This window comes from Mustelus asterias, chromosome 17 (genome assembly GCF_964213995.1).
Source record: "Mustelus asterias chromosome 17, sMusAst1.hap1.1, whole genome shotgun sequence".
Classification (NCBI taxonomy): Eukaryota; Metazoa; Chordata; class Chondrichthyes; order Carcharhiniformes; family Triakidae; genus Mustelus; species Mustelus asterias.
The window spans coordinates 54,332,498-54,476,676 of record NC_135817.1 but is presented as its reverse complement, the minus strand read 5'-3'; the positions used below and the strand labels follow the sequence as shown (position 1 = coordinate 54,476,676).

The following is a 144,179-nucleotide window of genomic DNA, read 5'->3' as shown; positions in this document are numbered from 1 at the left end:
TTATACAAGATGTGAAGTGAATCATTGTAGCTAGGAAAAGAAAACTACAGGTCAAAAATGTTTCATTGATTTTTAAGTTTTAACCAACAGAGGAAACTTCAGCAGGAACTAGAACGCGATTTTAAAATCCCCACTGGCGTCAAATGAGCTAGCAAATACATAATCTTTAACTGTAATGTCATTATATCAACCATATAATGTGAAAATTGAAAACATATAACTTCACAACTATGGGATAAGTAAACAACAATATGAAAATCAGGCTGAAAGAATATGGTAAGATCCCACAATTTTAACACGATTATAGATTTTGCACCACACATAAAACCTTGCTTTAAGTACATATGGCCTTTACTAATTATCTAAAACAGACTGCCTGTAAGTCCGGAAACCACTGCCTTCCTATACACATTCTAGTGGATACCTTAATCCTCCATTGTCCTATAAACCACAACACAATTGCAATAGTTTCTGTTGAACTTTTTGTGTAATAGGTCGGGTTCTGTGCGTGCAGGATTGTAACTTCATGTCTGCAAACAAAATAGTGTAGTTAAGTTCTTTCAGTTTATTTTGTGAAGGTGTAATAGGTTATACCATGCATTGATCTTGATACCTGAGGAAAGATAAAATTATAAACTATGCAAGGATGCTGGTTGCTTCAGGATAGATGTCTCGAAACTGCTGTTGGTGTATCATGGAGGAGTTGATAATGTCACCTTAGATCTTTCACAGTTACTCAATTTACTGATTAACCCCCTTCCCCCTTTTTACTGTTCTTTTTAAAGCTGTGTGAAAATGTTTGCTTTCACACTTTCATGGTTGACTGCGTGCAGTGAAGTGGGAGATTAATAATCTTGTGAACCAGTTGTGAACTGAAGCTAGGAGTTACTTAAATGTCTGACAAAGCTCCACAGAAGCTGTTACCTGAAAAATGGGGTGCAGCACTGTAAGGACAGCCACGTTTGCTGGATTTAGACAGATCAAATGGAAGGTATCACGAAAAGGAGATATGTTGATTTCACTTCTTCTTACTGGCCATTTTCAGTAGGTTTTGAGGCACTAAAAAGAATAAATGTCTTAATTTATTAAGTTTACGTTTATTTATTAGTGTCACAAGTAGGCTTGCATGAACACTTCAGTAGTCGCCACAGTCTGGCGCCTGTTCGGGTACACTGAGGGAGAATTTAGCATGCACCTAACCAGCATGTCTTTCGGACTGTGGGAGGAAACCGGAGCACCCGGAGGAAACGCACGCAGACACAGGGAGAATGCGCAGCCTCCACACAGATAGTGACCCAAGCCGGGAATCAAACCTGAGTCCCTGACACTGTGAGGCAGCAGTGTTAACCACTGTGCCATCGTGGCATATGGCCTAACAATGCAATACTTCCTTCCCCCCTTAAAATGTTGGACCAAAGTTATTCTGCAATACTCTGTCTTAGGTCACAGCTGAATTTCCCCCGCTTACCACTTCAAACCGTCCCTTCGTAAAAGTGGCAGTACAGTGCCAATCTGAAGAGCACAATGGTATGCCTGAGCTGCCTGTATGCTTCATTAAGAGGACTATTAAGGTTAACTGAAGATTTCTGACACTTTGGATATCCATTGGTGCTGTTTGCTGCTCTGGGCCACTGGTAAATGTTCCTGAAATTTATAGTACATACTGGTAAAAGTTCAATCCTGTTCAATTATGCAGTGTATTTCAAACAAATCCCAAATGATGCCAAATCTAGAAATTCTTAAGAAAATTGTAATCTATATGTTATCCGAACCAATCTAGTACAGATTTCTAACTTATTAAACCTATGTGCAGAGATAATTTTATAGTAATTTTGTATTATCCATCTTTACAATGGGGCCCGATAGTGGAAGTTTAAAATTATGTTCTAATGATCGCACTTTTGTTCTGATGAGAAAGTTTCACACAGATTGTGTGTTGGTCTTCCAGCAGTGATGGACTCATCTTTATGATAAATGGCTTTTGGCTCTTTTTCCTGGCAGCAGAGATGGTCCCCCATCATTTCTCAAAACAAATGAAAAGGAAAAATGGCACAACTACTGCTGGTGAAATGAAAACCATATTAAACCAACACAAGCGAGGCAAAATCTTTTCTAAAACAAGTTCCAATTTCCAATCACCCCATTAGCGAGCAGATTGCAGCGTTTTGTTTGAATGCTGGAATGTCCTTTGTCTCAAAGCTTTAGCTTAAGTGTACTTAAGTGTACTGTTAAATTCCCTACTACTGAGGGTATCCTCAAGAACTCACACCACAGACAGGCATCAGGGAACACAGGTATTTATTGCGGGTCTTACCAGCTCCACACTCCAAACTGCAACTGCCCTCTCAGGATGGTTCCCAGGCAGATCACTCCACACCCAGGGTTACCTGACCCATTCCCTTAAAGGGGCTATGCCCCAAAATACATAACATGTACCGCATTAAACATTTTCCTTGAGCAACCTTGTCTAAATAGTTCAACACCCCACCTCCCACCCCCTCAGATCCCCTATCCTCCACAATGTACAGGCATTCCATCACCCCATCATTATTCATCATTAGAAAATGGATGTTAATTGGCCTGTATAACGTTGCTACAGCACAGCCAGATTTTTTCCTCATTTCCCACACATATGCACATGCTTTCCAGCAGGGGTCACTGGTATCAATCGAGAGCAGAAACCCTACACCAATAGTTTCATGCCAACTGAAACATCAGTGAGTTCTAACACACATCTCAATGCAATCACCCCTGCTGTTCTGGTTGTTATGGATAGTTGAATGAATCATGATCAGACTAAAACAAATCCATAGCAGGACTTTAAATGTAATAATTATAACTCAATGTTGTTGCAATCGTTCCTTGCAGTATGTCATTTTAAAAGGACGGTACTGTTAAAAGTTAAGGGAGTGACTCGCCAAGCCCTATTCCTCGCCAACTGATTTTAAGACCAGCAAGCTAATTAAAGTAGATAGAAAAACAAAGTCAACTCCAAGGAGTGAAGTCAAAAATTAAAGGTAGCACCAACAGGTCACAGAAGGCATCCAATGATGCCACTTGAACAGTATCCAAGAAATCTGACACAAAAACTATTGTTCTACAGATCACCTGTAATATTTTTCAAGATCATGAATAAACTGACAAGTTGCTCAAAATGGTGAAGGGTTTACTATATCAAAATATACAAATCGGAAAGCTCGGTGTAAGAGAGGAAGCAATCTTACAATGATAAGATTTTGGATAATTTTGTGAGGCAAAACAGCACTAAAAAGGTTTAAAAGCAAATTAGATGTGTTTCTGGAGAGAGATTTGGTAGAAGTTATGTGGACAATTGATATTATTAAGTTAATTTTCCTCTACACCCTAGCTATGACTGTAATAGTACATTCTGCACTCTCTCCTTTCCTTCTCTATGAACGGTATGCTTTGTCTGTATAATGCACAAGAAACAATACTTTTCACTGTATGCTATATTGAGACTACATGAAAGGTGCGAATGGAGAGATTGGAAATTGGAACCTCTTTAGATTTTGACGTGGCTGAAGGACATTCCTTCTTCTAGACATTCCTGTGAACTTACATAGACTGTTCTCAGACGATGCACTCCAAATTCCATTACATTGCTTTTGCCTTTTACCCATTGATTTAGCCCAACTGACTCCATGGGTGGGATTTTCCAGTCGTGTTCACCTCAAAATCGGAAAATCCCGCCCAAGGTCAACGGGCATTTGCATGGTTCCCGTGGTAGGCGGGATGGGAAAATTCCAGTGCATAAGTAGATTCATGCTAATTAAGTCCTGCTATTTGTTGCCCAGTACATATTCAGCAATTTGTTTTGATATATGTTCATAATAAAGCTTTTTTTCCCCCATATCTCTCCAGTAATTATACCACTAATGCTGGAGTTGCAACACAAAAGCAGAACCATGGCATATTTCATTTCATTAGGATCATTTCATTAGGGACCATCCGGTTGCAGGAGGGCCGACCTATGATGATGCCTGTCAGATGAAAGGTTGACTGTTCCAAAAATCCACTGCTGGATGAAACTAGTTATGATAATGAGTACGTTAAACATCTGTTCAGACTGAATGCATCAATGCGATCAACACATCTGCAGAAGGTTAAGATTTAATTAAGCAATAATGGACATGTGTCTGGCTAAATTGAAGACAGGCTCTTCTCAATAAAGGACCTAGAATATACACATGTTGTTTACCAAAATGACACCTGAGTGCCTGCTAAATCTTTCCTGAGCACGGATCACAATACCTTCATGATTAATAATTATGTGATATCGTTAAGAATTCACCCACAAGGATAAATGTATGACAGGGGTTAACCAGTATTCAGTGGCAATGATCTTCCTTTCAACATTATTCTTCAAGTCTCCTTAAAACTGAGATTCTGAAGGTTACTAAAATTTGCCAACAGGTGGATTTTAAGATTCTCAGCATTTTCTAACAGGTTACTTATCTTGCTTTAACTGCTGTTTTTCAGTAGTTATTAAAAAGGTGCAGACTGAGCACTTCTCAGTCTGGTGTTTTCCAGGGTGCCGAATGCCATTTGTGGAGATATCACGCTGTTTCTGGAGTTTTTCTCCTCTATATATGAAGTGACATAACAAAGTGCAGCTGCCGACAGCTCACAAATTTGGCCTTGGTGGTTGGTGGGAGCGCTACAAGCTCTACTGGGGTACCAACAGGCAAGTCAGATCAAAACAGTTACATGTGCTAACCAGAAAGGAGCATGCGAAGGAATTTCAAATCATCTTGTCTGTAAGTTGCAAACATTTAATATGCTTTCTTCACTGTGCATTTGACGCCCCCTCCAGTTACTTTAATGTCACTGTTGTAATTAGATACATAAAGCCCTTTCTGGGCGCCTGTTCATTCCCCTCATCCCCGATTAACAGAATACGCGATTGTTACTGTCTTTCCCATACATCAAAGTTACACATAATTCTCCTAAGATCTTTTTAAAGCTGCTAAATATATTAAAGCCATTTATATTTATATTGTTCATAAAATATAAAGAAATAATGCTCAGAAACGATGTAGTTTGATTTGAATTCAGTGTAGGAGAGGCACGATGGCACAGTGGTTAGCATTGCTGTCTCACAGCGCCAGAGACCTGGTTTTGATTCCCGGCTTGGGTCATTTTCTGTGCTGAGTCTGCATATTCTCCCTGTGTCTGCGGGTTTCCTCCGGGTGCTCTGGTTTCCTCCCACAGTCCAAAAGACTTGTTGGTTTGGTGCATTGGCCATGCTAAATTCTCCCTCAGTGTACCCAAACAAGTGCCAGAGTTTGGCGACTAGGGGATTTTCACAGTAACTTCATTGCAGTGTAAACCCACTTGTGACACTAATAAATAAACTTTAAAAACTTTTATAAAGCAGAATTTGGCCTGTCATTGATATTAACATTTTATAATATTAAATATTTTGAGATATATAACTTCAAATAAATCTAATCTGGAATGAGCCATAGTTGCAGGAAGATTTAACAATGCACTTTTTTCTAGCAGTTGAAGTTATTCTTAGGACTATTCAAGAGACCCTACATTTGAAAGGTGCTTTTTCTGTTTTTCTCTGTCAACACTAAATTGTAGCATCGTTGATTTTTATTTTCCCCTTTGACTATTTATTACAAACCAATTTGTCTGCTGAATTGATGTTACATCTTTCATATCTTGCACCTAATACAGACATTGGTACTTCGCACTCAACTCTCTGTTACCATCACTTTTTTCACATGACCTTCATTTTTTACATGGGATGTGGGCATTGTTGGCACTGACATCATTTATTGTCCTTCCCTAATTTCCCTTGAGAAAGTGGTGGTGAGCCGCCTTCCTTGAATCGTTGCGGTCCATGCGGAGAAGATACACTCACAGCGCTGTTAGGAAGAGACTTGGAAGGGAATTCATAGGTGGTGGTGTTTCCCGATGCCTGCTGCCCTTGCCCCTATAAGTGGTCCAGTTTGCCCAGATTTGGGAGGTGCTGTCAAAGAAGCTTGGCAAGTTGCTGCAGTGTATCTTGTAATTAGTGCGCTGGTGGGAGAGAATGCCAGTATTTGAAATGGTGGATGGGAGGTGCCCTATCACACTGACTCCTTGGCCCGGATGATGCCAATCTTCTTGATTGTTGTTGCAGTTATATTCATAGTGAAGAGCATTTAATCACAGTCCTAACTTATGTTTTATAGGTGTTGGAAGGGATTTGGGGCATCAGGGGGATGAGTCATTTGCCACATAATACCCAGTCACTGACCAGGTCTTATAGACTCAATATTATGTGGCTAGCCCAGTTCATTTTCTGGTCAATGGTAACTTCCTGGATGTTGAAGGTCGGGGATGTAATGATGCCAATGCCATTGCGAGGTCAAAGGAAGGTGTTTTTACTAGCTTTTGTTGGAGGTAGTCATCCCCTGATACTTGTGTGATTCAAAGGTTACTTGCCACATATCAGCCCAGGCTACAATGTGGTCTAGGTCTTGCTGTATGCAGGCATTGACAGCTTCATATCTGAGAAATTGTGAACGGAATGTGCAATCATCAGTGAACATTCCCACTTCTGATCTTGTGATGAAGGGAAGGTTATTGATGAAATAGCTGAAAGTGGTTGGGCCTGAGAAACTCTTGCTGTGATGTGCTGTGGTCGAGATAATTGGCCTTCAACAACCACAAACATTTTTATTTTTAGTAGGCCACAGAAAATCACAGAATCACAGAATTGTTACAGTGCAGAAGAAGGCCATTTGGCTCGTTGTGTCTGCCCCAGCTTTCCAAATGTGCATCATGACTTAGTCCCATTCCCCTGCCTTTTCCCCTTACCCCTACACATTGTTTCTGTTTAATGAACACTGTGCCGCCATAGGTAGCCCTATCAGGAGCAAGGAGCTCCCGATTTCATCACTCAAGAGATTGCAATATGGACACAATCCTCTCCAACATGTCAAGGTGGCGAACTGCTATGTATGACTCCAGCAAGTGGAGAGTGTTCCCCCAATTCCCATTAACTTCAATGTGACTTAAGCTCCTCGACGTCACATTTGGTCAAATATCTTGATGTCAAGGCCAACAATTCTCATCTCACCTCTGGAATTCAGCTCACTTGTCCACGTCTGGATAAAAACTGTCATGTGGTCAGGAGCCATGCAATCCTGCTGGAACTCAAACTGAGCATCAGTGAGCTGGGTATTGGTGAATAAGTGCCATTTGATGATACTGTTGGCGACAGCTTCCAGTGAAAGTAGACAGATGGGGTGGTAATTGGCCAGATTGTATATGTCCAGCTCTTTGTGGTGTTTCCTAAGAACTTCACTCTAGTTATTCACAGTTCTTACTACTTCAAGGGTAGGTAGCACAAATAGCACCAATATAAATATTATCGAGGTTCTCAATAATAAATGATTTGTTTTTTATACTATTTAGAGGCAGCCGGAAAGTAGACATTTTGAAATCCATGTTAGGGCATCTTACCCACAACGTTCCTGTTGGGATTACTTTAGTTGGGATTAGTGCCCCCAGCACTTGCTCAGACAATTTATTTGCTTTATGTGTAAATCCACTCAATAGCAGATCATGAAACTCCAATGGTGAAGGCTAGGCAGACTTACTCACTCATGACATCATTAAAATTTCATTTCAATCTTAAAATGCATTCGCTGGAGTTACTCCCTCTGCAGCATTTACAGCTGCACAATTATCCTGAAGAATATATTTCCCCATTAATTAATCTTCCAGACTTCCTTCATACCATCTGCAACTCCCTGCAAATTACATTTGATCTTCATTGTATTTATATTAACATGGTTGTCTTCATTCTCCATCATCATGATTCCTTCCCCGTTGTCCATATTGTTGCTGCTTTTAATCAATTCCCTGCCCTTTTCACTCCACAGTCAAAAATTTCCAGTTCTTTCGCTCTACAACCTTCCTATTTTATTCACTCTGTCCCTACTTTTCTTACTGTCTTTCTTCACTTTGTCCTCTCTCTGCCTTTATTTTTCTTACTTTCATTATTTTACCTCCAATTTGTCTATTCTCATCATCCTTTACCCTTTTCACTCTACCTCCCCGGCAGTTTGAACTAGTTAAGTATCCAAGAATGGAACTGTTAGTATCCCACTTAGACCTTATAGTAAAGCTGCAATCAAGAATGTAACTGACTGTTAGTAGCCCACCTAGACCATATAGTAAAGAAGCAATCATTGAAATTAGTAATAGTGATAACAATTTTGGAGTGATGTTGCTATCCTGAAATTAACTGTACCAGAACATTCAGTAGATCTTGTATTAAATCATTATTCGAAAAATGACAGATATACAACTAGAGCATTATTACTGCTCTTTGATTTTTTACTATTTCGCTCCTTATTCTTGTTCTTATCCCTTATTCTTTCTTCGTAAACTTTGTGCTATTACCACACATCATCTTGTCAATTTTCCAACCAATAATCTCACCATTCTTTCTCTAATTTTTCAAGTATTTGCCGTCCCATATATGCTATGGAAGTTTATTAACATTTTTTTGCTTTGTTTATTCATCTGTTTTGCTAACTGTTAAGTGATGTGCCTACATGTGTTAGAATGTGATGACACACATCTGGCTGACTTTGCTATGTCTATGCATGAAATATTTATGCCAATAGCACCCATGACAAATCGCATTATTGCATTGTACAGATGGCATCAATTCTCACAAAATTCAAAAAATGTAGACATCCTTTTTTTGCTGCATAGCTTAGGTCTTTTGTGTTTGTTTTTCGCAATGGTACCATCGAAAGGTGAAGTACTGTTGTTTTATTTTACATAATGCAAAGAGACAGGAATATAAAGAAAATATTTCAGATTAACAAGAGAACGAGTCCCATTACATTGAAGCAGGAAAGGATTTGTCAATCATGTCAACAGAAATAAATCCAATATGTTAAAATACATATTGCTTCCCGCAACTAAACGTTGAATGTGAAATTAAACAGCGACAGCAGTTACGGTGACTGACACCACTCCCAACTTAAAGAAAAACAAAGAGGAATGGAACGAAGAGAGAATGTCTGAAATATTGATTTTATGTCAACTGGTTCATTACGAAAGGTCAAAAACTGAAGCATCCTGTAACCGTCCTGTAACTAAGTAATAATTATCCCAATGTCAGATTGATTGAGTCTCACTGAAACTTCACTATTTGCCCTGAGGGGAGCAGAAAGTTCCAACATAGCTTTCAGCCAGGGGTGAACGTTTTCAAAACCAAGGGTAAGGCTACTATAAGCAGATCCTCCTCCATTGGATGTATCCCAACTGTGGCAAGGCTATGATCGAAAATTCAGTTTGTGGAGATATGGGAACATGGCTTGCCCTGGGCGGTACCTTGGCACAATGGTTAGCACTGCTGCCTCACAGTGTCATGGACCCGGGTTCGATTCCCAGCTTGGGTCACTGTCTGTGCGGAGTGTGCACGTTCTCCGTGTCTGTGTAGGTTTCCTCCGGGTGCTCCAGTTTCCTCCCGCAGTCCGAAAGATGTGCTGGTTATATGGATTGGCCATGCTAAATTCTCCCTCAGTGTACCCGAACAGGCGCCGGTGTGTGGCGACGAGGGGATTTTCACAGTAACCATTGGCTGGAGAATTATAAAAGCAGCATGTTATTTAAATGAGGAGAAATTTCAGAATACTGAGGTACAGAAGGATCTTAGTGTCTGTACATTAATCACAAAAGTTAGTATGCAGGTACGGCAAGTGATTAGGAAGGCAAATGGAATGTTGTCATTTTTGCGAGGAGAATGGAACATAAAAGTAGGGAAGTTTTACTACAGTTGTACAGGTGAGTCCACATTTAAGATACTGTATACAGTTTTGGTCTCCCTACTGAAGAAAGGATAAATGTATTTGAAACAGTTCAGAGAAGGTTCACTCGACTGATTATTGGGGTGAAGGTGTTATTTTATGAGGGATGGTTAGTCAAGCTGGGCCTGTATCCATTGGAGTTTAGAAGAATAAGGGCTGGTCTAATTGAAATGTGTAAGATCCTGAGGGGGCTTGACAAGATGGATTCTATATTTCCCCTTGTGGGGAAGACTAGTGCTAGCCATTCACATTTGTCAGGCTAACTGTTCCGGTAAACACCTTTGTCCAGAGCAGGCTTGAGGAGGAGCCTCTATCTGAAACATTAACTACTCCTTTTCTTGTGCAATGGGAATGGTATTGCTGTGCATTTCCAGCACTTCGCAATTTTTAAAAGTCTAAAATGTGGCTGAAAATTAGAGTCAAGTTACTCATCACATTTATCGCAATGATCATTCGGAGAAATTGTTGAGTAAAACTAATGGCACAAGAGACATTTTGTCATTCTAAGGCAGAATGGAGGAAAGAGAAGAAGCATTAGGAAGGAGTGGCATGTCAGGAACTCGGGCAGTTCAAAAGCATTTATACATGTTCAGATGACAGCAGCTAGTTAAAGTGTTGACCCCTCGGTTACTAATAGAACGATATTTGCTGCATTGTGGTGCAGTGGCAGGATGTGAGAACTGTTGAGAATCACATATGGACAACATTTTCTTCCATTTTTCTATTCGATCTGGACTGCTGATGGAACAGCAACTCAATCAGCAAGTTCTCTGACAAACTGCCTTGCTCCATGAAACTGCCTGATTGCTGGCGTGTTGCAATACCCTAGAACTAAGTGTGTTTATTAAAAAGGTTTATTAAAAAGGCATGGTAGCACAGTGGTTAGCACTGCTGCTTCACAGCTCCAGGATCCTGGGTTCGATTCCCGGCTCGGGTCACTGTCTGTGTGGAGTTTGCACATTCTCCTCGTGTCTGCGTGGGTTTCCTCTGGGTGCTCCAGTTTCCTCCCACAGTCCAAAGATGTGCAGGTTAGGTTGATTGGCCAGGTTAAAAAAAAAATTGTCCCTGAGATGTGTAGTTAGAGGGATTAGCGGGTAAATATGTGGGGGTAGGGCCTGGGTGGGATTGTGGTCGGTGCAGACTCGATGGGCCGAATGGCCTCCTTCTGCACTGTTGGGTTTCTATGATTTTAGGAATGAGCTTTTTTGTCAACATGTCGCATAATGATATATCACACTCAATGTTGTAAATGTAATTTGAATCATTCATGTCTTTTCCTCACTTGTACGTGTGTCACAATGATGTTGAGTAACAAGAATGCCGGTTGCTTAGTCTCATGGTCCGCCAGACACAATAGAGACTTTTTTTTATTAAACTGAAAAAACATATATTCCCACTTCATACAACCTGCACCACATAACTAGACAACGTGACTCTAAGTCGGCTGTTGGTCTCTGTGTCAGATTTATGCCACAATCTGTGTTTGAAAGTTCTTTTTGTAATTCAAGGGTTACTGCACTAGAAAAAATGTTAGAAGCTTTACTAATACATTGATAAGAATTATCGCGCATCCACAACGTCTCTACATCAAGTGTGCAGGTGACCAAGGCCATATAAGGGGCAGCACGGGGGCACAGTGGTTAGCACTGCTGCCTCACAGCGCCAGGGACACAGATTCGATTCCGGGTTCGGGTGACTGGCTGTGTGGAGTTTGCATATTCTCCTCGTGCCTTTGTGGGTTTCCTCCGGTTGCTCCGGTTTCCTCCCACACTCCAAAGATGTGCAGGTTAGGTTGACTGGCCATTGTAAGTTGACCCTTATGATCAGGGGGATTAGCAGGATAAAGATGTGGGGTTATAGGGGTAGGTGGGCGGAGAGTAATAGGTGTCTGGAACACGCTGGCAAGGGTGGTGGTGCAGACAGAAATGAAAGGGGCATTTAAGGGGCTTTTAGATAAGCACATGAGTTTGCAAGGAATAGAGGGATATGGACAAAAGAGAGGCAGAAGGGATTAGTTTAACTTGGCATCATGTTCGGCACAACATCGTGAGCCTGTTCCTGTGTTTTATATAAGTTGACCTGTTGGAATGATATGAGACTGAGCCATGCCAGCTTCTCACTCACTTTGCTTTTATTTTTGTAGTCTGACTTGGCATTTCCCTTGGGTATAGCCAAGAGTGACAACTCATTGTCTGGGGATACTGCAAACATAAACTCACCACCTAACACTTCATGCTTGCATCATCATGCATTCTCACAGCATTAGTTCAGAATTGGTTTGTTGAAATCACCAGTGTTTATGATGCATGGTGCAAAAAGAATGTTCCAGGGAAACATTTTTTTCTTCTATTAATTCAATAGCCAAGTGGTTAATGTCATGCCATGAATTCTCATTATAAGTAGTTACTTATGTGTGGCAACTGTTATTGTGAAATGAACAAATTGTGTAACATTAGAGATGGCTGTTAACTAATCACATCTACTACAATTATTATACTACAGATTGATTTAGACATCCTGAAGAACAGGATTTCTTTCAAATCACAGTATTGTTATGGGGCAGAAGGAGGCCATTTGGCCCATTGTATCTGTACCGGCTCTTTAAGCAAGCATCACGACTTACCACCATTCGCCCTGTCTTCTCCCCGTACACCTGCACATTGTATGATGTACCATTGATTCACGCAAAGACTAGATGTTGTGAAACAACAGGCTTTTATTAACAAGAACAGAAGCGCTCCCAAACTGATGGATAACCCAAACTGAGGCAAAAGGGGTGGGGAGCAGCCACCTTTATACCCCGAGGAGGGCGGAGCCCCGGATTGAGGCAGCAGGGGCGTGCCCAGGCATATCCCATATACAGACAGTATTACAGTGGTTCACCACATTGTACATATTTACAGTATGTGAAAATCAGCTCCCTTAAATCAGCCCTCTGACCCACGTAGTGGGAGGGATTCTCCAGTCCCACCCATTCCCGCCCCGCCGCTGGCGAGAACGGAGAATTTGGCGTTCCAGCCAAAACTCCATTCGCTGCAGTGGCACCGGCGAATCCCAGCCGTGAACGAGGTCGGAGGTTGTTGGCGATATAATAATCACCGTGAGTCTGCTTTTACTTTGCTTTTTATTTAGCAGGCGGTTCATTTAACCAAGGCTCGCCAGTAGTCAGTTTTTGTAAACAACAGTCCAGGCCAACAATTAAGGAAGAAAGGTGGTCTTTGTTGAAAGATCAAAGAGGAAATAAGAAACAAAATAGCGCTCAAGTTCAAGTGGTGGAACGCTGGACCTTGAAGAAAATGCTAAGTTCAGGTCCTGAGGCTGGAAGAGGGCTGTTCTCAGCTATCAGAGTAGAAGCCAAGGACCCCATTCCTGAATAAGATATTGACATTGCTCATATTGACCCAACAGGATTGTACCTTCTTAAGAAGATGAATCATGTTTATGAATCAATCAGCCCATCAGATTTGCTCCCTCCACAGACCATGTACAATCCATTCTATAGCCATGTGTATGTCATATATATATATATAAATCTTGTAGCCTGGTCACGCAACAACATGGAGAGACTAATGGAAAAGTCAAAAGCCCAGAGATCGCCTTAGCTTCTGGCTCAAATTACGCAGGGTGGCAAAAAACCAGAAGGACTTGTCCGTGCGGGATTTGTTTTTATAAAATGATTCCGTAACCAAATAAATATCTTCCTGCAGAGCGCAAAAACACATTAATGACAGACTGCATGGTGAAACCGAGGACATGTTTTTAATGTTGTTTCTTCTTTCAGCAGCAATGCAATCTGACTCCAATAATTTTACCCACAACCTGCCAATAAATTCTCTGCACACCACATCACATCTCAGATCCCTGCTCGTGATTGCACGTGACAGCTTGTTAAACCTTAAATGCCAATTACACACTTTTCTTGCAGAGTGCAGATTTTCCTCCAAATAATGATGAATCGAGGAATTAATAATCACTTGCCTTGAGCCCCATTCCACACTGAATTATAAACAGGCAGGTAAACTTGATGCCCATCCCCGATAACTGTATTAGCTGTCAAAAAGATCCTGTTTTACCTCATAAATCTGTCAACACATCTTTATACCTCCTCACAGCATAGCCACTCTGATCAGGTCTTGGCAAGAGCATATGCGCCTCTGTCTGTACAAAGGAAACAAAGTTTCTCAACAATAAAAAAAATGCAATACTTCTACAATTTGTGAAAAAAAGTTCTTACTTTTCCTGATATGCCTAAAATCGGATCAATGTTCTCGTTTTATGGGGTACATGCATACATTTTTCATTCTTAAACTATGGAAAAAAGATGTCATCTAATCAGGGACAGTTAATATGCTCACTTGCCAGGCCAAGCTCCTTTGAACTGGATAATCAAAACTGGCTGTGTAATAGGAAACATCTTTTGAACATAGAAACTGTGTAAATTCTGGCTAAAGCAGATACAAAAATAGTTAAGTTCGACTAATCATCACATGTGTTTGCAGCCAAACAGGCAGTATTTTAGCCTATCTTGCTGAAGAGAAGGACCACTCTCGCTTTGCCATACTGGAGTGTGGGCAATGCCTGTTTTATTTGGTGTGACGTGATTGCACATCTTGCAATTCATAACTTATCAAGTTGGGGGATTACTCATGCTGCCTGACAGGATCCAGGAGAGGGTCCAGAAACAATATGTGATTCCCCTCTTATTAGATTATTTTAATAAATGGAAGATGCACAATCCTTTGAGGTTATATAGGCTCCACTTATACGTTAATGAGCATCATCGGACTGTCCATAAACAGCAAAAACTCAGTAACATATTTTATTTTTGAATCAACTACTATTCTTGGAAATATTTGTGGGCAAGACTCTATTCTCTGGAGATTCAAAGAATGAGAGGTGATCTCATTGAAATTGACAAAAAATATTTTAGGGTATGACAGGGTAGATGAAGAAAAGATGTTTCCTCTGGCTGATGAGCCTCGAATCGAGGGGCACCATATCAGAATTCAGAGGCAGGCTGTTCAAGACTGAGATAAGGAGGAATTTTTTCACACAGAGGGTGGGGAATCTTTGGAACTCTCTATCCCAAGGAGTTATGGAAGCTCAATCACTGAGCATGCTCAAGACAGAACTCAATGGATTTCTGAATATTAATGGCATCAAGGGATATGGGGATGCTGGGAAAAATGACATAGAGGTGGATGATCAGCCATGATGTTAAATAGCAGAGGAGGCCTGATGGGTTCAATGGCCTGCTCCTATTTCCTATGTTCCTATGTTCCAAGGATTCAACTTTTGCAACCTTCATCTGGTATGTGAGATGACCTCAAAATGAGATTGACAGATTTAACACCAGTGATGTGATTGGCTCCATTTTGAAAGATTGCTGAGTATCATAGAATCATATAATACCACACTGCAGAAGGAGGCCATTCGGCCCATCGGGTTTGCACCAACAACAATCCCACCATATCCCCGAAACCTCATGTATTTATCCTGCTTTTCCCCCTGACACTAAGGGACAACTTAGCATGGCCAATCCACCTAACCCGCACATCTTTGGACTCAAGTACTCAAAGTACACACCTGTTCCAGGCCACCTTTAAAATGGAAATCATGATCTGATGATTAAAGGACCTAGACTGCCATTTTGGGTGAGAATTAATCAGAGCCTCCACCATTCACTATCCGTACTTTTCCATGGGCAATGGCACCAAAGAGGTCCAAGTCCAACAAAATGGCTTCTTTCTGCACTGTAGGGTTTCTATGATTCTATGAAATTATTTCAGAAGAATAGGATTATTCCACTGGGGCTCACAAACACAATCTGTGCCATTGCAAGCCAGGATCCCCAACATTGCAATTTACCTTGAACCCTGGCTCTATACTGAGGTCTCAATCCATTGTGCTGCCATTTGGCTATTGAGGTTGCCTACAACTTTAAATGGGTCTAGGGTCTCCTTGCAGTTGGAATGGTTTCTCACCAACATGCTCTCCCAAAATTTAAACGCAAATCCCAAGACCTTTCCATTTAGATGCCACACTGTTGGACACTGACCACTGTCTTAATCACACAATAAGGGGGATTCAGACAAGAACCTTTTGAAGGCATACAAGGGTTGGCCTAATGAAGACAGGATGGTAGCAGTATGAAAATCACAATGCACAACTTGCCACTCTGTTATTGTTCAAACACTATTTTTACAAGGTCCTAAATTGGGAAGATGCTTCATTGGGGAATGCAGAATGGGGTCACTCATGGTGTACACCACGCAATTTCAAGGCACAACAAGTAAAAGCCCTCAAAAATGTACAGGGGTTAGAAGAAACAGAAACGCTTCCCCAGAATCTGCCAGAATATTGTGCCCTTTCCTTTTCACAATTAATCTCCCCATCATCTCTTCCCCCACCCCAGAACTCACCTGTTTGCCATCACAGAGGGTGGGGCAAACCAGGTGGCAGCAGCTCACAGTATTCTTGCTCATCCCAAAGCAACCTTCCGGCTGCAAGTGGCCACAGAAAAATACTTCTGTTATCTTTTGAAGTATTTTTTGCTTCACTTCCTGCTATAGCTTAGCAGTACTTGCATAGGCACAGTCCACCCAGCAATGCTTTAAGGCTCCAATGGTGGCACAGTGGTTAGCACTGCGGCCTCTCAGTGCCAAGGACCCGGGTTCGATCCCTGGCTTGGGTCACTGTCTGTGTGGAGTTTGCACGTTCTCCCTGTGCCTGCGTGGGTTTCCTCCAGGTGCTCCAGTTTCCTCCCACAGTCTGAAAGACGTGCTGGTCAGGTGTATTGGCCATGCTAAATTCTCCCTTTGTGTATCCGAACAGGCGCCAGAGTGTGGCGACTAGGGGATTTTCATTGTAACTTCATTACAATGTTAATGTAAGTCTACTTGTGACACTAATAACTAAACTGAACATTAAAGCTGCAATAATAGGCTCCTGCCCAAATTCAGGCACCACCTGAACCACTTAGTAGGAAGCTCCAGGAAATGTGGTGGTTGGTGGAATCTAAGTGAAAATTGGGCGAAACGGCTCGTTTAGGGTCACGACTGCCTTATTTTCACCAGAGGACCCAAGTTAAAATTGACTGGACAAGCTCAGAAATGTTCATTGCAATACCACCATTAACCAACAGATGGCACTTACGTTCACACCACAATAATATGTATGGGGCAAAGGAACAGCAGTAATTCGAAACTTCTCAATCCATTTTTCCAAAGGAGTAAAGAGCGAAGCTTCTGGTAAAAGGAGGCCTGGCTTTTATTTTTGGCTAAAATAAAACTGGCTAAAGTGACTTGGTATAATGGATGGTGGAAGGGAAAATTAAGTGAATGTATAATTTCCATACTGAAATGCTGGGATTGAATGTGCCTTCTGCAGCTGAACCTAGCTCAATGGAAATGCTTTTGCATTTTTAACCTGATGCAAATAACCCTCACTGCCTGTGTTACATTGTAATGCTTAAATTAGATCTGATAACATTTTAAATTGATAAACACCCTGATTGTGTTGCTAAAGTATTTTGAATCTGTATTGATAGATGTGCTTTTTTTCCCCTTCATTCTTGTGATGTGGATGTCGCTGGCAACCTTCCCCGTGTCTCCTCCCCATTGCTTTTGCTGCTGCAATCTGAAATACCCAACTGGTCAGTGAGCTCTTGTAGTGAGATGGTCCCTTTAATTAGAAATCCTTCCTTTGACAGAATGGATGTATCATCCTGCCGGGCCCTCCCTGCTTCACCAGGCTGATTGCTCTGGGGCAGAATCCGCTCCTTCACTACTCTGCTTTCCAACTTGCAAATGCTCCTGTCGCTTCCACCAGGTCTAAGTCCAGGAAATTCCACCCAGCAGCTTCAAGACTTGAAATCCATGTCAACGGCGAGGAATCCAGACAGTGAGATGTCATTTTCGCAAAGCTACCAGAAAAGCAGTACAACAGCTTCTGGATATTGATATTTTACTGTGTATCCTCTCCTCACTTCCAGTTGCTGTATCGTTTAGACAAGAATCATACTGAAAGCAATTAGCCTCACCCTCATTTTCATAGCAATTTCTGACCAGTTAAACATTTGGAAAAGCAGATTTTGTTCTGAAACTGTACTTATTAACCTTATGAACTGAGCAACTTGTGCAGTCGAGTTCAGTTTTAATGACACCAAGTATGCCATGTATGCCTACCATTTATTAAGCTGATCTTCCTCTCCACCTACCTGTAACTGTAACACTATGGGCCTGATTTTACCATTTTGATTCTAAGTGCTGGGCGGACTTGAAACTGGGAGTGTTTCAGATCCGACTTTTAGACCCGTTCTCAGGCTTCCCCATACGCACTCTGCCTGAAAAATATCAGTGATTCTGAATTATGCTGCACAAGCCTGTGGGTGTGGTTTACCGTGCCTGAAACCCTGCAGCTCCAATCGGAGCCTTCAACTGCACATGCGCAGTAAAAAAAAGAAAAGCGTTCCTCTGCCACATCGCTCCTGGGCCGGATAATGCCTCCCCCTAGCCCCCACAGACATTGTCCCACCCCCACAACATTACTGTCCCCTTTATCCCCCCACCCACCCCCCGCTACCCAGACCGATCATGGCCCTCTGCCCCCCTTCTCTCCTACTGATCGCACGCAGAGTGGCAGTGGACCCTCCCACCCCCAACGATTTCACGCAGACTGGCGGCGGACCCCTCTGTCCCACCGCCCCCCCCTGCACCACCACCAGAGAGCCATCTGACCCGCCTCCCTCCCCCCCACCAGAGAGCAATCTGACCCACCTCCCTCCCCCCCCAACCAGAGAGCCATCTGACCCACCTCCCAACCCCCCCACCAGAGAGCCATCTGAACAGCCTCTCTCCCCCCAACTAGGGAGTGATCTGACACGCCTCCCTCCCCCCCACCCTCAGAGAGTCATCTGACCCGCCTCCCTCCGCCCCCCACCAGAGAGCGATCTGGCCCACCTCCCTCCCCCGCCACCAGAGAACCATCTGACCCACCTCCCCCCCTCCCCCCCCACCAAAGAACCATCTGACCCACCTTCCCCCCCCCCACCAAAGAGTCATCTGACCCACCTCCCCCCAATCCCCCCCCCCCCCCCTCTCCCCGACCACCATCGATCTGAGTCAGAGAACCGCTGGAAGCTCTGAGCTTATCTCCTCAGAAGCTGGAGTTCCCGAATCGGACCTTTGTGGACCATGTCTGTTTTACGCCGAATCTGGACCGGCGAACGTGGTGGTAAAGGGGGAAGTGCCAGTAACGTTGGGCGTGCAGCCCATTAAGTCAATTTAAATGCATTCAAATGCATTTAAATTACCGTCGCGCCCGATCGCCGCCACTTTCAGCCATTGGTAAACGGGGAACAACCGCAGAGGCAGTCGCAGATCGTACTACTCGCCTCATGCCTGACTTGACCAAGTTGTCGTGCCCGAAAATGTGCACAACTTGATGGTAAAATCGGGCCCTATGGGCGGGATTCTCTGGCCGCACTCGCCTGAAAACCGGAGATTCCCGCCTGACTTAAATGGACCTCGATATGTTCCGCCCCCCCCGCTCGCTAGAATTCCAGTGTCGGGTGGGATGGGAGAATTCTGGCCTATATTCTGCACCCTCTTCTTTCCTTCTCCCCTATGTACTCTATGTCTGCACAGAAACAATACTTTTCACTGCATCCCAATACATGTGACAATAATAAACCAACAACAATCAACAATGCCCATATAGATGGTGTAGCCATGGGAGCCGCTCTTCATCCAATGCTCACTAACATTCTTGTCGGTTTCCATGAGAGAAATGTGTTTTTGAGGGAAATGAGCCCTAACCTCCCACATCCTGCATATTTTGGACATGTAAATGATATGTTCACGATCTTTAATTTGCAGCTGCGTGTAAGGATTTCCTTAAGCATCTTGGTACGCTCCAACCTGTGCACAAGTTAACTTTTGAGATGGAGCATTTTGCTATCATTTCTTCAGCTGCTGATTGCGGAATTGACTGATGAGTTCTCTACGACTCTCTACCTTCACTGCTCAGTTAGCAAGTTGGGAATCATATAACCCCATGCACTGTAAGATTGGCCCGTTCAGCAATCTTGTAAATAAGCCCTAAGTCATTTGCTCACCTTGCAAACTTGACACAGAAGTGGAGTGCATCAAAGTTCTCTTGTGGGGCACTGGTTATTCTCATCAGATCATTGTTCAATTCATACTGTGCAAACTCTCAGATAATCAACCTTTTGAGCTGAGAAGTGCCCGGTCTACCTGAAATTACATGGAAAGGCAAACTACCTCAATAATTGGAGCAGCAGATTAACATTTCACGCTACTACTATGCAGTGGCTATTAAGTGTGTGGTTTCCACAAACAGAAAGCCATCATCAGTCCAGAAAGGCAATCGCCTACCACACAATTAAAGCCTTTCAGAGGCCTATTAAGAGTCAACTACATTGCGGTGGCTTTGGAGTCATATGTAAGCCAGACTGGGGAAGGATGACTGATTTCCTTCTCCAACGAACATTAGTGAACCAGATGGGTCTTACACTTCAATAGTTTCATGGTCACGATTACTGAGACTACATTTTTACTCCATTTTAATTTAACTAATTGAATTAAAATTCCCAGTTGCCATGGTGGGATTTAAACATATATCTCCAAGTCATTGGCCCAGCCCTTTGGGTTGCTAGTCCAGTAACATAACTACAAAGCTACAATACCCATGAGATGTCCCCTGTTGAAAGTACATAGATTCATTAGTTTCTAAAAATGAAAGATAACAGCATTTTGGACGAGATTGATGATCAGAACCTACCCGAAATGTTAACCTAACCTTGATGGATGCAGCCTTTGATGTGTTGTAAAATATTTCCAAGCAATAAATTTTCCAAAAATAGTTTAACCAGTGCAATTATAGCCATTTTTTAAAGTTGCTTTTAGTTTCTCTCTAAAAGGAGCTTCCTTCCCTTTATGAATGTAGAACTTAATGCAGCCTCAAGTACATTATGTATTAATTGGGTAGAAAATGCCTCATTTCTGGTTGTGAATATTGGAGGAATGCCAACATTTGCAGACCCATATAATTCACATGGAGAATGTTATGCCAGACACAGAGCTAGATTCAGAGCTGGATATTTCTTTCTATAATATCTGACAGTCTCAGACTACTTTGCAGCCAATGTATGGCTTCTGAGGTGAAGCCTCTTTTGTAATGCAGAAACCCAGCAGCAGACTTGTGTGCAGCAAGCTCATACAAGCAGCAATGATATAATGAGAAGAGGGAAGTCTTGTTGTGCAGTGGTGGCGACCCTACCTCTGGGTTCACGCCCCCCCCTTAGGACTTGATGGCCATGGAAGGTAATGTGACCAGACAGGTTGATTATCAGCCTGTAAATTCTTCCAATGAACTTGCTGGGAGGCAATAAAGAACAGGAGAGTTTCTTGGTCAGCCACAGTGCAGGTGGCAACTGCAAAGCACTACAATATTACCAAACATTATCATGGACCAATCCAATTTTAAGTAAGTCATGGTTGCTAATGCCTCTTAGGGTATGGTACCTCAACAGGGACAATGGGTTTTTTAGTGATGTTTTTGCAGGGATAAATATTGGCCAGCATACCAGTGATAACTCACAATGGGATTTTAACCATCCACTTAGAATCACAGAATCATAGACAGTTTACAGCACAGAATGAGGCCATTTGGCCCATTGTGCCTGCGCCAGCTGAAAAATGAGCCAAGTAGCCTAGTCCCACTTTGAGCTATTTGTCCGTAGCCTTACAGGTTACGGCCCTCAGACTCACATCCAGACACCTTTTAAATGAGTTGAAGGCTTCTATCTCTACTACCCTTTCAAGCAGTGAGTTCCTGATCCCTACTACCCCCCGAATGAAAAAAACAAAATCCTACTCTCCCCTCTAAGCTTTCTAATCACTTTAGACCTATGTTCTCTAGTCATTGGCCACAGTGCTAAGGTAAATTGGCCCTTCTTATTGATTCTATCCAGGTCCTTCACAATCTTCTACTTCTCAATCAAATCTCCCCTCAGCCTCCTCTGTACCAACGAGAACCAACCCAATTTAGCCAATTTTTCCAATAGCTGCTTTTTTCCAGTTTTGGCAACATCATCTTAAATCTCCTCTGTACCCTCTCTAATGCAATTACATTCTTTCTATAATGAGGTGACTGGAACTGCACAAAATGTTCAAGTTGTGGCCTAATTAATGATTTGTACAGTTCCAGCATAACCTCTCAGTTCTTATATTCTATAATTTGGCCGATAAAGGAAAAGATGCCATTTGCCTTCTTAAAGTAACTTATCGACCTGTCCTGCTATCTTCGGAAATCTGTGGACATTCACTCCAAGGTCCCTCACTTCCTCTACATCTCTCCATATTTTCCCACTAGTTGCCTAATCTTTGCCTTGTTTGACCTCCCCAAATGCATCATCTCACACTTCTCTTGGTTGAATTCCATGTGCTACGTTTCTGCCTACCTGATCAGCTAAGGCCTTGAGACAGGGCCTAAGTTTAACATCTTACCTGAAAGTTCACAACTCTGACAGTAAAACTCTCCATCAAAACTGGCATAAGCGTTTGGTACTCCTAGGTTAACTATTGCATAGCCAGAGGTTAAGCCCATTTTAATCTTACATAATCATGTGTGAACCAAAAGTCTGAAGGGCAGCATGATGGCACAGTGGTTAGCACTGCTGCCTCACAGCTCCAGGGACCTGGGTTTGATTCCTGGCTTGAATCACTGTTTGTGTGGAGTTTTCACATTCTCCCCATGTCTGCGTGGGTGTCCTCTGGGCGCTCCGGTTTCCTCCCACAGTCCAAAGATGTGCGGGTTAGGTTGATTGGCCAGGCTGAATTGCCCCTTAGTGTCCCGGGATGCGTAGGTTAGAGGGACTAATGGGGTAAATGTGTGGGGTTGTGGGGATAGGGCCTGAGGTGGGATTGTTGTCGGGGCAGACTCGATGGGCCGAATGACCTTCTTCTGCACTGTCAGGTTTCTATGATTCTATGATCATCCCATTCTGCAACATTGTGAGCTTTCAGACAAGATGTTAAACTTAGGCCCTGTCTCAAGGCCTTGACTGGTCAGGCAGGCAGAAAAGTAGCACATGGAATTCAACCAAGAGAAGTGCGAGATGATGCATTTGGGGAGGTCAAACAACGCAAAGGATTTTCTAATTTCTTACACCAATTATGTTAATGACCTGTTATATGCGATATTGTCAATTTGATGCTAGTCTTTCCTAATTTGTTTAATATTCTTTCATGGGATGTGGGTGTTGAAGGCAAGGCATTTGTTGACCATCACTAATTGTCCTTGAGGTGATGGAGGTGCGGGGCCTTCTTCAACCGTTGGCGTAGATAGAGCCACAGTTGGATGGTGGTTTGCGCCGTGCACCCAAACTCACAAGCACTGCTTTAAGAATGGCTAATCTTATCTGTCATTTAGTCCTTACACCTAGAAGTGTGAAACCTTTCATCCCATCGGTGTTTGCTGGTCCAAACTCTGGAGCTGAAATCAGAGTGTCCCAACTCTGTCGACTGCTCACTTTTCATAACTTCATTACAGGTGAAGATTCGGCAAGGTGTGCAGCACCTAGTTGTGTCAGCGGTTCAAGGTATAACATTATTAGAGATGCCATCTAATCTGTATTTTAGTGAATGTTTGAGAACTATTGTTTTCGGAACTGAAGTTTGAACTTTTTGAGAATGTGCGCCTGCTCACTGACTGGGATTGGGTGGTTTTAGTCAGCATGACCATGGACAAATCACTAACATAACAAATTAACATTAATAAATCATGGAGGAAGAAATTAGGCAGCAGCAACTAACAGGCTTTCAGCTTCAATTCATCAGCACATTCCATGCATATGGATTCCTTATATACATAAGTTTCATTTATGTGAAGGGATACACATTCCATGCACAGCACTAACTCTTTTATCTTGGGTTCAGGGTCCAGATGGAGTTGCTTTAGGATTTACCTGCCACCCTAACAATGCTACTATAAGTCATATTCATTAAAGTATCTTGTTTATTTACAGAATTATGTACATCTCAGTACTCTGCACAAAGTTGTACTTTCTGCTTCCCACCAGATCTTAGCCATATGTCATTGTATCAAAGTTACATCAGGAGTTACGTCCGTATCAGGTGTTCCTGATCTTAACTCTTTCTTCACCAAGTCTTTGTCCCAACTATATGCATTCTTCTACATCTCCCACAAAGTCCCAGCATTCACAGGGTTAGTCTCTCTGGTGCCTTGATCAATCTCCCTGATCTAGTTCTGACTTCATTTCAAGCTTGAGGATTAACTACACTTTCTCATTGTTCAATAGGACTATCTTCAACTTTGGTGTTGGTAGAGTTATTACTTGTCCCTGATTCCTTGGGGCAAATTTTCCCGTTCCACCCACCACCAACCGTAGCGGGCGAGGGACAGACCATGGAAAGGTCCGTTGACCTTAGGCGGGATTTTCCGGTTTCGGGGTGAGCGCAGCCAGAACATCCCACCCCTTATCTCCGTTGGATCTAAATATTATGTCAAGGTTCCATTGGTTTCCTTGCCAATGATACCGAGGCTCTTTGGTTCCTTCTGATATTTCCCTGGATCCTGATCTATCTCAATTCTATATGCTCTTTCTGTTATAATGCCTTTCCTCTGTCAATCTCGTATCCACACTCTCTCCTGGACTTTAGCTCTGTTGTTCCTCATGTTTCCCCATTTTCTCACAATCATCTGAGGTAATGTTAGTTTGTAGTGTTTGTTGCAGAGTTGAAAGTTGTGTTCACCTCTGCCTTCCCATCAATAATTCTAATGGTGAGTATCTGTTTTATGTTCATGGTGAGATTCTGTAGTTAAGAAGGGCCAAGTTAATATGCTTATACTTTTTCATCAATTTCTGGATGATTCAAACTCTTTTTGCTTCTCTGTTCAACTAAGGATATCTATAATCACGTGCATGAAACCATACTACTGTGCAAAATTATGGAGCAGCTCATTAGAAAACTGGGGACTTTTGTCTGACACCACAATGTCCGGGATGCATGTCATGAGGATTCTTCTCAATGAGATAATAACTACCTCTGTTGTGGTGTTGTGCAGTCTACTCACTTCAAACTATCTGGAGTAGTAATCAATAGTGATGATGAAAACTTTGCCTTTAAACAAATGTACTCCCATGTGCTGCCAATGCCTGGAAGGGAAAATGGAGGATGCTGGTGATTCACTCTGCTGTTGGCTATTCACTGCACATATAAGGCAATTCATGATTAACTCTCCAATAGAGTGACTAATGCCTGGCCGCCAGAACCACCGCTGGGATCTTGTTCGGAATTTCGCTCTTCCCAAGTGACATTGCTGTATTTTCTGCAGAACGCCAAGTCGAAGGCTGGAATTCTCCGGTCTCGTATGGCCCGCTACTGCTGCCAGCGAGAACGGAAAATTTCGTGCTCAGTCAAATCTCTGTTCATTGCAGCGGGACTGGAGAATCCCACTCACAGGTGAGGTCGGAAAATTCCAGCTGAAGTATTTTGGGGATGACCAGTCTGTCATTAAAAATAAAGAAATCATTAATGATTGTGAAATGTTTTTTCTATTTGAAATATAGGCAAAGTATTGGGTTGCTAAGAGTATACTCTCGTGATCCATTCTGAAAATACTCTTTGGCCGGAATGTTACCACCATTCATGCCAGCAGGGTTTTCCTATCCCGCTGCAGTGAACGGAAATTCTCACGCCCTTTGATTTTGATGCGCTTGGCATCCTGCTGTTGTGCTTGCTTTTTGATTTCTTGTAATCTCTTCTCAGTGGTTGGTCATGTTTAATAATGAGTGGAGTTGATGCTTCCATTTCCGCAATAAAATTTAAATGTTTCAGTTTAACTCCTTCCACTGGTATTGGAGGGCTGTTGTAGGCTGCAAAGAGACATAGATAGGATGCAAAGCTGGGCTGAAAAATGGCAAATGGAGTTTAACCCTGATAAATGTGAGGTGATTCATTTTGGTAGGACAAATTTAAATGTGGATTACAGGGTCAAAGGTAGGGTTCTGAAGACTGTGGAGGAACAGAGAGATCTTGGGGTCCATATCCACAGATCTCTAAAGGTTGCCACTCAAGTGGATAGAGCTGTGAAGAAGGCATATAGTGTGTTAGCTTTTATTAACAGGGGGTTGGAGTTTAAGAGCCGTGGGGTTATGCTGCAACTGTACAGGACCTTGGTGAGACCGCATTTGGAATATTGCGTGCAGTTCTGGTCACCTCACTATAGGAAGGATGTGGAAGAGCTGGAAAGAGTGCAGAGGAGATTTACCAGGATGCTGCCTGGTTTGGAGTGTCGGTCTTATGAGGAAAGGTTGAGGGAGCTGGGGCTGTTCTCTCTGGAGCGGAGGAGATTGAGGGGAGACTTAATAGAGGTTTATAAAATGATGAAGGGGATAGATCGAGTGAACGTTCAAAGACTATTTCCTCGGGTGGATGGAGCTATTACAAGGGGGCATAACTATAGGGTTCATGGTGGGAGATATAGGAAGGATATCAGAGGTAGGTTCTTCACGCAGAGAGTGGTTGGGGTGTGGAATGGACTGCCTGCAGTGATAGTGGAGTCAGACACTTTAGGAACATTTAAGCGGTTATTGGATAGGCACACCAGGATGGTAGGGAGTGGGATAGCTTGATCTTGGTTTCAGATGAAGGTCGGCACAACATCGTGGGCCGAAGGGCCTGTTCTGTGCTGTACTGTTCTATGTTCTATGGTATTCTTGACAGTATACCCTTGGACACACTCAGTAACCAAATTATATCTCATGAGTCTCAGCCTAATGCATTGAATTTTAGGCAGCTGTTTTGCAATTTGCTTTCAGTTAAGAAGAGTAACCAAAGGTTTGTGATCAGGTTCAATTATAAACCTTAGTCCCATGAATCATAGAATCATAGGATCCTACAGTGCAGAAAGAGGCCATTCGGCCCATCGAGTCTGCACCAACCACAAAGCCACCCAGGCCCTATCCCCATATCCCTACATATTTACCCACTAATCCCTCTAACTTTTGCATCCCGGGACACTAAGGGGCAATTTAGAATGGCCAATCAACCTAAGAACTGCTTGCAGGTCTATGTCTCTGCTAATGCTTCCTTCACAATGATCAGGGTACCTCTTCTCTGAGTGTGAGAGATCTTGAGGTAATAAAATGGTCTTTTTGTCCATATCTGTGATCTTGAAACAGCATTGCGCCCAAGCCTGTAGATGATGCATCCATTGCTACGATTGTCTGTAACTCTGTTTTGAGGCGCTCTAGAATTTCTGGTGAAATTAGGAGATTATTGATCTGGTTGAAAGCATTTTGCTGGTCAACTTTCCAAAACCACTCTTGACCATGTCACAACAGCTGTCGTTCATTGATCACTGCCGAGTTTGCTAGGAAGTTGCTCACTTGATTTACCATCCCAAAGAATCTTTGCAATTCTGCCATGTTCTTAGGCTGTTGGAACTTCCTAATGACCTGGGTTTTCTGTGGGTCGGGTGTAATTCCTGAAGCTTGCACAATGTGCCCTAAGAATTTTATCATAGGCTTTGGAAATTCACATTTGCTCTTTAACGTCAAACCTGCTTGTTGTAGAACTTTGAGAACTTGATGGTCGTGTCCTTCGCTCGATGATCCATGTATGAGAATGTTGTCCACATGATGTATTACTCTTGCCATGCCTTCTAGGATTTGAAATTAAGTAAGTTATCACAGGTACAGAATCAATGACAAATGGTAACCTGTTAAAACAATAATGCCCAAATGGGATGATTAAAGTCGTTAACAATCAAGGTTCCTTGTCCAGAGGCAACTGCCAAGAGCTGTCGTTAGCATACAACTTTGTGAAGAGGATGCTGTTTGCTTATTTCATAGAATCATAGAATCCCTATGGTACAGAAGGAGGCCATTCAGCCCACCAACCACAACCCCACCCAGGCTCTATTTCCATAACCCCACGTATTTACCCTGCTAATCCCCCTGACACGAGGGTCAATTTAGCATGGCCAATCAACCTGACCCACACATCTTTGGACTGTGGAAGGAAACCGGAGCACCCAGAGGAAACCCGTGTAGACATGGGGAGAAAGTGCAAGCTCCACACAGACAGTGGCCCGAGGCTGGAAGTGAACCTGGGACTCTGGCACTGTGAGGCAGCAGTGCTAACCACTGTGCCACCATGCCACACAAATTGATGCCCTCAGTTAAATCTCGCTTTCTACTGACTTGTTTAATTGAATCAAGTCCACACAAATGGTAATTGAACCATTAGCTTTGGTACTGTGACCATTCCAGAACACCACTTTATTAGAATGGTTACTGGAGAGATGGTTCCATGTTGTAACATGTGTTCAAAGTGCTCTTGGCTTTGTCTAAGAGTGGGTGAGGGACCTACCTGATTGTGAGGGGACACATAGGCCGAGCATCTGCCCTTAGGGTCATGTGATATTCTGTTTTCAGCAGAAAATAGGGATGGGAATTCATTCTTAAATACATTACCAGACTGCTTGTCAACTACGCATCAACCTTCTAAATGAACCTCAACTGCAAACATGCTTTTCTGCTCAATAACAATGACTCCTGGTTTTGTATAATATACAGGGTTTTCACAATTTCTTTAATCGTTATATCTTAATCTTGTCACATGTTCACCTATTACCTTTATCATTGTCCCTCCTGGACTTTCCAGCTGGATGGAGGTTAGATGTAATGTGATATTTTTAAGTTATTTTACTTCACCTGATAGGACTGAAACACCTACCCCAGTATTAATTCTGTGGGGTGACCATCAATTTCTAATTTAATGCTCTGCTAATTACTTTCTGTTATGTTAACTTCTCCTAAAAAGGATATTTGTTTTTTTACTGTGACTCTTCCACGTCTTGCATCTTACTTGGTTTCATTGTTTTCTCATTCATCCTGTTGAGCAACAGGAACATTGGATCTGCAGGCTATTTTAAAACGTCCAAATTTCCACAAGTGTGGCACTGAACTCCCCATGCTGAGCATTTTTCCCGCTTGTGCAGAGTTTTCCCACCACACTGAGAGCATCTCAATGTGGCAGGTGATGCACTTTTCCCCAGGGTTGCGGGCTTTTGCTTCATTGCATTTATCATTTTTGTCTGACATATTGAATGGCTTCACTAATTCTTTTCTAAGGGATGTTGCTTGCCCGAAGAACAACATTCTGTTTTGCCTCCTAAGGTCTGTCTGTTATTTGTCTGGCCTTTGCAAGAGATCAATCCTCTCTTGTTTGAAAAGGATCTGATAGGGTTTTATCTAGGGCCCCAACCACTATATAATCATTTATTAATTTATCTCTGATGATCCCATAGTCACAATTCTCCATGAGGTTGTGTCAGTCATTTATAGATGAGTCCATAGACTCATCCATTTTCTTCCTCTTAAATTTAGCTCAAGCAACGATCAAATTTATTGGAACACTGAAGTACAAATCATATGCCTGAAGGACGTCCTTATATGAGCTCAAAATCTCACCAACAACCTGTCCTACCATAACATAATCTTCTATGGCCCCTACTCCATAGAGTAGAGTACTGATCTGATCCTTTTGTTCCTCTTTATGTAAACCACAAATTGTTCTGTATTTGGAGAACCACTTCTTCCAATTGTCCCATTGTTGAGCCTGTGTGAGCCTTCATTGCTACAAATGGTTCTTGGAGTGGCAATGTTGACCCCATGCTTCCCCGAAGCTCTGGATCTATTGCTGCTTCAGTAGGTTGATTTGTAGATTGTGATCTGTGCTCACTGCTGTCTGGACTCTGGGTCTTTGTGTCTGCTTGCATCTGCAGCATCCATGATGCTCTGCTCTCAGGTGAGACTTCAATTGTTTTTCTTCTTGTCCTTTTTCAAAGGATTTGTAGGTCTTGCAGATCTGCAGTTTTTTCTTCTGGGTCTGTCCGCTGCCACCATGTCTTCAGGAGGTATACATGAACAGTCAACAGAAACCACTAGCTGCCACTATGTTCGTCTAAGGTTTGAGGTCTAGATAGGCTTTCTTTAGGGTCTGTTGCCCTAAGAATGCTACCATAGACTCCCATTCATTAAAAAAAATTCTTGTTTATTGACAGATCTATGTACATCTCAGTACTGTACACAAGGTTGCACCACTGCTTCCCACCAGATCTTAGTCTCCTGGCATTGTGACATTGCCTCATAGTTACATTCATAGTTAAATCAGAATTAGGTGCCTCTTATGCCAACCCTTTACTCTAGAGAAACTAACAGGCGTTCAGCATCTAATTCATCCTCACATTCCATGCATATAATAACAGTACATATATAAAAATGTACAAGCATGCATGTAGCAGAACATACGTGAGAACAAGCTTCCCAAAGCTTTGTGTGCATGTGGCTTCAATGAAAATTTGGTTTATGAAATTTATTTTGGTGAGTTTAAAATGGTTAGTCACTTTGATGTTAATTTTTCTGTTTTTAACCCAATCTGGCACATTTTTTCTTTTCCATTCTGAAGGAATTTTTAAGTCTAATAAGATCCAGCAGCACAGGGCTTCAATTTGGAGCCACACCTAATCGTTTGGGATTGAAGGGTTTTTCACTTCACACAAGAAATAAGCTGAAAAACTAACCGCAGGCAGCATTGACAGAATGGAAATATTATGAAGTGAGGAAACATAACGTGATTATCTCACAGGCCTTACCCCATGCATGTTGGCTAATTGTTTCGCAAAAGAGAAAATAAGCACCTCTTGGGATAAAATCGTAGAAGGTCCTAATATTAAGAAACTTGATTTCATGAATGCCTGAAGGAGGTAGGTAGACTGGAATGAGGGGCACGGTGGCACAGTTGTTAGCACTGCTGCCTCACAGCACCAGGGACCCGGATTTGATTCCAACCTTGGGTCACTGTCTGTGTGGAGTCTGCATGTTCTCCCCGTGTCTGTGTGGGTTTCCTCCGGGCGCACCGGTTTCCTCCCACAGTCCAAAAGACGCGCTGGTTAGGTGCATTGGCCATGCTGAATTCTCCCTCGGCGTACCCGAACAGGCACCGGAGCGTGGCAACTGGGGAATTTTCACAGTAACTTCATTGCAATGTTTATGTAAGCCTACTTGTGTGACACTAATAAATAAACTTTAATAGAGAAAGGTGGAATCTCCCATTGCTTGCAAAGCTAATTTAAAATATAAGTTAAATCCTCTTTATCTAAAAAAAATAAAGAAAACCTCTGGCATGCCTGGCGGTGCTAATTGAAGACTCATGTCTTAACCACTTGAACTGAGGAGGTTTCTTGTCATGTGATTACGATTGTGAAGAAAAAAATCTAAGAAATATTGTGGATATCATCTCTGTACATTCTCTTGTAGCATGGACTTTCTGACACTGCAGTAATTGTTCTCTCTGAAATCCCAAAGGATCTGTGATGGTGAATTGGTAACAGATCACATTATTGGTTCCAGCTGCCAATATGATCCAGATAGGCAAATATCCAAATAGATAAATCACTGTGCTCTCTGTGATGTGGAACACTGTTTGGGTCACTGTCTACATGCATTGCCCATTCAGAAAAGAACTCTAACATATCTGTGTGGTTCCCTTTGATCATTCTTATAAAGTCAGTACTTTTTCAAATGTGGAAATCAAGAATGTTCTCAAATCGGGTTCAGAAAGTTCCTTTTTTTTACTCGATTATGGGATACGGGCGTCGCTGGCTGGGACAGCATTTGATGCCCATCCCTAATTGCCCTTCAACTGAGCTTGGCGATTGAAGAGTCAACCAACCACATTGCTGTCGATTTGGAGCAGCACGCAGGCCAGACCAGGTGAGGACAGCAGATTTCCTCCCAAAAGGGCTTCAGTGAACCAGATGTATTTTTGTTTTGACAATTGGCAATGTTTTCATGGTCATCGTTAGACTTTTAATCCCAGATTTCTTATTGAACCTGGGTCCCCAGAGCATTAGCCTAGGCCTTCTAGAGTACTAGAATTGTCTATTTCCACTTTGCAAATAAATATAAATATTTGCTGATGTTGTTCAACACCCACATATTCAACAATATTGTGTGTGGATGCAGCCAAGGACTGGGTTATTAACTTCAGGGAAATTCAAATCTATGTGCACTGGTATATTTTGATTGCATGTGAATATTGAATATGAAGGTGATTGAGTAGAACGTGTACCAGAACTGTGCCCTTGTAAATCACTTCAACTGTTACAATCAATATAAGAGCACTCCAATTGTTTCTTATATAAAAACTGCCTCTCCACCATTGGACGCTTTTCACAGCACACACATGCCTTATGTACACAGGGAATTAGATCAGATTGGTTTTCTACATTCTGCACATTCCGAGGTTCTCCTGTCCTAATGTCTGATAGACAGAGTCTGATCCAACGCCGGCATCTCCACATCATGACTGATGTCTGATAGACAGAGTTAGCTCCATGAAGGAAATAGTGTAATTAGTATTTAATTAATATGCAGCAACACAAAAAATATGTCAACAAGGTAATAATGTGGCAGAAATATAGAAACCTGGTGATAAATGGATTGAAATGTGGTGGTCCTGTTATAACACCCAATTCTTTCTTAATTCTATAGCATTTTCTTTACACTGTTTCATCCAGCAGTTTATTTTACTCGTTGATTACCTGGGCTTGATTTAAAGAACCACCAGCCTATGTGAATGGTCCAGTAGAGCCTTGACAGTCCTTCTGGCGTGTTTACTGCTTCATTTACAATGGCAGTCCAGATGTTGCTATCTGTATCAGGGCATGGGATGAGCGATTGAAATGTCTGTTTAGGTGGGAAGCCACTTGTAATTTACAGATCAGAACTGTGTAAATTTAGCAATACATTGTGATTATAATTGGATTTAAACCATGATCTGCACGGAATTAATGCCATCATTGCTAACTTAGACTATGACAAAGAAACCTGCCTATAATTTACGCTCATTTAAATGGGTCTTTGTGAATAACATGTGGCATTATCACAGATTGAGCAAACAACTTCTGTCTAGTTTATATGACTAAGAAAATGAATAAATTTAATACCACGTTAATGTCATCAACACTTTCACAGTCCTTTAGTATTATCAGCTTCCAATGACAAAATTAATGGCTGAGATTCTCCAGTCCCGCCGGCAGTGCACCCCCACCTGCAGGTTTCCCACCGGTGTGGGATGATATCAATAGGAATTCCCATCGACAGTGGCGGGACCAGAGAATCTTGCCGCTCCCAAACAAAGCGCCACCTCCCGCCAGTGGGAAACACGCAGCTGGGAAGCCGGAGAATCTCGTCCAATATATTTAATCAACCATTCAGCAACTACCACTTTTCATCCGCCTTCTGATCTGTCAGTCATTCTCTAACATTGGGCCAATGGGCTGATAAATGGCAAATGGAGTTTAATTTAGGTAAATGTGAGGTGATGCATTTTGGTAGATTGAACCAGGGAAGGACTTACTTAGTTAATGATAGAGCAATGGGGAGAGTTATAGAACAAAGAGATCTAGGGGCACAGGTTTATAGCTCCTTGAAAGTGGAGTCACAGGTGGACAGGGTGGTGATGAAAGCATTTGGCATGCTTGGTTTCATTGGTCAGAACATTGAATACAGGTATTGGGACGTCTTGTTGAAGTTGTACAAAACATTGGTAAGACCACACTTGGAACACTGTGTACAGTTCTGGTCACCCTATTATAGAAAGGATATTATTAAACTAGAAAGAGTGCAGAAAAGATTTACTAGGATGCTACCAGCACTTGATAGTTTGGGTTATAAGGAGAGACTGGAAAGACTGGGACTTTTTTCCCTGGAGCGTAGGAGGCTTCGGGGTGATCTTATAGAGGTCTATAAAATAATGAGGGGCATAGATAAGGTAGTCATCATCTTTTCCCAAAGGTAGGGGAGTTTAAAACTAGAGGTCATAGGATTATGGTGAGAGGGGAGAGATACAGAGGTGCAATTTTTTTCACACAGAGGGTGGTGAGCGTCTGGAACGAGCTGCCAGAGGTAGTAGTAGAGGTGGGTACAATTTTGTCTTTTAAAAAGCATTTAGACAGTTACATGGATAAGATTGATATCAAGCGATATGGGCCAAACGCGAGCAATTGGGGCTAGCTTAATGGTAAAAACTGGGCGGCATGGACAAGTTGGGCCGAAGGGCCTGTGTCAATGCTTTAAACCTCTATGTCTCCATGACTCTATTCCTCCTTTGTTTTCTGAATACACTGGGCCAGTTTGCTGCACTATCAATTCATTTTAATTGCATGTTTTAGAAATTTCTTGGCAGGAAATTACTTACATTGTCCTGTGCCTACCCGCTCTTGGAGGCCATTGTAGCCTGGCTTTGGAACATGCAGAGCTAGAGTTTGTTTTCTGATCAGACTCCAATATCCCAATTGCTGATAGAGACACAGATTAGATTGGTAAATAATAGTTAGATAGATAGTTGATAAACAGGCAAAGTATGTCAATGTGCACCATATAACAGACCTTAGGATGGCCTAAACAGTTAATGGATAGACGAAGGGTGATATTTTCTATTTTAATTTCGAAGTGCTGGCTCAGGTGAGAAAAGCGGTGTGAAGCTTGTTGGCTGCACTGCTGACTTTTCTTGCCATACTTTTAAACACTTTGAAAGGTATGGCTCATGCCATCCTAGTGGTGGGATGGGACTGGAAAAAGCTGGCAGCCAGGGACTCTGAGATAGAGGCGCTCTTTAAAAAGGGCACTGATATAAAATAAGGAACCACTAGCCCCCACCCCCCCACCCTACATACAAGGGGATTCCCCCACAGCATTTGGAGCTCCCCAGGGAGCCCGTCCATGGCACTGCCCACTGGCATCCTGACACTGCCTCCTAGCCATACCACCCTGGCAGTGCCACCTAGTCAGTGCCGGGGCAGTGCCAGGGTGCCAGGGAACTACCCAAGCATATCCCCTCCCCCCAGCAGCTAAACCTACCCATACACCTCCTGTGGGTTCCCTTCGACTGCTTCACGTTTGTGAAAAGCAGTTATAAACCTTGCCGACAAAACGTCATGTCACGTCGGTGAGGTGGGAATTCCAAAGGTGGAGGGGATGATATAGCGGGTAAGCTTGCTAATCATTTTAAATTGTATTAAGATTTATGGGCGTGAACTGTGTTACATTATCAGCAAGGGGCGGGGGAAATTAGAAAACAAGGTCTCGCTGTTGAGATTCTCATTTCCCGGGTCTGGTGAGGTTGGGGGCGGCACGATGGCACAGTGGTTAGCATTGCTGCCTCACAGCGCCAGGGACCAAGGTTCGATTCCCGGTTTGGGTCACTGTCTGTGTGGAGTTTGCACACTCTCCCCGTGTCTGCGTGGGTTTCCTCCGGGTGCTCCAGTTTCCTCCCACATTCCAAAGATATGTGGATTAAGTTGATTGGCCATGCTAAATTGACCCTAGTGTCAGGTTTCTTCCCACAATCTGAAAAACATGCTGGTTGGGTGCGTTGACCCGAACAGGAGTGTGGGGAATTTCACAGTAACTTCATTGCAGTGTTAATGTAAGCCTTACTTGTGACGAATAAATAAACTTTTACTTTTATTTTGCACCTGTGTCACTGTTCACGCTTTCGGCGAATGCAGGTGCAAATTCACAGCCAACGTCTTATTTTTAAAATGGAGATTTAGTTGTAATGCAGGATTAAGAACCCTAATCAGTGTTTTCTGTAAGGTTTTGCATAATCTCTTTGCTTTTGTGCCCCACGCCTCTATATATAAAGTCACAAATCCCATATGTCTTTTTAATAGTGTTACAATCCTTGGAGGGACTGTTCACGTTTAAAGAAGAAATATGAACTCACAGCAATAAACAAATGGAACTACACTGCAGGATTTGACATTTTTATATAAAACCAAACATTTGTGTATATAAGCAGAAAATAAATGGAACAAACAATGCTAACTTAAAATTATAATTAATAAAGATTAGTGCTATCAATTCAGTTATTTTTATTTTCACCGCAGGGTTACCTTATCTTGTGAAATCTTGAAGATGTATTCACTTCTCTGGATACCAATTCAAAATATGCCACAGTCCTCCAGAATTCACTTTAACTCTCCTCAGTGCTCCAGCTATTCTTAAAGATAAGATTCTATTAATCCCACTTTAATACCCTTTGCTTAGCCATGCGACCCTTCACCTTCTCTTTGCAGGCCTCATGTCTGTGGATGCCTCAGTTCCTTTGAGTTGCCAGCAGATACTCAGCTGCCTTCCCACAGCTTTGAAAACTAACCCTACTGACTGCTTTCTACCACAATGCTCCATGAGGACTATTGTAGACATCTTCCTCTAGCTGTAAACTAGGGCAAATCTTCCAGCTACTTTGCCATCGCAAAATTCAAATGGAATGATACTGAAAGGGTAATGACCTTCAACTGATACCTGTATTGTAATGGTACTATAATCAAGTGTGGCATCCCAGCCTCTAGAAATAGTCAAACTTACAATGCAATGAGAATTCAACAGAGAGATGGAGAAGAAAATGGATGGGGTAAATCGGAAAAACATTGGTTAATGTGAGCAGGAAATATTAATGACCCCTGACCAATTTATATTTTTCTCCATATCTAACGGAAATTGAGTTTATCTTTGTGTTACAAGAACATAAGAATCATCATAGAATCCCTACAGTGCACAAGGAGGCCATTCGGCCCATTGCGCCTGCATCAACAACAATCCCACTCAGGCCCTATCCCCATAACCCCGCATATTTACCCTGCAAATCCCTCTAACCTGCGCGTCCTGGGATACTCGGGGGCAATTTGTCATGGCCAATCAACCTAACCCGCTCATCTTTGCACTGTGGGAGGAAACTGGAGCACCCGGAGGAAACCCACGCAGACATGGGGAGAATGTGCAAACTCCACATAGTGGAGTTTGGGATAGTGACCCAAGCTGGGAATTGAACTCAGGTTCCTGGAGCTGTGAGGCAGCAATGCTAACCACTGTGCCACCGTGCCGCCCAAAGTCTAATCAAAGTCTAATTGTAATTTTTAAATTGCTTCCATCACTGTTAAAACAAATGAGGAATTCCCTATTACATAATAAATGTCTGATCAGGTGAATGCTATTAAATTAAACTCAAGCCTATATTTTATTTTGGTTCTATAAAGAATTGTGTACCTTGGAAGGACTGTTTGCAATAACAGTATGTAATCTATTTACATGACATCCTTCTCTCTTCTATTTTAACAGAGGTTTTAATATATTAATAATAGATAGAGAGATATTGCACAATTGCACCAAGTGTTCATGTGGTCACATCATGTGGACTGAAATACTCAAAGTTTAAAAAAAGCATAAACCACGTGATACAATAGATTATAGATAGTGCCACAACCAACCAATCACTCACTTGAATAGCAAAGAGAGAAAAGTGGAAACAATAATATTTGAGAGTTCCAGTTTAATTCTAATTACACAGAGAATGCTGAATGCTGTAAGGGGGGGGGGGTTTAATTTCAATCAGTCAGTCACATGTTTACTTTCACTTCAAATATACAGAGCTTAAAACTCCCTTGTTGGTGGAAAAACTGCGTAAAATATTCTCTGCATAACATGTTTCTCAATCAAACATCATTTTGGCATGCTTCCTCATCTATGGGGTCTGCTGTATTATTTTTAGATGCCATTGATTGTTGTTTGGCATATCTCACGAGCAGTGAATCTCTGTTTCAAAAATCAAACGGGTAAGAAGGAATTGTGAGTTAGTATTGGCATCCTTTTGTTTTTCCTACTGATTATGTCTTTTTTTTTCATTTTAAACTACAAATACTGATGACTTCATCAGCAAAGCAATTTGGATTAATCTCAACCATATTAGGAACTTTGAACTTTGATTCCTGAACATGTGTGTGAAATCGTAATGCGTACTTAACGCACGTCTGCTACCTCTGATGCTGCCCGCCTATTTACATGGTTTCAGTGTGCAGCCAACAGGAAGCATACTGTTCAGTCCCCACCTGCTGGAGCAGAGGACACAAAATGGTAAGCACAAGATCAAGCTAGCCTGTGCAATTTAAAGCCAGCCTGCACGTCTTAAAGGGCACAGTAAGAAGTCTCACCTGATGAAGGAGCAGTGCTCCGAAAGCTCGTGATACCAAATAAACCTATTGGATTTTAACCTGGTGTTGTGAGACTTCTTATTGTGCCCAACCCAGTCCAATACCGGCATCTCCACATCATGGCTACCACCTCTTATAGGGGAGGTACATTTTGTGTGGCAATGGTGCTGGAAGCTATACTAACAGTGAAGTTTTCATGGGGGAAAAAAAGATTGGCATTGTAGAGAGAGAGGGCTCCCAGGTTCTCCAAAGCAGTACTCAAGGCCTAAATGCAGCTGGTGGACAAGTGGAGAGGGGCCTGGCCCACGGGGGAGGGTGTGGTGAACCATAGATGGTTACCACTATGGGTACTGAACCATAGATGGTTATCACTATGGGTACTTGTACATATGTTACTCTTGTTACTGTTGGGGTTAGGGTTGGGGTGTTCCACCTGTTAGCATTGTTTTGTGGTACACTCCATTTGGCTCCGCCTTCCTATAGGAGTATAAAGGTCACTGCACTTCCTAGTGACCCTTTAGTCTGGGATTGTATTGTTAAGCAGTATGCTCTATTCTTGTTGCGAATAAAAGCCTTTATTTCCCGAGTACGATCTAGCCTCTCGAGTGAATTAATCGCGCATCAGAGGGGGAGCAGTAGGCCATCCAAAAAGATATACAAAGGTAGTAGGACTCAATGGCAGTCACCATCAATGTCAATCCTTCAGTGTGAGCCACGTGGTGAGTGGATAGCTCATTCTCGCCCAGTAGCCACTATCTGGTTTGTTATGATGGCTCGGATGCTGGTGCTACAGTGGATTGTAGTGGAATAAAGACATTATTACTGTTACTGGAATACTGGACATTTATCTGCACAGCACACTGGGTATGGGTGCACAACAGCCACACACTGTGGGAGTGAAACCCATTACTATTAGGGTGGCATGGTGGCACAGTGGTTAGCACTGCTGCCTCACAGTGCCAAGGAGCCGGGTTCAATTCTGACCTTGGGTCACTTCTGTGTTGAGTTTGCACGTTCTCCCCATGTCTGCGTGTGTTTCCTCCGGGTACTCCGGTTTCCTCCCATGGTCCAAACGTGCGGGTCGAGTTGATGGGCTGTGCTAAATTAACCCTAGAGTCAGGGGGATTAGCAAGGTAAATATAAGGGGTTACGGTAATAGGGCATGGGTGGGATTGTGGTCGGTGCCGACTTAATGGGCTGAATGGCCTCCTTCTGCACTGTAGGGATTCTATAATGACTATTGTCATATGCTTCTGAAATTCCGCATGCAAAATGAGATGTGTAGTCAATGGCACTCTGCACCATGGGGAATCTGCTATCCTGGCAAAACCACGTGCTGACTCTGCCTGCTTCTCTGGAACAAGAGAATGCAATGTATTTACCTCCCTTTGCATGCAGCTAGTCAGTGATCAGCCTTATAGAACAGTGGATGGGGAACTAGAAGGAGCCAGAGTCGCAAAATGCCACAGTCACATTCACAGCCGCTAACTACCACCTTCGCCCCACTCTGCAGTTTCAGATCTGTCTGTTACAGCTGGCAGGTTTCAGTGAGCACCTCCCTAGTGAAATGGAGCTATCACACACATCATTCCTCACTGAGGTTGTGAAAGGAGAAATGCTTCCGGAAGACCCTCGGTCAACATGCCATCTTGCTGAGAGCCCCTTTCCCCCATCTCCTCCTCTCTTCCAATAGCTTATCCTCCTCAATATTGCTAGTGCTCATTCTCCCAGTCATGCTGTAGTCCAAGCGGATGCAAACTACTATTCACATGTTTGGAAGCAAGAGGTGAGAGCAGAATGCTTGAAGCCAGAGCTGAGATTTATTTTTAAAGTTTATTTATTAGTGTCACAAGTAGGCTTACATTAACATTGCAATGAAGTTATTGTGAAAATCCCCTAGTCGCCACACTCCGGCACCTGTTCGGGTACACTGAGGGAGAATTTAGCATGGCCAATGCACCTAACCAGCACGTCTTTCGGACTGTGGGAGGAAACCGGAGCACCCGGAGGAAACCCACATGGATATGAGGAGAACGTGCAAGCTCCGCACAGACAGTGACCCAAGCTAGGAATCGAACCTGGGTCCCTGGCGTGTGAGTCAGCAGTGCTAACCAGTGTGCCACCGTGCCGTCCTCACCATGGTCCACACCACCACTGCAGACATCTTCAATTTCAAGTAGCGGTACAAACCTCCAATACTTCCACTGATTCTGCAAGAGGCAGGAAAAATCAATCAGCAACGAACCTCCACCCGGAGGAAATCCACACAGACATGGGGAGAACATACAGATTCCGCACAGGCAGTGACCCGAGGCCAGAGTTGAATTCGGGTCACTGGCGCTGTGAGGCAGCAGTCCTAACCACTGTGCCACCCTGCTTCCATGAAACAGCAATATCTGGAGCACTCGCATCGAAAATGATATCGCCAGAATCAAATCAGCATTGGACAGTGTCTGATGCTGTGATCTGCCAACTCCGCATTCTTCTGATGCAATTTGCAAACGTCCATGTTAATGATCTGCCCAAAATGGCATCCATTGTGGCCAGCAGCAGAAGTGTGTGCGCATGAGGCACAGACACCATTTTGAACCTGAAAAGGTACTCATAGTGCTGACAATATGGGAACTGTACCATCAAATCTTACAACCTGAATTTCTTGATCCACTCCAGCTAATCCAGGAATCAGCCAATGGCAGTTTTAACGCTTCCAGTCCTGTTGAGTGTGTGTCTATGCCGAGCAATAAATTCAGGCCTTGGTGTGATAATTTCCTTCCTTCCTATTAGGAAGAGACTGACCTCTACACAATAATGGTTATCATCTGATTGACCTCACTGTTTAATACAGGCATGGGCCTATCACTGTTAGGTGGAGAATTTCCTAACATTGCCCACTTGTTGCCTGTATCCCTTTCATCTTCAGTTTACAACACTTTTGCAGCCTGACCTCTGAGTCTGCATTCAAGTCTGTCCATTTGGGATTAGGGCCCTTGATACAATGGCTGGGATTTGAACTCCCTGTACCCAAAGAGAGTGTCGCATGGGAGGAATTAAAATGTGCGTTCCTAGCCAATGGCAAATTCATAATGGCAATTAATGGTATCAATGAGGCACTCGAGTAATGGAAGTTGGGGTCAACTTAACATTTAAAAGTCATGGCCTGGTGGCACCCCATATAATTTTAAGGTCGTGTGGGGTGTGGCCTGCACTATCGACAGCCACAGCAGGAGGAGCTGTCTGGCTAGAAGCAGCAGGGTGAATTTAAAAGATTTGCTTTCTTTGGAACTTGTCGAGGGCCAGGTTGAGCAGGAATGCTTTCCCCAGGCCCCACAATGAGTCATCGGCTTTCCATAGTCTTGACCACCATCCAACTCTGCCAATTCCCTCCAGTTGCTTTGAATTCCCAAGTCCTGAGTTACCCTCTATTCCCTCGGAAGCACCTTCCCAATGCCTGATCAACTCAGAACCCCTCTCCATGTCACTGCTGGGAACCATTTCCCTGGATCCCAGGCTGCAAACTCCTGCTGCTAAATTCCAATTCCTTGGTTAAGGAAGTGAATCTGGCAGGATTTAATAATTCATCTTCACCAGTTAGAGTAAATAACAACTGCAATGTTTATTTACTCATAACTATAACACAGAGACATGCAGCCTCATGGCTACCTGCCAGCTTCCGAGAAGGTTCTGGAACAGAAATTCCAGCTCACCAGGGTTATCCCCCACCCTGCTCCTTGATTGGTTCCCCAGATGATGTGACCCTTACTCTGCAGACTGTTTCTTAAAGGAACAATCACCACATCCCTCCCGAAGTCCTTAAGACTCAATTTGCACAATCCAAGATACTTAAACATTTAGTCCACAAATTTAGTCAATTATAAATTAAGTCTTTGAGGGGGTTTCTGAATCCTTGTGGAGGGGTGTAACTCTTCTATCTGGGGAGCTTCCACAGGATTGCTGACAGCTGAAACAACAATGACAGGTGCCTCTTCAGGCACAGCTAGTTCAGCTCTGTCTGTTTTTATGGAGGTGTTGTTTGTGTCTACCACTGGATGACCAGATACTGGAAAGCCAACAACATTCCCAAATGGGAATATAGCTCCCGATGGCAGTCCTAGCTGCTGGGGCAACTCTTGCTCTCTCAAATGGTCTATATGTTTCCGGACGATCCTTCCTTCTACATCCACTTGATAAGGCAGGGGCCCAGTTTTAGAGACAATGAATCCAGGGACCCAATTCAACCCATTTCCAAAATTCCTGACACACCTGGCTTCATCCACTGAAAATGACCTTGTTGAGTTACATGGATCGCGGTTTGTCTTCTTGTACCAGACCCAGAATCTGGGAAGCTTGAGACTGCGTATAAGCCGGATTTGGGGATTTTACGGACTTTGCGTCCTAGGCCTAGCATGTACCTATAATACATAAAAGAACATGTGAAAAATAAAGAATAAAAGGGTTTTATTTGAATTGTTACCCATGCAAGGCTCCAGCTTCAAATGTAGCCGGTGTTTGGGTCCCTCTGGAATTTGGGATACTGCAAATGCCAAGGGCTGTGACTTCAAATCATCCAGAGCCAATTTCAAACTGTCTTTCATTGAAATCACATGACTGGTTAAGAATGCAGGCTTCTCAGAGCAAACATGACTCTGTCTGTTGAAACAGTGACACAAAAATGTCAAGCTTAATGTTGTGCAAATGTACCTTGCAAGTTTACATTATTTCACAGACAAGTGGATTTGCTGAAAGGATTACATATCGCATCAACATCCAACGAAGCTTCCATTTAGTTTCTCTTAACCTTTTGTTTTGAGAGCTAAAACAATTTTGTTTTTATCTGGTGCTCACGTTGCAATAAACTTTGACATCTAGTCACAGAAGTTCATAATGGATCATCAGTATGTATAAAGCAGCCTGGAATCCCAAAGATGGGCAATCTTTACCCCAAAGGGTTGGAAGGGCACTTCATTTGTGTGAGGTTAATGAATGTCCAATTTCTACATGTGCATCTCAGGCACCCATTTATTCCATGATCTTTCAAACGTCAGCACTGACGAGCAAAAACAAGTGATAGTGGCCTTTCCCTTGTCGAAGCCTTATCTTCTGTGTCTGACACTGACCCCAATCTCTAACAGTACATCATAGTATATGTTAATGTCTTAAATAACACACTTTACTTTTTATGTCATTTCACAAATAGTTTGTTTCAATGGAACATGGATGTATCTGTAGTAAATGTTCAAAATATTTTCTGCATCAACCAATATTTGTGATGTATTTAAAAATTGGTCAACAATCAATATTAATCTTGAAAACAGCAACAGTCCCTTAACATACAGGCTTGTGTGATGTAAAATGAACAGAAACTTGTTCCCTGTGTTGAGTATGTTTAGGTGTCAGCATGATATCTCCCCGAATCAGCAGATTTCTGCAATGTTCCTATTATCGTACTGGAAGAACAGCTGGGTCATGGCTGGGGTCAGTCAGCACTGGATAGAATGAGCTGCCATACACACACGGTATTCCCTTATGCAGCCTCCACCAACTCGGTACATTGATGTTAAGACGTTATTGGATCAATGATTCTCAAATATCTTTTAAAATGGGCCTGTCTATTTAAATTATAGTACTATTGTACTACTATATTATATTCAGGATATGAATGCATCAAATATAAAGTGTTTTAATTACACTTACAAGAAACAATATGCTTACCTACAGATATCAGTAAGATGGGCATGTCTGCTTCTTGTTGTAGATCCAGTTTATTACAGGAATGAACATGGTGAATGAGAAGCTGAAAGCATGTGAGAGCACAGGGATAGAAAGAAGAGATCATGGAGAGGGCAGGATCCCGGGGAGAGCAGGATCCCAGGGATAGCAGGATCCCGGAGACAGCAGGATACAGGAGAGAGCAGGATCCCGGAGAAAGCAGGATCCCGGGGAGAGCAGGATCCCGGGGAGAGCAGGATCCCGGTGAGTGCAGGATCCCGGGGAGAGCAGGATCCCGGTGAGTGCAGGATCCCGGAGAGAGCAGGATCCTGGGGAGAGCAGGATACAGGAGAGAGCAGGATCCCGGGGAGAGCAGGATCCCGGGGAGAGGGCAGGACACAGGAGAGAGCAGGATACAGGAGAGAGCAGGATCCCGGTGAGAGCAGGATCCCGGAGAGAGCAGGATCCGGAGAGAGCAGGATACCGAAGAGTGCGGGATACTGGCGAGAGCAGGATCCCGGAGAGAGCTGGATCATGGAGAGAGCGGGAGCATGGGGAGAGCGGGGGCACGGGGAGAGCAAAAGCATGGGGAGAGTCAGAGTGCAGGGAGAGCTGGAGCACAGAGGGAGCGGGAGTACTGAGAGCGCAGTGGGAGTGAGGGAAGTGAATTCTGGAGAGAGTCAGAACCCGCAGACAGCAGGAGTCCAGGGATATGAGGTGCATGGGGGAGGGGGACACATTCCACCTATTCTCTTCTATTCCGGAGTAATTATGTAGCTGAGCTGATTTGCCTTTCAGGAGTTTGAATGAGGCCAGGTACAATCCTTTGTCAGAGGGGTTCTAGTTCGGCTCATTTTGATTTTTATTCAACAATGCACACATGCACAACACTCAACTTTATACGTACAATGCCCTTTTCTTGGTTTCTTGCCAAGTTGTCCTGTAGTGAGTGAGGATGAAAGGCAACCACAAAGATAATGGGTTCTACATTTTTTTTAACATTCCACGTCCTTCGTTGTTCTTTGGTGTCTTAATCCTGGCAGTGTGGGATAGGGAAGGGGAGAAAGAGGCAAAGGTTAAGTGAATAAAGTGCACCTTTCCATCAGAAGTCCCCCAAATTCACAAACAAAGTGATAGAGGCACATGGAGCCTGTCAACTCTGCTTCCAGACGTCCTAGTCTTAATGTCCTTACACTCCAACTAGGCCTGCATTGGAACACAGGGATTTTTAAAAAAAACACAACATCATCATCTGTTGAAAAGGGAAAAAAAAGAGTGCCAGGAAAAGGGTCTATTTCAATCTTCTAAAGTGGAATTCCTGGTTTGTGGATCACTACGGAATTAACTACTTCCCTGGTGATAGCCGCAAATGGAATTTTCTTCATCTCCAAAGGGATATCATGAGTGTGTGGGGAGTAGAGAGTTGGGGGTTGTGGTTGGGGGGAGGTGGGAGTGGGGCAATGTGGGGGAGGGGGTGGGTTGTAAGAAGATTTCTCCGTTTTTTTAAAACAAAGAAAGAAAGACATCCTGTGACAGATAATAGTGCTAATCATTCCACACAACACAGTAGCATGACAGAACAGCAATGGTTAGCTGTACAGCAAGATTCACAATGGTCAGTAATCAAAAGGATAGGATTACTTCCCTTGATGGCACGGGCTCAGCAGAATTCTGGCAGCCGATGCCTCTGCAACACAAAGGTTAGCACTGTTTGGCTTTGCACAGAGAGTTAATCCCTGATAGTTTTTTTGTACTTTTTGTATTAACATGAACCCTAAACTGTCTGGTTAGGTAACAGTCTGTGTGTTTTGGATCCTTTTGGGTGTTTAGCCCAGTGGTATAGAACGATGCTGTTGATTTGTGCTATTCTTAACAAAGAAATTAAGGAAAACAGAGCTGCCTCAAAATACCAGCAAATTAGGACTTGGACACTGAAGGTAGGATTGATTTACATGCATATAGATGGGGGGGAGTCCTTCCATCGCTCGCTACAAGCAACCGCACAAATATACTGAAAGGTGTGCCCCCGCCCCTTTTTGTTAGTTTCCCATTAGTTTCATGTTCCGATGTGGACGGCTTGTATGTTGTGGGCCAAGGTTGGGTCACGATGCAGCAACAACTGCTTCTCACACAAACAGATACCACGTAATGTTTGCAACCATTTTATTCCTTCTTTGTTCTTTATTTCTGGCGTGTGTCGCAGTTTCAAAAAATAATAATAATCGATGGTTTTGGGGGTGTCTGAATTCGATCTCAGTTCAGTCTCTTTTGGGATGAGAGTCGTTGTCTGAAATACAGCAATCACATTGATGCACTCTTTTTAAACCTCTTGATTCAAAACACCGGGCTTTATTTAAAGAAAAAAAACATAATTCAAATTGGAGTTTATCGAATATAATGGGATTTCCGTCAGGTTTAAAACATACTATTTGAATGACATTGTTAGATAAAACTGGGACATTTTGCAAAGTGCTGTGCATTTGTTAAGTCAGCGAATGTTAAGAATATCTAAATCATACCAACCCAAGGTAAAGTGAGAATCGTGAAACAGCCACAGCCAATTAGCACATTTACGTGTCCACAATGTGGTTGACATCTTGTGAGTGAAATACTCCTGACATCACTTGGCTGATTATGGTACAGTCTGTGACACTCAAACAGCCTGGAAAGATTGGAGAGACAAATAAATCTAGCTTAATTATTTTGGAAACTTTATAGCACAAGAAAACACGTTAAAGCTGTTCTTTTAAAGTCATATTAATGGTAACCGAGCTTTAATATTTTCTGCCATTATGCCACAAAGTCTTACAAGTGTTCTTCAACTTTTGGTTTTAAATTTTGGCTCTTATTTTGGTTTTAATGATTTTAAGCTATTGTGATAAAAATTATGTTGCGATAAAAACCCTTTTCAGGAATTATTTACTCCTGCAATCCTAAGATATTAATATTTTGAACTCCTGGCGATACAGTCTTATTGAAGGCGCTATGATCTCTGGACACATAATCTTAATACATATGTGCATTTATGTTGCTACGTCTTGTATACCGCGAACTACATTTACATATTTTACAAATTTAAATCAAAGCAAGTTTGAAAATGCTGTTTCCTTTAATGAAGTAAAAGAAAGACGGTACTTTTACATAGAACTTTCCACAAACGTAGGAAACCCTAAAATATTCCGTAGCCAGTTTAGTAGTTTTGAAGTAAAACCAGAAAATGCTGGGATTACTCGGCAGTTCTTCCAGCATCTGTGGAGAGAGAAGCAGAGTTAATGTTTGAGGTCAATGACCTTTCGTACTTGGTGCAAGTACTTTTCAAGAGGAGCTACTGTTGAAATACAGGGGAAACGCAGCAACCAATTTGCCTAGTGATGGTCCCAAAACAAGTAATAAAATAGATCACCAGATAATCCATTTTGGTGATAATGGTTGAAGGATAAATGATGACCAGGACACTGGGAGCAATTTGTTACACCTCTTCAAAAAGTGTCATGGGATGTTCCCCATCCACCTGATGGTGGGCAGATAGACCTGCTTTACGGTGTCATCTAAAGTTGCATTTCCAAACATCTGGCACTTTTACAGTAGAGCTCTTTCTGGTTTCCTGGACAATATTTCTCTTAAATCATACTGCACCAGTTTAATTGATCATTCCTCTGAATTGTGGGATCTTGCTGTGAGCAAATTGACTGACACACCTGTCTACATAGCAACAAGGTGATATTGCAGTTTATTGTTTATAAACCACATCTGGAGAGACATGAGCAGACACTTAGTTGTTCCTGGGATGTGGGCATCTCTGGTAAGGCCAGTGTTAGTTGCCGAGCCCTAATTGCCCTTTGACTAAGTGGTGGTGAACCGCCTTGTTGAATTGCTGCAGTCCATATGGTGTAGGAACACCCACAAGTGCTGTTAGAAAGGGAGTTCTAGGATTTTGACCCAGTGGTAGCGAAGGATGAAGTTAGAATGATGTGTCATTTGGAGGGGAACTCACAGGTGGGGAGTTTCCATGCTTCTGCTGCCCTTGTCCTTCTAGGTTGCGTTGTTGAAGGAGGCATAGTGAGTAGTATGTATTACTGTCATTGTGAGCTGGTGGTGCAGGGGGGTAAATGTTTAAGATGGTGAATGGGGTGCTGATTAAGTTGGCTACCTTATCTTGGATGATGTGGGGTTTCTCGAATGTTGTTAGAGCTGGACTCAGCTGTACTTTTCATTCCTGACTTGTGCCTTGTAGATGGTGGACAGATTTTGGGGAATCAGGAGGTGAGTTACTTCAGAATTCCCATCGTGCTTTTTACCAACAGGGTTTAAGTTTCTGTTCAGTTTCTGGTCAGTGGTAACCCCCAGATTATTGATAGTGGAGAATTCAATGACGATAATGCCATTAAATGTCAAGTGGTTAGATTTTCTGTTCTCAGAGGTGGCCATTGCCTGGCACAAATGCTATTTGCGACTTATCAACCCAAGCTTGAATGTTGCTGAAGTTTTGCTGCATGCAAGCATGAATTGCTTTAACATCAATGGGGTCGCAAATGGTATAAAACATTGTTAATCATTAGCGAACATCTATGTTTCTGACCTTATATTGACGGGAAGGTCATTGATGAAGAACTGAAGATGGCTGGGCCTAGGACAGGACCCTGAGCAATACCTGCAGTGATGTCATGGGGCTGAGATGATTGACCTCATGGTTGCGAGGTCTGTGCTGAATCTATTCATTTAGCACGATGGTGGCACCGCACATCACAATGGAGGATGTTCTTACTGTGTAGCCAGAACTTTGTTTCCAAAAGGACAGTGTGGTAGTCATTCCTACTAATACTGTCATGGACAGACGCATCTGTGCCAGGTGAATTAGTGAGGATGAGATCATGTCGATGTTTTCACCACTTGCTACAGGCCCAGTTTTGGAAAAATATCTTTCAAGGAGTCAGTTTGCTTAGTCAGTAGTAGTATTACTAAGCAACTCAATCAGGGAAATAATAAGGCCCATTACAGACCAAGGGGGCAATCTGTGTGGAGCTGGAGGACATCGCTTGGGTGTTAAATGAATACTTCACATCTGCCTTCACTCAGGAGATGGAGAACGTAGGTACAGAATTTGGGGAGAGGGACTGTGAAGTTCTTGAACAGTTTGACATAGGGAGTGAGGAGATATTGGAGATTTTGGCTTCTTTAAAAGTGGACAAGTCTCCAGGTTCAGATGGGTTGATCAGGGATGGTCAGCATGACTTTGTCAGAGGGAGGTCATGCTTAACAAATTTGATTGAATTTTTCAAGGCAGTGATTGCATGTGTCGATGAAGATAGTGAAGTTGTTGTCACTTATATGGATTTCAGCAAAGCATTTGACAAGGTCTCATATGTAAGACTGATAAAGAAGGTAAAAGCACATGGGATCCAGGGTAACTTGGCAATTTGGATCAAAAATTGGCTTAGTGATAGGAGACAGAAGGAGGAGGTAGAAGGCTGTTTGTGAGACTGGAAGCTGGTATCCAGTGCCTTCCATACAAATCAGTGCTACATCTCTTGTGCATGATACAGTGGAACCCCGATTTTACGCGCCCCGATTTAGCGCGAAATCGGATATGACGCGATGAATCATTGGGCCCTTTTTTTTGCTATTTCCAGTTTAGTGATTTAGCACGACCCTGATTTAGCGCAACTCTGATAACATTCGCGATAACATTTTATGGACCCCAACAATCGCGTTACAACGGGGCTGCACTGCATATATAAATGATATAGATGAGAATGTGGGAGAGATGATAAGTATGTTTGTGGATGACACAAAGATTGGCAGGGTGTTTAATGGTGAGGGAGGAAGAAGGTCCTAAATTGTGAAAAGATGTAGACGGGTTGGTCAAGCTGGGAGATCAGTGGCAGATGAATTTAGTCATGAAAACTGCAAGGTGGTGCACTTTGGAAGGAGTAACAAGATGAGGGAATACTCAATGGATGGCAGGACACTAGGAAGCTCAGAGTAACAAAGGAATCTTGGGGTGTCTGCCCATAAATCACTGAAGGTGGCAAGATAGGTTAATAGGGTAGTTAAGAAGGCATACGGGACACTTACCTTTATCAATCGTGGCATAGATTATAAGAGCAGGGAGGTTATGTTGGAGCTGTACAAAACTTTGGTTGGGCTGCAGCTGGAGTATTGTGTGATAGTCGCCTCACTAAAGAAGGATGTGATTGCACTGGAGAGGATTCACCAGGATGTTGCTTGGGATAGAACATTTGAATTAGGAAGAGAAGTTGGATAGGCTCGGGTTGTCTTCTTTAGAGTAGGAAAAGCATAGTGGGGACATGATTGAGGTGTATAAGATTATGTAGGGTATGGCCAGGGTAGATAGGAAGCAGCTGTTCTCCTTAATTCAAGGATCAATAATGAGGGAGTATAGTTTTAAGGTGACCAACAGGAGGTTCAGAGGGGATTTGAGGAAAAGCTTTTACACCCAGACGGTGGTCAGAGTCTGGAATGCACTGCCAGGGAGGGTAGTAGAGGAGGGAAACCTCACAACCCTTAAAACATACATGGATGAACATCTCAAATGTGATAACATTCAAGGCTATGGGTCAAGTGCTAGAAAGTGGAATTATATAGATTTAGCGTAGTTTTGTTAGTGCAGACTTGATGGGCCAAAGGGCCTCTTCTGTACTGTATGACGCTATGACTCTTGATAGCGGATATTGAAGTCCCCATTCAGAGTGCATTCTGCGCCCTTACTTCCCTCAGTGCTTCTTCCAAGTGGTGTTCAACATGGAGGCAGACAGATTTATCAGTTAATGGAGGGTGGTAAGCGATACTCAGCAGGAGATTTCCTTGCTCGTGAATTCCGGAGTTAATATTGTGGATTTCCAGGGCCACCCCAACTTGGCTGCATATAACTGTGCTGCTGAGTGTGGTGTGTTTGCCTTGCTAATAGGACAGCACATACCCAGGGAAGATGATTCTGGGACGGTTACTCTAAGGTGTGATTCCATGAGTATGATTATGGCATGCTGTTGCTTGATTAGACTGTAGGGCAGCTCTTCCAGTTTTAGCACAAGTCCCCAATTGTTCATGAAGTTCGAATGGATAAGAATGTGCCTTTGTGGTTTCCAATGCATAGATCAATGTTGAGTTATCTGAATATTTTGCCAGAATGTTTCTGAAATCAATTAAGAGTCAATCATATAACAAGTATAAATGCAAGCTTTTTAGTCAACTTTACTCTTCAGTGACATAAAGTTCATTTAATCGTTGTGATAATTTGGTACATTTTTTAAAAATGTAAACAAATTTAGTATCCACACAAGTGCAGTCCCTGAACTATTACTTTATTAACTTAGAAATGAAGGAATGATCTGATTTACTTCATCAGATTAGCATTTTCCTTTTTCTGAATTTTACTGACTTACATTTGGAATTGCTTCAAACTTTCTGAATTGAAGATGACAAACATGGCAAAATAGAAACTGTTATGAGCTAAATGAGAGGGACATTTACTGGAAGAAGTGTAGTCCATTCAGCTCCTTGAGCCTGTTCCATTTTTTAGTATAAAGAAAATAAAATAGATCGAAATTTATGCGGTTGCATGAATCTTATTTTTCAAGATGTGGAGATGCCAGCGTTGGACTGGGATGGGTACAGTAAGAAGTCTCATAACACAAGGTTATCCGAGGAAGGAGCAGCGCTCCGAAAGCTCATGATTCTAAATAAACCTGTTGGACTTTAACCTTATTTTTCAACAATGCTCACCCTATTTGTGAGCTTGTTTCCAGATTGTAGATCCTGAAAATTGTGATGGCAATTTTTCCAGTGAAAATTAAAATTTCACCAATATGTCATATATTCTTTGCTCTAAAATATTAAAGAAGAACTTAGGAAGAGATTTGTATTAATCTTACTAATAATGGAAGGCTTTGAGTAGCATAGTTAAGTGATAACTTCCTGACAATAAGTGAATTGAAAAGAAAATTGGGCAGAGCACCAAATGGACTGTTGATTCACTATTGTTTATTTTGCAAAACTACCCAAGAAAAATGTATACCCCAATTTTACATTTTCCCTCATTACCAAGCGATGATCGCACAATCTGCACAATCTCGAACATGTTCAAATCTTTAGTCACCCATGTTTACCCTATTCTAAGTTAGAATCATAGAATCATAGAACCCGTACAGTGTAGAAGGAGGCCATTCTGCCCATCGAGCCTGCACCCGACAACAATCCCATCCAGGCCCCATCTCCGTAACCCCACGTATTTACCCTGCTAATCCTCCTGACATTAAGGAACAATTTACCATGGCCAATCAACTTAACCCGCACATCTTTGGAATGTTGTACCTTATTGACTTACCATTTCCCCAAAACATTCAAGGTAAAATATTCATTCACATCTTCAAGTATCTCAATTGCTTCATCCTCTCCTATCACTGCAAACCTCTCGAATCTTGTATCCTCTGTAGCAACTTCTGGTTCTCCAACAGTGGTTGTATAACCATTGAGGCAAATGCATTTTTAGCACAGAAGAAGGCCATTTGACCCATCCACCAGAATTCTACCACCCACCCACTACGGAATCGAAGCAGGTGAGCGGCGGACAACAGGAATGTCCGTTGACCTTGGGTGGGAATTTTTGGTCTCGCTCGAGCGAGGCCATAAAACCCCCCCCCATCATCTCATTTCTGGAACAAAATTGCTCCACAATCTTTTCTTCTTCTGTTTCAAATATTCATCCAATTTCCTCTTAAAAGTTAAAGCGATCCTACCTCAACCTCATCGAACATCTTCTGAAAATCTGTATATGCTTCTTGTGTATACTTCCATTTTTTATCAGTGTTTTGATTTATGCCTTTATTACACCGCCCCCCCATCCCCCCATGTGATTTATAAACTCAGGCTATTATTATTACAGATAGCAGTTTAGAAGGCATCTGAAATGTAACTGTATTCTTTCTGTACATGTTATGAAAGTTTTGTTTAAGCGAATTTTCTATTGCCTACAATCTGTCTCACCCTATAGACATTGAATGGGTAACGTAAGGGAAGAAGGGCTTGATTTTAAAAAAAATTTCAATACTGAGGCAGGCTAAATGTCTGCTTTGCTGGGTGAATGGGAAATATTCCATGGCACTTCGTAGAGTCACAGAATCATACAGCATAGAAACAGAGCCTTTGGCCCACCATGTCTATGCTGACCATCAAATACCAATCTATTCTAATCACATTTACCAGCCTACTATGCCTTGGCGATTTAAGCGCTTGTCTAGATGCTTCTTAAATGTTGCGAGAGTACCTGCCTTCACCACCCTCTCAGGCAGCACATTCCATATTTCTACCACTCTCTCGGTGAAAAATCCTTTCCCCAGACCCCCTCTAAATCATTTACTCCTCACTTTAAACCTAAGCCCGCTGATCTTAGACCTTTCTGCCATGGGGCAAAGATTCTTACGATCTACCCTATCTATGCCTCTCATAATTTTGTATACCTCTATCAATTCCCCCCTCAGCCTTCTCTGTTTCAGGGAAACCCAACCAATTTATCCAGTCTCTCCTCATAGCTGAAACTTTCCATCCGAGGCAACATCCTGGTGAATCTCCGCTGCACCCCTTCCAGTGCAATCATATCCTTCCGATAGTGTGGGAACTAGAACTGTGCACAATACTCCATCTGTGACCTAACCAATGTTTTATAAAGCTGTACCAAGACCTCCCTGTTCCTATATTCTATCCCCCAGCTAATAAATGCAAGCATTCTGTATGCCTTCTTCACCACCCTATCTACCTGTGCTCCCACCTTCAGGGAGCTATGGACTTGTAAACCAAGATTCCTTTGTTCCTCAACACTCCCTAAGGACGTACCGTTCATTGTGTATATCTTACCCTTGTTAGACCTCACCTGCCTTTGCTCTGCCCAACTTACCAGCTGATCAATATCAGTCTGTAGCCTAAGACTATCCTCACTATCAACAACACCACCAATTTTCGTGTCATCTGCAAACCTACTAATTATACCTTCTACATTCACATCCAAGCCATTAATATATATAACAAACAGCAAGGGCCCAACAATGATCCCTGCGGTACACCACTGGTCACAAGCTTCCAATCACAAAAACAGCCCTCCACCTCAAATTAGAAATGCACAGAGTTCTTATTTTATTTACATAATGTCGGGGAAATCCTGCTGGCGTGAAAGCTGTTTTTTACTCCCCCTCGATTCTGTCTCCTCTGCCGTTCTTGCCTCACAAAACCGGGGGCGGTACTGTACTGCACTTTGTTTGAAATACTTAGAAAAAGAATAAAGACTTACATTTATATAGGCTGAGAGTTACCACTGTCATTTGTGTGAGGCAGGAATGCTGGAGGGGACAGAGAATCGGGGGGGGGGGGGGGGGGGGGGGGTGTAAAAACTGCTTTCACGCTGGCAGGATTTCCCCGCTCAAGCATCCCCACTCCCTGCCGGGGGCAGTGCCCAGGCAGTGTGGAGACGTGCCAGGGGCAATGCGGGGGCTCTGTGGTGGAGGTGCCAGGGTTTCCATGGTGGTAGTTGGGCGGAAGTTCCATGATGTGTGTGGGAAGTGTGGTGGGAACAGTGGTGTTGTTCCATGGGGTGAGGAGTTTCCATCTTTATTTCTTTTACATTGAGGCACCCTTCAAAAACAGTGGCCGATCCACTAGAGTGACATTGTGGGACCTGCTCCTTCCATTTTTTTTCAAAGTGTTTAAAAAATACATGGGAATAGTTGGCAAAACAGCTGATGGGGTGCCCTCCGCTTTTCTGCTTGAGACACACTTTAAAAACAAATCAGAAATTTCCAGCCATAGTGTTTTTCACGACCACTGGATATCTCGACAGACTTTGCAGCCAATGAGGTATATTAAGTATAGTTGCTGTTGGAGATAACCCAGCAGTCAATGTGTGTACAGAAAGCTCCTACAATGTGATAATAGCAAATAATAGAGTTGTTTCTGAAAGTTAGGAAGCATTTCATCAATGCATATCTTTTTCTCTTTTTGGCCTCAAAAAGACTGGGTCCTTCTTATAATTATTCAGACATGACTTTAAACTTTAAAACTTGTTATAGAGTCATAGAGGTTTACAGCATGGAAACAGGCTCTTCGGCCCAACTTGTCCATGCCGCCCTTTTTTTTTAACCCCTTACAGAGCTATGAAATCAGCATGAATAGTGAATATTTTTGTTGATCCACTTATGGAGTTAGCGAAGCCTACCAAACACTCATAGTCAAGATTTTTCAAAGTACATTAGATATACCAAGTTGTAAAGGTCATATTAGAGCATGATTGAACTTTCTGGGCAGTAGCATCCAGGAAAATGGCAGATGTTTGCTCATTATCAACCAAACTCCTGTTGGTAATCCTAACCCAGTCATCCAATGTAACTCCACTGGCAACCACATTTCTGTTGTCACTGGCAGTCCCAAATTTATTTTCAGTGGCTGTCAAACTGAGAGACCATTGGCAATTCTGGCTAGCTATGTCAACCTGACTGTCCTTCCACTGCTGGTCCAAACCCAGGTTTTGTTGTACCACCACAAGTGGAATGATTTGGGTATTCCAAATGCACAACTGCAATTATTGCATTTCATAGAATAATAATGTTACAGCACAGAAACAGGTTATGACTCATGCACTCTCGGCACATGCTTTTCTCCATATGATCCATCTGGTCTAAGAACTAAGAAAAGAGCAAAGAAAAAAGAAAAGTGCAGCACAGGAACAGGTTCTTTAGCCCTTCGAGCCCGTGCTGATCATGATGCCCTAACTAAACTAAAAAAAACCTTCTGCCCTTACTCGGACTGTATCCCTCTATTCCCTCCCTACTCATGTATCCATCCAGATGCCTCTTAATGTGTATGTTTCCACCACCTCCTCTGGCAGCATGTTACACGCACCACTCTGTGTGTGAAAATCTTCCTCGCACATCCCCTCTCACCTTGAACCTGTGCTCCCTTGTAATTGACACTTCCACCTGGGAAAAAGCCTCTGACTATCCACCCTGTGTATGCCTCTCATAATTTTGTAGACCTCTATCAGGTCTCCCCTCAGCCTCCGTCTTTCTAGTGAAAACAATCCTAGTTTATTTAACCTCTCCTCATTGGCAACGCCCTCGAGACCAGGCAACATCCTGGTGAACCTTCTTTGCGCTCCCGCCAAAGCTTCCACATCCTTCTGGTAGTGTGGTGACCAGAACTGCACGCAATATTCCAAATGCAGCCTAACCAAGGTTTTATATAGCTGCAACATGATTTTCCAACTCTTGTACTCAATCCCCCGGCTGATGAAGGCAAGCATACCATATGCCTTCTTAATCAGCTTGGCCACCTTTGTTGCCACTTTTAGTATTATTCCCCTGCTCTGTCCCAATATTCTCAACTATTTAATTCCCTTTCAAAGAGATTATGGTGCTTTCTCCAACAATGGGTCGTACACTTCAAGTGTCCTCCGTGTCATTATATTTTCATGATGGCTCTTCCATTCTTTTTATGAGTTGATTATGGAGTCAAGGTTGCATAAATTTGATTTGTATTCCCTTGAGTTTAGATGGTTAAGGGGTGATCTGATTGAGACTTAAAACCTATCAAGGGATTCAGTAGAGAAACTATTTCACTGAAAAGGGGGCATGGTTTGAGCTACGCCACTTAGGAATGAAATCAAGAAACACTTCTTGATCACAAAGGTTGGTAGAAATATAGAATTCCTACAGTGCAGAAGGAGGCCATTAGGCTCATCAAGTCTGCACCGACCACAATCGCACCCAGGCCAGTAGCCTATCCCCTTAACTCCAAGTATTTTACCCTGCTAATCCCCGGCACTAAGGGTCAATTTATCCTGGCCAGTTCGTCTAACCTGCACAACTTTGGAGTGCAGGAGGAAACCGGAGCATCCCGATGAAACCCACACAGACATTGAGAGAACATGCAAACTCTGCACAGTCACCAAGACCAGAACTGAACTGGGGTCCCTGGCGCTGTGAGGCAGCAGTACTAATCACTGTGCCACCATGCCGCCCAAATATAGAGCTCTTACTCCCAAAAAGCTATGATAGTTGGGTCAGTTGAAAATTTCAAAACTGAGATTGTTAGATTTCCGTTAAGAGTTTTGAGTGATTAAATGAAGTTGAGATATAGATCTGCCATGATCTAACTGAATGATATAACAGGCAATGGGTTTAATGCCTATTCCTGTTCTTTTGCTCCAATTTATGCCTTCTCATTGCTGTTTCACTAACCAGTCAAACCAATTTATCATTTCTTATCTTATAATCTTTTAATGACCATCAGAGTTATGCAAAGTCCTTTCACTTTTCAATCTCATTTAAATTCTTACTATTTAAGGTTTATTTCCTTTCCTCATTCTTGATAGAAAAGTTATTAAACAACACTGACCACCTAACTGTTCATCCTGCTAATCATTTATGTCTCATTGCAGTCTTTCACAATACTTGCTCCAATTGCTGTGCCACATGATCCAGCAAATTTGATATTTTTCTTTCAACTCCTAAATCAGACTAATTTCAATGAAGCAAGTAAGAGTGGCCACAATCCAAATTCCTCATCTTTGCGAGTTAATAAACTTACCTTCATGCCTATCCTTACTTTCTTGTCCTCCAACTATGCTCCTTAAGCAGTTGCTTGGGATTGAAGATGACTTGCTTTCACTCTGGTTTGATAGGTTCTGAAATGGCCGACAAGTCCAATGTGCGATCTGCAGAGTCTGCCAAATGTGGGACAAGTGGTGTTTGAAGGGTTTGGTAGATGGGGATTTTGAGATATGTGCACTCTCTTTGACACCTCAATCTTGCATATTCCCAACAAAGTCTCTTGATGGATTTGGTGCCATTCTGAATGAGCCTCTCCATTTTGGTTGGTTACAAGTAAGGGTCTCCCATGAGTTGGCGGGTACGTTTGGACTCCTCAGGCATGTTTTGAATAAATGCTTAAAGCATTTTCATTTTTCTCTTGGATGTCACCTGCAACAACTGAATTTTGAGTAGAGCAGTTGCTTTGGAAGTCTGGTGTCAGGCATCTGAATGACATGTCCCACCCAGCGGAGCTCAGTTTGAATGGTTAATGCCTCAATGTTGGGCAAGTTGGCTTGGAAAGGGGTGCTGCTGTCGGACTGGCTATTTGCCACTGGGTTTGGAGGATCTTGCAAAGATGTCACTGAGGGTACTTCTCCCATGCTTTGAGATTCGCGCTCCCCGGTAAACATTGGACGGGATTTCACGGCCTCGCTTGGGTGAGACCCGGAATTTCCCACCTGAGGTCAACGGAAATTTCTGTTATCAGACCCTCGCCCGCACTGAGGTGGTAGAGTTCCGGCCACTGACCTTAGTCTCAGGTTTGCGATTCTGGTCCTCAAATACTCTTTCCCTCAGTCAGCTGAAGGCTGAACTGGCACATTGGAAGTGAAATGAACTTTGCCATCCATGCCTTCGTCAAGAGGAGGCTGCTAAGATAAGATCCAGGTTTTCTGCGAACTCGCCATTGATTCTAATCGATGAGCAGGTGTTTTGCTGTGAGAGCAGGTTGAATAGGGCCATCCCTTTCCAGATGTGTAGTGAAATGTCCGTATTTTCATTTACTCCAACTATCACTCTACCATATCCTTTATTTTCTATCTTCCTACTATCATTCTAACCATAAGGCTTTATTCCCCTTAATTTCACATGGTATGATTTCAGCTGTAAGTCTGTTTTCTAAAGATGGCCTAAAAAGGAATTATAGGCCTGGATTTTCACTCCCAGGTCAATTCTGCAGAACCATCCAATTTCTTGGCTCCATGAACCCACCTCCAACACCAGCACCTCCACCCCGCCCCCTCCCCCCACCTTTGGAAGAGCTGGGAATTTTGGAATTGGAATTTTCATTCAGGGTGGGTCGGTGCAGGCTGGTTGTGAGGGGGGAGTGAGGCGGTGATTGTGGAGGGGAAGTGAGGGGAGGGGGGGGGAAAGGAGCAGCCTGCCAACCCCAGAATGAATAAGGAGGTTGCCAGGAGCAGAGGCAGACTGGCTGGAAGGCATTGGCACTGAATGAAAGATAAACCAAAAAAAAACCCTCACCTCACCTCCCACCCACACCCTCTCCATGCCCCACCCATGTTAGGCCAAGTCACACCATGCCCTCACCCACCCTCCATAACCCACCATACCTTCTATGTCAATCTATGCCCTGTTATCACCCCTCATGGATCTCATACCCTTCATGTCAACCTGTGCTCCTGTACCCATATAAGCAATTTTCTTGTAACACACCAAACATTTTTTCTAAAATTTAAAGTGCAGATCTTTTAAAAGCCTTGACAGCTTCATAGCACCTTTGACAGTTGCTTTTAACAGGTCCTATTGACAGCTTTGACAGTTGATTTTGACAGGTATATTGACAGTTCCAATCAACTTGGCAGTAATAGCTTAATGCACATTTTATGTACATTCATGCCTACCTTTTAACAATCCCAAAGGACATACCCTACCTACCTAAGGTTGGACAGGTTGGACCTATAGGAGTTTAGAAGATTGAGAGCTGACTTATTGAAAAATGTAAGACCCTGAGGAGATTTGACAGGGTGGATGCTGAAAGGATGTTTCAATTTGTTTGAGAGGCGAAAACTAGGCGACACGGGTAAAAATCAGGAGCCTCCCAACTAAGACAGAGATGAGAAGAGATTTTTTTTCTCTCAGAGGATCGTGAATCTATGGAAATCTCTTCCTCAGGGAGTGGTGGGGGCAGGGTGGATAAATATTTTTAAGGCATTGATAGAAATATTCTTGATACCAACTGATTCAAAGATTATCAGGAGTAGGCAGACAATGGGATGGAGGCCACAATCAGCCTTGACCTTATTAAATGGTGGAGCAGGCTCAAGGGGCTGAATGACCAGCTGCTGCTCCTAATTTCTTTATTTGTGTGCATCCCAAAGTAGACCTGACCTCTATCAAAGGTGTCACAGGACCAAATCCAAAGGGCTACCTTACCTCTCCAAAGGGGTACCCCTGGCTACCCAAATGAATCCACCAAGTTCAAACCAGTTTGTAGCTGGCCTAATCTGTACATGCCCCGTTTCAACTCCAGGCCGACCAAAATCTGACTTCAGTGGAAACAGCCGATGATTTAATTGGCCAACTACCTCCGTAACCCACAAATGCGTGAACCTGGCAGCAGGACAAGTAGCATCTGTAAGAAGAGAGAAACAGTTGACAATTTGAGTCTGTTTGACTCTACCTCTGCCTTAAAAATATTCAATGACCCCGCCTCCACTGCCGACTGAGAATCATAGAATCCCTACAGTGCAGAAGGAGGCCATTCAGCCCATCAAGTCTGCACCAACCACAGTCCCACCCAGGCCCTATCCCCATAACCCCATGCATTTACCCTAGCTAGTCCCCCTGACACTTAGGGTCAATTTAGCATGGCCAATCCACCTAATCTGCACATCTTTGGAAGAGAGTTCCAAAGTTGCACAATTCTTTGAGAGAAACTAATTTTCCTCATCTCTGCCCTAAAAGGGTGACCCCCTAATTTTTAATCAGTATCCCCTTGTTCTGGACACACCCACAAGAGGAAGCATCCTTGTCAAGGCCGTTCAAAATCTTATACAACAGTCTGAGGACACGTACCAACGGACTCAAGAACAGCTTCTTCCCTGCCTCCATCAGACTTTTGAATGGATCTACCTCGCATTAAGTTCCTCTACACCCTAGCTATGACTGTAACACTACATTCTACACTCCTATCCTTCTTTATGAACGGTATGGTTAGTTTGAATAGTGCACAAGAAACAATATTTTTCACTGTATGCTAATACATGTGACAATAATAAATCAAATCAAATCAAACCACCCTCACTCTTTTGAACTCTAATGGAAACAAGCCCAGTCTGTCTAAACTTTCTTCATAAGACAACCGGCTCATTCCAGGTATCAATCCAGTAAACCTCCTTTGAACCACCTCCAATTGACACAACACAATGTGCAGCTGTTCTCCCATTCTCAATTACTAAAGTGTCAAGATACAAATCAAAAGGTTAAAAGGATTACTCATATAAACAAATGAACAAGCTCAGATACCTAATAAGCTCTGCGGGCATTCGGGTTCGGGACGCAGTTTGTCGCCCGGATCCGATTACTCTACTCTGCCGCAGAGTGTCTGATTAAGGTTAACGGGTCCCTGACGGCACCCCTTCGCTTTGGGAGAGGAGTACGGCAGGGCTGCCCCTTGTCCGGCCAACTTTATTCTATATGCGTGGAGCCATTCCTGCGCCTCTTGCGGAGGAGGTTGTCGGGTTTGACTCTGTGCGGCCTGGACGTAGGGGTGGTCCTGTCTGCTTACGCCGACGACGTGCTCCTCATGTTCACGGACCCGGCTGACCTGCGGAGGATGCGAGAATGCCAGGCGGTGTACTCTGCCGCGTCCTCCGCCAGGATCAACTGGGCCAAGTGCTCCGGACTCCTGGTTGGTCTGTGGGAGACGGACCCCCTTCTGGAGGAGCTCAGGCCTTTCACCTGGAGCAGGACCAACCTCCTCTACCTGGGGGTCCATCTCTGCCCAGCCGAGGAATCCTGGCCGGCGAACTGGCGGGAGCTGGAGGCCAAAGTCTCCGCCCGCCTGGGTCGCTGGACAGGACTGCTCCGAGTGCTGTCCTACAGGGCGCGAGTTCTCGTCATAAACCAGCTGGTCGCCTCCATGCTGTGGTACCGGCTGGTCACTTTGACCCCTCCCCCTGGCTTTGTCACCGATATGCAGAAAGCCCTCGTGCGGTTTTTCTGGGACAACCGACTGCACTGGGTCGCTGCCGAGGTTCTGCATCTCCCGATTGAGGAGGGCGGACAAGGTCTGGTGTGCCTCCGCACGCAGGTAGTGACCTTCCGCCTCCAGACCCTGCAGCGATACCTTTACGTCGAGCCTCCTCCACGATGGCGTGCGATGGGGACGTATTTTTTCTGCCACTTGCACGGCCTCAATTACGACGTGCAGCTCCTGCACATCAACCTGGGGCGTATTCCGACCTCCCTGCGGGAGTTGCCCGTCTTTTACCAGGACCTCCTCACGGTCTGGAACACGGTCGCCTCGCGACGCAGCTCTCCCCCGTCAAGAGTAGCGGCTCTCGTGCGAGAGCTGCTGCTCAGGAATCCGCACCTCCAGCCTTACAACTTCAGGTGGCTGGCGGAGAGGAGGGCCGTGGACGCCGGGGTGACCAGGATCGGGGACGTGCTGGATGGCGGAGGAGCAGGCTGGATGAGCCCCCACGTGCTGGCTGAGCGCGCGGGGGTGGCCGTCCGGCGCGCGGCCAAAGCCATCCAAGACCTTAGGACGGTCGTGCTCGGCCCCGAGTGCGCACGCGGTCTGGAGGCGGCGCAGGCGTGCGGTGGGATCCCGCCCGAGCGTTCCCCTGCTCGGACGGAATTTCACATTGGCCCAAAGCCTAGACCTCCCCCCACTGGGTCAGGTGCCCCACTGCGTGTGCCGCCTCGCGGAAATGCCCTCCATGCCCTTTTCCACCGCGCGGAGGCGTTTCCTGTACGGGCTGCTGCTGCACACCTTTCACTACCGCGTCCTCACCCGTCGCCCGGATACACCTTGGCGGGCCTTGTTGCCACCGGGCGGCGGAGGTCCCCAGTGGAGGTCCCTCTACGGAGGGATCTCCCCCAATTATCTCGGGGACCTGGGGTGGAGGGTGCTGCACGCAGCAGTGCCGTACAACCGTAGGTTTTTCCGGTACACGGGCTCCCGAGACTGCCTTTTCTGTGGCCTCGTGGAGTCCGTGGACCATGTCTACGTTCTGTGTTTTAGGCTGCACACCCTTTTTGGTTTCCTCAAACACCTTTTACTGATGTTTTGTTTGCACTTCAGTCCCACGCTCCTGATCTACGGGCACCTGGTGCGGAGAGGGGCGGTTCGGGATGCCGACCTCCTCGTGAACCTGCTCCTGGGCCTGGCGAGACGCGCCATCAATAGGTCCAGGCAGCGGGCGATCGACGGGGCCGTCCATCCCGACTGTCTGCCCCTCTACCGCGGCTACATTCGCGGCCAGGTGTCTCTGGAGAGGGAGCATGCGGTGTCCACGGGCGCGGTTGACGCCTTCCGCGACCGCTGGGCGCCGCAGGGGCTGGGGTGTATTATCGACCCCGATAATCACCTTTTGGTTTGACGTTTTAAGTTTCCTTTCGACTTTGTTTTTGGTTCCCCCCTTTCTTTTGGGGAGCTGCCCCTTTTACTTTGTCCCTAAGTTAGTTTGAGTTAGTTTATTATGTTGGTACCTTAAAAGAGCTACCGAATAAGGAAACAATGGATATATAAGGACCCAAATTTCTGAGAGATTACACCCATGGTGATACCTGTGTTCATCTGCCCCAGGCTCATTCGCTGTCCTCCAACTGACCTCCAAACCTCATGTGGGGTTAGTGCTGGAGGACATCACTGGGCATGTTTCTGGATTGCATCTCGAAGGATTTCCATCCATAAAGACATGGGGTGCAACTTTACCCCCCTGTCACCGTGCGGCTGAGACCTGAAAATGCAGTGAACCATTTGGCTGGGGCGCAAGATCCCGCCACTGTAAAAACCCTGCCAGTGTAAAGACCTGCCAGTGTAAACACACTGGCACTGGCACCGCACACACGAGGAAGGCCTCAACCGGGATATTGGGTTCATGTCACACTATTTGTAACTCCCACAGTTGCGTGGACCTGCAGAGTTTCACTGGCTGTCTTGTCTGGAGACAATACACATCTTTTTAGCCTGTCTTGATGCTTTCTCCACTCACATTGTTTTGTTTCTTAAGGACTTGATTAGTTGTAAGTATTCACATTCCAACCATTATTCATGTAAATTGAGTCTGTGTCTTTATAAGCTCTGTTTGTGAACAGAATTCCCACTCACCTGAAGAAGGGGCTTAGAGCTCCGAAAGCTTGTGTGGCTTTTGCTACCAAATAAACCTGTTGGACTTTAACCTGGTGTTGTTAAACTTCTTACAGTGTAAAGACCTGCCAGTGTAAACACCTACAAGTGTAAACACCTGTCAGTGTAAAGACTTGCCAGTGTAAAACCCCGCCAGTGTAAACACCTGTCAGCATAAAAGCCCGCCAGTGTAAAACCCTGCCAGTGTAAAACTCTGCAGTGTAAAACCTGCCAGTGTAAAACCCTGCCAGTGTAAACCCACCAGTGTAAACCCACCAGTGTAAACCCACCAGTGTAAAACCCCGCCAGTGTAAAACCCCGCCAGTGTAAAACCCCGCCACTGTAAAACCCTGCCACTGTAAAACCTTGCCACTGTAAAACCTTGCCACTGTAAAATCCTGCCACTGTAAAATCCTGCCACTGTAAAATCCTGCCACTGTAAAATCCTGCCACTGTAATACCCTGCCAGTGTAAAGCTCTGCAAGTGTAAAGTTCCACCTATGTAGTTGCAAGTGTGAGTTTAAGACATGAATAAAGTGAGTAAAATCAGTGTAAGGAGTTATTCCATGATCCAGCATGCTTTTCATTTTACATGTGTTACCCATGTTTGTCCGTCATGGACCTAACAGGGAAATGGTCGTGGGAAGGTGGGGTGTGAGTATCCTGTTTTCATCAAAGTCTAAAATAAAGGTTTCTCATGTGTATGGTGATTGTCTCTTTAAGGACATTACATGAAGAGAGGCTGCAAAGTGAAGTGAAGTGGAAGTTGAGTTTATCGGTGAAGTTGAAAGGAGTAAGAGGTAGAAATCAATCCACATGTCCCTCATCCCTGGGATCACGCTTGTCAATCCTTTCTACATTTTCTCTAAACCCTTCACATTCAAAAGTGCTCTGCCCAGAATGGGAAAATCCTCCAGTTGAGGCTGAACCAGTGTTTCAAAGAACAAAGAACAAAAGTTTTCATAAAGGTTCACCACAACCTCCTTATTTTTGTAATCTATGGCGACGATTTTCTGGGTCCGTTCGCCCTGGTTGTGAATCCCGTTGTAGCCGCTAACTCTCGTGAGAGGATTTGCAGCGACAAAATCTCAGTTTGAATTCTTCCTCACCCCCGCCAGTGATATAAGCAAGTTTACGTCCTTTCTAGTGTTAACCCGATTTCCATCAATTTAAACATTCCTAATCAGCTTTATGCTGTTGTTTTTGGAGTGGTCGTGACTGCCAGGAGTGGGGCCTGAGGCGAGACCTCTAGGGAACCCTATGGGGGCTTCCCATTATGTGGGGGTGCAGGGTAAAGATGATGGGGGTGGGGGAGGGTGTCTGGTGGGTGGGGGTGTGCCCACATTATGGGGGGAGGAGTGGTTCTGATGCCCCAATGCCGATGATGAGGGGGAGGCAGGGTATTGGATCACCATGATGCCTGCTTGGTGTGTGTGTTGGGGCGGGGTGAGGGGTGGCCCGTTCAGTAAGTGTTGAGGGGAAGGTTGCCATTCTGTGGTCAAGGGTTGGGGGTGTTCCTCTTGTCTGCCAGGGGTCCTGAAAACTGTGGGGTGGGGGTGAAAGGGGGTCTTGAACTTTAATTTGAGATAGGGAGCTGGTCTCAGGCCCCACCCTCTGGGGAGAAAGACGCCGGTTTTCAGTTAGATTCCATTTTTTGGAAAATTGAGCCCCATGCCTCTATTTATGAAATCCAGGTTCCTGTTTGCTTCTGAATTCCATTCTCAACCAGCCACATCAATAATTGTACATTTACCCCTAGGTCTCCCTGTTCTTGCACCCCTCCACTCCCAACTCCCCATTTTGAATTCTGTCCTTTAATTCTTCTCCTCATTTTTCCTACCAAAATGTATCATTTCACGCTGATCTGCATTGAATTACAGCTGCTACAAGTCCACCCATTCTACCAACTTATGTCCTCAAAAGTTAATCACTACTTTCCTCATTGTTCACCAGTATTTCCAAATTCTGTGTCATCTGAAGGTTTTAAAGTTACCTCCTGTATAGTCAAGTCCAAATCATTAATCCAGATGAAAGAAAGCAGCAGCTCTAGTGCAATGTTAGGCCACGTGTACTCTGAAACCGTGGCCCTGCAGCATCAAATCAATCAAATAGGTGGCTCACAGTGGCAGGACTCTTGATATTTTCCTGAGAAGACCTGTACGCCAGACATTACAATAGGGAAAAAAAAACACCAGTTCTAAATTCATATCAACTGTAAAAATATGAGTTGGAAATCTCTGATTTCTTGAGAAAATGTTCAATGTCTACATTTAGGAAAATCTTAAAAATCACTGGAAACAAGCTACCCTGAATATTGGCAAATAAAAGCAAAATTACTGCGGACCCTGGAATCTGAAACAAAAACAGGAAATGCTCAAAAACTCTGCCAGCATCTGAGGAGAGAGAAAGTAGAGTTAATGTTTTAAGTCTGCATGACTCTTCGTCAGAGCTTTTTAATACTTGTAGCTTTGTTGGGAATATAAGAGTTTGGAATTTCAATGGACAGGTGGCAAATTATACTTAAGTAAACATTTGCCCTGCTTCTCACTGACACCCTCACACACTTAACACTACTGACATCTATTTATTTACAGTAACTTCACTGCAGTGTTAATGTAAGCCTTACTTGTGACTAATAAATAAACTTTAACTTTATTTATTAGTTACAATTAGGCTTACATTAAGACTACAATGACATTACTTTGAAAATCCCCTAGTCGCCACACTCCGGCACCTGTTCGGGTACACTGAGGGAGAATTTAGCATGACCAATGCATGTCTTTCGGACTGTGAAAGGAAACCGGAGCACCCAGAGGAAACCTATGCAGACACGGGGAGAACATGCAGACTTCGCACAGTCACCCAATCCAGGAATCAAACCCAGGTCCTTGGCGCTGTGAGGCAGCAGTGCTAACCACTATGCCACCGTGCCGCTCAGCTCACGCACACTGCCAGCTATTCAACTAGACATAGTTGAATATGCAGCACTGGCATACATGCCTCTCTCTTGCAGGACAAAGTGGCCTTATTTGGTGCTGGTCTTTATTGAAGGAGCTATGACTGAGGCCACGGCCAGCAGTGGTACCGACCCCATTGATGATGACGGTTTCCTTGTACCTAATTCTCCTTCCCATATCCCACTTCTCCATCATCCTGCAATCTGATATACAAGCTGCAGATGGTGTAACCATGTGCCCCTCACTTTTTCTCCATGCCATTGCCATGATTCTACCCTCCTGCCTTCGCCCTTTCAGCTACCCAAGCACTGTAAGCTGGGTCAGGCTGTGGTGGAAGTGATCGAGCAGGAAGACAGGATTGAGCAAGAAACAGTTTTGCTTGCTCTCATGTGTATAGCTCCAGCGTAGATGTTGCATGTAGTTAGTGGGTCACCTGGAGGTGATATCTGCACATGGTGAGACATACAAAGAACAGTACAGCAAGGAAACAGGCCCTTCGGCCCTCCAAGCCTGTGCCGCTCCTTGGTTCAACTAGACCAATCGTTTGTATCCCTCCATTCCCAGGCTGCTCATGTGACTATCCAGGTAAGTCTTAAACGATGTCAGCGTGCCTGCCTCCACCACCCTACTTGGCAGCGCATTCCAGGCCCCCACCACCCTCTGTGTAAAAAACGTCCCTCTGATGTCTGAGTTATACTTCGCCCCTCTCAGCTTGAGCCCGTGACCCCTCGTGATCGTCACCTCCGACCTGGGAAAAAGCTTCGCACTGTTCACCCTATCTATACCCTTCATAATCTTGTACACCTCTATTAGATCTCCCCTCATTCTCCGTCTTTCCAAGGAGAACAACCCCAGTCTACCCAATCTCTCCTCATAGCTAAGACCCTCCAAACCAGGCATGAGTCATGAGTAGCCTGCTGGCATGTTAGGAGACAAGTGTAGTGTAGATACCAGCTTGCTGAAGGTTGAGGTCGCAAATTAGTTCTGCTCCAAGAGACACAAATATAAACTTCACTGGGGCGGCCTACCGAAAAAGGCTGATAGTCTGCACATTAAAATGCTTGATACCTCGGCAGGCTTACCAGAAATGTTACTGGCAAGGAGTATGGAGGAATCTGGCACCAACTTGGCACAGGGTTTTGTGCAGAGCCCGGAGTCCATCCTTTCTGACTTGGTAGTGGTGTCAACTCAATGAAAAGACTTGCAAACTCAACCATGACTCAGTAGCTGAGGTTGATGTCTCTGAGCACAGGCCGAAGGCAGGGCTGACATCATACAAACTCAGCCCGCTGCCATCCTAGCAGGGGATATCAGTGCCCAAAGGGACTTCCAGCATCTCATAATGGCCCAGCAATCAGTCCTGTAGCACATTGGTCAGATTGCTAACACACCGGAGGCGACTTTGAGCCCACACTCTCCGTCTGCAGGAATGGCGGCACATGCTCAAATTCCGGAGAGTCTGATTTGCCGGTGGAGTGGTGTGAAACACACCACGGGACCGCAGAAAGCTCATTTTAATAAATTAGCATGTCATTAGCGAGCACTCTCTTCAGGACTTCCCCCTCACTGGATATTCAGCGGGCACTAGTGTGAAGTCAGGCCAGCGCCATCTACAACAGGTCTACGTAAGCGTGAACCTGGCAACTCCACCTCCGAGGGGGGTTTGGGAGGTGAGTGCTCAGGCAGCCAGCACCCTCCGCGGTGTGCACTTCTCAGGGGGCACCAGAGAGGACTCAGGGGATGCAGATAAGTTCAACTTGGGGCCAGGGGTGAGTGTCCCAGAATCGCAATTGCGGGGAGAGCGGTTGACAGGGGTCACTTGCAGGTCTTATCTTCCCTACATGTTGGGGTGCCCCTTGCTCTAAAGGGGTTGTGAAGGCTGGTATGTAGGCAGCGCTCTCCTGGGTTCCTGTCCATATCGCAGCTGAGGAAGTACCCTTCCTTAGTGAGGGCTGGCAAGAGGGTGGGAGGGATGTAGCACTGCCATTCTTTCATTCCACAGGGATGAGGCACCAAGTGAGCACAATGATTCCCCCAAGCTTGATGGCATGAACAGACAGGGTGGAGGCTCTCTGGATGAATTAAGTGAAATTTAATGCCAAACATTCAAAACAAAATGGTAATCCATCTACACTTGTGCCTATATTCACCCGTGCCCACTAAATGCCTTCAGTTTCTTAATCTTCCTCACCCTCCCATCACGTTGAGGTGTGGCCCCAGGATCGCCAGCTGAAGTTGAGGCAGCCTGCTAACTTCCATGTCCTTTTGCGGTGATGACCCTAGTGGGTGTCCCCTGGGGGGCCGGGACCTTGAGGGTCCAGGCCTGCTTTCAGGCGGCATGGATGTTTGACTGCTGCCCTCCTCGGTGTCAGGGGCTGGAGGTGTGTTGATCATAGGGAGGGGGTGTCAGATGGGCTGGAGATGCCCAGGGTTCCCTGGTTGGAGGGCTCTGGGCTGTACTCCTGCTGATCCTCTTCCCTTTGGTCTCCCGGGGGACTCTCTGCTCCTCCATGGGATGGAGGGGCAACAGGAATGAGATCCAGAAGCCCCGCTGCCATCTGGCGCTGACACTTGTGGATTCCCACCAGTGCCTGCACCATGCAGTCAAAGCCCTGCACCATGGTGCGGACATCTCCTGCCATGGAGCGCACATCTTGCACCAAGATCTTCACTGCGGACGCCACCCTCACAGCACTGCAGTGATGGCACCATCTCCTCAGATAGAAGGTGGTGGGACTCCACCATTCAGCCTTACATGCTGAAGAGGAATGCTGTTCTCCCTTTCTGATACTCGCAACTCATAGAATCATAGAATCCCTTCATTGCTGAAGGAGGCCATTCAGCCTATCGACTCTGTGCCAACTCTCTGACAGAGCATCTTACCCAGGCCCCTTCCCCCACCCTATCCCTGTAACCCCAAGATTCAAACTAACCTGCATATCTTTGGACTGGGGAAGGAAACCGGGGCATCCGAAGGAAACCCACACAAACACGGGGAGAACATCAATCTCCACACAGACAGTCACCCGAGGCCGGAATCGAACTCGGGTTCCTGATGCTGTGAGGTAACAGTGCTAACCCACATTGCCACCATGCAGTTCACAGCTGCCTTGGAGCTCCAGCAGCTGTGGGATGACTGGGCCCAGAGGCACATCATTGGCAAGGGGCTTAGCAGAGTCCTGGGTTCCAGCATCCCTCTGAGTGCCGGTTCTCTGGGATGTACCTGCTTCTGCCTGCTGTGGATCTTCAGCTGTGAGGTACCCACCAGTGAGTGACCCAGAAACCATTTTACTTATTGACCCCACTGAGGTGGGAGTATCTGTGCTAATGCTGGGTGTGGCTGACAGCTGTGACACCTCTTCAGTGGTGGGGTTGGAGAAGTCCCCCTCTGAGCTGCTGGAGTCCGGTGGGTCCAGGGGGCACGAGGATGGTCTGGCCTGTTCCACTGGTCAGCCTGCAAGAGAAGGGACGTGACATCAGTGCGTTGCAGGGGATACGGAGGGAACAGTGATTACTCACTTGAGACTTGAGGAATGGCAGCATGTGTTGAGGATTCTCACGTCTCTTTGCTGCCCCCACTTCAGCAGCACAGGCACGATCTTCCTCCTCCCCGGCCAGCTCGAGAGCTCTCTGCTCAAAATGTTTGAGGGTTCTCAGCTCAGACATGGCTCCAGTTGGCTGTGCCGGCTCACGCCTGTTGTGGTTGAGTTTGTCCTGCAATGGCACAGAGAGGGAGAGTGTAGGTGGGAGTGCTGATATTTAAGATGGTGATGAGGTGTGGCAGGTGTGGGGTTTGGGTGGGAGCTGGAGTGTGCGGAGCATAGCAGCTACTGGGGGAATGTGGCGATTGTGGGAGGGAGTGGGGGAACCTGGTGTTTGGTGTTGGCAAAGGCCAAGGTGTCTGAGTGAGAGATGGGGTTGGGGGTGCGAGGGGGTTCAGTGGGAGACTGGGGGTGGTTCACTTACCCTGGCTGAGCAAAGATGATCACACACCTTCTTTCGGCACTGCTGCCCTGTCCTCTTCTGGAGTGTGCTTGCACTGACCAGGGCTGACACTGCATCCCAGGCGAAGGTGGTGACTCTGTGGAAGGCCGTCACCTGGAGTGGGGATAGTGTGTGTCCCGCCTCTGCTCCACTCCATCCAGCATCCTGGTGAGGGCCCCCTCCAAAAAGCACAGTGCTGCGTCCTTGCCTGCCATCCCCTGCAGTCGTTGTGGAACAAGTGCTGGGGAGCCATTTATATGAAGCACCGCAGTGCTTGCAGCAGTTAAGATGTTACGTAGCAGGTGAATCAGAGGGAACGCGCTGCTGGAGCTGTGTGAGACTTGTGGGCATAAAAATTATGGATAATGAGGCATAAGATTGTGACCAGAAACACACCGGTGCTGTCGGTGGGAAACACGCCGTTTCTCACGCCGGAAACAATACTTTTTTGGTATGTTTTCAGAGACTGTCATAGGGAAGTGACAGTGGCTGCTTGGGGCAGCGACTGCCCTCTGTCAAAATCACAGCATTCAGCCTGCCAACACTGCCACTCTGCCAGTGCTTTTGTTGTTGTCTGTCCGCCAGCCAGGCAGCCAGTCCACACTGCTGCTGCCAGTGCCAAGTCTGTACAATCCAAAGCTGGGCCTTCTTGGGCCGGAGCTGCTTTACATTGTCCGACAAGACTATCTGCAGACTCTCCCGGCGGAAGTCAGCAACCATTCACCAGCCGTGCTGCAGCCACTGGGGTAGCACCAGGACAGGCAGAGGCACATGGAAGACACGTACCAAAGATATGCATAAGGCTGATTTCCATATGACATGAAAGAATCTGTGTTGAATTTCGATGAAGCACCCACAAAGTAAGGAAGCTCGCAATGAAGCCACATGTTTGCTCTGTCTGCACGGTGGCACAGTGGTTAGCTCTGCTGCCTCACAGTGCCAGGGACCGGGTTTGATTCCCAGTTTGGGTCACTGTCTGTACGAAGTTTGCACGTTCTCCCCATGTTTGCATGGGTTTCCTCCGGCTGCTCTGGTTTCCTCCCGCATCCAAAGATGTGTGGGTTAGGTGGATTGGCCATGCTAAATTGCCCTTTAGTGTCAGGGGGACTAGCTAGGGTAAATGTGTGGGGTTATGGGATAGGGCCTAGGTGAGATTGTGGTCGGTACAGACTTGATGGGCCGAATGGCCTCCTTCTGCACTGTAGGGATTCTATGATTTCTCTGACGAAGAAATGTATTTAACTGTTTTTGCATGCAGTTCTCCATTATCCAACAATACACAGAAAACTGACAGATGCTTTAAATATCACCTGTTGTAAATATCCTCATCCTTCTGTGAGGCTGCAGTTAAAGCAGCAGTAGGTTTCAATGAGCACTCTTGCTGAAATTGAGATGGGGGATTACTCCCTGAAGACCCTTGGCAGATATGAAGTTTCTATTGCACTCATAACCAAAAGTATGTGACTTAGTATAATAACCAAGGTCTTTCGTCATGTGCTCCACCACTCCCTGTAGACTACAGCAACTTTAACGAACAGTACAACCCAAACATTTCTACTGACTCAACACCAGCCAGCAGAAATCAATCAGCAACTAACTTGAAAGTTATTGATGATCCCTTTAAATAGCTCTGGTGAGCTGGGCCTGTGCAAATGAAAGGGGGAGATAGTTGGGGTATTGAGGTTGAAAATGGCTCCGCGGCAGTCAAGCCAGTGTTGTACAATGATTGAAGGCACATCCAGCAACTCTGCGTCCTTCCGGTTCACACGCTGTGCACCCATTGCTAAAGTCCCCACCAAAATGGAACCAACAGCAGCTAGCACCAGAAGTGTGTCATGTCGAATTTATTTTTGACCTGAATGACACCTGTAGTGCCTAAGATATGGACACTATGTAACTGAATTTTGTGCCCTTAGGATGTTATTCACCCTTCACCTCTCCAGAGCATTTTAGCAAAGTTGACCAATCCATCCTCCTCTGTTGGCACTCCCTTATGGACTATCTCTTTGGGACTGCCCTTGATTGCTTCCATTCTTAGCTGTACCAATATCGCCAGCTTGTTCTGGTCAAAGATTTTCCTCCTTCTTGCACATAACCACCCCAGGAGAACCCCAGAGTTTGTTTCTTTACCCTTCCCTTTATATCATTGCACGCGACCAGTGATCCGTCCAAGGCCCATTCAGGTACAGATGCCCAGCTATCTGAATTGTACCATACATTGAAATAAACTGGCTGCTCAGCAGAGCAAATGAAACATAGGGTGGAACTCAGCATCAAACCCCGACTGTAAAAGTTTGAATAGCTGGAGAGAGAATGTCAGCTGTGATTGGGAGAGAGGGAATCTGTGATTGGAGGAGCAGTCAGCGCAGGAAAGAGGGAATCTGTGATTGGAGGAACAGTTAGCACGGGAGAGAAGGAATCTATGATTATACGAACGTACCAACAAGCAAATTAAGAGCAGGAGTTGGCCACTCAAGCCTACTCTGCCATTCAATAAGATGTTGGCTAATTTTAATATCAGCTACACATTTGTGCCTACTCTTGGTAACTTGGTAACATCTTCTTGCTTGTCAAAAATCTATCTATCTCTGCCTTAAACATATTCAAAGACTCTGCCTCAAACATCTTTTGAGGAAGAGAATTCGAAAGTCTGACAGCCCTCTGAGAGAAAGAGTATTTCCTAATCTTGGCCTGAAATGGGCAACTTCTTGTTTTGAAACAGTGGTCCTTGGTTCTAGATTTTCCCACAAGAGGAAACATCCTTTCCACATCCACCCTGTCAAGTCTCCTCAGGATCTCATATGTTTCAATCTAGTCACCACTTATTCTTCGAAACTCCAGCAAATATAAACCTAGCCTGTCCAACCTTTATTTTTAAAACAATTCACCCATTCCAAGTATTAATCTGGTAAACCTTCTCTGAACTGCTTCCAATATATCTTTCCTTGAATAAGGAGACCATTACTGTACACAGTACTCCAGACGTGGTCTCATCAATGTCCTGTCTAACTGAAATATAACCTCCTTACTCTTTCATTCAATTCCCCTTGCAATAAACAATAACATTCTATTAGCTTTCATAATGCAGTGTGTGCAGGAGGGTTTCTTGACACAATATGTGGATAGGCCGCCAAGAAGTGAGGCCACATTGGATTTGGTACTGGGAAATGAACCGGGCCAAGTGTTAGATTTGGTTTTGGGAGAGCACTTTGGAGATAGTGACCACAATTCGGTGTCTTTTGTTATTGCAATGGAGAGGGATAGGGCCGTACGGCAGGGCAAGGTTTACAATTGGGGGAGAGGTAATTATGATGCGATTAGGCAAGAATTAGGGGGCATAAGTTGGGAACAGAAACTGTCAGGGAAAGGAACTAATGAAAAGTGGAACTTTTTCAAGGAACAAATACTGGGTGTCCTTGATAGGTATGTCCCTGTCAGGCAGGGAGGAAATGGCTGAGTGAGGGAACCATGGTTCATGAAAGAGGTGGAATGTCTTGTGAAAAGGAAGAGGGAAGCTTATGTAGGGATGAGGAAACAAGGTTCAGATGGCTCGATTGAGGGTTACAAGTTAGCAAGGAATGAGCTGAAAAAGGGGCTTAGGAGAGCTAGAAGGGGACATGAGAAGTCCTTGGCGGGTCGGATCAAGGAAAACCCCAAGACTTTTTACTCTTATGTGAGGAATAAAAGAATGACCAGGGTGAGGTTAGGGCCGGTCAAGGACAGTAGTGGGAACTTGTGTATGGAGTCAGTAGAGATAGGCGAGGTGATGAATGAATACTTTTCTTCAGTGTTCACCAAGGAGAGGGGCCATGTTTTTGAGGAAGAGAAGGTGTTACAGGCTAATAGGCTGGAGGAAATAGATGTTCGGAGGGAGGATGTCCTGGCAGTTTTGAACAAACTGAAGGTCGATAAGTCCCCTGGGCCTGATGAAATATATCCTAGGATTCTTTGGGAGGCAAGGGATGAGATTGCAGAGCCTTTGGCTTTGATCTTTGGGTCCTCGCTGTCCACGGGGATGGTGCCAGAGGACTGGAGAATGGCGAATGTTGTTCCTCTGTTTAAGAAAGGGAATAGAAATGACCCTGGTAATTATAGACCGGTTAGTCTTCGGTGGTTGGTAAATTGGTGGAAAAGGTCCTTAGGGATTGGATTTACGACCATTTAGAAAGATGCGGATTAATCCGGGATAGTCAACACGGATTCGTGAAGGGCAAGTCGTGGCTCACAAATTTGATAGAATTTTTTGAGGAGGTAACTAAGTGTGTTGATGAAGGTAGGGCAGTTGATGTCATATACATGGATTTTAGTAAGGCGTTTGATAAGGTCCCCCATGGTCGGCTTATGATGAAAGTGAGGAAGTGTGGGATAGAGGGAAAGTTGGCCGATTGGATAGGTAACTGGCTGTCTGATCGAAGACAGAGGGTGGTGGTGGATGGAAAATTTTCGGATTGGAAGCAGGTTGCTAGCGGAGTGCCACAGGGATCAGTGCTTGGTCCTCTGCTCTTTGTGATTTTTATTAATGACTTAGAGGAGGGGGCTGAAGGGTGGATCAGTAAATTTGCTGATGACACCAAGATTGGTGGAGTAGTGGATGAGGTGGAGGGGTGTTGTAGGCTGCAAAGAGACATAGATAGGATGCAAAGCTGGGCTGAAAAATGGCAAATGGAGTTTAACCCCGATAAATGTGAGGTGATTCATTTTGGTAGGACTAATTTAAATGTGGATTACAGGGTCAAAGGTAGGGATCTGAAGACTGTGGAGGAACAGAGAGATCTTGGGGTCCATATCCACAGATCTCTAAAGGTTGCCAGTCAAGTGGATAGAGCTGTGAAGAAGGCCTATAGTGTGTTAGCTTTTATTAACAGGGGGTTGGAGTTTAAGAGCCGTGGGGTTATGCTGCAACTGTACAGGACCTTGGTGAGACCACATTTGGAATATTGCGTGCAGTTCTGGTCACCTCACTATAAGAAGGATGTGGAAGTGCTGGAAAGAGTGCAGAGGAGATTTACCAGGATGCTGCCTGGTTTGGAGGGTAGGTCTTATGAGGAAAGGTTGAGGGAGCTAGGGCTGTTCTCTCTGGAGCGGAGGAGGCTGAGGGGAGACTTAATAGAGGTTTATAAAATGATGAAGGGGATAGATAGAGTGAACGTTCAAAGACTATTTCCTCGGGTGGATGGAGCTATTACAAGGGGGCATAACTATAGGGTTCATGGTGGGAGATATAGGAAGGATATCAGAGGTAGGTTCTTTACGCAGAGAGTGGTTGGGGTGTGGAATGGACTGCCTGCAGTGATAGTGGAGTGAGACACTTTAGGAACATTTAAGCGGTTATTGGATAGGCACATGGAGCACACCAGGATGATAGGGAGTGGGATAGCTTGATCTTGGTTTCAGATAAAGCTCGGCTCAACATCCGAAGGGCCTGTTCTGTGCTGTACTGTTCTATGTTCTATAATTACTTGCTGCACCTCCGTACTAACCTTTTGTGACTTAAGTTATAGAACACCCAGATCCTTCTGCATCTCAGAGCTCTGCAATCTCTCACCATTTAGATAATATGCTTCCATTTGATTTGTCCTGCCAAAATAGGCAACCTCACATTTTCCTACATTATACTCCATTTGATGATCTTTTCCCATTCACCTAACCAATCTACGTCCCTTCGTCCCTTATGTCCTCTTCGCAACATAATTTCCTACCTATGTTTCTGTCATTGTCAAAATTAGCAACAATATCGGTCCCTTCATCCAAATCATTTATATAAATTGTAAAGAGTTGAGACCCCAGCACTGATTCCTGTGGTGCACGACTCAACAAATACTGCCAATCAGAAAGTGAGCCATATAAGTGAGCCATCTTTCCTGTTAGCTAGCCAATCTTCAATCAATTCCAATTTGTTACCCCAACACAATGAGCTTTTATTTTCCACAATAACCTTTGATGAGGCATCTTATCAAATGTGTTCTGGAAATCTAAGTGCAGTACATCCACTGGTTCCCCTTTATCCACAGCACACATGTTGCGTCTTCACAGAACTCCAATAAATTGGTGAAACATGGTTTCTAATTCCCATTGATTCTCTGCCTGATTACTTTGAATTTTTCTTAGTGCCCTGCTTTAATATTTTTAATAATAACTTCTAATGTTTTTCCTATGTTAAGCTAACTGGCCTGTAGTTTCCTGCTTTCTATCTCCCTCCCTATCAGAATAAAGGAGTTACATTCAGTATTTTCCAATCTAATGGAACCATTCCCGAATCTAGTGAATTTTGGAAAACTAAAACCAATGCATCAATTATCTGACTTGCCGCTTCTTTTAAGACCCTAGGATGAAATCCATCAGTACCCGAGGACCTGTCAACCCATAGTTCCGTACAAACATCTGAATTACAAACAGGAGTAGGCCACACGGCCCCTCGAGCATTCAATAAGATCACGGCTGGCCTGATTGTAACCTCAACCTCACATTCCTGCCTACTCCTGATAACCTTTCACCACCTTGTTAATCAAGAATCAATCTTTGCCCTAAAAATATTCAGAGACGCTGTTTCCACAACCTCTTGAGGAAGAGACTTCCAGAGAACTCTGAGAGAAAAAATGTCTCCTAATCTCCGTCTTAAATGAGCGACCCCTTATTTTTAAACAGTGATCCCTTGTTCTAGTTCCAACAATTTACTAAGTACCATTTCCCTGGCGATTGTAATTTTCTTGAGTTCCTCCCTTCTTCCCACCCTTCCAATCCTGATTTCTGGAATGTTTCTTGTAGTGAAAACCGATGCATTATTAACTCCTCACACTCACATTCTATAGGACCGATGTTCACTTGGTCCTATAGAACTCTTTTATTCTTAATTATCTATAGAAACTCTTACTATCTGTCTTTCTTTTTAACTAGTTTTCTCCCTGTCGGAGCTTTTTTCAGAGACCTTGTATTAAGCTGGCTTTCACTTAATTACGGCTCAGCTAACACAAAGACTCATGGAGATGGTATTCTGATTAGAGATGTTTCTTTATTTTCCAGCCCTGGTCAACTTACCAAGGTGAGAGATTTGAGGCAGTTCCAAATCACTCTGAAATTACATCACTCTCAATATTACAATTATTGAATTTTCAAAAGTCATTTGCCCACCTCCCTGCTCACCCAGATGTGTGAGCCAATAATTATTAGTGTAGGTTATTTATCTTGGCCAATAACATTGACCCTCTAACAGCATGGGAATACGTGAGTTTGTGGACTTTGAGAGTCTTTCTCAGAGTCTTCTAACATTTTCTAGACTTTCTTATCTGATCTATGTATTTGAGCTGTTTGAGATCTCTAGCGCTGTCCTTGGCTAGTGAATATTCTAATAATTAGAGCCATCTAAAGACACTGATAAGAATTGCCTCTCCCTTCTCTCAGTAGCTGCATTATTCTGAGGAATGTGACTCTTTTTACTTGAGTACATCCCATCATGCCTTAGAGCATTGTGTCATTAGTCAATGCATATGCTTTTAATACAGAATAGAATATGTTTTCAAAAGTACATGTTTATATTTTCTAAAAGTGGTTGTATGTGTCTCTATACAAACAGTATCTTTGTAAAATATATTCCAGGCACTTTGTGACTTCACTCTAAATTAATCTATCCTGATCCGTTAGTCTTTTAGTCCCAAGTTATTCTAAACTCCCTCTTACACTCCCTTACTCAAATTTTCCCTCCTTATTAATCTTTTGTCATTCTTTTCTTTTTTTTAAATATTCTATCCAATCCTCTGATCTGCCAGCCATCTTTGTGCAATTATATGCTTTCAAGTTAAATTTGACGGTAACCTACTATTGTGCTAAAGTGGCCTTTAACTAACAGAACCACCCCTCCATCTTTTCTTATTTTCCTATCCTTCCACATAGCCTTCAATATTCAGCTCCCAATTTATGACATCCTGCAGCCATCTCTCTGCAATGTCCATTAGATGGCATTTATTAATCTCTATTTCTACTATCAGTTCATCTGTTTTATTTTGAGCCATATTATTGTAACTTCTAGCCTTAATGGTTGATTTTATCTTAGACGTGTACTCTCTGTCTTTTCCTGTTTATCATTTTCCATATTAATACCTTCTTCTCTTTCCTACTCTTTGACACACTACATCTGCCCATGTAGCATTAATCCAGAGATGATAACCTTAGAGGTTTTGCTTTGTAATTTAGTGCCGAGTTCCTCATACTGTTGATGCAGAACCTCTTTCCTATGTTGTTGGTACATATATGGACCACGACAACTGATCCTCCACCCTCCCACTACAAATTCCTCTCCAGCGCAGAAGAAATGTCCTGAACCCTGTCACTGGGTAGACAACACAGCCATCTGGACTCTTGCCCTTTGCTTCAGAGAACAGTATCAATTCGCTCATCATACTGTCCCCTACTACCACTACATTCCTTTATGCTCCCCCCATTTGAATGGCTTCCTGTGCCATGATGCCATGGTCAGCTTGCCCATTCATCTTGCAGCTCCCACTCTCATCCAAACAGGCTGAGAGAACCTCAACCCTATTGGACAAGTGCAGAGATTCACAATCCTGCCCTTTGGGTCCTCTTACCTGCCCACTCGCAATCTCACCTTCCTGTTCCTGACCACTGACCAAAACAGAAGACCCTATCCTGAAAGGTGTGACTGGCTCCTGGCACAAAACACCCAGGCAACTTTCCCTCTCCCTGATGTTTTGCAGCGTCTGCAGCTCAGCCCCCAACTCAAGACTCTGAGCCGAAGTTTGCTGACCACAAACACAGAATGCAAATATGTTTGCCCTGGATCTCATTGGCATTCAGGAACTCCTATGTGCTGCAGCCTTAACATCTCACCTGTCCCGACATCCTTAATGTGTTTTAAGTAATAACTTAATTATATTATTAACTTATTTAGTTTTTTCATATATAGTATTAACTTTATCACCATTTTTATAGTATGTGAAACTATTCTAAGGGAACACACCTTAACCACTTACCAGATACTCGTCAAACAGTATCCCTGTAAGAGAGGAAGAACCAATTCCTACTCAGTGAGAAAGGTAGAAAAAACCAAAGAAAACAAAACTTCCTTCCCACACTCACCAAACTCCTCCACACTCACCAAACCCCCCCCCACACTCACCAAACCCCCCCCCCCCACACTCACCAAACTCCTCCACACTCACCAACGCCCCCCACACTCACCAAACTCCTCCACACTCACCAAACCCCCCCTCCCCACACTCACCAAACCCCTCCCCACTCACCAAACACCCCCCACTCACCAAACCCCCCCCACTCACCAAACCCCCCCACTCACCAAACCCCCCCCGCTCACCAAACCCCCCCACTCACCAAACTCCCCCCTCACTCACCAAACTCCCCCCTCACCAAACCCCCCCACTCACCAAACACCCCCCACTCACCAAACCCCCCCACTCACCAAACCCCCCCACTCACCAACCCCCCCCCACTCACCAAACCCCCCCACTCACCAAACTCCCCCCTCACTCATCAAACTCCCCCCTCACCAAACCCCCCCCACTCACCAAACTCCCCCTCACTCACCAAACTCCCCCCTCACCAAACTCCCCCACTCACCAAACTCCCCCATTCACCGAACTCCCTTGTTCACCAAGCTCTCATGTACGCGCTCAGTCCGTCAGCTGCACTTTTTTGATTGGAGGAGTAGAGAGTACATGAATGTGGGAATCTGCGATTGGAGCGGCAGTGAGCGTGGGAGAGCGGGAATCTCTGATTGGAGGAGCAGTGAGTTATGGGAGAGATGGAATCTGTGATTCGAGAAGCAGTGAGTTGTGGGAGAGAGGGAACGGGGCATGTAGGGAACCCATCCGGTGGTGGTTTTGCTCTGCGCAATTGAATTGTTTGCCCATCCCATATCTCGCCTCTCTTAAAACTGGATTTGGGCAGTTTCAAGGAAGATTCTGCTCCTGTTCCATATTTTTTGCATTCTAACCTTTGACCCAACCCCTGTTTTTTGGGAGTTAAGGTTTAGCCCATTGAATCTGCATTGTTATGGAAGTCTACTGTTAATCTGTTATTGACCCATGGAGCATTAATCAAATGTGGTCGGACTGTAGTTGGAAAGGAACATGCAAATAACGTTTGCTGATCCCAGTATCACTTAAAATTGTCCTTGATGGGCAATTAGTTTTAAAACAACACTGAAGTGACATGTATTCACTACATCTTTAAAAGGTGGGAGGCGATGGCCTCGTGTTATTATTACCACTAAACTATTAATCCAGAAACTTCAGCTAATGTTCTGGGGACCCAGATTTGAATCCTGCCACAGCAGATGGTGGAATTTGAATTCCATCAAAAATATCTGGAATTAAGAATCTATTGATGAGCATGAAACCATTGTCAATTGTCGGAAAAACCCATCTGGTTCACTAATGTCCTTTACTGAAAGAAATCTGCCGTTCTTACCTGATTTGGCCTACATGTGACTCCAGAGCCACAGCAATGTGGTTGACTCTCAACTACCCTCGGGCAACTAGGGATGGGCAATAAATGCTGGACAGCCAGTGACGCCCATTTCCCATGAAGGAATAAAAACAAATGTTACTTTTGAACTTTTGTTTTGCTGTTTTAGAGCAATCAGAGTGAAATGGGGGCGGCACAGTGGCACAGTGGTTAGCACTGCTGCCTCACAGCACCAGGGACCCAGGTTCGATTCCCGGTTTGGGTTACTAACTGTGCGGAGTCTGCACATTCTCCCCGTGTCTGCGTGGGTTTCCTCCGGGTGCTCCGGTTTCCTCCCACGGTCCAAAAGACGCGCTGGTTAGGTGCATTGGCCATGCTAAATTCTCCCTCAGTGTACCCGAACAGGCGCCGGAGTGTGGCGACTAGGGGATTTTCAGAGTAACTTCATTGCAGTGTTAATGTAAGCCTACTTGTGACTAATAAGTAAACTTTGAAACTTCGATATGAAGGAAAATGGGACAGTTTCAGCTCCTGGACAGGCAGTAGGACCCTGAGGAATGTCCTGCTCTCTATTTCTGTTGCACGGAAAGATTTTCAGATGATAACAGGACTGTGCTTAGCTTACTGAATTCATCCACTTCCTCCGTCTGTACACTGGAGATAACAGGTGAGGAGAGCGACAGAGATTGGAGCTTTCTCGCATCAGGTCAGACTTTGGTTAAAGTGCTGGTTTGAAGCCAAGTTTAATGTGTCTTCAGAGAGTGAATAAATGCTCAGCTAAGTACAGATACCTCTTTATTAATAGTCAGAACCGATTGTGTATAATGCATGATTATTCCTCAACATACATACTTACAGGACAGAAACTGACTCTATCTGCAACGCGTAAACAATTGTGCATTTTTATTTTATCCACCGCTTGCTTTTGCCTGTTCTCTTTATCTCAAATGTAGCTACAATAGCGTTAACAGACCTGTCAACTATCATTCACTTGAAACAACACTCACTCCTATTTAAAAATAGAATTGTAGAACAGAATCCAGCACACGGTTAAGTTGTTTGAAGAGCTAAATGGAATTTTTCAAAGCATTTTGAGCTATTCAACAGATCTATACAGCAAGTGGTTCTTTCACTGCACTCTTTAGCAACCTACCACATGCATCAGCAATACTTTCATTACTCGTGTACCGGACTCTGATCACTCAAGCACCATCTGTACCAGAGGGCAGCGGGGCTTAGCACAAAGCCAGCACCAAGAGCTAGGGCATCTTTGTTAAGAAAGGCCCATTTGACCTCAAGAGGGACCATGATGTGCCAGAATTCCTGTAAGGAATCAGGCCAGGGGCCAGCAGTGGGCCTCAAATAAACTTCTGATCCAACTTCATGCCAGGTTCAACCTGACATGCAGGTCTCTCAGTGGAAGAGAGGTTAGTGCTTCTGTCACCTTAAACATAATGACATTTGAACTTTCCGCCTGTTGCCCCCTCTATGCAAATTAATGGCAGGTGTGAGTTAGAGCAAAGAAGGAGGATTCTTTCTATAATATATTCCAGCCCTCCTGAAACAAAGATGCCCTAGCTCTTGGTGCACAGGAACACCCTTATGGTTGTGGAATTTTGACCTTGAGATGACACATGGCTGCATTCCCTTAGTAAGATGCAGGTTACATGCCACCCAAGCTCGAGCTGTGTGTGAAATGGACATTATTGCAAGTGATTGTCCGTCTTTCTCTCATAACTGTTTTCAGGTTCATATGGAAGTAAATTGACGAATTTAAAATCGCGAGTACTCATCAGTGACCATTATATTTGAACAAAAACAGAATCATTAGTTCCTTTTTGTATTATTTACCACCAGTCTAAACTTGAGACTGTTAAATTATCAGTGGGATTGTATACAGTGGGGCTATATTGTTCTAGTTAAATCACTTTTCTGCTACTAGAAGCAGCTAATCAATAAGCACTAAGAGTATAGAAGTAGTTAACAACTAGCCTGTTTCACCTATAGGGTTACATTGTATAAGTTAGTACCCCAGCACTAACTGATAATTTGGTGTGACCAAAGTCCAAATGAGGAATTTAGCAGGAGGATGACAATAGCCTACCTAATTTATTCATTAACTTGTAAAATTGACCCTCTACAGTTCATTAAATAGCCAGCCAAATAAAGTGGTCTGTTAATATTTTGGCTCTGACAATCCACTGAATGATTGATGAAATAATAAGTGACTGTTTTTCTGTACTTTGGAGTGTTTCGTAACTTTGATGGTGGAATGTTTACATGTAGAAGACTTTCAATGTCATCTATTGGTACCTTATACTGTAATAAAAATTGTGTAACTTAAAGATAACCAAAGGGTGGGATTTTATGGCCTTGCTCGGGCGAGACTGGAAATTCCCGCCCAAGGTCAACGGAGATTTCCATTGTCACACCCGAGCACGCGCCGATTCTGTGGCGGGCGAGGGGGTAGAGTTCCAGCCAAAGTGGAGAAAAATAATTGGGACATGACTTGCTGTCAAAATAACGGTGCAGCTAATGGCACTCATTATTATTGATGCACAAGTCGTCCAGTAATTTGTGGCAAGAGGCAGATGCACAGTTATACATAAACATCAAAGAGCTGCTGTCTGAATTAGCTTCCATTGTGAGGTTCATGGAAACTGCATTAAAATCACCGCTGAAATGCACTGAATGGCATGAGTATGCTGTTCTCCTGTCGTGGACACAAGCTCACACCTTTAACCTTGAGCAATCTGCAGTGTATGGGAAATCCTCAAGGGACTGGTGGGCAGACAGACATATTTAAATGTGTAAAAATGTTCATGAGCTGATCTTTTAACATAGGACAACGTGTGCGTGGGTTTCCTGAGCTTCTCAGAACTCACAGGGAAGATGTGAAGAGAGGGCGGTGAGCTTTGACAGGGCTGATCAATTGAAAGGGAAAAAATTCTTTAAATACTGAGATCTTTCAGATGCTTCCTTGCGGAAGTGAAAGTATTTTTTCCTCACAGACCTTGTTGTGAAAGTGTGCTTTCACTACTTTGGCGGTGATTCTCCGTACTTTGAAAATAATTTCTGCTACCCTTAGAGTTTTTTTGTCTTTGATCTGCAGCTGTCAATCGTCAGATCAGCCTGGGAGCCACCTCTGCAGCCCCACCTTGGACTTCAGTAAGGAACCAATGCGCCAGCAGTAACTGGAGGAGCAGCAGGGGCAGGTGCGGCCTTCTCCTTAACCACTTGCCATTCCTTCGGGTGGATGGAACAAGAGCGGAGCTCCAGCTCACAGGAGGCAGTACCCCAATACAGGCTTTACAGGCAGGGGCTCAGTTTCCTGGACATGATTGAACACCAATGTTTCAGGGAGCTCAGAATTTCCCATCAGGTGGTCGGTGAAGTTTGCAACCTCTTGTCAGAAGGCCTCTTTCCAAATGGACAAGGCAGGCATGCCAATCAAGATCATTGTAGCCCTTCGTTTCTTTGCTTCAGCCTCTTTCCATGGATCTGCTGGTGATAGTTGTAGAATCTCGCAATTTACTGACTGAAGTCCAGGTGACTGATGCTATGTTTGTCAGGGCTGACACTTTGCTCTTCATGATGCGAGTATGGATGAGCGGGTACTTGGATTTGCTGCTCTAACTGGTTTCCACAAGTCCAGGGAGTTATCAACTGCAGATGTGTGGCAATCAGAGCATCCCAAGACTGAAAGAGATTCCGCTGTCTCAATGCCCAGCGGTCTACAAGCAACAAAAGATCATCACGCATCTGTGCAAATTTCCTGGGGAGCTGCCGCCATCTTTTCATCCCGCACCAGACAAATCTCCCACAGATATCACAGCTCGACACAGAGTCAGTAGTTGGCTTCTTGGTGACAAGGGTTCTCCTCAGAAGTCGTGGCTGATGATGCCTCTGAGGAACGCAAACACTGAAGGAAAGGTACAACAGAATCCACATGAGCGCCAGACTTGTAACTGAACAAGCCACTGGGATGCCTGGAGGCAACTGGGAGAGTCCTGCAGTGTGCACAAGCCCGTATTTCCAGAACGATAGTGATCTACTCCGCCTTTACGGCAGTATCAAGGACTGGAGTCCAGGAGCAGGAAAGGAACAAGATAAAGGATTTGGATTTATATAGAGCTTATCATGACTTCACGAATTTCCAAAGTGCTTTGCAATCACTGAAGTATTTCTAAATTGTAGTCACTGATTTAGTGTCGGAAATGTGGCAGCCAGCTTGTGCACAGCAAGTTCCCACAAACAACTTTGACTTTGAGCTTCAACAAAGGGTCATCTGGACTGGAAACGTTAGCTCTTTTCTCTCCTTACAGATGCTGCCAGACCTGCTGAGAGTTTCCAGCATCTTCTCTTTTGGTCCCACAAACAACAATGTGACAATGACCAGATATGGTGTATTTGGTAGAAATGTTGATTGAGGGATAGATATTGGTCAGAACACCAGGATTAGTTTTCTAACCTTTATTCAAAATCATTTAAAAGAATCATCTACATTCGCCTGAGAGTGTAGACAGGGCCTTCAAATGGAGATGAAACAATAGGAGGAGGAGGAGGAATCTGAGAGCCATGCGCACAGAGATATCCTAGATGGTCTGATTCAGGTGTATCACAGTTAATCTGAGGCATGCAGCCACCTGTCCCACCAATTATCAACTCAGTGGCTTCCCCCAGCCACAAGCACAAAGCATTGCTTATAACTGGTATCATTCTTCACAAGACAGAAGACTGTTGGCAGGTGGGTGACAGGCTAAAATGAGCAAGGGGGGACAATGGAGTGGTGAAGTAAATGGTGAGGTTTATTAGAATTATAGCGCAGGAGGAGGCTATTCGGCTCATCGAGCCTGCACCAACAACAATCCCATCCAGGCCCTATCCCCATAACCCTATGTATTTACCTTGCTAATCCCCCTAACACTAAGGGTCAATTTAGCATGGTCAATCAACCTAACCCGCACATCTTTGGAGTGTGGGAGGAAACCGGAGCACCCGGAGGAAACCCACGCAGACACGGGGAGAATGTGCAAACTCCACACAGTCAGTTATCTAAGGCCGGGATTAAACCTGGGTTCCTGGCACTGTGAGGCAGCAATGCTAACCACTGTGCCACCGTGCCACTCCTTAAGTTGAAGTTAAGTTGAAACAGAAATATGACAATGTAACACTGTGCCAAACACCCAAGTGAGTACCATTGGGCAACCACAAATCCTTTTATTTCCTTTATTTTACTACTTCTACAAGGTGCAAACCTTGTGGCTTTTGATTTGATTTGATTTATTATTGTCACATGTATTAGTATACAGTGAAAAGTATTGTTCCTTGCGCGCTATACAGACAAAGCATACTGTGCATAGGGAAGGAAAGGAGAGAGTGCACAATGTAGTGTTACAGTCATAGCTAGAGTGCTGAATAGTGCATTGTTAGAGTTTAAAGAGTTAGAATAGAGTTTTAGAAGCGTAGAACGTGAGTAAAAGATAGAATTAGAGGGTAATTCTAAGTCACTTCTCTCCATCGCCATCTTGAGTTTTATTTGCACCAGTAAAGGTAGAGTCAGGCTACTTGTAGCCCGGCTGTGATTGCTCAGGTTTTCCTGGCTGACATCCTTTGTGGTTTGGAGCCTGCGGGAGCCCTACCAAAGCCTGGCCCACCATAATGGCAGACTTAGCCATTGGGATAAGAGGTCCTGAATGAGAAGCGGGGGGGGAGGGGGGGGCAGAGGGGGGGGGGGGGTAGGGGGCGTGGGATAAGGGGTCAGAAGTGGAAGCACTCGCTGTGTTCCCTTTCTCCCCATCTTACCTCTTTTAATCCCCCAGCATTTCTCCGTTAGTCAGTGCTGCGCTTCAGCGAGGCATCGAATGACAGAGTGAATGTTTTCTTCAATCCTCAAAAAGGAACCATTCTGAGTCTGCAGGACAGTGGTGAGAGCCAGCAAGCACTCAGTTGACTGGTGTGTCTGATACTTCATGCAGATGGTCACTCTGTCCTTGGTGAGTGGCCTCCTTTGAGAAGTATTTGCCCTCCTTCCCCACCATGTCCTGAGGGATACTTGAAGAGTCCGTGCGAGTTTAAATTCGAACTGGCAGGGTTAGAACGTTCTGAGCCATCATTATGAACTTTATCATTTGACATTGCCTGTTGATATCAGGTCAGCCTGAGTGACTGTTGTATGCTATGTGGCTCTGTGTGACACTTCATTCTGTCACAGGTAACTGAGAGGCCCCCTAATCTCTCCACTTCCAATGATAAAGCATGCTGATACTCAGCTTATCCCCATCACTGTAGCTTTCCGGAGATGGCTGGAGGGCCACCTCTGTTTCTCTGCCTCTCCCTGGTGTTCCGTGCTCTGATCTCATGTAGGAGAGAAAAAGACACCTAAGAATGTGAGAAGTGAAATGTTTTAACCTGCTGTAAGGCCACAATTAGTGGAGGGTCACTGTGAAGGATGGATATGACGTTGCAATAAGACGAGGGTGAGTGCCATCTAACCAGCTACCGCTGGCACTCACCCTCGTGAGGAGGGATGGATACATCTGCAGGGTTTGCTGGTATGAGGATTGACGTACAGAAGGTTGGGACAAGGAGGAGTGAAGTGTTTGTACTTGAGTGTACCATGCCGCTACCCTTCCTTGCCATAATCAGGTCATTAAACCTCCCCCAGGAGCATGACACCATACTTCTGCTGACCTCCTCTGCTACCTCCCGACATGTATTCAGTAGCTGCCTTCTTCCTCCCACCTGTAGAGAGCAGAATCTTCCTGTGAGCCCTTACTCCCTGTTTCAACATCTCCAAAGACACAGTGTTGAAACACAGCCACCATGTTGATCCTTTACTGCGCAGGTTTGAGCTTTGTCAATACACCACTACTTGTCTTCAAGCTTGATTCTTGCTGGGTCTCTTTAAATAGTGGAATTGAAAGAGGCTGATGCAGGTCTTCATCAAACCCAACCACTCTCATTGGGAAACCGAGAAGTCAGATGTGTTCAGCTGTCATTGAGATGAATGACAAGGGCTGTTCCATCACCGCTGACCACAAATGCAAGGCATTTAGTTATCTGTATCAGATGGCATCAGTGAGACACATGTCAGTTTTCCAGTCACTGTTAGATTCAATTGTCATTGTTCTTTCGCATCAACATTATTACAAATCTTTTTATCATCATTAAAGCTGTGGACTGTTCTCCAATGCATTAGAACAGTTGGATTTTGCAATTACATTCTTTGTTTGCAGGATGTAGAGAGGCTGACAAGACCAGACTTATTGCCGATTTCTAGTTGCTCTCACTATCCCTAATTGTAGATCATCTAGAACTGCTTCAGGCTTTTGGTCACAGTATTACAGAGGAAATTCCAGAATTTCGCCATGGCAACAATGAAAGAATAATGATACATGTCTATATCAGAATGGTGTGTGACTTGCAAAGGGACTTGGAGGTAATGGTCTTTCCATAACATTACACTTCCTGACTTTCTCAGTAGTTGAGGCTGCAGGGTTGGGAGGTGCTGGCAAAAGAATTATGAATTAAAATATGTCTGTGGACATGTAATCCCAAAGGAAACACAACAATCAATAAATTAAAGATTTTTTTGTAGGATATCAAAACAGCTTTTAAGAAATAGGTTTTTGTAACATTCTAAAAGGAATGAACTTTTTAATTGCTACAAAAATGTGTGTATGAATCTTTCCCCATGATATAAATAGAATAAATAATAGGAGTAGTTGGTTTGTGATTTCTGATTTTAAGGCAACATCTTCATAACCCACTCAGGACGCTTTATTTGATTTGATTTAATTTATTCTGGTCACATGTATTAATATATAGTGAGAAGTATTGTTTCTTGCGCGCTATACAGACAAAGCGTACCGTACATAGAGAAGAAAAGGAGAGAGTGCAAAATGTAGTGTTACACTCATAGTTAGGGTGTAGAAAAAGATCAACTTAATACAGGGTAGGCCCATTCAAAAGTCTGATGGCAACAGGGAAGAAGCTGTTCTTGAGTCGGTTGGTACATGTCCTCAGACTTTTATATCTCTTTCCCGGCAGAAGAAGATGAAAGAGGGTATGTTTGGGACGTGTGGAGTCTTTGATTATGTTTGGTACTTGTGCGATGTACCTAAATGTTTCCTCGTTCTGTGGAAGACACGGGGTCACTATTTTGGTCCCTTTGCTGCCTTCTTTTTGCAATAAACGTTAGCAATTGAGATCCTTGTTAACCCTCCCCTGCAACTATTATTGTTTCAGATCCTCTCTGTGTGACCCAGAGATGTCTTTGGTATGTCTGTCTGACTTTGAGGTGTATGCTAAAGAACATTTACCCAAAACCACCTGGGATTACTACGCTGCTGGGGCTGACGAGTGCTGCACTAGAGATGACAATCTGATGGCTTATAAAAGGTTTGTGCTCCACCAAACTCTCATGAGACCCAAATCAGTTGAATTGCACAGTAACATATAGTTGCGACACGATAGGAAAGAAAATTCCAAATAGTTTAAGAGTTCTAGTAATACAGTGAAATCAAATGTTTCCAGCCTGTTAAGCATGAAGTTAATGAATGGATATTTCTGAATTTTCATTAGCTGAAGAACATTTGACTGCAGGATACCACGCAGGGCACGCTACAATTCAGAAGGAGCTTGAAATCTTAGGAGCTGAAATTTTTAGATTTGGACAGGGTTCCACAGTGACACTTTCTCTTTATGTGTAAAGTGTGGAATTTGGATCGAAGCCAGTTCAGATGGAACTCAGCCTTGCAGGAGAAGCCATGCTGGGAAGGTGGACGAGTCTCCTGCCTGCCTCCCCACATTAAGGGGGCATGCCTGTGGGAGTTCTTACAAACCCCTTCACTTACACCCAATTATGCCCCATTCAGAGCTGGTGAGAGCTTCATTCAGAGCCTCATCAGGGCCCCAGCGTTTCTAAAGATGAAGGAGGCCAATCTCCGGAGAAATTGATTACGTTTCTTCGCTGACCATTGTAAAAAATGCTGTACTTCTTTGTTCTCATCCCTACCGGGGCCTCTGATCTTCTATCAGAGCGACATGGTACAAGTTTTTCACAGATTACACAAAATCCTGCAAACCTCGATTAGATACCCTTTAACCTACTCTGTTCCAATGAAACAGAACATAAGTCTATATTTTTTCACTGTCAAAGGTAATCAAACTAGTTATCATATAAGCATTGCCAATAATAAACTAGCTTGGGAATTGTATTACATTCGGAAGAGCCTATGATTACTACTTTTATGTAATTTATTTATTTGGGGGCACAAGGGGCTTCACGTGGGCATTATGGCACTAAAGAAGGAATCTTCCTGTCCCGCCTGCCACAGGAATCGTAGCGGGCGGGACAGGACTATGAAAAGATCCGTTGGCCTTGGATGAGAATTTCTGGCCTTGGGGCGAGCGTGGACAGGGAACCCTGCCCTGAGTCACGTATGGTGGTATTAGGGCAGATGGATAAAGTGATAGGTTTTAAGGAGCATCTCCTTTAAGGAAACAATGTTAGTGAAGCAGGGAAGTTTAGGGAGGGAATCCCAGAGCTTAGGGACTCAGCGGTGAAGCGATTGAAATCAGGGGATGCTTGGGAGATCAGAATCTGATAAGTGCAGCCAAATTGAATTTGGTATAGTGGCAGCGTCTGACTGAAAAAGGGTGTTTTTCCCTCTAGAGAAACAGGCCGGTTTTCTCTCCAAACTGCCAAAAAAACAATTGGGTGTGTTTCACACCATCATGTTGAAGGGCGGGGCCTAAACAAGCCAATAAAGCTCGGCAGCACTGAGATTGAGGCAGCATGTTTAAAGGATGCCCCGATCAGAACAGCAAAAAACTATTCCCCCCCCCGACCCCCCCCCGACCCCTGTCCACCTGGAAGTCTTAGGGGATCTTCCCTCACCTTCACCCCCACCCTCAGGATTAGAGCTGGAATTTCATCCCCTCCCCCTCCCATGATCAGAGTTGGCATCTCTCCCTCCCACCCAAACAGTCAATGTCGGCACCCACTCCCCGCCACCAAAAAAAATGTTACATTAAATTAACTTAAGTCTTCCACAACTGCTACCCCATTAAATGGCTTGCAGACAGTAACCAAGACACCATTGACCAGTAGGTATGTTTTCTTCCTCTAATGTCCCATTCCCTCCAAGCACACATACATGTATATATAACACAAGTACAAATACACACACACACATGCACGCACACACTCACACATGCACATACACACGTGCAAGTGCAAACGTACACGCATGCACACACACATGCGCAAGCACACACACGCGCGCATGCACACACACACACACACACAGACACACACGCATGCATGCGCTTCCATACATACACACACGCGCACACACACATGCATACTGCTGCTATTCCAGCCATCACTATGACCACCTATTTCTATCTCCGTAACTGCAGCGAGACCTTCATCCGCTGTCCTTTTTACTTAACTATTCCAATGTACAACCGGCTAGCCTCCTATATTATATCCTCCATAAGCTTGAGAATATCCAAACCTCTGCTGCTATTGGCTTTACTCACAACGTTCACCCATTACCCTGTGCTCGCTGATCTACATCAGGTCCCAGTCAAGCAACGTTTTGATTTTAAAATTCAAATCCTTGTCTTCAGGTCAGTCCATGAGCTCACCCCCTCCTTATCTGTATAATCACCTCCAGCCTTACAACTCTTCAAACTGACTGCATTTATCAGATTCTGATCTCCCAAGCATCCCCTGATTTTAATCACTCCACCATTGGTAGCTGAGTCCCTGAGCTCTGGGAGTCCCTCCCTGAACTGCTCTGTTTCACTAGTGTTGTTTCCTTAAATGAGATGTTTCTTAAAACCTACGTCTTTGGCCTTCTGCCCTAATACCACCATATGTTACTCAGAGAAGAGTTTTCTGCCCACACTCACCCCAAGGCCAGAGATTTCCAGTGGACATTGCCCCGATGCCTAGTGGGCATTGCCCAGGTGCCAGGTTGGCATTGCCCAGGTTCCAGGGTGGCACTGCCAGTCTGGCACTGCCCAAGGGGCACCCTCGCCTTGCACTCGGCCTCCCCAGGAGGCCTCAACGGCCTCCGGTTCCACCGGCGAGGCCAACACGACTGTTCCCTGTTCATGGGGAGCAGGTGTTTTTCTTGCAGAGAGAACTTCTCCCGGCGAGGCCATAAAGGCCGAATGATTGAGCGCCGGGCTCACGAAGCAAATGGAAATAAGCATTAGAATAAAATTTTAAAAGTTAATCAGCTCTCGCCCATTTCTGGCAAGAGGCTTACCCGGAATTCCAGGTGTCGTAAAATCACACCAGTCGCGAAAACCGGCGCCAATTGCGCTATCCGCTTTACGCCCAATTTTACGGCATTTTCCCACTGCAAAACGGACGTAAAGCAGCGGTAAAATTCCATCCATTGTATCAGTTCTGTTCTGAGCATTTGTTCCTCCTCTCACTTTTCCTTTTAACCTTCTCCCTGGCCGATACTTTGTACCCAGCGAGTATAGGCTAAAACATAATCCTGTAAACCAGTTTAGCTTATGAAGGGAGATCTGATGTGACGTAGAACCAGATAGGTGCAAAGAGTTCCGTCTAATTTCAAATTTCTGCTAATTTTGTAGGATCCGTCTGCGTCCCCGAATGCTAAGAGATGTCTCCGTAACAGATACAAGGGCAACCATCCAGGGCATGGAGATCAGTTTTCCCATAGGAATTGCACCTACTGCCTTCCACTGCATGGCATGGCATGATGGAGAGATGAGTACAGCTCGTGGTACTTCATACTAGACACTTTCACTTCAAACGATAATTATATTCATATGATTGCAGTAGTATAAATAAAGGCATGTTAACATAGCCACATGGCAAAATGCAATTGATGTGAGTTTTGGACCTGAGTCCCTTTATGCCACTTGCAAGCATTAATAAACCAATAGCTTAACCAAAGATCAAAATATTCCATAATTTGTGGCTTACGATTCCCAGGGCAGGAAATATTTCATCAGTATAAAGGTCTCAGGTGCCATTGTTTTTATGTCTTAAGTGGCTGGGAGTGTGAACACTGGCTTAAGTGAAGGAAATAGAAGCTCACCATAGATTTTAAAGGAAGTAGGTTTAATAATAACTGTCTATTTGTTAATCAGCACAAGTGTCCAGCTAATGATGCCGTGGCCTAAGTAATATCGTCATTTCTGGGAATTTTTGTACTATAATAATGACATAGAGCTGAATAAAGTAAATTTTCAGCCCATTTAAGCCTAATGCTTTGATGTGAACATAACTATTGGGACAAAGTGATTGATCTAATGCCCAATGGTAAATGCTTTAAAAATCCAGGCAAGGGGAAAATGTCGCCTTTTCCCCTCAGGCTGAAATTGAATGTAGATCCAACGGCAAGACTCTAATGTAACCCTTTCAGGTCAACACCGTGGCACAGTGGTTAGCACTGCTGCCTCACAGCGTCAGGGACCCAGGTTCGATTCCTGGCTTGGGTCACTGTCTGTGCAGAGTCTGCACGTTCTCCCCGTGTCTGCGTGGGTTTCCTCCGGGTGCTCCGGTTTCCTCCCACAGTCTGACAGACGTGCTGGTTGGGTGCATTGGCTGTGCTAACTTCACCCTTGGTGTGCGGCGGCTAGGGGATTTTCACAGTAACTTCATTGCAGTGTTAATGTAGCCCACTTGTGACTCTAATGAATGAACTAAAAAAACTAAACAAAGAACGTGGAAAGCTTGGAGTCAGCAAGTTGAATGAAGAGCAACATAGATTTTGATCAGTGTTTGTGTGTTTTATAGCTGCTGAAGCCATGAATACATGTTACATTGCAAGCACATACTCCACCTGTTCTGTGGAAGAGATTTCAACTGCAGCACCAAATGGATTTCGATGGTTCCAGCTTTATGTCTATCGGAACCGTAAACTCTCAGAGCAGCTAGTACATCGCGTGGAGGCACATGGGTACAAGGCCATCGTCCTAACTGTGGATGTCCCTTATACCGGCAAGCGGAGAAACGATATCAGGAACAACTTTAAGCTACCACCTCATCTCAAAGTAAAAAACTTTGATGGCATTTTCGAGGTATGGCTACTTCCCCTTCTAAAGATGTTTCAGGAAATTAACCGATCTCGGCCAGGCTGGCAGCAGGGTCATGCCAATTAATCTCAGTGCTATTGGGTAGGGAGGGGACAGAGGACCAGTCTCCTGACTTCTGATTGGGTGAAGTATGCTGAAATCCATGGATAAATATTGTTAAAGAAAGGATAAAGACTGGTTGAGAAAGCTCAGACTCACATTTAGGCAAAGTGGGATCCATATGAACCATAATTTGGCAAAAGAGCAAACACCTTCAGGAGAGGAGGGCTTAAACTGATGTCTAAGACTGGCAAGGAAAAGTGAAGAACGATCTCTTTCCTGTCTTCCTCAACTCTTCTTTTCACACCATCTCCTCTTTGCCCCTCGGGTATTTGAAGATCAAGGTCTAAAATTTGATTGCATGGTACCTCTGTTTTTTTGGTGAGGAATAGGTACTAAGAAGTACGCTAACAATCTGCACCAGAAGTGAACAGTGCATCATATTGGTTTGACAGCTCTTATTTGTATAGGGAGTCATGTGAATCAGGTTTCTACATCTATTTCCCAGTTTTATAGGTACAATGCGCTTAGTGAACTTCAAGCATACACCGACTGCTGTTTGGTTCCTTAATGACATTATTTCAGTTCATACTGGGGGCTGATGGCCTAGTGGTATTATCGCTAGACTATTAATCCAGAAGCTCAGCTAATGTTCTGGAGATCCGGGTTCGAATCCTGCCACGGCAGCTGGTGGAATTTGAATTCAATAATAAAAAACAAATCTGGAATTAAGAATCTACTGATGACCATGAGAACATTATCAATTGTCGGAAAAACCCATCTGGTTCACTAATGTCCTTTAGGGAAGGAAATCTGCCGTCCTTACCCGGTCTGGCCTACATGTGACTCCAGAGCCACAGCAATGTGGTTGACTCTCAACTGCCCTCTGAAATGGCCGATCGAGACACTCAGTTCAAGGGCAACTAGGGATGGGCAATAAATGCTGGCCCAGCCAGCGACGCCCTTGTCACATGAGTGAATAAAAAATATATATTTATATACTAAGTATGGAAGTCAGTAAGCAGTTATTTCTATTTCGATTTAAGGTCTATCATTTGAATAAATTCTTGTCATTGCTTAAAACTTCAAAGTAAGTTCAAAATATTTGCCTATGTATAAACTGTTGTTTATGCCACATGATTGTGTGATTCAAGAAGAAATTAGATATAGTGCTTGGAGCTAAAGGAATCAAGGGATATGGGGGGAAGGGGTGATCAGAATACTGAATTTGATGATCAGCCATGTTCATAATGAATGGCTCTCAGGGCCGAATGGCCTACTCCTGCTTCTAGTTTATAACTGATATGGAGAAACTATCTGCAGATCAAATTTAGAAACCATTGGTACCCTCCCAAATCATCAGTTACGGTTAAGATAGAATTGAGCCAAAAGGATTTAAAGTGTCTGGATGAATTATGCTGCTTCTACAACCCTCAAGTGAGTTCCCCCATATTGAAAGCCTCTTTCCACTGTGCTGAAATCCCACTATCATAATGTAACAATTCTTCTATACAACAGGATCATACTGAAGCAGAGGTGTATGGAGTACCAGCCAATTCTCTGGATCCATCCATCTGTTGGAAAGATATCTACTGGCTTCAGTCATTAACTCGCCTGCCTATAATTATTAAGGGAATTCTAACCAAAGAAGATGCAGAGCTGGCAGTGGAGCATGGTGTCCAAGGTATCATTGTGTCAAACCATGGAGGCAGGCAACTTGATGGAGGTCCTGCTACGGTCAGTCTATTTATCTCTCTCACAACCACTCCGTCCTTCTTTCCTCCATTACTTTGCCTCATTAATCCAGGACTAACAGTTCACTTTTACGGGGTAGTCACTGCTGTTATATAAGCAGGCATGGCAGTCAATTTGCACACAATTTCCCACAAACAGCAAATGAGATGAATGACTAGTCAATCTGATGTTGGTTGAAGCAGAAATGTTGGCCAGGATACCAACAGAACTCACTCCCCTCCTTCAAATCATGCCACATTTGTGTCCAATTATATAAGTAGACAATGGGTGGGATTTTCTGTCCCCTTGAGGCATATTTTACAGCGATGAAAGCAGCTGGCCATCGGCTGTTGGCAGAATCTTCTTGTCTTCCTGTTTTCCCGTGGCAGGGGGTCTGCAAGATCAGAACATCCCGCCAGCTGGAACAGCTGGAAAACCTTGGCCAATGTTTCAGTTTAACATTCTATCCAAAGAATACCAAGTAAAGACATCCCCGACACTTGCTCAGTGCCAATCTGAATTATGAGTCTATATTAAGTATCAGCAACTCACCAAGGCTTTTTCAATAGTGTCTTCCAATTACACAATCTATATCACTTAGAGGGACCAAAATAACAGCCCAGGGAACACCACCACATATGGTCACACACCATCCAGAAACTCAACTGGACTCACTACATTAACACAGTGGCTACAAGAGCAGGTCAGAAGCTAGGAATACTGCAGCAAGTAACTCACCTCCTGACTCCCCAATGCCTATCCACCATCTACAAGGCACAAGTCTAGTGGTATTGGCAAGGTATCTAGAGGGGATGGGTGTGAAGGCAGTGCAATGTTCCTCTTGCAGTATGTTTGAGGTGAGGGACGCTGTCAGTGTCCCTGCTGATTACACCTGTGGGAAGTGCACCCATCTGCAGCTCCTCCAAAACCGTGTTGGGGAACTGGAGCTGGAGTTGGATGAATTTAGGGTCATTAGGGAGGCAGAGGTGGCCATAGACTGAGGCTTCATCGATATAGTTACTCCAGGAAAGGAAAATAGATGGGTGACAGTGAGAGGGGCTGGGAGGAAGCAGTCAGTGCAGGGATCCCCTGTGGTCGTTCCCCTTAGCAACACGTATTCCACTTTGGATACTGTTGAGGGGGACGACATACCAGTGGTGAGCTGCAGTAAGCGGATCTCCAGCACTGAGTGCGTCCCTGTGGCTCGGGTGGGTAAGGGGGAGAGTGGGAGGGCAATAGTTATTGGGGACTCGTTAGTTAGAGGGATAGATAGGAGGTTCTGTGGCAGCAAAAGAGACTCACGGGTGGTATGTTGCCTACTGGATGCCAGGGTCCGTGACGTCTTGGACCGTGTTTTCCGGATTCTTAAGGGGGAGGGGGAACAGTCACAAGTCGTGGTACACATTGGTACCAACGACATAGGTAAGAGAAGGGACGGGGATTTAAAACAGGGATTTAGGGAGCTTGGCTGGAAGCTGAGAGCCAAGACAAACCATGTGGTCATCTCTGGTACGTTGCCGGTGCCACGTGATAGCGAGTTGAGGAACAAGGAGAGAGTGCAGTTAAACATGTGGTTGCAGGGATGGTGTAGGAGGGAGGGTTTCAGCTACGTGGATGATTGGAACACATTCTGGGGAAGGTGGGACCTGTACAAACAGGACGGGGTGCACCTGAACCAGAGGGGCACCAATATCCTGGGAGGGAAATTTGCTACGGCTCTTCAGGGGGGTTTAAACTAATTTGTCAGGGGGGTGGGAAAAGGAGTTGTAGTCCGGAAGTCAGTGTTGAGGGTAGTGAGGTATTGGGGAAGGTATCAAGGTCGACAGGAAGGTGGGTTGAAGTATGTCTACTTCAATGCAAGGAGCATCCGGAACAAGGTAGATGAACTTGGGGCGTGGATTGGTATTTGGGACTACGATGTTGTGGCCATTACGGAGACATGGGTAGAACAAGGACAGGAATGGTTGCTGGACGTTCGGGGGTATAGATGTTTCAGTAAGTGTAGGGAAGCTGGTAAAAGAGGTGGAGGAGTAGCATTGTTAATCAAGGATAGTTTAAAGGCTGCGGAAAGGCACTTCGAGGGGGATCTGCATACTGAGGTAATATGGGCTGAAGTTAGAAATAGGAAAGAAGCGGTCACGTTGTTAGGAGTTTACTATAGGCCCCCAAATATAATAGAGATGTGGAGGAAGAAATTGCTAAGCAGATTATGGATAGGTGTGGGGGTCACAGGGTAGTTGTCATGGGGGACGTTAACTTTCCAAATATTGATTGGAACCTTTGTTGGTCAAATAGTTCGGATGGGGCAGTTTTTGTGCAGTGTGTGCAGGAGGGTTTCCTGACACAATATGTGGATAGGCTGACAAGAGGTGGGGCCACATTGGATTTGGTACTGGGAAATGAACCGGGCCAAGTGTTAGATTTGGTTGTGGGAGAGCACTTTGGAGATAGTGACCACAATTCAGTGTCTTTTGTTATTGCAATGGAGAGGGATAGGGCCGTACGGCAGGGCAAGGTTTACAATTGGGGAGAGGTAATTACGATGTGATTAGGCAAGAATTAGGGGGCATAAGATGGGAACAGAAACTGTCAGGGAAAGGCACTAATGAAAAGTGGAACTTTTTCAAGGAACAAATACTGGGTGTCCTTGATAGGTATGTCCCTGTCAGGCAGGGAGGAAATGGCCGAGTGAGGGAACCATGGTTCACAAAAGAGGTGGAATGTCTTGCAAAAAGGAAGAGGGAAGCTTATGTAGGGATGAGGAAACAAGGTTCAGATGGCTCGATTGAGGGTTACAAGTTAGCAAGGAATGAGCTGAAAAAGGGGCTTAGAAGAGCTAGGAGGGGGCATGAGAAGTCCTTGGCGGGTCGGATCAAGGAAAACCCCAAGACTTTTTACTCTTATGTGAGGAATAAAAGAATGACCAGGGTGAGGTTAGGGCCGGTCAAGGACAGTAGTGGGAAATTGTGTATGGAGTCAGTAGAGATAGGAGAGGTGATGAATGAATACTTTTCTTCAGTGTTCACCGAGGAGAGGGGCCATGTTTTTGAGGAAGAGAAGGTGTTACAGGCTAATAGGCTGGAGGAAGTAGATGTTCGGAGGGAGGATGTACTAGCAGTTTTGAATAAACTGAAGGTCGATAAGTCTCCTGGGCTTGATGAAATATATCCTAGGATTCTTTGGGAGGCAAGGGATGAGATTGCAGAGTCTTTGGCTTTGATCTTTGGGTCCTCACTGTCCACGGGGACGGTGCCAGAGGACTGGAGAGTGGCGAATGTTGTTCCTCTGTTTAAGAAAGGGAATAGAAATGACCCTGGTAATTATAGGTCGGTTAGTCTTACTTCGGTGGTTGGTAAGTTGATGGAAAAGGTCCTTAGGGATGGGATTTACGACCATTTAGAAAGATGCGGATTAATCCGAGATAGTCAGCACGGATTCGTGAAGGGCAAGTCGTGGCTCACAAATTTGATAGAATTTTTTGAGGAGTGTGTTGATGAAGGTAGGGCAGTTGATGTCATATACATGGATTTTAGTAAGGCGTTTGATAAGGTCCCCCATGGTTGGCTTATGATGAAAGTAAGGAGGTGTGGGATAGAGGGAAAGTTGGCTGATTGGATAGGTAACTGGCTATCTGATCGAAGACAGAGGGTTGTGGTGGATGGAAAATTTTCGGACGGGAGGCAGGTTGCTAGCAGAGTGCCACAGGGATCAGTGCTTGGTCCTCTGCTATTTGTGATTTTTATTAATGACCTAGAGGAGGGGGCTGAAGGGTGGATCAGTAAATTTGCTGATGACACCAAGATTGGTGGAGTAGTGGATGAGGTGGAGGGCTGTTGTAGACTGCAAAGAGACATAGATAGGATGCAAAGCTGGGCTGAAAAATGGCAGATGGAGTTTAACCCTGATAAATGTGAGGCGATTCATTTTGGTAGGACTAATTTAAATGTGGATTACAGGGTCAAAGGTAGGGTTCTGAAGACTGTGGAGGAACAGAGAGATCTTGGGGTCCATATCCACAGATCTCTGAAGGTTGCCACTCAAGTGGATAGAGCTGTGAAGAAGGCCTATGGTGTGTTAGCTTTTATTAACAGGGGGTTGGAGTTTAAGAGCCGTGGGGTTATGCTACAACTGTACAGGACCTTGGTGAGACCACATTTGGAATATTGTGTGCAGTTCTGATCACCTCATTATAAGAAGGATGTGGAAGCACTGGAAAGAGTGCAAAGGAGATTTACCAGGATGCTGCCTGGTTTGGAGGGTAGGTCTTATGAGGAAAGGTTGAGGGAGCTAGGGCTGTTCTCTCTGGAGCAGAGGAGGTTGAGGGGAGACTTAATAGAGGTTTATAAAATGATGAAGGGGATAGATCGAGTGAACGTTCAAAGACTATTTCCTCGGGTGGATGGAGCTATTACAAGGGGGCATAACTATAGGGTTCATGGTGGGAGATATAGGAAGGATATCAGAGGTAGGTTCTTTACGCAGAGAGTGGTTGGGGTGTGGAATGGACTGCCTGCAGTGATAGTGGAGTGAGACACTTTAGGAACATTTAAGCGGTTATTGGATAGGCACATGGAGCACACCAGGATGATAGGGAGTGGGATAGCTTGATCTTGGTTTCAGATAAAGCTCGGCACAACATCGTGGGCCGAAGGGCCTGTTCTGTGCTGTACTGTTCTTTGTTCTATGTTCTCTAAGTCAGGAGTTTGATGGAATATTGCTCACCTGCCTCGGTGGGTGTAGCTCCAACAACACTCAAGAAGTTTGACGCCATCCAGGACAAAGTGGCCTGCTTGATTGGCACCACATCTACAAACATCCACTCCCTCCGCCATTGATGCTCTGTCGCAGCAGTGTGTACTATCTACAAGATGCACTGCAGCAATTCACCAAAGATCCTTAGACTGCTCCTTCCAAACCCACAACCACTTGTATCTAGAAGAACAAGGGCAGCAGATACATGGGAACAACACCACCTGCAAGTTCCCCTCCAAGCCATTTACGATCCTGACTTGGGAATATATCACTTTTCCTTCACAGTCGTTGGGTCGAAATCTTGGAATTCCTTCCCTAACATCATTGTGGGGCGACCCACAGCACATGGACTGCAGCGATTCAAGAAGGCAGCTCATCATCATCTTCTCAAAGAGAACTAGGGATGGGCAATAAATGCTGGCCAGCCAGCGATGCCCATTTCCCACAAATGAATCCTGACTTAGAAGTATATCCCTGGTCCTTAAGTATGGCTGGGTCAAAATTTTGGAACTCCCTATCTGATTTCACTGTGGATGTAACTGCACCACACAGATTGCAGCAGTTCAAAAAGGCAGCTTCCTACCCCGTCTTCAGGGCAATTAAAGATGGACAATAAATTCTGGCCTTGCAGTGACTCCCACATCCCATGAATGAAAAATAAAAAATAGAGTGTCTACTTCCTCAAATGATTCCTTGCACTGACCTCGCTGCTACAGTGACTCAGAGAATCGCTTAAGATAAAATTGGCTGTGTGATGGGATTAATTCATGAAGGCCTCACTGTCAAACAATAAAGGTTCATAATTTTTTTCCTTTTAAGAAAGCTACAATTCCATTCCACTTAGTTACAATTAGTATTAGCTGGAAGAGATAGCAGAACTATTCAATATAACTGAAATTTCATCAGCAAACTAAGTTAGGTAATATTGTCATTCTCTTAGTTCCAAACTGAATGGTAAAATGAAAGGCAGTGAGTAATATTTATTTGAACGTTTGCAGATAGATGCCCTATCAGAAATTGTGGATACGGTACAAGGAAGAATTGAGGTTTATTTGGATGGCGGAATTCGTACAGGAAGTGACGTGCTCAAGGCTTTAGCTCTTGGTGCCAAGTGTGTTTTTATTGGCCGGCCTGTGGTTTGGGGTCTTGTCTACAAGGTAATTGATCGATCTTTATGTTCATTACCAATGTCAACCTTAAACTTCTTCACGTTCCCATTGCTCTGGCCATTGAAAATGTTTGGTGGTTCTTTGGTGGCCTTTCGTTTCTTTACTTTGTTTCCAGTGATTCCTACTCGCCTCTAAAATCCTAACTACCCCCAATGTCTACAACTACACAGCTATCTATTCTTCATTAACCCCAACTACTCTCAAATATTCACCAGCTAGCTCATTACCCGTTCAGCATGTTAATACCTTCACTAACCTACCCAAATACTGATTATTGCCCATTCCCAACTCAACAATTCAAATTCTAACTGCCTCACTCCATCTCCTTACTATTTCAATATCCTAAAAACTTCCTTTGCCCTCTCAATGACTCACTGCCCCTCAAACCAACTACCTCTTCCAAATTCTCAATGCAATATTTCCTGTCACTCCATTCCTCCACAACTTGACATTGCCTTAAAGGTCTAATAAACCCCTCTCACAAACCATGTCATCTCATTTACCAAACGCAATGTCACCTTCTGTGACCATGTGAGCAATACCATCGTATTACACTGTAACATTGGTTAAAACGCATTGGATACATGAAGGCACCAGTTCAGTGACTCCTTATTCCACTGACAACAAAAAAATTCCTTACACTGGATAAGCATTGCTTGACACTCCAAATCTAAAATGGTTGCGAGCTGAACTCTTTGTTTCGAATAAACAGTGTTGCAGACTTGCTTGCGAAACAATGGCAAGAAAGGATGCCTTGCTTTCAGCAGGAGTGAAGGTTTGTGATTCAAACCTTTCTCTTTGGGGTTTGCCTTCAAATCTTGGGCTGATCTGCTAGAAATCTCATGGCTGAACTTGTTTGTCTGCTCTTCTTCACAACACAAACCCCAGAGAGCGAGCAGCCATTAGCTGGACTTGCCGTAGATGGTGGCCCACCCTGCCGCCGCTATCTGACTCACTGCCCCCCACTGCTGATAAAAGGTACTGCAACAACCTCCAGCCCAACCGGTCCAGGACTCAAGCCTACGCTGCCATTGTTCTAATGCTGTTCCACACAATGCCCAGGCGCCCACGGAAGCTCTTTTACTCCTCCCAATGCGTGAGCCTGTGCATTCGTGGCCCCTGGCTTTGCCTCCCACAAACTCACCCCCAGAAACTGCTCCCCCAGGTCAAAGGAGCACCGAGGAACCCTGTGCTTTCCAAAACCACTGCTACCTGCCAATGAGGACCCGGCCAACAGCCACTATAAAAACCAGCAGGGTCCAGTGCAAATTAGGGATCCAATATGATCATTATTACAATCCCATAATATCTACTTCCTACCCTTGTTGGATAATTTCAAGCTCCTGTTAGATCAATTGGAGAAGTTCGATAAAAGATCGAGTGAATCTTTTCCAAGCACTTGCGCAAATGTTGCTGTCTTTGGCTGGTACAAAGTGTGCTTCCTTTCAGGTGCAATAGACAATTTATCTGGGTCAAAATTATTCAATTCATTTCATGGATAAAGTCATGAACATAGCAATTTTTGTGTCCATGGAAATTTCTAGCTCACAAAGATCTCCGGAAGTACCAACCCCTGGAATCCCTATAAGCTCTCTCCTGTCTCTTACTTCTGTAACTTTCTCAATGGTTTGACAGAAACCACCTTCCCCACCGCTCCCCTCGCCCTCAGATATACAGCTTTCCTTAGCGACTGCACCTTAATGGGGCGGCACAGCGGCACAGTGGTTAGCACTGCTGCCTCACAGCGCAAGGGACACGGGTTCAATTCCTGGCTTGGGTCACTGTCTGTGCAGAGTCTGCACATTCTACCTGTTACTGAACAAAGAACAAAGAACAATACAGCACAGGAACAGGCCCTTCGGCCCTCCAAGCCCGCGCCGCTCCCCGGTCCAGGATTGAATCCTGAATCCAGGATCCCCGCCCAATTTTCCAGCCTATCTACATACCAATATCCTATCCACCGAGCTGTCCCCCACAGCTACGATGCTTTGTTCATTACAACCTATTAACTCACCCCCACCCCCCCATTCCAGACCATGTGATCTCCAGGGAGTGGGTTTTCTCCGGGTGCTCCAGTTTCCTCCCACAGTCTGAAAGACGTGCTGGTTAGATGTATTGGCCATGCTAAATTCTCCCTCAGTATGCGTGAACAGGTGCCAAATTGTGGCATTTTCACAGTAACTTAATTGCAGTGTTAATGTGAGCCTACTTGTGACACTAATAAATAAATAAATTAATGTGTTGAGAAGGCTTCCATATTCCTATAATCCTGAGAGCTATATTAACAAGAACATGACTATGGAAAGGACCACCAAGCCCAGACAGATTGAATGGGAGTTTATTCTGAGCCTGATAGTAGCCTGTCTGAGACAAGACAAGTTTGTTAAAGAATTGCAATATTAAAATGACTGGAGAACCATGATCTGCTGGATGTAAGGCCGGATGATTCTCCTGTTGGAGTCAAATATCAGCAGTTTTTTTCATATTATTCAAAAATTTATTCTTTCAAACCTGCATTAAATAATTTTTCCAACCTAAAGGGGCTCTGCTCCAACATATATAACACAGCCTAAACAATAACCTATTGAGGGGTTGAACTAATAACTTAAAACTGAAAAGATAGACTGAAGTGGTTCATGAATGTTATGTCAATCTCATAATGGGCCGCAGGAGTTCAACAGATTGTGTGTTATTCTGCAAAATCACAACTTTTTGAATTCTTGCATTACTTCTGAACATAATTCTTTTACTTATTTTGACCAAGTCATAAAGAGTGAAAATTACATGGCAGATTCAGTGATATTGTGCTGTGCAATCCTGGGATTTCTTTAAATAATTGAGACAGGCAAACAGCATTTATTAAAGCCTTATAGTAACTCAAAATTGTGTTTTGATATAACTGATGGATTTAACATTTGGAATTACAAAATTTTGAAAGAAATCAGTTTGAAAGCAAAAATACAGTATATTGTTTTATCTTTAGGGAGAAGAGGGAGTCAAAGAGATTTTGCAGATTTTGAATGATGAATTCCGTTTGTCAATGGCTCTGGCTGGTAAGAACGTTTGCTGACTCTACAGCAGAATGGGTTAACACACGATGGAACGTGGTTGAAATACTGGCTCGATAAAACACAGATTTTGCTCCCTTGAGTGACATTTAAAGGTCCTTAGGGCACGTGACCTCAGTGTATCCAATACTACAAATCCCCTCTCACCTTCCAAAAGATGTAGGTTTGGCTTGGTCTGGCCTCTGAGTCTGAAGTTCCAGTCCTACCCCAAAGACCCATGCACACGATCTACGCTGGCAATTCAATGAACCACAAAGGGACTGCAGCACTGTCTTTCAGATCAAATGTTAAACCCGATGGATGTGAAAGATCCTATGGCATTATTCTGAAGTCTGACACACAGGCAATCCCTTCACCACGGTTAAGAGGCACCAAACCAAGCTACTAAGAATTTGCGTGCAGGTAATGATCCTGTTTGTCTGATTCCATGCGTAATGTCTTCCTCTTGGGATTCACCTTAAATGAATCCAGAGAGATTAGGCACAGAAGCAGGGCTCCGATTATGCATCGAGATAATCATAGAATCATAGAACTCTACAGTGCAGAAAGAGGCCATTCGGCCCATCGAGTGTGCACCGACCACAATCCCACCCAGGCCCTACCCCCATAACCTGACATATTTTACCCGCTAATCCCTCTAACCTACGCACCTCAGGACACTCAGGGGCAATTATTTTTAGCATGGCCAATCAAACTAACCCGCACATCTTTGGAATGTGGGAGGAAACCGGAGCACCCGGAGGAAGCCCACGCAGACACGGGGAAAATGTGCAAACTCCACTTAGACAGTGACCCAAGCCGGGAATCGAACCCAGGTCCCTGGAGCTGTGAAGCAGCAGTGCTAACCACTATGCTACCGTGCCGCCCCAAATCCTAGAGTTTAACAAGTTAAAACTGTGCAGTTTACCAATAGGAAAATAGGAACATTGGAATTAGGAGCAGAAGTAGGCAAATTCAGTTCTTTGAACTTACTCCGCCATTCAATCAGATCATGGCTGATTTCTCCCTGGTCTTAGATTCACCTTCCCACCTGTTCCCCATATCCCTCTTTCCCTTTTTTTTGGTAGAAATATGTCTATCTCCTTCTTGAACCCATTCAACAATTCAGACTTCACCGCGCTATGGGGCAGCGAGTTCCACAAATTCACCACCCTCTGCTAGAAGTAGTTCCTCCTCATCTCAGTTTTAAATCTACTGACTCTCAACCTATACCTCTGCCCTCTTGATCGAGATTGCCCCATAAGAGAAAACATTTGGGGCCCGATTTTACCATTGCGGCGCAAAAACTTGGTAAAGTCGGGCGTGAGGCGATTAGCGCGATCCGCGCCCGTGTCCATGCAGATGCCTACTTTACCAAGGCCCAAAAATGGCCATGATCCGAACCGCGCTCGAAACGGGTACGACGTCAACTTAAATGCATTTGCATGCATCTAAATTGACTTAATGAGATGGACGCCCAATCTTACCTGCATTTCCCCCAATATCATCACGTTCGCCTGTCCAGATTTGGCGCAAAACAGATATGCTCGGCAAAAGTCTGTTTTACCATTTTCATTCTGAATGCTGAATCTGGGCGCAATTCAGATCCGACTTGAAAAGCTGTTCTCAGGCACCTCCATACGCACTTAGCCTGAAAACAAAATCATGAGTCTGAATCGCACTGTGGGCGGGGCTTATTGCGCCCGAAACACGGCAGCTCCGATCAGAGCCTTCAACTGCGCATACCCAGTAAAAAAAATTTGAAAAACGTCACATTGCTCCCGGGCCGCAAAAAGCGGATAAAGCGGGAGCGATGGCCCCCACAGATATCACCCCACCCCCACAGCATTATTGTCCCCCTTATCCACCCACACCCCTTGCTACCCAGACCGATCATGTCCCTCTGCCCCACTTCCCCCCCATCAATTGCCTGCAGAGTGGCAGCGGACCCCCCAACCACCCCCCACACCCCCTCCCCCCCCCCCCCCCCCCCAACAGAGATCCATCTGGCCTCCCTCCAGAGAAGAATCGGGCCTCCCAATCCCCCCCTCCACCGAGAGTGATTTGGCCCTCCCTCCCTCCCCCCCCCCACCGGAGAATGATCGGGACTCCCTCCTCCTCTCCCCCTCGCCACACTAGAGATCCATCTGGCCCGCCTCCCTCCTCCTCCCCCCCCACCAGAGAACCATCTGGCCTCCCACCCCCCCACCCCCCGCCCCCCCCCCCCCCCCCCGCACCAGAGAATGATCGGGCTTCCCTCCTCCCTCACCAGAGATACATTTGGCCTCCCTCCTTTCCCTCCTCCCACCAGAATGATCGGGCCTCCCTCCTCCTACACCCCCTCCTCCACCCCCCCCCCCCCCCACCCCACCCACCCTGCCGCCAGAGATATATCTGGCCCGGCTTCTCCTCCCCTCCCCCCCACCAGAGAATGATCTGCCCCACCCCACCCCCATGAGATAAATGAAATCCCAACTCATTAGGATGTCAGTGCATGCAAATATATGAAGATTATCTACTTTGCCGGGTCATTGTTCTGTGCAAAAGGGATCCTTTTCACATTACTAGTGTTGAGCTAGGGCTGGATTACATCCTGGGGTGTCCAGATAAAGAGATCACCGGACTTTAAGATACTTACGTTGGTTAGCATTGGTTTGCATGGCATTCTGCTGTGTGTGGTTGCTGCACATTGTGGCATCAACTTGTTTTTCACCAATAATGAAACTGATGGAAAGTAAAACACTACTTGTGGAGCCTCTAATACGAGGGTCCATAAATATAGGTTAGCCATTGTAAATTTAAACAAGGAATTGAGAAGAAATGTCTTTCCTCAGAGAGTAGTGAGAATGAGGAACTTGCTACCATATGGAGTGGTTGAGGAGAGCAGTGAAGTTGCTTGTCAGGAGAAGCTAGATAAGTACATGAGAAAGGAATAGAAGAATATGTTGACCGGGTGAGATGAAGTAAGATGTATCAGTTAGACCCAATGACATCTTTCTCTGCTATAAATTCTCTTCAAAAGGTATGAGTTTTCCTTGTGTGCTGGCTACATTTTATAGATTAGCTGAAGACTAGCTCCTGTGAGGGGATAACCTGAGGAATCATCCAAGGGGCAGCACAGTGACACAGTGGTTAATGCTGCTGCCTCACAGTGCCAGGGACCCAGGTTTGATCCCAGCCTTGGGTGACTGTCTGTATGTAGTTTGCACGTTCTTCCTGTGTCTGCGTGGGTTTCTTCTGGGTGCTCCGGTTTCCTCCCACAGTCCAAAGATGTGTCGGTTAGGTGGATTAGTCATAGTAAAAGAGGGGAGATAGGGCTGAGGGGAGGGCTGAGGTGGCATGCTCTTTCAGAGAGTCAGTGCAGATGTGATGGGCTGAATGGTCTCTTCCTGTACTGTGCAGATTCCATAGTTCATTTGGCAGCTCTGGTTGAAGATGCTTTCAAACACTTCAATTATTTTTTTTGCCTTCACCTTCTGGGTTCGCCCATCATTGAGGCTGAAGATGCTAATGGAGTCTTCTCTTCCTACTCATAATTAAGATGTGGAGATGCCGGCGTTGGACTGGGCTGGGCACAGTAAGAAGTCTCACAACACCAGGTTAAAGTCCAACAGGTTTGTTTGGTAGCATGAGCTTTCGGAGTGCAGCTCCTTCATCAGGTGAGTCCCAATGAAGGAGCAGCGCTCTGAAAGCTTGTGCTACCGAATTAACCTGTTGGACTTTAACCTGGTGTTGTGAGACTTCTTACTGCATTCATAATTAGTTCGCTATCCAGCAACATTTATGTGTGGATGTGCCCAGTCTGTAGAACGTGGATCCGGTTTGTTGGTTGTAGGAAAGCTTAGCCATTTCTGCAGTTTAATATGCGTGTAATCTTGTGTTGTAGTTTCACCATGTTGATATCTCGTTTTCAAGTATGTCAACTGCTGCTCCTGGCATGCTCTCCAGCACTCCTCATTAAACCAGCGCTGGTCCCCTAACGTGAGTTGAGCTATGAGTTTAAAGGTTGCAATTAAGTACAATTCTGTTGCTGCTGGTGGCCCACAGCTCCTCTTAGATGCCTAGGTAGTTGTAAGATCTGTTGTGAATTAACGCGGTCTAGTGCCACACAATATGATTATGGGTTTCCTCCTTGTGAAGAAGAAAGTCCATTTGTGCAGTAAGGACTCTGCAGTGGTCATCCCCACCAATATTATCATGGACAGATGCATCTGTGACAGGTAGGTTGGTGAGGACAAAGTCAAGTATGTTTTTGCGTTGTGTTGATTCTCTCACCTGCTGCTGCGGGTGCAGTCTAACAACTATGCCAGGACTCAGTCACCTCGCTCGGTCATGGTGCAATCGAACCCCTCTTGGTGACGGACATTGAGGTAATTCCCCCATGATTCTGTGTGCTTCCACCATCAATCCTTCTTCCTAATGATGTGCAACGTGAGATGCACAGATTCATCAGCTGGTTTTCAGAAGGCATTTTCCTTGCCTGTGTTTCATTTGATGCCATTAGACTTCTGGAGCCAATGTTGAGGACTCTGAGGGCCACTCGCTCCTGATTCTAAACCTCTGATGTGTCTGTCCTGCTGGTGGGGCAGGGCATGCCAGAGATAGTGATGGAGGAGTCCAGGATGTGAGGTGTAAGGTATGATTCAGTGAGTATGTCTATGTCAGACTATTGCTTGACTAATTTGTGAGGCAGCTCTCCCAATTTTTACATAAGTCCCCAAAAACTAGGAATGGACTTCATGGGGTTGAATTCAAAGCCTAGATTGATGCTAGGTGGTCAATGAAGTTTTATTTTGATTATTCTTTCTCATCGCATTTTGATAGAATTCATTAGCTTGCTAGGATATTTCAGAGGGTGGTTAAGAGTCACACACATTGCTGAGACGAGTTTTACCAAAATTCAGTAGTTTCATTGTCGTTATTGCTGATACATGCTTCTTTTTACAGATTTATTGAATTAGCTGAATATAAGCACACCAGATGCTGTGTTGGAATTTTAACTCGTACCTTGGGGTCATTAGTCCAGATCTCTGTCTTGCTAGTCCATTAATATAACCACTGTGCCACCATTCCTGATTATATTCTGTAGATGACGATGATTTTGAAGATTGTGGCTGGAGTGCCGAATACAATTCTGCCTGAATAGTCCAAAAAAGTCGAACTGTTGCCTAAGCAACCATATGGTGATTGGATGATGGCCTACATCTCACAGCACAAGTGCTCTGCTGTGTGGGGTTTGGAATTGGGGTCATCAGCTGTTGTCTCTCAAAAGCTGCCTGTTCATTCTCTCGTGACAAATTTGGCAGGAGAGGGGAACCAGAATGTTGCAGCAGAGAGGAGAGACAAGGGCCGGGATTCTCCAAACTCGCCCACGGTTGGGATTATCCGGTCCCGCTGCTGTGAGCAGAAATTTGGCTGAGCGCCAAATTCTCTTGTTCTCGCTGGCAGCGGTAGGGGGGGCATGTGAGACCGCAGAATTGTAGCCAAGGTGGATAGAAAACTGGAGTACAAATAACAACAGAATGGAAGGGTAAATAAAATAGGAATTAGAAGGTGGAAACAAAATAACATGTTGTTTGAATGCTTGTGTGTTTTCAAGAGGAATGCACAGACTATCAAAGAAGCTGATGAACTGCGGGTGCAAGTTGTCACACTGGGTTATGATGTAGTGGCTATCATGGAGACCTGGCCTAAACATGGGCGAAAATGGAAACTAAACATTTCTGGCAGCAGTGTATTCAGGAGTTCCCTGGGTGACAAAAGAAATGTGTTTATCACTAATGTTCAGGAAGGAATACAATAAAAAATCAAACAGATTATAGAGTAATCAAAGGGGAAGTGAAGAATTATTTACAATCTACCTGCCCATTAAAACGGTTGCTCAGAGAAATGCACACTGGCAAACCCAAACTGGAAACGCTAACTGGTTTGTATAAGTAAGTGGCAGAAATGTTGATGAGAACTGCACATAACAGACAATTGTTAACCTTCACTTGTACGTTAGCCAGGAAATATTAATATATAGGTGTACACACCACACTCTTGACTCCACACGAATAAAAGGTAGGTATTTTGTTCACTCCAATAGTAATTACATGAATATGCTTATTCTCCTGGGTGTTTATAAAGCCTGTGTGCAAATTGAAACCTTAATAACAACCTATGAAAGCATAATTCATATAGTTTTCACAGACACACAGAATTGTTGCAATGCAGAAGGAGGCCATTTGGCCCATTGTGTCTGCACCAGCTCTCCAAATGAGCCAGTATAACTCGATACAGTCTAACTCTCTAGATTTCAAAATAATCACTATATTTTGTTTGATCATACATTGTTAAATCTGTTTTCCTAACTCGTTGTAAATGTTCTGCAATTTCTGTTGAATGATTTCATGAGCAACATTAACAGTCCAAATCATTATAAATTATATTTTCATATGTTTGCTTCTATCCTGTTTGTATCCATATTTATTAAAGTCTAACCTTGAACAGCTTTATTATAAGCATTTTGTATTGCATACTGCACACACGTGTGTGGAATCCTCCTTGGGTAGCCTGGTAAAGTGCCTCGCCAGATTAACATTGATAATAGCATCGACAATGTACAAAATTTGGAACGATTTGCAAAACATGTCTTTAAGCATGTTTTCTGAAGTGCACCTTCTGACTACAGTTGTGAATCAACAGTGAATGGTGCATCTCCCATTCAGAGAATTCTGTTCTTAGTTCTTCCAGAAATTGTTTGGCGTAAATCTATCAGACACCAACTTATTATTTAATCATTGTGTAGTGAGAGGTGGCAGCAATTTTATGCACTTGGGTTTTATTTAATGTCATCAATGTTCCATCTCTGATGCAGGCTGCAGAAATATCTCCGAGATCAACAGGAACCTCATCCAGTTCTCCAAGCTTTAGAATGATCCCTGAAATAAAATTGAGTACCACACCTGAGTTTGGGCACCATCGCAGGAAGATCAATATATTGAGAAAGCAAAGATCGTTTTGAACAAATTTGGACCTAATTGAAAAACACTGTAACCAAGGCAAATAAACAAATCAGAATATGGCGAATAACTTCTATTTCATAATGCAATAACCGTTGAAGTATGTCCATTTGAGGAATCATCTTCTTGTTGACATGAAGAAATGTTCTTTACCTGATCCCTTTTAATTGCAGCATTGATACCATTGTTAAGCCCATTCTTAGCGACCATTCTCTCCGCAAATCCCTCTCTTCCTTTGAAACATTCTTTAAAATCCATCTTTAACCAAACGTTTGGCCATCTCTCCAAGTCTCCCCCTCTTTGGCACGGCATCTTTTTTTTCCCTTGTACCACCTTTAGGTCCTTCACGATTTGTTTGTGCCACGAGTGCTGTACAAATGTAACTTATTGGTTTTGTTGGAGCACAGCCACTGTGTGAAGCATTGATACGTTTCATAAGGTAAATTCTGCTCAAAGCAATAGCTTAATGATGGAAACCAGGTGGTTTATGGTGCGAGTGGGACTTGATCATCTTTCATCTTTATGACTTGAGTTAGATTTCAGCCCAGCGAGAGGAGATGTGAAGTTCCTTTAGTGGAGGTTTGGGTGGCAGTGTGTATCAGGATAATATGATTCATCTCTGCTAACCCAATATTCATCTTTAATGTGATTCCTTCAGACTTCTCTAAAGAACACTATAAGATTGCAACAAATACACAATATTGTCAATGCCTCTGTGACAGCCAACAATGAAATAATTCTTCTTATAATTGAGACTAAGATTGTAATATGTAAGAGATTTTGACATGATCATAAACTTCCAAGGGAAAAGGTTGGACATTTAGTACATTTGTTGTCTCCCTAATATTGCATTACACCCTGGCAGGCACTCACAAACTGTAATCACTTTTGTAAACATATTGGTGAGCTTTGCCAGTTGAGTGTGTAACCACAATACTTATCACATCCATTATGTAATTTGCCAAATGGTTTACACTGCATGATAAAGTATGATCTTTTCACATATTCAGAAGGAAGAATTTTACTCAGAAAATATTTATTAGATATTCATTGTCCTGTATCGACTTTAACATTGTTGATACTTCCTTTTAAAACAATAATGGCATTTAAAATTAAAACGCTTCAGACAACAATTCAGCTGTCATTCCTTCCAATTATTGGAAGTTAGATATACAGAGCTCCAAACAAATAACTAATACTGGGAACAGTTTGACAAGGGTAATCAGATTTTTTGAATGTTATGATAATCTGTGTTTTGGATTTAATATATTTGAGTATATCGGATTTCACTGTGCAATTTTAATTAAGCTTACAAGACGGGTTGCTATAGTGGAGGTTGTTTTAAGTTAAATTCGACACTAGCTCAGAATGTTTGTTAGTTAAATATCGTGCACCTTCACAACTGACTGGCTGCAATAGCAATTTAAAGAACAACTTGCTTTTCCAAGCATGCCTTAAGTGAGGAAAATGCCTCTGAGCCATTTACGGAATAGAAGGAATGTGAGTCACTGGCCAGCAACTAATAAAGGGAGTGGAAAAATTACCTGAGTGCATGGGGGGAGATGGATATTGGAGAAATACAGTTATAGAGTGGGTAATTTGAAAAGACTTTTGAAACCAGAGGGTGAGATGAAGAGGTAGAGTGATTTAGGAAAAGAACTCTTGATGCAGGGGCAGTTGCAGGTGAAACATTAGTCACTGCTGGTAAAGAGTAGAGTGGTGATGGAGGAGCAGAGGATACCTGAGGCAATGTGGAGCTGGAGGTGATGGGTTACTGAAATGGATGAAGAGGAGGGATATGTCCTAGGAGATTTTATGGGCCAGTTTAGCAGGGCAAATGGCGCCAGTGAAATTGGGAAGAACAGAGGTGTTCGGAGTGCAGGATTTTGTGAAGGAAAGAATGCAGCCAGCAGCATCCTCAATTCAGCCAAGTGGAGAAAACCCAATGTTAAACCAGCGTTGCAAAATGAATTGTCATTTAGAGAGGTCACAAAACCTGAAATATTTTATAATTTGTCAATGCCACATTTCAAAACATTTTACTTCTGATAAAGAATAATGCTGCTATTGAATTACAATTATCCATAGATTTGTTTCAATCATTTCTGTATCTGAAATGTTTTCAAGGTTATCTCCAAATTATGTTTACTGCTGTTTACGCAGTAACTAGTCAGATGAAATCGTATGTTTAGAATGCATCTTATTCACTGCTGGAGCATATGTTTTTCACTTTGAAATATCTTGTAATGAATCCATGCATGAAAAATAGATTAATGGTATATTTAAGATGCAAACTTAGCATACTGTGAGTTAAGCCACAATACTAAAGAACATCAGTGCCACTTGCTGGCCACAAACAGTAGCACATGCTCAAACATTCTTACAATATTGTAGACATATTTTGGAATATTGGCCTAGATCTTCCAGTCTCCGGATTGTCACGACAGTGGACATTCCCTCACCCCCTGGGAATGGGACCCCTGGGAAGTCCCAACACTCTGACTCTGTGGGAATTGTCCAGGAAGTTTGAATTTCTGATGGGCAGTTCCCCGGCTCCCTTGGACCCTCTGAAAAAGTCTCCAACTCTGAGTTAGAGGACGCGATCTTATCGGCCGTCCATGCCCCGTTGCCATTGTAGTGAGGACAAAGAATTTGGCGCCCAGCTAAATCTCTGTTCACTGCAGCGGGATGGGAAAATCCCGCTGACATGAAGGGCTATAACATTCCAGCCAGAGTCTTTGGACAGTTTCAACTTACTTACATAAATAGTTTGCCAGGAAACGTCGGACAGAAATATCCTAGTCTAACTCCTGGGTAACTATACAACTGATCCCACCAGACTCCCCTCCCTGATCCTGCCTGATTCCCCGACATGTGCTGACTACCCCCCATCATCCGGCTTGCAACCCCTCCTGATCCAACCGGACCACACATCCAACTCATCTACCCACCTCATCCATCAGCCACCCTATCCTACTGAACTGCCATCCTATTGACCTGTCACCCACCACCCTACTCAGCTTCACTCTCCCCAATAACTTCATTCACTCTACCTACCCACCTCACCCACCTGCCAATCTACCCAACTGACCTGTCACCCTATTGACCTGTCACCCACCACCCTACTCAGCTTCACTCTACCCAATAACCTCATTCACTCTACCTACCTTCACCCACCCTACTTACCTACCTCACCTACCTGCCACCCAACCCAGCTGTCAATCTACCCTACTTACCTGCCACCCTATTTACCTGTCACCAGCCTCCCACCAGCCTAATTTGCTTTACTCTACCTACTTACCTCACCCACCCTACCTACCTACCTCATCCACCCTACCTACCTACCTCACCCACCCTCCTCACTTATCTCACCTATCCTACCTCCTCACCCACTTAGTTCCCCCGCCTTACACACTTGGCTTCTCTTCATAGCTTTCAAAGAAGGTTTCGGACATTTTAACTCTTTACTTATCAGAATGCAGCAGTTAGTGCCACAAGAAAGGGGACTTGGCTTCTGCCATTCGAATTCCCTTTGCTGACGTCTCCATGCTTTCCTGCACTGTCAGTTTGGAAGGATTTGTTTATCGAAAGATTGCCTGGGATAATCAGAGTAAGGTAAGTGGGTATTTTTTGACTCATCAGGGTCAGGTAGGGGTTACGATCCTGAGCAGAAGGTGTGGGTCATTAAGCTGTGTCACCACAGCTAACAGTTGTGACATTTTTGTCGTTTCGCTGAGGTAGAAAATATTGTTAACGTGAAAATTTTGAATCTGATGTGATTATATCAGATTGTAATTCTGCTGTGTTTAGTGAGGTAATGAGGGGCTAAGTACAGCAACTTCATGCCTTACATGGATTATACTGCCGAATGCATTGGTGAAGTATTGTTATAGTGCAGTCTGTTTGTGGGGGAGCAGCAACTTCCCATTTCACATGTTTAACTGCCTGGATGTGGACTGAGAGATCAGTCTAATTTACTCTGTAATAATTGTAGAAGTTGCGGGATTGTATAAACTGATGACAAGGGATTAACAAGCAGGAGGGTTTATTCAACAATCTTTGCAGCTCTTACAGGCTGTGTGTCTGCCTGTGTTGGGGGAGAACTCTCACGTTATTGAGACATCACTTCCTGTGTCCACCTCATCCTGATGTACATGTGACCACTCGGTCTACAATAACAGTTTGTCATGACGTTACTCTCAATACAAAATCTGGGCATTGAATTCAAGTTTACAGCTCACCATACAGATATAATGAGCTCACAACCTCGGCTTTGTAACTACGGCCCTGCTTACACCCTTTTTATGATGTGGAGATGCCGGCGTTGGACTGGGGTAAGCACAGTAAGAAGTCTCACAACACCAGGTTAAAGTCCAACAGGTTTATTTGGTAGCAAATACCATAAGCTTTCGGAGCAATGCTCCTTCGTCAGATGGAGTGACGTCCATCTGACGAAGGAGCATTGCTCCGAAAGCTTATGGTATTTGCTACCAAATAAACCTGTTGGACTTTAACCTGGTGTTGTGAGACTTCTTACTGTACACCCTTTTTATACATGGGAAGGTGCAGGCTACAAAAACAGCATTACAGAACAATCCTGCAGTAGTGAGATACCTCTTGCAGTTATCAACTGCACTACCGCTGAAACCAATGGAAAGTGTACCAAATTAATGACACCGAAACAATCCCCAATGATAAATTAATATTTTAATCACTTCAACTTGGTAGCCTGTTCCAAATGCTCCACTAATCACATCCAGTGATCAAAAAGACATTTAATAGAATCATAAGATAGGAGAGCATTGAAGGAAGCCATCTTGTCCATCGAGTCTATGCCAACTCTTTCTATAAACAATAGAGTCTGTCCCATTTCCTGCTCTTCCCTGTCAATGTAACACCCTTATTCAAAAAGAGGAAGAGACAATTATTTCATAGAATCCATAGGATCCTACAATGCAGAAGGAGGCCAATCGGCCCATCGAGTCTGTACCGACCACAATGTCACCCAGACCCTATCCTCATAACCCCATGCATTTACCCAAGCTAGTCCCCCTGATACAAAGGGGCAATTTAGCACGGTCAATCCACCTAACCCACACACCTTTGGACTGTGGGAGGAAACCGGAGCACCCGGAGGAAACCCACACAGACACAGGGAGAACGTACAAGCTCCGCACAGACAGCGACCCAAGCCAGGAATCAAATCTGGGTCCCTGGCGCTGTGAGGCAGCAGTGCTAACCACTGCCACTGTGCCACCATATTTATGTTAATGTCTTGGACAAGGGAAGTGAATACACAATTGCCAAGTTTGCGAATGACACAAAAAGGGTGGGAAGGCAAGTGGTGAGACTGACACGAACAGGGATATATAGACAGGTTAAGTGAGCAGGCAAAAACGTGATGGATAGAATATAATGTAGGAAAATGTGAAGTTTTGCACTTTGGCCGGAAGAATAACGGAGCTGATTCTGAAATAAATAGGGAAAGACTGCAGAAAGCTGCAGCACGGAAGGATTTGGGGATCTCACGCATAAATCACAATAGGTTAGCATGCAATTCAGCAGGAAATTGGGAAGGCAAATGGAATGTTGGCCTTTATTTCAAAGGGAATGGAGTATTAAAATAGGGAAGGTTTGCTAAAACAATGCAAGGCACGAATTAGACTACACCTGGAAGACTGTGAAAAGTGTTGGTCCCCTTAGCTAAGGAAAGATAGACTGACATTGGAGACAATCTGGAGAATCAGAGTCATACAGTGCGGAAGAGGCCCTTCAGCCATCGAGTCCGCACCAACACATTAGAAACACCTGAACTCCCATCTGCCAGCATTTGGCCCTTAGCCTTGAATGTTATAATGTGCCAAGTGCTCATCCAGATACTGTTTAAAGGATGCGAGGCAACCTGCCTCTACCACCCAGGCAGTGCATTCCAGACTGTCATCACCCTCTGGGTAAAAAGGTTTTCCACACATCCCCCCTAAACCTCCTGTCCCTCACCTTGAACCTATGTCCCCTCGTGACTGACCCTTCAACTAAGGGGAACATCTGCTCCTTATCTATCCACTCTGTCCATGTCTCTCATAATTTTGTACACCTTAATCCGGTTGTGCCTCAGTTTTCTCTGCTCCAACAAAAACAATACAAGCCTATCCAACCTCTCTTCATAACTTAAATGTTCCATCGCAGGCAGCATTCTGGTGAATCTCCTCTGCACCCTCTCCAGTGCAATCAAATCCTTCCGATAATGTGGCGACCAGAACTGCACACAGTACTCCAGCTGTGGCCTCACCAATGCTCTATACAACTCCAACATGGCTTCCCTGCTTTTGTAATCTATGCCTCGATTGATAAAGGCAAATGTCCCAAATGCCTTTTGCCTACTAATATGCCCTTCAGCTTTCAGAGATCTATGGACAAACACACCAAGGTCCCTTTGTTCTGCAAAACTTCCTAATGTCCCACAATTCATTGTGTACTTCCTTGTCAAATTACTCCTTCCAAGTGTATGACCTTGAGAAGGTTCACAAAGTTGATGCTGGGTATGGAGAGATTTTCTCATGGGGAAAGGTTGAGTATGTCAGGACTGTACTCAGTGGAGTTTAGAGGAAAGAGCTTATTGAGACATATAGGATTCTCAGGGGGGTTTGAAAGGGTATATTCTGAGAGGTTGTTTCCCCTTGTGGGGGAGTCTACGAGCAGAAGGCATAATCTCAGAGTAAGGGGGTCACCCATTTATAGATCATAGAATCCTACAGTGCAGCAGGAGGCCATTTGGCCCATCGAGTCTGCACTGACCACAATCCCACCCAGGCCCTATCCCCATGAGCCCATCTATTTACCCAAGCTAGCCCCCCTGACACTAAGGGGCAATTTAGCATTGCCAATCCACCTAACCCGCTCACCTTTGGGCTGTGGGAGGAAAGCGGAACACCCGGAGGAAACCCACGCAGACACGGGGAGAACATGCAGACTCCGCACAGACAGTGACCCAAGCCAGGAATTGAACCCAGGTCCCTGGCGTTGTGCTAACCACTGTGCTGATTTAAGACAGAGATGAGGAGGAATTTCTTCTCCCAGAGGGTAGTGAATCTATGGAGTTCTTGACCGCAGAGGGCTATAGAGGTTGGGTTGTTAAGTATGTTCAAGGCTAAGATAGACAGATTTTTAATCAGTGAAGGAACTGCAAGTAATGGAGATAAGGCAGGAATTTGGATTGAAGATTATCGATCAGTGATTGGGGCGGGCGGGGGGGTGGGGGGGGGGGGTGATTTTGTGCCACGTTTGCTGTGAGCGTAAACGGCGACACAGGCACAAAATCTCAAAGTCAGGAAACAAGATCCTCGCCTGTGAGACTTTGTTTCCCGATTTTCCTCACCCCTCACCATTGGGAGGGGCACATACCCAAGCTCTGGCATTGCCAACCTGGCAGAGCCAGTCTGTGTCAACCTATGCCAGGGAGAAGTGCCAGCAGCGGGCCCGCTGGGGAGCCCAATCTGGGGGGAGTTCCCATTATGTGGTACTGGGGAAGTGAGCACCTGGGCCTTTGAAGTGGAGGAATGTGGCAATGACAGAGGGAGCACTGGCAGTGATGAGGGAAGTGGGCAGTGGGTGTGGTGGGGCGGGGGGGAGCGGGGTGGAGCCTGGCAATGAGGGGTTTGGGGGAGGGGGGAAATGGCAATGGGGTGGAGCGAACCTGGCAGTAAGAGGGTGAGCTGACTGTGATAGGGGGAAGGCCGATTACACTGCAACAGTGGTCGTGCAGAGTGGAGGGAGGCCCTGTTATTTGAGCAGGTGGGGGGATGCCCTCAATACCCTGTGGAGGGAGTTGTGGGCACTGGGGTGCATTTCACCTCAGTGCTCTGTGCTGATTGGGGTGTCCTTAAAAGATGGTGCCCTGACCTTTGTAGAGCCAGCCTTGCCAGTTCTATTAGGCCCCACCCCGTCAGGCTGACAGCGTAAACCACGACCCTGATTTATTTTTGTTAGAGTAGCTCAAGATCTGGACTGAAAGCCTGGCAGTATATCTGGAGAGATACATGCTGGTTTTCAGTCAGAGCCTGACACTCTGATAAATTATGGGAAAATGGGCGGCACGGTAGCACACGGTAGCACACGGTAGCACAGTGGTTAGCACTGCTGTTTCACAGCTCCATGGACCTGGGTTCGATTCCCGGCTTGGGTCACTGTCTGTGTGGAGTTTGCACATTCTCCTCGTGTCTGCGTGGGTTTCCCCCGGGTTCTCCGGTTTCCTCCCACAGTCCAAAGATGTGCGGGTTAGGTTGATTGGCCAGGTTAAAAATTGCCCCTTAGTGTCCTGAGATGTGTAGGTTAGAGGGATTAGCGGGTAAAATATGTAGGGGTAGGGCCTGGGTGGGATTGTGGTCGGTGCAGACTCGATGGGCCGAATGGCCTCCTTCTGCACTGTAGGGTTTCTATGACTTCTATGAATTCCTTCTCTGATCTCATTGAATGATGGCGTAGACTCAATGGGCTGAATGGCCTACTTCTGCCACCATCTCTTATAAGCCCCACCAAATCGCTGCATTTTTTGTCCTTCAGCTAATTGTCCATTCCCTTTTCAAGGTTACAGTTGGATCTGCATCCATTAAGCCATCAGTGCCTTCCAAATCCTAACAACTTGTTTGATAAAAATGCTTTTCCACAGATTGCCTCTGGTTGTTTTGCCATTCACCTTCAATCTGTGCCCTCTGGTTATCAACCCTTCAACCATTAGAAACACTTTCTCCTTATTTAATCTCGTTAAATCCTTCATGAATTTCATCATCTTTATCAAAGCACTTGTTAACCTTCTCTGTTCTATATGGAGAACAGCACCACCTTCTTTGTTCTGTCCACATTGCTGTAATCCCACATCCTTGGAATTCTAGTAAATCTCTTCTGTATCCTCAACCCCAAAGTCACTGAGTCCTTCCCAAAGTCCGGTCCCCAGAATTCGGCACAATATCCCAACTAGTGTTTTATGTAGGTTTGGCATGTCTCTTTTGATTCATTCATGGGATTCATTCATCCGATTCAACCTCTTGGCATTTGTATTCTATGCCTCTGTTTACAAAACCCAGGGCAGGATAAGCTTTATGAACTGTTTTGTTGGGTTATCCTGCCAACTTGGAAGATTTGTGCTCAGCCACTCCCAGTACTCCCTGTCCCCCCATATTCCTCGTGAAATTGTGCCGTTCAGCTTGTATTGCCCCTCTTCACTCTTCCCAACAAAGTCAAAATCATACATTTCAACACTGAATTCCACCCGCGAACTACTGAGACTAAGGACAGGATTTTCCAGCCGTGCTTGCCCCCAAAACCAGGAAATCCCACCCGAGGTCAATGGACCTTGCCATGGTCCGCCCCTCGCCTGATCTGAATCTTGTGACGGGCGGAAGGGGAAAATTCGCCCCTAAAGATGAGTCACTCATGGAATGTAATTGGTCAGTGTTAAGCTCAAAGTTAACAAGTCTCCTCCTTCCATTGACCATATCATCAAGCCAATCTGTACAAGGGCGCTGCCTTGCCAGTTTATTTCTTTGATGATGCTGTACTTGGGACACTGCAATTGGACTCTGCATTCATGAACTCTCTGACAACAGACAATTACATCACAGCTAATTTATATTTATTTATGTTTGTAGCACAGAAGATGACCATTTGGCCCATTGTATTAGCTCTCTACAAGAGCAACTCAGCTAGTCCCACTCCCCGACTCTTTCCCAATAGCTCTGCAATTATTTTCCTCTTCAGATAATTGTCCAATTTCCTTTTGAAAACCATGATTGAATCTGCCTCCATTACATTCTCATGCAGCCATGTGGAGATGCCGGCGTTGGACTTGGGTGGGCACAGTAAGAAGTCTCACAACACCAGGTTAAAGTCCAACAGGTTTATTTGGAATCACGAGCTTTCGGAGCACTGCTCCTTCATCAGGTGAGTGGAGAATGTGTGAGTGGAGAGTGGTGCGTGTCCACTCACCTGATTCTCCTCCTTCCCCCCCCCCCCAACATTCTCTGGTGGGGGGGAGGGAGGAGGAGGCGGTCAGATGTATCTCTGGTGGGGGTGGGGGTGGGGGAGGGAGGAGGGTGGCCCAAACTTTCTCTGGGGTGGGGGGTGGGGGAGGCCCCGATCATTTTCTGGTGGGGGGGGGCAGGGGGAGGGGGTCAGATGTATCTCTGGTGGATGGTGGGGAGGGAGGACAGGTTGCTCGCTGGTGGGGGGGGGGGGGGGCGGGGGGGGGGAGGGCAGAGGGAGGCCCGATTGTTGTCTGGTGGGAGGGGAGGGAGGTCAGATTGATCTCTGGTCAGAGGGGTAGGGAGGGAGGCCAGATGGATCTCGGGGGGGGGGGGGGGAGGAGGGAGGCCAGATGGATCTCTGGTCAACGGGGGGAGGGAGGGAGGCCAGATGGATCTCGGGGGGGGGGGGGGGGGGAGGGAGGCCAGATGGATCTCTGGTCAACGGGGGGAGGGAGGGAGGCCAGATGGATCCCGGGGTGGGGGGGGGGGGGCATGGGGAGAGCGGAGGAGGAAGCCCAGATGGATCTCTGGTGGGGAGGGGAGGGAGGCCAGATGGATCTCTGGTGGGGGGGAGAGGGAGGCCAGATGGATCTCTGGTCAGAGTGGTAGGGAGGGAGGCCAGATGGATCTCTGGTCAACGGGGGGAGGGAGGGAGGCCAGATGGATCCCGGGGTGGGGGGAGGGCAGGGGAGGAAGCCCGGATGGATCTCTGGTGGGGAGGGGAGGGAGGCCAGATGGATCTCTAGTGGGGGGGAGAGGGAGGCCAGATGGATCTCTGGTTGGGGGGGGGGGGAAACGGGGGAGAGGGAGGCCAGATGGATTTCCAGTGGGGGGGTGTAGCCAGATGGATCTCTCATAGTGGGGGGTGGGTGGGGGGGGGGAAGGGAGGCCAAATGGATCTGTGGTGGGGGGTTTGGGGGGAAGCCAGATGGATCTGTGGTGGGGGGGGTGGGGAGGGAGGTCAGATGGATCTTTGGTGGGGGGGGGGGGGGAGAGGGAGACCAGATGGATCCCTGGTGGGCGGGGGGAGGGAGGCCAGATGGATCTCTGGGGGGGAGGGAGGCCAGATGGATCTCAGGGGGGGGCGGGGTGACCCGCTGCCACTCTACGGGCAATCGGTAGGGGGGGCAGGGGGGTCACGATCGGTCTGGGTAGCGGGGGTGTGGATAAGGGGGAAAGTTATGTTGTAGGGGTGGGGGTGATATCTGTGGGGGCCATCGCTCCTGGGCCGCTTTATCCGCTTTTTGCGGCCCGGGAGTGATGTGACAGTGGCGCGATTTTCAATTTTTTTTTCTAACTGCGCATGTGCAGTTAAGAGCTCCAATCGTTTCGGGCGCGCCCTGCCCACAGCGCGATTCAGACTCACGATTTCTTTTTCAGGCTGTGTGCCTATGGGGGCGCCTGAGAACAGGTTTCCAAGTCGGATCTGAATTGCGTCCAGATTCAGCACTTAGAATCAAAATGGTAAAATCAGGCCCATTGAGTTTGTTTTGCCCAGATTCGTCACAGCTGGAACTTCATGCTAACAACGCTTAAGGTGGATTTGTTTCGGTTTGCTTTTGCAGAAGAGATATTAGGGTCAGGCAGGTGTGTGTGTGTGTGTGTGTGTGTGTGTGTGTGTGCCTCAATTTTAAAATAACCAGCAACAAAGTTTTAGTTTTAAACAGGATGAAGATTAATTTATTACAAAAACTCTATTGGAAGTTGCCAAAGTCAAAGTAATAAAGTTATCAACTAAATACATACAAAGTAAAGTTTATTTATTAGTGTCACAAGTAGGCTTACATTAACACTGCAATGAAGTTACTGTGAAAATCCCCTAGTCGCCACATTCCGGCCCCTGTTCGGGTACACTGAGGGAGAATTTAACATGGCCAATGCACCTAACCCGCACATCTTTTGGACTGTGGGGTATCACAAATATTGTACAAATAAGAAAAATAAACTTAAAAAGATGAAATTGAGTTGAGTCCTTGAAGGACTGCAGAATCATGTTGGGCCTGTAGCTTGCAGCTGAATTGTTGGATGTCTGGAGTGAAGGGTTGAAGTTGAAGATTATGATAACTTATGTAATCGAATATTCGAATGTTTGCCTTTTCAGTAGGTTTCTGGGAGAGGGAGAAGGTTTCTAATTCCTCACTAATTCCATGGTTACAGCACTTGCAGATTGTCTGGACTCCTTCGGCAGGACAGCAATTGATTTCTTGGCCGTGAACCTCCTCTTATGTTGCCTCTCAAAGTTCTTCCTGGGGACTTGTGCACCTGCCAACAGAGATGGCTTCTTGCAGCCTCCATTATTCTGTCCAAAACATAAAATGGCTGCTATGTTAAATTTCAGTAAGTCATTGTTTCAAACAAAGAAGTCAATTACATTTAGGCCATTTGAAGTTCCTTCCTGTCTCCTGTTCCCTTAGAAGCGAAAAAGTTTTCAAACCTTTTAAGACATTCAGTGGGCATTCCTGGAGGAGTCTTTTGCATTTTGATGATGCCTCATAGCCTGATCCTGAAAATAAGAGTCTCACAAAGCTTGAGCAAACATGAAAAAGGTGCCGTAATATAAAAGCAAATTACGGCGGATGCTGGAATCTGAAACAAAAAGAGAAAATGCTGGAAAATCTCAGCAGGTCTGACGGTATCTATGGAGAGAGAACAGAGCCAACGTTTCGAGTCTGGATGACCCTTTATCAGCCAGATAAAGGTGCCATGCTTTCCATACTGTCATTTTTAAAAAGGCTTTTAAACTCAATGTAAAGATTTGAAAACAGAAATGTACCTTAAAAACAATTGTCCTTAAAATCTGCAATATCATAATTATGCATTTGTGATGCTTCTATGTCTGATGCAATAAAATATTTCTTGCAAAATACTTCTTCAAAAGACAAGAAAAAGAAATATGTGTGGTGTGGCAGTAATTGATGTTCAATGTTACATATCTGCCATATATTTAGAGAGAGTTATGTTTTAAACAATTGTAATCATTATTCATCAAATGTGTAGCAGATTAATGCACCGAGACTGAACAGGCTTAAAAAGATAACTGTTTGATTCTAATTCCAATGTTCCAGTTCCCTCCTTCACTGTTATTCAAATTCATCAGACCCTCCACCATAAGAACACCGTGGGTGGAATTTTCCCATCCCGCCCACCATGGGAATCACAGCAGGAGGGACATGGACCATGTAAAGGTCCATTGGCATTGGGCGGCATTTTCCAGCTTTGGGGGTGAGCACGGCCGGAAAATCCCACCCTGTGCTTCTAATGCCTTAACATACTAAATCAGATCATCTCGATGCCTGACTTGTGTTTCATACTACTTGGCATTTGAATTCAGATTCCCTCAGTAAGTATTTTGAGCATTTCAAATCAGCTGACATTGAACTCAGCAATTTTCCATCAGCCGAATGCTCGCTTCCTAATATTTGAACTGAATGCCACTTCCAGCAACTTCCTGACTCAGTTCCTTTCTGTAATTGAGCTTCTTACAGTGACAACAAATTGTATTTATATGACACCTTTAACAGAATGGGTGGGATTTTCCATCCTGCCGACAGGAGTTTCTGGTCCCGCCGTTGGTGACCACCATGGGTTCCCTGGATGCAGAGTGTGTGAACAACAGGCAATCCCATTGATAGCAAAAAGACAGGAAAATCCCAATGCAAGCCAATGGTGGGCAGCCTCTGCTGCCGCAAAACATGCCGTGGTAAAACACCCCAAGCTGTTTCACAGGAGAGTTAACAAGCTAACGTTAGCAGTGAGGCATAGACGGAGATATTAGGACAGGTGGCAAAAAGCTTGGCCAAAGAGGTAGATTTGAAGGAGGAGGGAGAGGTAGAGAAGCAGAAACATTTAGGGAGAAATTTCAGAGTTCAGGGCATAGGCAGTTGAAAACGTAACTGCCAATCATGGAATGAAGAAGATTAGAGGTAGGGGTGAGAGTTGATAAATTCAGAGATTTTTTATTCATTCATGGGACATGGGCATCGCTGGCTGGCCAGCAGTTATTACCCATCCTAGTTGCCCTTGAACCGAGTAGGTTGCTAGGTCATTTCATAGGGCAGTTGAGAGTCAACCACACTGCTGTGGCTCTGGAGTCACATGTAGGTCAGACCAGGTAAGGACGGCAGATTTCCTTCTCTAAAGAACATTCGTGAACCAGATGAGTTTTTCCAACAATCAATAATAGTTTCATGATCATCATCATTTCTGAATTCCAGATATTTTTTATTGAAATCAAATTCCACCATCTGCTGTGGCGGGATTTGAACCCACGTCCCCAGAACATCAGCTGAGTTTCTGGATTAATAGTCTAGCGATAATATCACCAGGCCATCGCCTCCCTTTGGGGGAGGGTTGTGCATTGTCTCAAGCCATTCTAGGTCTGTGAATAAAGTGGTGGTTGATGAACAAGACTTAGTTTGAGTTAAGATATGGGCAGCGGAGTTTTAGGAGAGCTTGGAGGTGGGGTGTAAAGTAGGAGGCTGAACATCATACCCAGATAGTAGACAACAGCAAACTCCCCTCAACTCAGGAAACAAGTCAAAAGCTTGGACAGATAACCCTCTATATAGTAGAAGAGATTTGAAATGCTTTACCATCCATCAAACCATTGGCTGCTAAACAGATCCTGTTTTCACAGGTTTTGGATGCCTTGATAATGAATATTATCTTGAAGTAGATGAGACTGTGAGATCAACTCAGCACCTTTCAAGGAGAGTTCCAGCTGCTCACTAGTTCACTCTGAAAGACAAAATAGAGGAGCTCTGAAAAATACACATATGGACTCATTAGCAATGATGGATTGGGGAACGTTACTTAAAGGGGTGATGGTGGATAGGCAATGGAAAACTTTCAAAGAGTGCATGGGTGAGCTGCAACAATTGTTCATTCCTGTCTGGCACAAAAAGAAAGTGGCCAAACCATGGCTTACAAAGGAAATTAGAGATAGCATTAGATCCAAGGAAGAGACATACAAATTAGCCAGAAAAAACAGCAGACCTGAGGAGTAGTTTAGAATTTAGAAAGGAGAACAAAGGTATCGATTCAGAACGGGAAAATAGAATACGTGAGTAAGTTTGTGGGGAACATAAAAACTGACTGTAAAAGGTTCTATGAAGAGAAAAAGATTGGTGAAGACGAATGTAATTCCCTTCCAGTCAGAGACAGAGGAATTTATAATGGGTAACAAAGAAGTGGCTGACCAACTAAACACATAATTTGGTTCTGTCTTCACAAATGAAAGCACAAATAATGTACCAGAAATGTTATATGACACAGGGTTTGTGTGAGGGAGGAACTGAAGGAAACCGATATTTGTAGGGAAATGGTGTTAGGGAAATTGATGGAATTGAAGGCCGGTAAATCCCCAGGGCCTGATAATCTGCATCCCAGAGTACTTAAGAAAGTAGCCCTAGAAATAATGGATGCATTGGTGGTCATCTTCCAATATTCTGTAGACGCTGGAACAGTGTCTACAGATTGGAGGGTAGCTAATATAACACCACTATTTAAAAAGAGAGGTCGAGTGAAAACAGGGAACTATAGACCAGTCAACTTGACGTCTGTAGTGGGGAAAATGTTAGAGTCCATTATAAAAATTTAATAGCAGAACACTTGGAAAACAGTGGCAGGATCAGACAGAATCAGCATGGATTTACGAAAGGGAAATCATGCTTGACAAATCTACTGGAATTCTTTGAGGATGTAACAAATAGAGTTGACAAGGGGAAGTGGGTGGATGTGGTTAACTTGGGCTTTCAGAAGGCTTTTAACAAAGTCTTATGTAAGAGATTAGTGTGTAAAATTAAAGCACATGGGATTGGAGGTAGTGTATTGAGATAGATAGAAAACTGGTTGGCAGATTGGAAACAAAGAGTAGGGATAAATAAGTATTTTTTCAAATGGCAGGTAGTGACTAGTGGGGTACCATCGGGATCAGTGCTAGGACCCCAGCTGTTCACAATATATATTAATCATTTCGCTGAGGGAACTAAATGTAATATCTCCAAATTTGCAGAGGACACAAAGCTAGATGGGTGAGTGAGCTATGCCTGCCACACAGTCTGTTTTAACCCTTATATGGTGGACAAAGAATTGTGAGTAGACTTCTTGTTAGTACAACAATACTTATTTAAACACACAATCAATAATCACCCACTCAACCAACAATAAGTTATCTTACAGAAAATACTAAAGTTCAAGTCCAATACTAAACCTTGACTTAACTTTGCGTGACTGGCAAGTACCCAAGCAGAGATTGGCCTTTATCTATGCGCTAGTTTCTGTAGTCCTCTGCGTAGTCTGGTCCTTTGGTCTGATCTGGCACTCTAGTTCTGGTCTTCCTTGTTTCCCGGGTGTGGTGGCTCTCCTCATGCTGGTCGTTGCTGGCGATAGTCATCATTGTTGTCGCTCATTCGTGGGGTCAGAGAGAGAGAGATTCTTGGTTGCGCAGAACCCTTTATACCCCGTTGGGTTTTACGCCCTTTTTGGCCATTGCCAATCAATTGACCAGGACTTGATCACCCTGATTGATAAAGTCCAATCGGGTGCTGCCACACCAATCTCTGGATGTGTCCCCAAAGGCCATGTCTGTAGGTGCTGGGGGTACATAGGACACACACCTCCCTCCCAAATAAGGGGTTATGGTGCCCCTATGTCTGGTAAACAACCCAGTTTGACCAGAAAGTCCCTTTTGTCCTGGAGATGACCCATATCCTGTGTATTCAGTCGTTTGAGCTGCAGCCTGTTTATCTCTGTCTTTTAGGCTGCAGTCTGCTGTTTTAGTTCTTGCCCAATTGTCCCAGAGTGCTTTATAAATCGCCATTTTAGGTGGCCTGTTTAGCCACAGCTATAAGGAGGATGCAGAAATGCTTCAGTGTGATTTGGACAAGTTGAGTGAGTGGGCAAATGTATGACAAATGCATTATGTGGATAAATGTGAGGTTATCCATTTTGGAAGCAAAAACAGGAAGGCAGAATATTATCTGAATGGCTATAGATTGAGAGAGAGGAATGTGTAATGAGACCTGGGTGTTCTTGTGCACCAGGCAGTGAAAGTAAGCATGCAGGTGCAGCAGACAGTAAGGAAAGCAAATGATATGTTGGCCTTCATAGCAAGAGGATTCAAGTACAGGAGCAAGGATGTTTTGTTGCAATTATGCAGGGCCTTGGTGAGGCCACATCTAGACTATTGTGCGCAGTTTTGGTCTCCTTATCTGAGGAAGGATGTTCTTACTATTGAGGGAGTGCAGCGAACATTTACCAGACTGATTCCTGAGATTGCGAGACTGACGTATGAGGAGAGATTGGGTCAGTTAGGATTATATTCACTTTTAGAGTTTAGAAGAAGGAGGGGGGATCTCATTGAAAACTATAAAATTCTAATCGGACTAGACGGGATAGATGCAGGAAGGATCATCCCCGATGGCCGGGGAGTCCAGAACCAGGGTCGCCATCTAAGGATACAGGGTAAACCATTTACGATTGAGATTAGGAGAAATTTCTTCACCCAGAGTGGTGAGCCTGAGGAATACTCTACCTCAGAAAGCAGTTGAGACCAAAACATATGTTTTCAAGGAGTTAAGTGTAGCTCTTGGGACTAAAGGGACCAAAGGATATGGGGGAAAGCGAGACAGGAACAGGTTACAGCGTTGGATGATCATGAGGGCTGAAAGGCCTACTCCTGTTTTTCCAGCATTCAGATACCCAGCATCTGCGGTGGTATGCTTTTACTTTGAATGTTAGGACTGCCTGATTCAAATGAAAGTGAATTTGGCACAATGCGTTTTAACTACTGTCAAGCAAATTCTCTGGCACTGAAACTTTTAGTTTACCAGTGTGAAGTCTCATTTCTTTAGAATGTATTCATTGTTGGAGATTTTAGATTTTTCACAAAACCTTTTTCTCCTGTGTCTCCTATCTCTCTTTTAATTTGATATTTCTTTCCCTTTGTCATACATTCGGCACACAATTTCACAATGAATTGAATTCACATTACATGTCCTGGTTTTGACTCTGCGTATCTCACTGAGGTTCCTGAGTTTGATTGGATGAAGAGATATAGGGTTGCTTGCTCTGTCCACACGTCATATATTCCCTATAATCAACATGTGCAGGATCTGATACCCAGTGATAGCAAGTTGCCATTCAAAAAACCATAAAAACTGTGGGAAGTGTAGGTGTAGTAAACAGCCAAACTGTTCCCTAACATGTAGTGGCAATATCAAGACCATTTCAAGGCAATGCAGATGATTTTAGAACATGTAGTAATCCAGGAGGGTTTGACAAATATTAACGTGTAAAGTTAGCTTATTCATTTCAGTCACATTAACAAAAAGGGATATTTCATAGAGAAAGCCTTCTATGCTACATGGATGTCGTCAATGGCATTATGAGGGGAGAGGACTGTGCAGGGAGGAAAGGAAAGTGGGGGAGGGGAAGGAGAGTGAGAGAAAAAGAGTTGAGGAAGGGAGGAGAATGGAGAGGAGGAATCAAGATAAAGGTGGAAAAAGAAGGGGGTGGGGAAGAGAAGGGGAAAGGTAGGGCTGGGGGAAAGGAAGGTGATGCACCATTGATTCGTGCAAAGACTAGATGTTGCGAAACAACAGGCTTTTATTAACAAGAACAGAAGCACTCCCACACCGATGGCTAACCCGAACTGAGGCAAAAGGGGCGGAGAGCAGCCACCTTTATACCCCAAGGAGGGCGGAGCCCCGGATTGAGGCAGCAGGGACGTGCCCAGGCATATCCCATATACAGACAGTATTACAGTGGTTCACCACATTCACCCCTTGTTTAAAAAAGAGTTCGGCGTGGGGTGAGGTGGTGGAACAACAGTCACAAGTTATTGATTCAAGTTACAAGTTCAGTCTCTCCGGGAGCTTGGTCTGCCGCTGTGACCACCGCAATGTCAGCCGTGGTGCTGGTTCAGGAGGCCGCGATGATGGGTCAGACGCCAGTCCATAACCGGTGAAGCCGTCCGTAGCGCCTTCAGACTGCCGGGTGTGTGGAGGCTGCTCCTGGGGCTCAGGCGTGCCGTACATGGGGGCTAACTGAGCATGCTGTGACTCTGGTGCATCATGGATGACGTTGGGAGCTGGGGGTGAGGGGCCGTGGGACGTAGTACCTGCGGGGGCCAGATCGCGAATGGAGACCGTGTCCTCCCGCCCGTCGTGATACGCCACATAGGCGTATTGGGGGTTGGCGTGGAGGAGCCGGACTGTTTCGACTAGGGGGGTCTGACTTATGGGTCCGCACGTGCTTCCGGAGCAGGACAGGGCCAGGGGACGTCAGCCACGGCGGTAGTGAGGTCTCCGAGGAGGACTTCCTGGGGAAAACAAACATTCGTTCATGAGGGGTGGCATTGGTAGCCGTGCACAGTAGTGACCTAACTGAGTGCAGCGCATCAAGGAGGACCTCTTGCCAGCAGGAGACTGGAAGACCCTTAGACCGAAGAGCTAATAAAACAGCCTTCCAGACTGTCGCATTCTCCCTCTCCACCTGCCCGTTCCCCCTGGGGTTGTAGCTGGTCGTCCTACTCGAGGCTTAGGCTTTGGAGAGAAGGTACTGGCGCAGCTCATCCCTCATAAAAGAGGAACCCCGGTCGCTATGAATATAGCTGGGGAAACCAAACAGGGTGAAGAGGCTGTGCAGGGCCCTGACGGCCGTGGCCGAGGTCATATCCGGGCAGGGAATAGCAAAGGGGAACTGCAAATACTCATCAATGAGGTTGAGAAAGTATACGTTGCGGTCAGAGGAGGGGAGGGGACCTTTGAAGTCAACGTTCAGGCATTCGAAAGGGCGGGTGGCTTTGATGAGGTGCGCTCTGTCCGGCCGGTAGAAGTGCAGCTTGCACTCCGCGCAGACTTGGCAGTGCCTGGTTACAGACCTGACTTCCTCAATGGAATATGGCAGGTTCCGGGCCTTGATGAAATGGAAGAACCTGGTAACCCCCGGGTGGCAGAGGTCATCGTGGAGAGTCTGTAACCGGTCTAGGTTCACGCTGGCACAGGTCCCCCGGGACAGGGCGTCTGGGGGCTCATTGAGCTTCCCAGGCCAGTATAAAATGTCATAATTGTAGGTGGAGAGCTCGATCCTTCACCTCAAAATCTTATCGTTCTTGATTTTGCCCCGCTGCGCGTTACTGAACATAAAGGCAACGGACCGTTGGTCCGTGAGCTGGGTGAACCGTTTGCCAGCTAAGTAGTAGCGCCAGTGTCGCACAGCCTCCACGATGGCTGGTGCCTCTTTTTCGACAGAGGAGCGTCGAATTTCAGGGCCCTGGAGGGTGCGCGAGAAGAAGGCCACGGGACTGCCCGCCTGGTTAAGAGTGGCGGCGAGGGCAAAATCAGATGCATCGCTCTCCACCTGGAATGGGGTGGATTCGTCTACAGCGTGCATCGTGGCCTTCGCGATATCCGCTTTGATGCGGTCAAAGGCCAGCCAGGCCTCCGCCGCTAGGGGAAAAGATGTGGATTTGATGAGCGGACGGGCTTCGTCCGCATAATTGGGGACCCACTGGGCGTAGTATGAGAAGAAGCCTAGGCATCTCCTCAGCACTTTGAGGGTGGTGGGGAGGGGAAGTTCCAGGAGGGGACGCACGCGGTTGGGGTCGGGGCCGATGACCCCGTTCTCCACAACACAAAACCAAGGATGGCGAGGCGGCGTGTGCGGAATACATACTTCTCCTTATCGTAGTTCAGGTTGAGGAGTGCCGCAGTGTGGAGGAATTTTTGGAGGTTGGTGTCATGGTCCTGCTGATCGTGGCCGCAGATGGTGACCTTATCCAGGTACGGGAAGGTGGCCCACAACCCGTTCTGGTCCACCATTCAGTCCATCTCACACTGGAAAACCAAGACTCCGTTGGTGATGCCGAAGGGGACCCGAAGGAAGTGGTAGAGACGGCCATCCATCTCGAAGGCGGTGTATTGGCGGTCTTCCAGGCGGATAGGGAGCTGGTGGTATGCAGACTTCAAATCAATGGTGGAGAACACCCGATATTGTGCAATCTGATTGACCATGTCAGATATGCGGGGAAGGGGATACGCGTCCAGCTGCGTGTACTGGTTTGACCATGCGAAGTTTCTCCCCAGTCTTGACAACCACCACTTGGGCCCTCCAGGGACTGGTACTAGCCTCAATGATCCCCTCCCCAGGAGCCGCCGTACCTCGGACTTAATAACCGCTCTATCTCCAGCACTGTACCGTCTGCTTTTTGTGGCAATGGGCTTGCAGTTGGGGGTGAGGTGCTCAAAGAGCGAGGGAGGAGCGACTTTGAGGGTTGAGAGACCACAGGTGGTGCGCGGTGGCTGGTCTGTTGGCTGTGGATTTTGGACGGAGATTGGGGGAAAAGGCCCATTATACACCATAGTGATGCTCCCAAGGTGGCACATGAAATCTAGCCCCAGTAGTACGGCAGCGCAGAGCTGTGGCAGCACGAGGAGCCTGCACTTGTCGTACACCGTGTCCCGTACAGTCAGATTTGCCGAGGACATTCACTGACCGGGACGTCGAAGCCATAGAGATTGATTGCTGCATTGGCAGTACTGGCAGTGCGTAGCACCTCACCGTGTTAGGGTGGATAAAACTCTCCGTACTCCCACTGTCAAATAAGCAGTTAGTAGTGTGGCCGTTTACCTTGATGTCCATCATCGACCAGGCGAGCTGGTGAGGCCTGGACTGGTCCAACGCGACCGAGGCCACTGTTGGGTTAGGCGATGGCGATGTGGTGGATGGTTCCCAAAATGGCGGCCCCCGTGACTCGGCTGACATCACCCAAGATGGCGGCTCGCGTGGGTCATGCGTGGCTGATGGCATCCAAGATGGCGGCCTCCGTGGGTCGCACGCGGCCACTGGTATCCAAAATGGCGGCACCCGCGGATCGCACCCAGTCGATGGCGTCGAGGACAGTGCCTCCTGCGGATCGCATGCGGCGCTGTTGGGCCTGGAGGCCGATTTTGCCCTGCAAACCTTCAGGTAATGACCCTTCTTACCGCAGCCAGAGCAGATCGCGTCTTTCACCGGGCAGCGTCGTCGTGGGTGCTTCTCCAGGCCGCAGAATTAGCACCTCGGGCCTCCGGGGACTGCCGCAGTGGTCAGTTCGGCTTCAGGACGGGGCGTGGCGTAGGTTTGCGGCCCTCCCGGGTACAGCGATGGCTGCGGTCGCGGTGTCCACGGTGCGCCCTCGTGGTCAGGGGTGTAGGCCTCGAGGTTCCGGAACGCTACCTCCAGTGAGCCGGCAAGCTCCACAGTTTTCTTCAGATCCAGCCCACCTTGTTCCAGCAGATGCTGCCGGATATAGGTCAACCTGATGCCCGCGACAAAGGCATCTCTGATCAGGTCATCGGCGTTTTGGGCGGCTGAAACGGCCTTGCAGTTGCAGGCTCTGCCGAGTGCACGCAGTTCACGCAGGAATTGTTCAGTCGATTCCCCGGACTGCTGTCTGCGAGTGGCCAATAGGTGTCTGGCGTAGACCTCGTTCGGCTGTCGGTTGTACTGGCTCTTGAGGAGATCGATTGCCTCCTGGTAAGTTTCCGCGTCTCGGATCAGCGCGAAGACATGAGCGCTGACGCGGGCGTGGAGCACGTGCAGTTTGTCGATGTCTGTTACGACGACGGAGGAGGAGGAGGCGATGAAGGTCTCAAAACAGCGCAGCCAGTGATCGAGAGTTAGAGACGCCAACTGCCTGCGGATCCAAATCCAATTTGTCAGGTTTCAGGAGTTGCTCCATTTCAAAAATTTTGTTAATAAAATTGATGCACCATTGATTCACGCAAAGACTAGATGTTGCGAAACAACGGGCTTTTATTAACAAGAACAGAAGCACTCCCAAACCGATAGCTAATCCGAACTGAGGCAAAAGGGGCGGAGAGCAGCCACCTTTATACCCCGAGGAGGGCGGAGCCCCGGATTGAGGCAGCAGGGACGTGCCCAGGCATATCCCATATACAGACAGTATTACAGTGGTTCACCACAAAAGGAATGGAGAAGGGGGAGTGAAGCGTGATAAGAGTGGATCCAGTTAAGTTGAGAGGGATATAGTTTAGGTCAGTTGGCTGGACAACTGATGCAGTGATGTCAACTGCGTGGGTTCAATTACCATACTGGCTGAGGTTATTCATGCCTTCTCAATCTGACCCCTCGCCTCAGGGTAAATCACCACCAGTCAGCTCTCCCCCCTCAAAAGGAGTCATCTGGGACTATCTGGGACCATTTAGCTATATGGGGAAAGGGAAAGAAAGAGGAAGTGGCCAATGAGAGAAACAAGAAACGAAATGGAAAAGAGACAATAGAGACTGAGGGGGGGAAGGAAAGGCAGTCTTTCCTGAAATGCCTGATTGTATTAATAAATGACCTCACGGGGAATTTGCTGAAAGCTTTCCATTGGCTGAATGAAAGTACAGAGAGGAGGAAAAGGGAGGACTGTTTGAGGCTGGGAAACTACACACCAACATTGTAACACATTTAATGTGTGGGGCATAGAGGCTTCTTCCCTAACTCTTCTTTCACTTTTGAACTTCTCCATTCGCAGTAAGTACCCTTTTATATGGTCCGAATTTAACGCCAGATCATAGTTATTACCAACTGTTGCTTCCACCAAATGCCGGCAGTTTACAGTCGATTGTTTCTTAAAAGCGCGAAGCCTCACATACTGCCTTCTGTTGAGAAAGCAGTTACAGTGCATGTCTTAATGTAGCAGAAGAACGCTACACAGAACGTATTACATGCCATGTAGCACAAGAACGTACACAGCAAAAACATTTGATCGTGAGGAATATCAAAGTTGTATTTATTTATTCGAGACGTTTTCCGTACAAAGAAACACGATTAAAAATTCACCGGATAGAGAAAGCTAATCGCCGAGGTTAAAGTGAAAAGAATACACCCTACCCTGCAAGCGGGGAAAGGGGAGGGAGTTTCCAGGAACGAGTACCGAAATGCAGAAAAAGGGAATAAAAGTGTGGTCGAAGAAGCTTGCAGTTTAAATTTTCAGGACAAAGGTTGTTGTTAGGTCGAGGCAACCTTTGATCCACTTGTAAACCACCATCTGCTCCTGAATATTTAGTAAGAATTCTCACAACGCCAGATTAAGGTCCAACAGGTTTATTTGGAATCACGAGCTTTCTGAGCGCTGCTCCTTCATCAGGTGAGAGGAGCAGCTCTCCCAAAGCTGGTGATTTCCAAATGAACCTGTTGGACTTTAATCTGGTGTTGTGAGAATTCTTACTGTGCCCACCCCAGTCCAATGCCGGCATCTCCACATCATGGTCTGAATGTTTAGTTTGTGTTATAACAATGCTGAAAATCAAGAACTATCACTAACTCTGTATTGCCTTCAATATTCCCTTATCTCCTTTTGTTTTATCTCCCCCCCCCCCCCCCCCCCCGCCCGTTCCAACCTGTTTTCCAAGACAGGTAATCGATTGCCTTGGTTTTGTGCTGTGGCCAAGTTTCTTTTTAGAGAATGGATAAGTTTTTTAAAGCTGCAGGAAAGAAATTGGAACAAGTTGGGAAACAAAGCTTGGAAAAGTTAATTGAAGAAGTGCAGGGTGATGTGGACAAGGAGTTTTGCAACAAACCCATAGGAAGAAAACTGGAAATAATTGGAAAGCGTAATCTGCAAAAGTTGGCTAAAGACTTTGTGGCAGATACAGATGAGACTGACACGCTTAATTGTGGGCATCAGAGTGACAACGCCGCTGAGCGTATATGCCAAAGTGAACCTACTTCAACAGAGCCGGCAGCTGGTGGGTATTTTTCATTTATTCATGTCAATTAAAGTGCAACAATGCTGAGACATTTAAGATGGAAACATTTTTGGAATCCTTTCAAAAGTTGATTCACTCTGGAGGGGAGGAGCGGGGTGGGGGAGAGAGGTGGAGGGTCTTTCCAGAAATCAAATACACGCAGCCCATTGTTAGATGAAATACCTTTAATCTCTGTCAGTTTGGCAAAGGTCCAGACGATGACTCAGGTACCCAAAGAGGACCCTGTTCATGCTGTTTCCACTATTTCATCAAACCAATCCAATGTAAGGAGCAAAGGTAATGCCTAGCCTATAAGACCCCAACTTGCCTACTGGCATCTGAGCCAGACAACCATATCTAGCGCTGACTTAGGTTCTGCTCAAACCCAGGTCCTCTGGAAACTACTGTACAGGCTGATACCTAATGTGCCTGGCCTACTTGATTTGATTTATCATTGTCACAGTGAAAAGTATTGTTTCTTGCGCGTTATACAGACAAAACATATCAGCATAGAGTACATAGGGGAGAAGGAAAGGAGAGGGTGCAGAATATAGTGTTGCACTTACAGATAGGGTGTAGAGAAAGATCAGATTAATATATAAAATTATTAGAAAATTTAAAAGAGTTAGAATTTTAAGAGCATAGAACAAGAGTAAAAGATGGATTTAGAGGGTATGCTGGGGTCAGCTCGCAAGAAGCCGCCTCGCTCCAGCGCCATCTTTTCTTTTTCAGTCTTCAGCCTTCTGCCTCATTACTGACAGATTCATGGCAAGAGAGTGACTGTCACTCAGCTCACAGATCTTCAGAGCCTTCATAACTTTCAAGCATACTTCATGATGTGAATCATTGCTTCTTTGGTGCAAAATAATGGCACCCCTCTTCGGAGTATTCAATGGCATCAGCCTTATGAATGATTCTTATTTGTTGCTTACCGAGTCTGACTAAGTCTTTACTCATTGGCAGAAACTCAAAATGAAAATGTGACGGACGAGCTCAAACTAAAGCTTCAGAACGTACTTCAGCAAGGAAAAGTCCCGTTTTATGTCCGGACGTTGACTGTTTGTGGCTACAGGAGTGCTGGGAAAACAACTCTGCTGCGGAAATTACTGAATGAATCATTTCGGGAGAATGAGCCCATAACAGACGGAATACGGATTGGACAGATAGATATTAAAAACTGGGAGAAAAAACTAGGTAAATACATTATCTGACAGAGCCCGTGGTAGACTTAAATTCACACACGAATCAGACTGAACCAGACTGGAAGTTATAATTCAGTAGTTATAATACTGAGAAGCAAAGGAGCGGACTAGAAACTGATGTACCTAGAACGGTGCGTGGAAAAGTTATTTTTGGTTGCATGCTTTTTTATGGTGACACAATCCAATACTATTCCCTTTTTGTGGTTCTCCCCTATCTAACTGTGCTGGTGATCCTAGTAAAGTCCCCAAGTCATTATAGGAGTGAACCAGTGTCCTAAAATGCTGAGACTTAACAATGTGAGAGAATTATTGCGCGAAAGAATTCTTAATGTATCTACAGGTATTAATCAAAGTATCCTACAGTTGTTCATCCCAATAATGCTTCCAAAGCAACTCCTCGAATAGGAATATGGGAGCAGGAGTATGGCCATGTGGCTCCTTGAGCTTGCCCCGCCATTCAATATGATCATAACCGACCTGACCTTGTCCTTAACTTCATTTGCCAACTTGTTCCCCAAAACTATTGGCTTCCCTACAGTTCAGAAATCTGTTTCACTCAGCCTTGAGTATATTCAATAGGTGCTTCCTGCAACCTCAAGGGTATTTGGGGACGGGCAATAAATACTGGTCCAGTCAGTGACGCACACATTCCAAAAGAATGACTTTTAAAAAAGTGACCAGCCCTCTGGTTGGCACAGCTGAGGTTGAAGAGCTGTGAGCCTTCCCATTGGATGGCAACCCTCAGAGATGAGCTCGCATCCCTTAAAGGGACAGAAGCCCCAATGACAATTAATTATTTATCGGACGGGCCCAATATGCAGCAGGGATTCTCCCAAATGGCGGAGGAAGGATTGCTCCTGTCACTCAGACCAGTTGTTAGGCGGCCTAACTAGGGGAGGCAATGGCCTGGTGGTATTATTGCTAGACTATTAATCCAGAAACTCAGATAATGTTCTGGGGACCCGGGTTCAAATCCCGCCACGGCAGATGGTGGAATTTGAATTCAATAAAAAAATATCTGGAATTAAGAATCTACTGATGACCACGAAACCATTGTCGATTGTCGGAAAAACCCATCTGGTTCACTAATGTCCTTCAGGGAAGGAAATCTGCCATCCTTACCTGGGCTGGCCTACATGTGACCCCAGGGCCACAGCAATGTGGTTGACTCACAACTGCTGATCAACAAGGGCATCGAGGGATGGGCAATAAATGCTGGCCAGCCAGCGATGCCCATGTCCCACAAATGGATTTTTAAGAAAACTAACTCGACCCAATGTCCTTAGTTCTTTGGTGACAGGAAACATCCTTTTAGCATGTCAATTCTCCTCAGATCCTTACACATTTCTTTTAAACTCCAATGAATAGAGGCCCAACCTGCTCGATCTTTCATCATAAGATTCCATCTCAGGAATCAACCTTATGAACCTTCTTCAAGCTGCCTCCATAGAAGGTACCTGCATATCCCTACTTAAAAGAAGAACACCCAACTGTATCCAGTACAGTTGGTCTTGTTGGTCAGCTGATATGGTCTCACCAAAGCTCTGTGCGGTTGTAGCAAAATTCCTTACTTCTGTACTCCATGCCCATTGCAATAAAGACCAACATTCTATTTGGCTTCCTTACCTGTATATTAATATGATGTATTTCATGTAGGAGAACATCCAGATTCCCCTCCATTGTGGAGGGTCTCCTTCCATTTAAATAATATTTTGTTTTTTCTATTTTATCTGCCAAGGAAAGATAAACTCATAGTTTCTCCACATTATGTACCATCTGCCAAACCTTTGCCCACTCATTTACCATATCCATATCCCTCTGCAGACCCTGTGGATGGGATTTTACAACCTCGCTTGTTCTGAAGCCGCAAAATCCCACCCGCGGTCAATGGACCTTTCCATGCTCCGCCCCTCGCCTGCTCCGATTCCCATGGCGGGCGGGATGGTAAAATTCCGGCCTTTATCTCCTTGCAACTTACATTCCCACCTACCTTCGTGCCGACAGCCAGATTTGACTGAAGTGCACTCGGTAATAAAGTTGTTGGTATTTTCTCTTTACACACAGGCATTGTCAAAACAGGAAGAAAGTAATTGTCAGATGATTCTTCTCAACTGTTCTAACAGGTCTTCAAACTTGAAGTGAAAATGGTAAATGCTGGAAAGAAGAGGCCTCTTTTGTAAAGAGAACAGATATGTTAAAGTTTGTGCCTGGACCTCCCTGATGGCCTTACACTTGAAACATTACCCATCCTTTTTTCTTTCGGGATGCTGATTGACCAACTTTGCATTTCTGTACACTGCATTTCCATTTCAAATTTAGATTTCCAGCATTCACAATTTTTTTTTCTCTTTTTGAATGTCATTAATTGAATGTGGTTTTGTTCTACCTCGAGCAGTATTTCATTTTCCACTGCTGCATTCAGGTATAAATGCACCAGATGTCTGAACTTGGGGGACATTTTGAATGTACAGCCACTGAACAAACTGATGTGATCTGACAATGTGATATTCTAAACATGTCATTAATCATTTTCCAAACTCATCTCATTCTTCTCTCATGGAAAGATAATCCAAGTGATGATTTAACGACTGCAATTGCATCCTGTGTTTTCAATTCTGACAAGCAACCACTTGAAGGTGAGTGAGTGCTTGTGGATTGCTTTCTTTTGAGAACTATAAAGTGATTTTAATGGGGAAAAAAATTGAAATGTAAATTCTGTTGCTGATTATGTTATTGCAGTGTTGTCCTTAAGGCAATTTGAGCCTGGATTACATTCTAAATTGTTTGCAACTCTTACATACCCTGATCTTCCCCTTATTTCCTTACTGATGTTCTGATTTTAAACCTTTTAGTCTCTGTCTTTCACCCTCTTTTGCTGAGGAAGTCATTAAGATAAGAGCTGAAGTTTGAATTTATTTTTAAGTGGCACCAATAATCATTATAAAAAGTAAAGATGCATAGCTTTCCCACATGATACAATTCAACTAATGATAAAACAGGGTAATAAGTACTAGTGATAATACAAAACTTCATGATCTATTTAAACATACATATAGGCTCCCAATCTTTCTATATACAAAAACAACATTCTCAGAATGAAAGTGCAGTAATAGAACTACACAGTCCTTACTGCCCTAAACACAATTCGGATTACTTCAGCCTTTAACATCAATATTCTTTAGGAAGTATTATCAACGGACTATGAACTGTCAAGGGAAAAAGGCATTCAGAAATTGATCCCAAAAGGAGGTTACTTGTTTGGAGTATGTGGAGCTAATGGGCAGGATTTTCCGGTTGTGCTCGCCCCAAGTCCGGAAAATCCCGCCCGCGGTCCAGAGGTGTGCTGGTTAGGTTGATTGGCCATGCTAAATTTCCCCTTAGTGTCAGGGGGCTAGCAGGGTAAGTGGGGTTATGGGAATAGGTCCTAGGTGGGATTGTGGTCAGTGCAGAGTCGATGGGTCAAAAATGGCCTCCTTTTGCACTGTAGGTATTCTAGGTCAATAGACCTTTGCATGGTCCGTGTCCTGCCTGTGACCATTCTCATAGTGGGCGGGACAGGAGAATTCCAGTCCGTGTTTATTTGTACCTGTCATGCTGATTGATATACATTGGGTGGTGAATCCCTGTAATACTGGACTCAGAGGCTTGATACAATTCAGTTCACCTTGGCGTACTGTCTAATGCATCCAATATGCCAACCTGCACACAAAATATGTACATCACTCATTAACATCCCAATTTATTTAAATTAACATGTTTCCCCATAAGGCAAATGAATCTTGGCTCTCACAAAGGGTCACAGAACTTTAACCCAATTTCAGTTCTCCACAGATGCTGATATTTCCAGCATCTTCTGTTTCTATTCCTGATAACACTCAGCTTGATGAGGACAAAAGTCGCACATTATCAATAGTTGAAGTAAACAATGCACTTGGTTAATAAATTGAATACAGAGCAACCAATATTCTGTGGGATTTTGAGCTTTTGCGGATGTGCTCATAATAAAAGAAAGGCAAACATTATGACTGAGAATCCTTCTAATCTGCTTAACAGTTATCTATTATTTGATGTTTCAAATTAAATCTTCATTTTTACCAGGCCAAATCCAATTTTAAAGGAATATATATAGTCAGCTCTCTGCCTGAGTTTCCTGAATAGTGTTAACCACAATAGACATTTCCCATTGGTTTCCTTTCTAAGGCTTTGATTCCATCAGGAAACAAAACCAGAGGTTGGAGAGGTAATTAAGTAGGTTGAGAAAAATAGTGACAGAAAAGCAATAGAGGTCTGCTGTTTTACCATTGTTGTGCAGTATAATGTGTGCTACACTTTTGACACAAAATGCTCACTCAACAGGGACTGGTGCATTGTCAGAGGAAAGAGCCTGACCATAAGTTTGAATGAGATTCCTGTTTCCTCATGTGTACAAGAGCCAGTATAGGGCTTTTTAAATTCATTCTTGTGAAGTGAGTGTCACTGGCAAGGCCAGCATTTATTGCCTATTTCTAACTTCCCTTGAGAAGCTGCTTCCTTGAACCGGTACAGTCCATGTGGTGTAAGCACACCCACAGTGCTGGTATAGACGGATTTCTAGGATTTTACCCCAGCAATGGTGAAGGAACAATGATACTGATCCAAGTCAGGATGTTGTAAGGCTTGGAGAAGAACTTTCTGGCCGTGGTTTACTTTTTGCTGCCCTTGTCCTTTCGGGTGAACAAGTTCTGGACAAGGTTTTTAAGTAAACAAAAAGTTGTAATGCACTTGTGAATCACAAACTATTTCTTAACTTCCAGGAGCACTTACAGAGCAAGGTGTCACTGATCCAGGCAAAGAACAAAAGGATGTCTATAAAGGTACATTTTTGGGCTTATTTCTAAAGGATCTAAGTAACTTCCCCTAAAGACAAAAGCAAAATATCAGATTTCAAACTGGAATAATTGACATACATTTCTAGAAAGCTTTACCCGTAAAAAATAAAAGGCTCGAACAGCCTCAAAGTTAGTTATAGAACTTATTAAAATAAATGTGCACCCATGATGTTCTGTAGTAGAAATTGTATGTGGTTTTCCTGAGTCTGTGAATTTGTATGTCCCCTTGTGTAAAACATGTGTGAGTTCTCTGAAAAGGACATAAAAACAGAAAATGCTGGATAAACCCAGCTGGCCTGACAGCATCAGTGGAGAGAGAAACAGAGTTAATTTTTCGAGTCCATGTAACCCTTTTACAGAATTCTAAAAAGGACCATTCGGCCTGTGCTGTTCAACAGCATAAGATCATGAAACATAGGAGCCGAAGTAGGCCATTCGGCCCATCGAGTCTGCTCTGCCATTCAATGAGATCATGACTGACCTGATGTGATAATCCTCAACTCCACTTTCCCACCTTATCCCCATAACCCTCGATTCCTTACTGATTCAAAATCTTGTCTAATTCAGCCTTGAACGTACTTAATGACCCAGCCTCTTATAGCCGTCTGCAGTGAAGAATTCCACAGATGCATGTTTCAAGTTGGTGGTGGACAGTTGTGATGAAAGGCCATCGACCCGATTGAGGGGCCCTGACATTCAGAAAGGGAGGGGCTTCCGAGAGTCACTCCCATGTCCTTGCTGTTGACCCTCCTCCCATGCTGCCGCAACCCCCACCCCCAGACCCCCTCCCACCATCACTGCCTCTGTCTCTTGTCAATCCGGCGCCTTGGCTGGGTGTTGTATGTGACACTGCTGATTGGCTGGCAGCTCTCAGTGAGGGAGACCTCAATCCCCAGTGTCCTTTACTCTGGGAAGAGGCCCATTGCTATTCTGCCAGTGACACGAGATACTGCGGACCTTCCAGAAAAGAGGCGGGGGCGGGGGGGGGGGGGGGGGGGGGGGGGGGGGCGGCTCTCCGACCAGCGGCCGTGACTCCTGTCGCCTGTTAACTCTTTCTCACCATAGTTGCGACTTGACTATTGAGCATTTCCAGCATTTTCTGCTTCTATTTCAGATCTCCAGCATCCAGTATTTTGTATGGAATTATGCATTCTATTTCATCATTTGGCAACACCACAGTTTTTCACCTCAATTTATCTTCAACTGGAAGACTTTGCACATTTCAGTTTTTATCTCAGAAGTAACTCACTAAAACTGGCAAATAAGTTTTCAACTGTAAGCAGCTTCCGAAGCTGGATTTTGGTTCCGGATGCCAAATGAAGTAGCTCCAACTCTTAACAAAATCTATGCTATTACCTGTCATAAAACCATACAGTCTAGACAAGTCCGCAGATACTGTCTGACTTGCTGAGTTTTTTTCAGCAGTGTCTATTTTTATTCCAGATTTCCAGTATCTGCAGTATTTTGCTTTTGCCTCCCAATTGAGTGCACTGTCCAGGAAGCTCTGCAGGGAAGAGCGTACAAAGTAACTACGATTGTGATTTCTCTTTGTGGCAGGT

At 44.8% G+C, this 144,179-nt stretch overlaps 2 protein-coding genes across 6 annotated transcripts in view; both read left to right on the top strand.

The window, feature by feature from the left end:
* Positions 1-45,467: 45,467 nt before the first annotated feature.
* hao2 (hydroxyacid oxidase 2 (long chain)) lies at positions 45,468-112,613 on the top strand. Of its 4 annotated transcripts, none has more exons than XM_078232694.1 (8): positions 45,468-45,601; positions 89,201-89,353; positions 92,576-92,727; positions 93,747-94,030; positions 95,603-95,821; positions 101,569-101,727; positions 104,723-104,792; positions 111,646-112,613. In XM_078232694.1, exons 2-8 carry the CDS (start codon positions 89,223-89,225, stop codon positions 111,699-111,701), a joined length of 1,071 nt encoding a protein of 356 aa, XP_078088820.1. In that variant the 5' UTR covers positions 45,468-45,601; positions 89,201-89,222; the 3' UTR covers positions 111,702-112,613. The 4 variants fall into 4 exon arrangements, with proteins under 4 accessions (XP_078088820.1, XP_078088818.1, XP_078088821.1 ...); XM_078232692.1 differs by lacking the exon at positions 45,468-45,601 and adding an exon at positions 45,735-45,809; XM_078232695.1 differs by lacking the exon at positions 45,468-45,601 and adding an exon at positions 81,540-81,617.
* A 22,631-nt stretch (positions 112,614-135,244) lies between these two features.
* The window catches only part of LOC144506167 (uncharacterized), a 30,421-nt gene continuing 21,486 nt past the window's right edge, over positions 135,245-144,179 (top strand). For both annotated transcript variants that reach the window (XM_078232013.1, XM_078232012.1), the window contains exons 1-6: positions 135,245-135,333; positions 136,219-136,550; positions 137,514-137,744; positions 140,317-140,388; positions 142,546-142,605; positions 144,178-144,179. The exon at positions 144,178-144,179 is cut by the window's right edge and continues 265 nt beyond it. In XM_078232013.1, coding sequence (XP_078088139.1) covers positions 136,268-136,550; positions 137,514-137,744; positions 140,317-140,388; positions 142,546-142,605; positions 144,178-144,179 — 648 coding nt within the window. In that variant the 5' untranslated portion in view covers positions 135,245-135,333; positions 136,219-136,267. The remainder of the gene's footprint in view (positions 135,334-136,218; positions 136,551-137,513; positions 137,745-140,316; positions 140,389-142,545; positions 142,606-144,177) is intronic.

Coding starts and splice junctions, on each gene's coding strand:
- hao2 (XM_078232692.1), top strand. CDS start 45,772: ATGCAGCAACAACTGCTTCTCACACAAACAGATACCAC. Junction 45,810..89,200: donor CTCACACAAACAGATACCAC/GTAATGTTTGCA, acceptor TTATTGTTTCAG/ATCCTCTCTGTGTGACCCAG. Junction 104,793..111,645: donor TTTGTCAATGGCTCTGGCTG/GTAAGAACGTTT, acceptor TCTCTGATGCAG/GCTGCAGAAATATCTCCGAG.